Source organism: Oryzias latipes, chromosome 13 (genome assembly GCF_002234675.1).
Source record: "Oryzias latipes chromosome 13, ASM223467v1".
NCBI lineage: Eukaryota > Metazoa > Chordata > Actinopteri > Beloniformes > Adrianichthyidae > Oryzias > Oryzias latipes.
In genome coordinates this window covers 23,609,090-23,753,268 of record NC_019871.2, presented here as the reverse complement: position 1 = coordinate 23,753,268, position 144,179 = coordinate 23,609,090, and the positions used below count along the sequence as shown (strand labels likewise).

Genomic DNA, 144,179 nt, shown 5'->3' with positions numbered 1-144,179 from the left:
AAAAGTGTATTATGCAATCACTATTGTGTGGCCTTCACGTTTGTTGGTTTTTATCAATGTTAGCCTTTAAAATGTAGTGGGGCAGTATCAATATCTCTGTTTAGAATACATTTTAAGCTGCAGAATTTTAAATATTTTCAATGCTACAAATTTAATGAGTTAAAGAATTTATAAAGCATTTGAGTGAATTTTACATATTTTATGAGTTGAGTAATATAAAAATATAGTTAAAGCGTTTTTTAGTTGGAAAATATTAAAAACTTTAAGTAAATAATCTCTCTTTTATAAGTTGAGGAATCTTAATATTTTTTATATGAAATAATACAAATGTAAGCCAACTGACAATATGAATTTTAATAAATGTTAACTTAAAAGTTTTAATAATATAACTTAACTGTTGCGTAATCTGTTACAAAATAATTTAAGTTCAGTCAACTCGCTAGGGATTACAGTGCAGACGCTAACATGAACAAGCAAGAAATCCCAAATTAACAGACTTGTGGTGTGGAAAGGTATGTTTTTCAGCTAGCAGGAATAATCAAAGTATCCGTTCTCTGTTTCAAAATGAGATTGCCACAAAACCGTATGTTATCTCATACTGGAACAGCTTTGGATGTAGAATTCAGTGGGAAAAGGTTTGGACCCTGCCACAAAAGTATTTCATCACCAATAAAATCAGATAAATTTCTTTCAAAATTCTTCACAAATTTTATCCAGTGAAACATTTCTTTACTAAGTTTAAAAAAAGATCTGGACATAAACTGTTCATTCTGTCATTCCTCACCAGAAACTGTGCCTCATCTTTTTTGGTTTTGCTCTTTCACTCAACTATTTTGGAAAGATGTGATACATTTTATAAGAACTCATCTATGTGAAGATTATAGATTATTTTACGAGCATATTATTTTTGGATATTTTACACAAGAAAGACTTAATGCAGAAAAAATATATGTAGTTAATGTCACGGTGGTGGGGCTCGAGAGCCGGTAGGACCCAAAATGCGGAGGCAGGGGCACGTGGTTCAAGGGCAAGGGGTTTAATTATAACAAAAAACGCTGCCGAGCAGGATGACAAAACCAAAAACTCACTGTGACGTGACGTGGCATGAGACAAAGAACAAGGAACATGGCATGACAAGACATGAACACCAGAACAGGAATAATGGACCAACACAGGAGGAAGGCAGAGACAAGACTTATATACAGACAGGGCAGACAAGACACAGGTGGACACGATCAGGGCTGAATGGGAACCAAAGGAAGTAAAACTCAAGAAACCAGACAAGACAGGAGACTTTCAAAATAAAACAGGAAACAGAAACAAGACAGAACAAGGACCAAAACAAGACAACAAAATCAAATCATGACAGTTAATTTACTTATAATTATGGCTAAATACTTTATACACAAGTGTAAATATGCCAACAAAAAAAACGTGTTTTATGTTTTTCAGAAAGAAATGGTTTTGTATGTGAACAGTATTAAATCTTCCACTAACAAAAAAGCTGTCAGAACAGTTGAAACATGGTCTCTCCTGAAACTTTAACAGATTCCTTTGCCTTATTATTTTTGTTTTCTTTTTGCATAACCTGTTTTACATGGTTATCATTATGTTTTTTTTGTTCATTCTCATGGCGAACGTGAAGATTGTATTTTGCACACAGTGGAGTTTTGTGTTTGGTATTTTGTATGTGCAAGATATTGTTAATAAAGTTTATTTTTTAAAAAAAACGAACCGGCAAGAAGTAGCCACGGGGGTCCTGCAGCCATCGGAACCTTAACAAATATTTCATCTCCACCTCACCGTTGCCTTTTTTAAGAAATGACAGCTAGTTTTCCCACATTTATATGTAGTTATGGATCGAAAACAAGAGGAATTTGTTTTAATTTAAATGCGTGTTCCAGCGTCTACAGGAAGTGTCGCCCATAATTCACGCAAAGGCTCATGGGGGCTAGGAATAAGGTGGATACGGATTTTCTGTTTCGGTGGCACTTCTATTACCATTATTGGTATTTGAGACATTCCTTTGTGTCTCTAGAGATGCAGACAGATTTGTGACCACTTGAGGTGAAGATAAAATATTTCTTAAGGTTCCGATGGCCTTCTTATTGGTTCGTGTTAGCGTCTGTTCAAAATGGGAGGTGGCGGCTTCTCGTCCAATCAGAGCACGAGAAATCATCTGCCTTCCGTTTCATGCAAAGTGCCTTCCTTTTCATGCAAAGTCACTTCCGTTTCATGCATACTCCTCTCTCACACACACATATAAACTCTTCCTCACACGTTCATGTATACTTGTCTTTCACATACATACATTCTTTTTTAAGAGTGACAATGAGAGTGAGAATGTATGTATGTGTAAAGTAATATATATGCATGCGAGAGAGAGAATATATGGATGTGCAAGTGAGAATATATGTATGCGAAAGAGAGTATATATGACTGTGAGAGCAAGAATGTATGAATGTGAGAGAGAGAATATATGGATGCGTAAGAGAATATATGTATGCGAAAGAGAGTATATATGACTGTGAGAGCAAGAATGTATGAATGTGAGAGAGAGAATATATGGATGCGTAAGAGAATATATGTATGCGAAAGAGAGTATATATGACTGTGAGAGCAAGAATGTATGAATGTAAGAGAGAGAATATATGGATGCGTAAGAGAATATATGTATGCGAAAGAGAGTATATATGACTGTGAGAGCAAGAATGTATGAATGTGAGAGAGAGAATATATGGATGCGTAAGAGAATATATGTATGCGAAAGAGAGTATATATGACTGTGAGAGCAAGAATGTATGAATGTGAATGGTTCAGAATAAATAATGTCTTATACGGCCCCTCATAAGATGGAACATTCTTATCAGCATAGGTCACTTGAGCCCTTCTGTGACACATTGATGTATGTTCCAAATAGTATCGGCTAAATATATATAAAAAAATAACTTGTATGTCCAAATGCACTTCCATTTACCATTTACAAACAATACAATCAACAGAACTTTACATCCATAAAAAGAAGTATCAAACATAGGTTAATAAGTCATCATATCATAGATTGCTATAAAGGAATCAAATTTATGTAATCCCAACCCTGTTCCACATTATCATTTTCTTTACATGAATTATCATTATTTGGTTCACAGCTTTTAATCATATTCTTATAACTTACAACACAGAGTCAGGTCATTAATAATCTTTAAGTATCAATGAATCACGTGCCAAAGATGAAGTACATTATTACAGTATTACAGTATTAGTTATGTAAATAGACTTAACACTTGTTTCAGAATTCACCAGAGCATATGCAGATCAAGTATATAAAAAAATGTGCAGATTATTTTTCATCAGAAAAATCATGTTCTTTCAATCAAGACATTTTTTTATTATTTCTCATACATATTTAATCACTTCATATGTATTTTTGCAGTGAGAGACAAAAAATAAACCATAGTGTTTTAGCAAGTCGCTCCTTCCCCATTTCTTCTCTGAGTCCCTGGTATTTCTCCAGTTTCTCAAGTGCCTTCTTGATGTTCCCATTTGCTTGGCACTGCCATATCCACCACAACAGCTTTCCTCTGTTCTTTATCTAGTACTCCATTGACTGGTTGGTTCGCCATTACAATCCTGTCAGTCTGTATCTGGAATTCCCACAGGATCTTTGCTCTCTCATTCTCTACCACTTCTGGAGGAGTTTCCCATTTTGACTTTGGGTCTTTCAGTTCATATTCTGCACGTGTTCCTGTTTTTTATTCCAGCCACTTGATTGTGGAGCTCCATATATGCTTTCCCTGCCAGCATCTTATACCCTGCAGTTATGTGTGGATTGTTTCAGGTGCCTTTTTGCACTGTCTACTCCTTGGGTCTTCTCTGGTGTGGTAGATCTGAGCCTCAATCGCTCTGGTGCCCAGGGCTTGTTCCTGAGCTGCCAGGATGAGCGCTTCAGTGCTGTCCTGTAGACCAGTCCTTTCTAACCATTGGTAGGAAACTTAAAATCAGTCATTTCAGTTACTGTATGGTTGGTAAATCGTAAATGGCGGATACTTGTATAGCACTTTCAAAGGCCCAAAGCGCTTTACAGTCACAGTCCCATTCACCCAGTCACACACACATTCACACACTGATGGCGGCTCTGCTGCCGAACACTGGCGCCATCCTCCCACCAGAGGCAAGGTGGGGTTCAGTGTCTTTCCCAAGGACACTTCAACACATGGGCGTGCAAGGCGGGAATCAAACCTGCAATCTTACGATCATGGATCGACCGCCCTACCGCTGCACCATGCCCATGGTTGGGTGGTACATTCCATGCAAGGACTTGTTCTCTTGTGATCTGTTCTCCAGCACTGCATCCTGTGCTCTAAATTGTCTGAGACATTCACTGAGCACACTGTCAGTTGGGGCCTTGAGCTGGATGTATTCATGAACCTTGGACGTTTCATCCTAGGCAGTGGCTTCCACGCTCACTAGTCCTCTGCCTCCTTTCTCAGCATCTTGGGGAGAGATGTGGCAGATGTAGAGGAGTACAAGTACTTGGGAGTAACCATCAACAACAGACTGAGCAACAGCACTGCTGTGTACAAGAAGGCCAACAGCAGACCCTGCTTCCTGAGGAGACTGAGGTCCTTCATCGTGTGCAGCAGGATGCTCAAGATTTTCTACCAGTCTGTTGTGGCAAGCACTCTTCTCGGTGGTCTGCTGGGGGGGGGGGGGGGGGCAGCATATTGTTGGAATAATGTATATAGGTTATCTCATATTTGCTTATTTTATACATCACCTAGCTATATATATAGGTGATTTAATCATGTTTGCAGAAGTGTGTGTGTGTCCGAATCTGTTTCACAGGAAGGTGGAGGTGACACCCTTGGGAGAAAATGTTTATCTTTGCGTCTTTTTTAGCATTCTCCTGAGAACCTGTGTTAGCTGTGTCTAAAATGAAACGAAGGACGCTCTGTGTTAGTTTATCCGTGAGAATAGGCTTTGCAGGTCCGGAGATGAAGTGAGAGGACTGTGGAAGGATGGACATGTTGCAATTAATGTTTTTGATAGCGCTGCAACTGCGTTTTTATCTGTTTCCCCTCCTTAGAGCTCAGCGCATGTGTAACTTAGGGAAAACCCAAAACAACTTATTAAAAGGGGAGTACAGCAGAATATGCGCCAGAGTGGAGAGAGATTGTTTACTGGGTAGATCTCTGTCTGCTCTCCTCGTAAAGGTACCTTTGTCTGTTTGTCTTTCTTTCCTTTTTGAATTGTTATGATGTTGCAGGTTGTTTTAACCCAACATTAATTTGGTCCCTTCGAGCTGGATACCAACATACCTGAGGATTTCGGCGAGCGTGGTGGGCCCCAGGAGACTGTGGCCACAGCTGACTCCTAGGTGAGTCAACCCTTTATTAGAACTGGTACCCATCCAGGGGCCATGCCAGGGACACTAATAGACTGAACAAACTGATCAGAAGAACTGGCTCTGTAATCGGATGTAAGATGGACACGTTTGAAGCCTTGATGGAGAGGAGGGCTCATACCCATCAATAAGCTCATACCCATCATGGATAATCTGGAGCATCCTCTCCATCCTGTTCTTGACGGTCAGCGGAGCACCTTCTCCAATAGGCTAAGGCAGCTTCGCTGTCACACCAATCACTACAGGAGATCTTTCCTACCTCAATCCAACTGTTTTTTAAGGATGTTTCTAACAGATTGATTGTTCTGTTGTCACCCATTGTTTGTATGTTTGTATCTTGAGCCTAACGCTGACGCTGCAACAACCCAATTTCCCAAGCTGGGATCAATAAAGCATCTTTATCTTATTTATCATATATATATATATATATATATATATATATACATATACATATATACACCTAGAATTTTAATTACATATAAGGGGTATAATATTCTGTCCCGAATGTATGATATGGGTGATTACAACGAATGCCATTTGTTCGTTTGTAACATTTTCAGTTCTGACTCATGGAAGCACTCAGGTTGTCATTTTTTTCTGAACAACCTTCACCTGGAATCTATACTATATGTTGCAGAAGTAAGGTGCCGGGCATTGGACGCATTAAGAATGAATGAGACTCCTGCCTTTCAGCCTTGGAAGAATCTGGGGTCATGATCCACTGAGTCTTGCAGTAATATGAGCCGTTCTCAACAATCTCTGTCCTCTGAAGCAGCCTCCAAGAAGGTCACATGAGGTGCATCTTAAATCTATGTTGTGATTGCTGAATAGTAATTTTTTTAATCCTCAGTTATGTGTGTATTTTCCGATTTCTGGACCCATAAATAAAAAGCTTATTCTGCAGGGGAGTGAACTGCTCACACAGTGTTGCTTATTTTTTGATGCGGTGTTTTATTGTGAGCAAAACAGCAAACATATTCACCACATTGAATAATCTCAAATAATGGACAGTGCGCACAAGTGTGTCAGGGACATGTGCGGAGTCAACTACTAACAAGAATTAATATTCATGAAGCTTTTGAAATTTCAATGAGTCCTTTTGTATGTAGAATGGCCTTCAGTTCATGGAATAAATGCATTGAGAATTTATTTTTTAAGTAATAAATAAAATAAATATAGAATATCTAAGGGGTTCCTGTTGAGCAAAGTAGCAGCCACTAAATCCTCAACAGTTTGATACTCCATCTCAGAGCCACACAACACCGGTAACCACCACACGGTTACAATACTGCAGGCCCAACACTGATGACTGACTCTCACATAGAAAGTGAGAAACTTTGGCAACAAGGAAAGGAAGTAGGGTTTGTTGTGTGTGTTATAAACAAGTGGTGTCAACCAGAATGTGTGACTGTGAAAGAGCAAATCTGCAGGACTGTAATCAGTTGGAGCAGCAACATCAGAGCTACTGATACAAATAAAGCTAAAGAAACTGATAAAGATAGTTGGAACTTAACAGTTTTGCTGCAAATAAGTGAACAACATTGCATGCAACAGAAGGTTTTTCCCAGCAATTGCAGGGATCCTCTCATTGACCTTGTAGTTTTTTGTACTGCTTCCATTTGTGTAGACCAGACGTTTGTAAAGTTATTTGATCAAGAATTTGATCTATGCACTATACATTTTGGTTGACGGTAAACCTAAAGTTTAGCGGCCCTGTACTGGCAATCAGTGAGGAATCCTGTGTAGGTGACAAATCTGAAACATTAGGTTTGCTTTTCTGGGTTAAGTAGCACAATTCCTAGTTGATGGTAAAGAAGGAAACAAACATGGTGGTGTTTGGCAGCTCTGGTCATTTTTAGTTAGATTCACAATTCAAAAAGGTTGAGGAGGGGGATTACAGACATCTAGTGGAGGACTTTGTGCTCCGCAGCCAACAAAACTGCCTTCACTTGAACACCAAGGCAAAGGAGATGGTAATGGACTTTGGTCAAACAGCCCGTCATCATTGATGGAGCAAAGGTGGAGGTTTTTGACAACTATAAATACCTGTTCTGCTGGACAAGAATCTGAATTGGTGAACATGGACTCCATAGACAGGAAAGGGGAGAGCAGGTGCTCCCTCTTAAAAAGACTTGCCTCTTTTAATATCTACTCAGAAATGCTCCTTATGTTTTCTCACTCTGTTGTTTTCAATGAACTGTTTTATGCTGTGCTGTATTGGGGGGGTTGCGTGAACAAAAAGGACATTAAAAAACTGAATCGCCTGATCAAGAGGGCAGGCTGTGTGGTGGGGATAAACCTGGAGATGGTGGAGGTGGTGGCAGAGAGGAGGATGCTATCTAAACTGGACATAGTGAAACATAGTGAATGTCATCCGGTCACCCCCTACACAGAGTCTTTGCTGACCAAAGGAGTGCCTTCGGTGACCGGCTTCGCCCTCTGCCATTCTCTACAGAAAGGCTCAAGAAATTTTGTGCACCGAGTGCAACAAGACTTTACAATGCAACTGGGAGAGGAGGGGCAAGGGGGTGGACACTGAACAATTTTAATATTTTTAATATCATTTTAGCATCGTGAGTATTTGTAGCAATGGATGGACTTGCACGTTCCCTTGGGATCAAAAAGGTACTCTCTATCTATCTATCTATCTATCTATCTATCTATCTATCTATCTATCTATCTATCTATCTATCTATCTATCTATCTATCTATCTATCTATCTATCTATCTATCTATCTATCTATCTATCTATCTATCTATCTATCTATCTATCTATCTATCTATCTATCTATCTATCTATCTATCTATCTCACTCTCTCTCTCTCCCTCCCCCCCCCTCTCTCTCTCACACACATACAACAATCTGATGTTATTTACATATCTAAAAAAGATTTCAAGAATCAAAAATGTTCCTGTTTAATTTTCATTTTTCTTTACAGTCATTTCCTAGCCGAATTCGACAGCAAAGTAGAGGTAACCAGTTCTACAACAATAATAAACATTTTATTAAAAGAAAGAACATTGACGTGACTGAAGTGACATGTAAAGCAGTCACATCTATGATTAGATCCGTCAGATTGTTTGACAGCCTCTAGCCACAGACTCTGGTTGTGCCAAAGACAACTGACAGATGGAGCATACAACTTGAGTAAAAAGGCATCCTTAACTGATGCATTATGAATAATGAAATCCACCTATGCAGTTTACAGATCAGTGAACATTTGCTTGGCAGAGGTTACTTTATCTGTCTACTTTGATTTTTCACTCAAATAAAAATTCACAGAATATGTTTATGTGGCTTTTATATTCATCACTCATATGTGTTTTTCCCCCTGACGACGAATATGTCTTGGTAAAATAAAGAAAACTTCTCCTGTTTTTCAGTCATTTTTTAACAAATTACCTTATATATTTTTGTAAACCACAAAATTAATTGATGCGCAATAAGAGTTGCACAGTGCACTTGGATTTTGTGATTTCTGTCTTTGGTTTTTGTGATGTTCTGGTTTTTTTTATTGTCAGTCATACCAGGTTTAGATGGATGATCATCTGCAGCTGTCTTGATTTGTGTTAATGACCCCTGGTGTATATAGACGTCTCATTTTCAGTTCCTGATTGTCAGGTTACCTGCTTTTTCACCTTTTTGTTTATCCATAGGGTTTGGCATGTTTAGCTCTTGTGCTATCCTAAGCACTTTAACATTGGGAGTTGGGTCATCTAGACCCACTAGGCAGTGCGCTGAACCTTTTTTCTTCAATGATTTGTTATCTTCACTAGTGTCCATGGATTACATGAAATCTTTCCACCTTTATCCAACTTTGTCATGGTAGGGAGAACACGTCAATGTAAGGGTGGGGTCATAGGATAGCACACGGGTTAAGTTTAATTAATGGTTTAATAATTTGTTTCTCCAGGATAGGTATTGGGTCCTACATTATTTCCTGACAAATATTCCTTACAGTAATTAAGTTGTACTTCTTAATCCATCCATCCATCTTCAAAACCTGCTGAATCCCTTTCAGGGTTCCAGTCTGTCTGTTGCAGGGCAACACACACTCAAGTTAATGCCTAGGGGCAATTTAGAGACATTCAGCACCCTATGAAGTATGTTTTTAGACTGTGGGAACGCCTGGAGAAACCCTACACATGCACTAAGATGAGCATGCAAACACAGAAAGGTCCCTGCTGGGATTTGAAACAGGGCCCTCTTGGTATGATTTCAGAGTGCTAACCAGTACGTCACCATGCAGTGTGTATTTCCTAATGTGGCAGCAAAAGATGTTTGACCCTCTCGAGGTCACGGGCTTTCTGGAGCCTTGTCTCGGCTATAGTTGGACAAAGGCAGGGTACACTCTGGACAAGTCGCCAGTCTGTCACAGGAAACACAATCACACTTTGGGATCCTTTAGAGCAGATTTTTTCAAACGGTGTGCTGCCGTGGTAGATGGTCAGGTGTGCCGTAGGAAATCGCCCTCATTAACTGTTCTAAAAACATTTACCATCTCCAGGATATCAGCTATTTGTTCATCCAAACAGGTTTTGAAAAAACATTCCTAACGAGTAGTTAGGAATATGAAAGATATTAAAATACTTTTTTCTTTGTGTTTATTTGATTCTATTAAAGACATTTTGATAAGAATGATGGTACCGCGATTTAGCTGCGGCTACGGCTGTTTTCTGAAAAGTCCCGCCCTTTTAACTGTCTCCACCAATCATTTTTGGAGGCTTAATTACACGTCATCAGACTGACCAATCAGAGGTGGTTAAAGTCTTCACTTCCTTATTCCGATTTAGCTCGTAAAGTCTCTCAGTTAAAACAAAAATGCCCGCTCCTCCCCGCTCTCACCCAAACAAATATTGCACACAGGCACATAGGGCCCCGGGATCTGGATGGGAGGGGTATGCTGGCGGGGCTCACTGGGGATGCCCCTCTCTGGGTTCTCGTTGGCACCCGCCCTCCTCCCCGCTTTTTACTTGCATATTAGACACTCTGATTCATCTAGGGCCTTGTGGAGAGGGTCTGGTGGAGGGGGGCACGGTGAAACATCCGTGCTCACCTTTCGCTGGCCCCCCCACAATTTTAACTTCCTCTGTAGACACACACACTGCATGCTAGCAGCACACACACAGCAAATACACACCACTCACAGAGGGACTCCGGAGTGGGGGGCTTTGCGGCTTGGCAGCGGTGGATCCCCCCACACTGGTGACCTCCTATTTTACCTGCAGCACACACACAGCACTCCCACACCTCCATACATGGGTGGGGTCGGGGGGGGGCGGCCGGTCTTCACCCGCCTGGTCCTCTCAGGGCGGCCGGGCTTATGGGTGTCCTGTCGGCTGCGGGAGGGGTCGGGCATGCGGCGCTGGGGGTCGGCCGGCTGGGGGGGGGGGTTGCTGCTTGGCGGCGGGGGTAGGGAGGGTAACCAGATGATTGTGAGTATGTGTGTGTGAGTGCATGGGTAGGACCGACCTGGGGGCTGGCTCGCTGGGACCCTCTGGGGCTTTCCCTCCCCATCACAGAGAGGGGAGGGCACTGAGAGGGTTGGGGAGGGGGGGTCAGATATTATGGCGGGGGGGGTGGTAGTGCGTAGGGTTTTAGGGGGGTGGCTGTGGCTGTGGGTGCGTGGCGATCCCTGGGTTGCTAGGGTCGCGGGCCTGGGCTGGCTTGCGGGGACGGGGCGCCGGTCGGGTGGTGGCCGGCTCTTGGGTTCCGGGGGCCCTGGCTTCGTCCCTGGCCTTTGTCTCGGTGTCCGGCGCCCGGTGGCCCCCATGGCTGCCGCCTGGTACGGCTAAGCGCTCCTGTCTTGTGGCCTGGGGGCCGGACACTGGGTTCGCTTGTGCCTCTGGGCATTGGGGGGCCCCTGTAGGGGGGCCCTCTCTGTGCCTGGCTGGTGGGGTGGGCGGTCCCCTCCTCCTCCCCTCCCGGGCTGCCTGGGTCCGGATGCTGGGGGGGCTTCTGGCCTGGGGGGCTCTCCTCCCCTCTCCCGGTCTGGCTGGTCTGGCTGGGTAGGATCTGGCTCCCTTTATGAACACACGGTTCACGTCGGCAGCATGCATGTATCTCCACCCCCACGTGCACACTCCACACTGCTCCCTGTCTGCTTCATCCCTCCTCCTTACCTACAGTGTATTGATGGACAGTTTTTTTTTCTCGCTCATCTTAGTGTCAGATTTTCACCTTTGATGTAACATTCGTCTTTCCAGCAGATCTGGTATAATTGTTACAGCTTAAATTAATAACTTAGTCAAATCAGTGCTTGTATCCCCCACCTTTTCACCTTTCTTCCTTTTACTCTCTTCCACCCTCCCCTCACATTCTTCCCCTCTCCCTCCCCACACACACTAAATGTAACAAATAAATAAAAAATAATACGACAAAAAGGGGTTTATACAAATCTACACTCTAGTTTCTTGAAACTATATAACCTCTTTTTGTGATAGTAAAACCTGTCCAACACAAAAAGCCTTCAGCTCTAATCTGTTTGCTCAGCTGTTGGACAGAACAAGTTAAAAAAGGAAAAAAGAAAAAAAAAAAAAAAAAAAGAAAAAAAAAAACATCTAAAGCTCGTCTTTAGCGGTGTAGCTTTCCGGTATCAGACCATTGAAAAAGTGAAAAAAACAATGAAGCTCAGAGACGCGACTTTGTCTGCGTTCGGCACAGACACCACATCTCCCATGATGCATTGGGTTAAAGTGACAGTGTCTCAGCGCACAATGAGTCTTACTTGTTAACCCTTGTGCTATCTTAGATGACCCCACACTTACATTGAGGTGTTCTCCCTACCATGACAAAGGTGGATAAAGGTGGAAAGATTTCATGTAATCCATGGACACCAGTGAAGGTCACAAATCATTGAAGAAAAAAGGTTCAGCACACTGTCTAGTGGGTCTAGATGACCCAACTCCCAATGTTAAAGTGCCTAGGATAGCACAAAGGGTTAAACGTCTTGAAACCACAACGGACACAAATCAAAATGTTTTTAAATCTTCTAACTTAACTTTTATAACATCTTTTAGAAAAAACAGCTGCAGCTTCCAGCTTTTTCTGCCACAACTATTACAAAAATGCTTGCGGAGGGGCTGTAGATCAATTCAGACAATGAGTTTCTCCTTTTTTTAATGTTTCGATGGTGGTGTGCCGCAGGATTTTTGTCAAGGTTAAAGTGTGCCGTGGCTCAAAAAAGTTTGAAAAACACTGCTTTAGAGGAATCAACTGGCATATGGATCATGTTTTTGGACTGTGGGAGGAAGCCAGAGTTCTCAGAGAAAACCAATTCATGCACAGGGAGAGTATGCAAACTCCACACAAAAAGGTCCCAGTCGGGATTCGACTTCTAACCAATGTTCCACAGTGGATCTCTGACCTAATTTTAAGTTGGTTTGAACATTTGATAAGAGATTTTTATAATTAAAAATAAAATTGTTATTTTATGTTTGAAATCTCTTTAAACACATTATTTTCATGTGTTTCGTGCGTGTGCTTCTCCTCGTTTCCCTCCCACTTCTGGCATCTTCTTTCCATATTAACAGTCCCTCTTTCATTCTTGCTATCTATGTAGTGAGCTACTCCTGAGGGAACGCAGGGTGCCTCCACACCTTGTGCTTTCAAAGTTAAAAATAGTTCTCTCAAGCAAACGAAAAGGTTATCCAATTAAAAGTAATTGCCAGAGAAGAGAAATGGATGCACTGTTCTTCCCTGAAAATAAATATATAAATAACACAAAACAGAAGCCTGTGGTGGATGTTGGTGCATTATTCAGTGGGATGTCCCCTTTAATCTACACTCCTGCTATCCTTTTCTGTCCTTTTCCAAAATTTTAGCATAAAAATCAACACATGAGAAGAGTTCCTGCCTCCTAATGTTCAGATGGATGAAATTAATCTAGTCTAAAAGAAGATGGGTGGCTGTCAGATCTTTTAAAATACTGATTTTTTGAATAAAGAAGAAATGTATAATAAATAAATAGATATTATCACATCATTATCACACAGAGAAACACACACACATATATATATATATATATATATATATATATATATATATATATATATATATATATATATATATATATATATATATATATATATATATATATATATATATATATATATACATACATATATATATATATATATATATATATATATATATATATATATGTATATATACATACATATATATATATATATATATATATATATATATATGTATATATACATACATATATATATATATATATATATATATATATATATATATATATATATATATATATATATATATATATATATATATATATATATATATATATATATATATATATACATACATATATATATATATATATATATATATATATATATATATATGTATATATACATACATACATATATATATATATATATATATATATATATATATATATATATGTATATATACATACATATATATATATATATATATATATATATATATATATATATATATATATATATATATATGTATATGTAAAGGTAAAAAGTGGAAAAAAAAACACTTACAAAAAATAAGGTTTGCAAGCGTGATGGTGGGGCTCCACCATCATTTGCATCAGCTTTCCTCTCCTCTCCTCTTTACAGGTCACTGACAGTGGTATCTTCCTGGTTCACCTGTCACACATCATGAAAAAAAACCAGCATGAGGTTCACTGTTGAGCTACAGTCAACGGTCGGTGCACAACAATGCCTTCATCAAGCTTGAATAATAATAAAAAAAAAACGTTTTTTAAATATAACAATCAGTTTTTCCGTTTTTATATTGGTCAAATGAAACAACCAGATTTATTAAGAAATACTCATCGTGTCATCCCTTTAGTTTAAATAAGCAGCTGGAAGGTTAAAAACTTTGCAACTCTCATTGTTTACAAGCCATCAAACCGATTATCTTGCAAAATAACTACTGTGGATTAAATGTATTACGTAAGTACTTATTGATTTTTTTTATATATGAAAGAAAGCAATAAAGAACAACACAGAATAAATCTAATATTTTAGTCATGCCTGTAAGTTATCTTAATTAAAAAGGGAAAACATATCCCAATTTTGACATTTTCCAGGTATAAACACATTGCAGGATAAATGTCAGAGACAGACCTGATGCTTCCAGACAACCTGATGCATTTCATTTGTCTACTTAAATAAAGTAGCATTTTCCAAACACACACAATCAAGAAGTTAAAGAAAATAATTTAATTTTAAGAGTCTTTGTAATGACCTTTTGATTTTCAGAGGTCCTGAGCTAAGGTGTCAGATGGGTTAAGCACCCCGAAAAGTGGCCCTAAATATCACTCTTCTTGTATTCTCTTTTCTGGCATCTAAAGACTAAATTAAATTAGAACTTCTGTATTTGAGAAGACAATACATCAGCAGATTTTTTTTCTTTCTTTTGAAGTAATGATGCACGCCAAACAGGATGAGGATGTCACAGAAAGAAGACAGAAGCTCGGAGAAAGTAAGAGATACCAGCTAAGATAAGTCTGGTTAAAGCCCCACAACCACAAAACAAACAAAGAAAAAAAAAAGTCCACCAAGATTGACAACAAGCTAGACAAATAAAGAAGATAAGAAAAAAGAAAATAAAATGCCATCCTCTTTCCCTCTTTGCAACAATTAAATCAGTGTTGGTTCCCCCTGGGTTTTCTTTCTTTTCCTTTTCTTCATTTGTCTTGTTTTTCACACACCTGTCTTAGTTTTCTCCATTTTGCTTCTTTACGCTTCATTCATACCTTTGTGGTCTTTCGCTCTATTTCTCACACATTTCACAAAGCATCCCTCAAGTTCCCTCGAACGTATTTGCACCCCATCTACCAATGAATTTTACTCGCTTTCTCTGTTTAACCTCACTTTCAACTTAGTTACTTGTCTCCCTTTTGCCTTTACCTAGTCTCCTCTCTGTCTCAGTCATTTTCTCATTGCTGCTGTGTCCCGCAGTGCTTTTAGGCTGTTGCATTATTCAGATGTTTTTTTTTTTTTTGTCTTCGTTTTCGTCAGACGCAGATTTCCATAGGATACTACAGCAGTGAGGGGACAGGCCAAATCTGCCATTTATCCTGATTTGCTGTCAAGGATGTGAGTGATGCCAACTCAAAATGATGGACTAGAGCTAAAAAAAAGTGGGGAGGGCAATTGAAAGGTGAGTTCTTAGCAGGGTCATGGAGTCAGAGGATAACATGTTTTTACTGCTCTGCAACATGTGTCTTTCAGTTTATCACTGGTAGATGGTGGCTATAAGGTATATAGATGTGAGTGAAACTACAGGGAAATTTTTAAGCTACTTGTACATGAGGCAAATATCCATATTTGATTAAATGTTTGATAAAACATGCTTGATAAAACATTGAAGCAATAACCTTTTATAGCTAGAGTCTCTGTGAGAGAGAAAAATGGGTATTGTGTTTCGTTTACTGATCTTCAAAGTCACAGCACCAGTTTTTTTTTTTAAGAAGGTGTTTTTGTTGCTCATCTAACACATCAAGAAAATGGTCAGGACCTGCAGAAATCCTAGATGGACCTTGGTGAAGGCTGGGAAAAGAAGAAATCACAGGACTGAGCATTGGGGGTGGAAAAACCAACATACAAGCTCCATCGTCATTTCATATGTGTTAGAGGTGTCAGAAAAACTGAAAGATTTTCACCGAACATGAAACCACAGTTCATTTCAAACTCAGCACCACACCACAACAGAAGCAGGTCACCCCAGAAACATAACACATCTTTGAAAGAGAGAACAAGTGGCTTAAAAAAAGAAGTTAACCCTTTAATGTCAGAGCTTTAGTTCCAGTGTTTACTTTCTTTCGTCTATACATTAACTCTTCAACTGTATGCAATTAACATAATTCCAGCAGATCCTGAAGCAGAGAAGAGTAGCCTTGTGCTGATGTGCAACACTTTTACAGTTGTGAACTGCTTGCGCAGTTGACGTAAATCTGCTGATTGTGTTACGAGAAAAGTGTGTTTGTACAAACAAATCAAATCATGCACAAAGACACCTGAAAAGTGTTCTATTGTACCGTCATAACTGCACTTTCCTGATGATCCCATTGTCATAGTCAGCTTCAATGTATCAGATTACTCCCAGTTGTGTTACAATTTCTATTGTTTTTTGTTATATGGTGGAGATGAAAATGGATTCACTGGGAGCTCCCAAGCACTGAAACTGAACTGAAAATGGCTGCCTCCCTAGGAATGTGGATGCTCCACATGGACACAAGCATACATTGCTACTTCATCACCATAGTGACAGCTTCAGTAATATTGCCAACACCAAGAGGGAAGCTTTGCTCCCAGCACCCTGGATGGGACTCAGTAGCTTGCAAGGCAAGTGCATGTTTATGTATGTATGTGTGTGTGGGAACTTCTGAGACTGTTTTTGGAGAAAGATCGAGAAAATACCACCAATTTGAAATATATATATATATGCTCAACTAATTAAAATGGTTTCTATCTAACCTTTGATTAAGTTGAGTTTTTTATTTTCTTTCTTTTTTTAACAATTTAAATGATTTTGTTTCCATTTTTGCCAGCTGTGCTGGGATTCGTATGTTCTACAAGAGATTCATTTTTCTAAAAAAGGCATTTGGGATTAAAACAAACTCACATAATTTGGTGTAACCCAATCTTACTGATGGCAGCTTTGCCATTTACTGTTTGTGCTCCCAAGGTTGCAGCTAACTTAAAATAATCAGTCTGCTTTGCATGAACTTCCATTTGTAAATATGTAAGGGAAAAAAACGACCAAAATTGATTTTCCATAAGTATTTAAGATAGCCACACTGGCAGTTTTTTTTAAATATGTTTTTAATCGACATGATGTTATTCATGATGGATAAATAACATCATGTATAAGTTAGCAACAGAAGAAGACAGTGTATACCACAATAATATAGTGACAAGCAACAGAAAAGAAACCTGCACACCTCCAAATTCATGGCATGGTAATCATCTTTGCTTTCTCCTGCTGCTCAGAGGAAGGTGCTAAGCTTTGAACAGCATGAAATCAGATTGTAGTTGCTAATTATTTTTGACTTCTTGAAAAATATGCACATAATTTCCTCTTTGGCTTGATTTCAGAAAAAGAAAACCCTGCACATTTGAGATGACAGTTACATTGTTTTTGTGTCAGATAAACCTGCTGTGAAATTTTAAGAATCTCAAACAGCGTTATAATCAAAAGTCTTCTCTGACATGCAAAACCTTTAGGTGAAAATAAAAAAAATAAAAAAATTTAAAAAGTTAAGTGGTTATAGCTGATGTGTAAAATTTTTTGCTGCAAGCGTAATGAATCAATATTCATACTAGCAACTTGGTGCATAAAAATATGTGTAAAACAAAATCCATTCAGGCACAACCCAACATTTCAGTTTTCTATTTATGCAGGAGGCCTTGTCTGTTTTCCTCCCACATGTAACTGCAGCCTCACATTATCCCTTCGGTGGGATAAAGTGCTTGCAAAGCTGAACACATTTGGACTGCATGTGCAACAATCAGCATGATGCCCCATGCTTAATGCACATGATCGATTTGTCACCATGTGTTGCCAGTGAATGTTCTGTAACTGTGACATTTTTAGTTTGACAACATAAAAATAAAACCAACGGCTTTCCTTATTTAGAGCATAAGTGGATAAACATATGCTCACATTTTCGGTCACATCAGTGTATATATACTAACACCAGTTTGTCAGCCTACAGCATTTCAATTCTTTATGTAAATAGTCATTTTTCCTGTTAGTCTTCAACCCTCACACACACAAACACATATGTGGAACAATGCATATAACATCGCAATGCAACTGTGCTAGTAAAAACTTCTGAGAGCTTTAGGCTTCAAGTTTATATGTGAAAATTCTCTTAGGAATATTTTTTTGGTCTTCCGTGTCACATGGTTATAGCCACCTTTCAGAAGACTTCACTGCTGTACAGTGCTGCATAGAAAAAAAATAAATAAAAGGCTGCTTTTCTCCACTTCAGAACCCGCTACAATAAATGTTATTTTTACAGATGGTTGAAAAGTTACGGTAGTTGAAAGAATGTCAACACTGGAGCTAAAACTCTAATGTTACAGGGTTAAACTGCATGTGATTAAAATGAAATTGCTTCATCAAACCAGTCCAAACGTACCAATAGGCCAGGGGTCGGCAACCCAAAATTGGACGAAAAAAACAAACATGTCTGGAGCCGCAAAATATTAAAAGGCCTATTTAAGCATTATAATGAAGGCAACACATGCAATATGTATCTATATAAGCCTACTATCAAAATGGCTAAGTTACTACAAATACATAATGAGCACTAACGATTAAAAGTTTTATTTACCCTGCAGTGCATTTTGCGGAGAATGACGCGTCACGTGACTGCTCTGTTGTGCAAGTTTAACTTCATTACAATATTAATGAATTATGTTTCATTGCTTTGATAAAATTAAAGAAATGTAACAAAGAAATCCGATTTTTATGTCATTTTTATTTTGAGAATTGGAACACAAAACAATAAAATGGAACGTGCGTGCCCCATGACAGTCAGCCTGCGCTCGAATGACAGAACAGCTTCAAGCATTTGCGGCGCCTGGAGACTTTCATTCAGCTCGTTTAGGTGGCTTGTCACAGTCATGTTCACCAAATAGTGCAGCTATTCGAGCCACTGAGTATCTTCCTATTGCGGGTAGTTCAAGTCTTTGCTTTTCAGTAACGTTTTCACGTTGCCGACATAGTGACGGAAAACCTCACCCCTGGAAAGCCATCGGACTTTGTTGTAAAGATCAGAATATTCGCTTTCAACTTCATCAAGCAATGCACGGAACTGACGGTGGATCATTTACATCAGCCACCTACCTAGCGGTCCGCTAAATGTTTAAAAAAAAAAAAAGCCCTGCTGGTAGAAACGTGTGTCGCAGGCTATGACACAAATTTTCGTTGACAGAAATGTTGAAACTTAATTGTAGTGGCGGTCATGTGCATTTTTAGGTCTATTAGCAGCAAGGGATTGTGGGATGTGGTCTCCTGATCTAATTAGGGCTCAGCATGAGCGTTTCTTTTTGCCCATGTTTCTTTTCATATGGCAGTTTTTTGTTCCACCTTAGTTTATTCTTCCTGTTATGTTGTTTCTTTATGTTGCACCAGGAGTGTGGAAGGGGGAGAGGTTGATGACCACTGTGCAATGTTCAATGTGGTGCGTGTTCAAAAATGATATGCTTGTTATGCTAGGAAGGGGATTTTGTTCTCAGCTTCTCTTTCTGCCCCCTTCTCCCTGAGACTGTTCGAAGGCGTGCAGTGTATGGGATACGGACAGTTCTCCAGCGCAGCCAGTTGATAGACAGCTCAACTTGTTGACAGTTAGGCTCCCATATTTCCCGCTGCAAGTGATGTATGCGCTGGGCGTTACAATATTTATTCTACATATTCTTAGAGCATTGGAAAATGTTAAGAATGATTGTGTCTTGTTTTTCCTCATATTAAAACAAAAAATATATTTATCTCCCCCATCTTTTTACATTTTCAAAAATTTTCTAAAATGCTCCATTTTAGAGCCACTAGGGCAGCGCTAAAGAGCCGCATGCGGCTCCTGAGCCACGGCTTGCCGACCCCCGCACTAGGCCATTTGATTGTCACATCCACCGATTCTTCTTTTAGTTGATGAACATAAAATGCTTGTAGTGATCTGCATCTATAAAACACATTGGGTACTTGCTTCCAAAATGATATCAGTGGGAAGTAAAACTGATAGAATCAAGATGTAAATTATACTTTTTTTTAGATAAAATAGAGCAACTTATCTAAATGGACTGGTAATGTGACTTCTGGTGTGGAATGTGGAAAAAGTATTTATCGATACAGAGAAAAAAGTTCTATATATCATCATATCGAAAGAAAAATGTTGGTATCAGCCATTCCTATGAACTACCCTGAAACAAACAAACACAAACACATGTTGTAGTCACACACAAGCGTTTGGGTATATGGTACACTTTGAATGATTGTAGACAGGCTAATTGCTTTCAATCTCAAGTGTCATATAAGTTATGTTAATGCAATACTGATGGGACATGTTTTTTTTGTATAGGTGCATGGATTTTTTTTTTTTTTGACAGGTTTCAGTTAGTTAGTAAACCTACAAAGTTAAGTTAATTTTTTCACTCTTGTTAAGGGAATATGATGCAAGCTTGAGCCCAATCATCCTGTCAGTCAAATGTATTAATGCTTTGATGTCTTCCTACTCCTCCATTTGTTTGGTTAGGGCAACACCATTAGCTTTATATTTTTTCTTTTTTTGATAGTAGTAAAACATAATTACTTCTCTGTATATCCTGTGGATTTGCTTAAATTCACAACCTTTCTTTTTCTTTCAAATTACCTTTTTGATTTTCTATTGACTTTCAGAGACTGTCACTTGTTCTATTTGTCTACTTCCTTTGGCTCTTCTCCTCATCCTCGGCTGTCTCCAGCATTATGCTAACACTTTCAAAGAAGCCTCCAGCTGTGCTGAGTAATCCTTCTGTGAAGCTGCACTCCCCTAATGTGTTGGCTTTAAAGATTTCTCCAAAATCGATATAAATCTGTGGTGATGTGACGACTGCAGCCACTAATGTTAAACCTGCATCTCGCATAATGGGATATGCGCCCCCAGCACATCTATTTCTTTGGTTCTTTGAGTGAAGAAACGTTTTCAAACACTTGTGTTTAGAATGGTGTATTTGGTCATTTAAATCGAGTGCTTTTCATTTGCTACTACTTTCAGCTCCAGGCCATCTGTGCACCACAGGTGGCGCTGTAACACAGAAAAATATACAAAGACCGGGGGTGTTAGAATAGAGGGAGAATTATTGAGACAAGTAGATATTTGATACTGATAAGAAAAGAAAAGGACAAAATTACAAACACTTGACAGAAATTTTTTTTGGAATGTAAAATAAGAATGTCCAAATGTTTGAGGTGAAAATGCACATTTTGTACACAACGTATTTTTTTTTCTTTTAGCTATAAACTGTAAACAAACGTTTAAAAGTATTTTACGCAATGGAATAAGAAGAAGAAAACTCTTTTGGGTTGCTTTCTTACTCAGTTTATGGGCTAAAACTCTTAAGACCATAATCTAGTCTAGGTTGCTTTCCCACACACAATACTCTTTGTAGTAAACTGAGGTAGCTCAAACCGCCTCAATCATATTTTGGAGTTCCAACAGCTGCCAGCTTTGGGGTTGTAAATAAATAACTAACTAGCAAAAGCCTGTTTTCACCTTCAAGACACACTCACTGGCAACTTTATTAGCGGGTTGGACCCCCTTTTGCCTTCAAAACTGCCTTAATCCTTGATGGCATAGATAGAACAGGGTGCTGGAACCATTCCTCTGAGAGTTTGGTCCATATTGACACGATAGTATGACACAGTATCTGCAGATTTGCTGGCTGCACATTTAGTATACCAATATTCCATTCCACCACATTCCAAAGGTGCTCTATTGAGTCATTGTCACGTTCACAAAACCACTCCAATGTTGTAGTTTGTGAAACAGGATTATTTTTAGTATAAGATTTAAAAAAGGCAATTTTTAAATCATTTTGATTCCTTGGACAGTCCACTTCATGGCACAATTATATGAATGCCAGTGAATGTGAATGGTCTTCTGACTTTCCGTAAAACAAATGATAAAAGGGATATAAAGCGGGAAATGGCGTCATGCGTTATGAGTAATGAACCACAAGCAGCCCACCACCAACCAGAATAATTGTTCACAAAAAATACCGTGTGAGTAGGCATTGTGGACTGTGCAGGTTCAGCTTTGTATTAATAAAGGTTACCACTAGACCTAGCTGAATTACCGGGTTTCCTTGGTGCTCTTTTTAAGGTCAGAGTTTTTTGACCACAACAAAATGAGCACCTGCTGGACTGTACTTTTTCTTTCTTTTGTACTTTGCTTTACTACACAAAGTGTAAAAATTATTAGCATTCCTGGCTCATTCTAAGTGAGTCCACGGACCTACGTGTGATGTGACATCAAGATAAGATATAGCAGTTACCATGAAACATGTTTTTATGACTGGTGGTCAAAACTACAGTGACATAAACGCAAAATACTTTTCCAGAGCTCTTTTAAATAACATAAATTATTTAAAAACAATGTGCAAATTTGGACAGATTGCATATATCTTCAAATGCATATATATATATGTATATATATATATATATATATATATATATATATATATATATATATATATATATATATATATATATATATATATATATATATATATATACTCCATCCCCCTTGTATGGCTTTATGAGTCTTTGAAAAAAAGTCATTGTTTGGAGAGAATGACTAAGATAATAACAAAAGGTTGACCAATAAAAAAGAATTAATACTAATCATTAAAGCAATAAGCTTTATTCTAACTTTCCTTCCTGTCTTTGTTTCTTCCAACTTGGGAAAATGTCAATATATTTAATGTCTTACTTCTGACAGGATGTAACCCTGCACAGCTCCCCTCTTCAGCACCACTTGCTCACATTTTGTGTCTCGTGTAACATTTCCTCTCTCTGTATGTCTTCAGGCACGCCGTCTCACTGCTTGATGAGGCCAGTCCCTCCATGGTGATGAGACAGAAAGAGGGTGATTAAAGCGGTGCTTCATCTGGTAGGAAAACTGACCTCAATCAGAACTTCTCCAGCAAGAAGACATTTCCCTCCACTACGTCTCCTTCCAACCATTTCCACTCTCAGTACAGAGTCTGACTCTCATCCACGAGTCTTTTATTCTCCCTGACCCGATCCTTCTCCATGTCAGTGATCCCCATCTTCCCTCTATCTTACCAGATTCTAGTCTTCCTAATCTACTTCTAGAGATTACTCTTACTGTATCGTCATTGCCTTGTGTGGAAATTTCCTTTTTGTTCTGATAAGCTCATAAAAAGTTTTGTATTCATTATTATTATAAAATTTTATTTTTGTGTACAAACACATATCTTAAAATTCAAACATTGCAAAATGTGAAAGATTCCCACATTACTGTACAATTACATTTCCAACACTGATTAAAAGTCACCATTTACTTGTCAGCGAGCGTATGTGGAGTGTGTATATGAACTGAAAAATAGCAGCAATTCCAGTGTGTCCTTTATAAATGTCAACTTGGAAATGTGTGTTGTGATGGCAACACTTAACCACAAACAAAATAAAAGACTTTGACTGTTTAGCCTGACAATTACTACCATGGATCATGAGTGTCAGCCTTTGCTAGTTGAGATGAAAAACTGAAACATATGTACAGTACAGACAAAAAAAAGTTTAGACAAACCTTCTCATTCAAATGAATGACTTTGTGTCTGTACTGTACTCTACACTTTTTTTTTTAACACAAACCATCAGAAGTACCTAGATACATTTACCTTAATACATCCTTTGGTGAAGGAATGCCAATGATCGATGGACACCTCTTAAAAAAAAAAAAATAAAACTCAGATTCAAGTGAGAATGAGTAGCCTATTTTATAAATGTGCCAATGAAATGGCAAACGTGGGAACTATGGCTTTTGCTCTGAATGATACTGGAAACCGCAACACACCAGAGAGGCAACGGAGGGAAAACGTATGCAAGCAATCTCAGATGAGGCTTCTGACCATAGAGTTGAGAAAGAAAAAGCCTGTAGCAAGATTCAACATTTCGTAACAAGCTTCCTCCAACTATATGTGGCGGACATGTGTTGCTAGTATCAGGTAGCGATAACCCAGCAAATAGATCATATCCTAAATGTGCATTCAAGAATGTGTGTTTGGTGCACTTTTGAAAGGGTGTCACATACCTGGTATGAACATAGCTTCAGACATATGGATTGGACACTTGTAGTGAAATTATACTGGAGGCATAATTGACGTACGCACCTGACATTCCGCATCAAGCACAACCAAGCTCATTTGTCTCACCTGTGTGTCCCTTCATACTTCTCCACTCCAGTCTAGCATTGCCAGGTTGTAGTGCATTATCTACTGGTTCCACCAATCTTCAAGTTCCTATTTCTGACCCATCTACATTTCCAACCACAACTTTGCCTGGTGTCTTCAATCAAGTCATCTTTACTTTCCACAGCTCTCTGTGTATGTCTTCTGTTTCTTTTTTGACAACAAACTTTGCCGTGCGGAACAAGATAACCCTTGAGCTATCTTAGATGACCGCACCCATACATTGATGTGTTCTCCCTACCATGACAAAGGTGGATAAAGGTGGAAAGATATCATGTAATCCATGGACATCAGTGAAGATCACAAATCATTGAAGAAAAAAGGTTCAGAGCACTGTATAGTGCAGGGGTGGCCAACCCTGGTCCTCAAGAGCCTCAACCCTGCCTGTTTCCAGCTCTCCCTCACCAGCTTGCTGTTTATTAGCTGACTCAAGTGATTTCCCATCCTGATTGACTGAATACACCTGATTTAGGTTTTCAGCATCAAGCAGACCAGGGAGAGCTGGAAAACAGGCAGGGTTGAGGCTCTTGAGGACCAGGGTTGGCCACCCCTGGTCTAGTGGGTCTAGATGAGCCAACTCCCAATGTTAAAATGGCTAGGATAGCACAAGGGTTAAGTGGATTTTCCCATTGAATTACAGATTTTTCCTGGACTCAATACCATGCAAGCCTTCTTCCACTGCTTCTTGTAGGGAAGCAAAGATTCATGTCCTGCCAACCAAATTCATCAATAAATCTTTAGTAGCGATCTGCCATGTCCTGAGTTGATTCTCGGTTGTCCACTTTCTTACAGTTCTTACAGGCCTCACAATAATAGTAAATAAACACAGTCCCAGTCACACGTGCTGTATCTTCTTATTCTTCTGCCATTTCATCCCCTTCGGGGTCACGGGGGTGCCGGAGCCTATCCCGGCCACTTGTGGGCGAAGGCAGGGGACACCCCAGACAGGTACTGTATATGGTGATTAATTCTCGTCTTGGTCTCAGACCCTTTAAGGATCCTGACTTGTGGGAGTCCCATATTTAATAAAAGTATTGCAATGCGATTTTCCCAATCTTGAATAAATCAGTCAGATCCAGATAAGAGGATTTTGTAGTCCTTTTTAGGCAGAGTTTGAGGAAGCCCATGTTAGGTGTAGTTTATGAGGTAGGTCTGGGGGAAAAAAAATCATCAAAGAGAAAATTAAAGTTTGAACAAAGACTTGACTGAACTGAAGCAAAGTTGAGGACAGGAACCTAGTTTGCAATGTGGGCTTGAGTGAAGTGTGCTCTGGAATTTGGTCAGCAATGTGAGTTTGCCTTGGTCATAGAATGGAGCTGGACCAAGCAGGGAAACCATTAAAAACTAGCACTGAAGTGGAAACACTAAACGCAATAAATTTAAAATAAAACGGGGGAGACTGAGCTTGACTGCACAGATGGTGGAGACACCGGATGGACAAAATAGAATGAGTGATAGGCATATGGTTGGGGAGCAATGCAGTGCCTTCTGTTTGTCCTTTACTATAAGTAAATGTAATCTCCAAAAATGGGGGATTTTAGATTCACTTAAATGTATCTAAAAAGGCGTTGTTGTTTTTTTATATATATATTATCCTCTTTAATTAGCTGAAAGCCATTGTGAGCAAAGATCACATTATTTTATAACATTTAGGGAGGAAAAATTCTGGCACTCATGCATGCAGGATGATATTTGTCACTGTGTATAGGATCAGGAATAGCGAATTACTTAGCCACCAGAGGCTTTTAATTAGCTCAGCTGATCCAGAAGTGATGCAATCATCACTGCCCCGTTTTCAGTGATATTTAAATCCTTTTCTGCATGGATGGTCTGGGCAATTGGCAAATCTTGACTCTGTGCTGACTCTGGTTTGGATTTAATGCGTATGGAGTGTTTGTGTGAGTGTCTGCAGCTGTGCCCTTTGATATTTTTTTTTGGAACGTGTGCGTTTCTGACCATCCTTTAATGCTTAATATGTGGTCTGCTGGAGGGAATCCATTGTTCTCATCAGGGCTCTATCCTAAAAGGAAATCTTTCACAGCAGGCTTCAACTCGTAAATAACCTCGCACTTCACTCCACTTTAACTTCTAATTAACAACTGCTCTGTTTGTTACTTATGCTGATGAATGAACACAGTGCCAACAATAAATTGTTCTTTAAAGTCAAGAAAGGCTCAAACTTGGGCTTTTTTTATTTTTACTTTATCTTAAAGTCATATTTACGACCAATTATGGAAGCAAGACTTTGTGCTGAAGTCAGTAAATGGGACTTATTTCCACAAGAACAGCAACAGTGATTATAACCTTTGTTTCACAGAATGATAAACTTCTTTTTTAAATCCTAAACTATTTTTAATGTCACATTTGCCTTCCACATACACCAGGAATGTGTCACCATCATAGCTTTTAAAGTTTCCGAAATTAGTACAGCAAAGTACAAAGAAAGAACAATAGTGTTTTGGAGGGGAAAAAAGCTTTTATTTGAGTTTCATTTGAAAACACAGTAATTAATAAAAATAAAACAACATGTTTCCATATGTTACATTGTGTTATTTTTTCCATAAAGATTGATCTTGATGGACCATGATGCATGGATAAATTATTTTACACTTTAAATAAATTCAGACAACAGACTTCCACTCGATGGTAAAAGGAAGATCCAAATAAACAGCCAGCACTGTGACATCAATGATCAGCTCCTGCAGGAAGAAATGTGGAGAGGAAAGACATGGCTTAATGAGTGTGTTCATTCAAAGGGACATTATTTATGAATAAATGTAATATTTAGTTTTTTCTTGTTAAGTATCATGTGTGAGTTATGATCAATTTTATGTGCACAAATTATGAAATAAAAGAAAATTCTGCCCAAAAAAAAACAACAGCAAAAAACTGTTTCTCTTTAGGTAACAAACATTATGTTTAGATCATGACAGAATAAACTGTCTTCCCTGACTGTATTTAACCCACCCCCCCAGCTGCTTATTCTTTAAGTTGTCACCCTTGCAGGCATTTTAGGAGATAAATGAATTGTCTTGTGCTTTAAAAACATTTATTGCCGGTGCGCATGCTATATCATCTTTGCCCTCATGTAATCCGTCTTGCTTTTGTTCTTTCTTTGTCTTTCTGCACCATTTAGTTCTCACTGTTTTTTCTTTCTCTGTCCCGTCTTTTCTGTCCCTCTTCCCAGGAAAAAGGAACGTACTGCTGTCATTTCATTATTCCCAGCTCAGCATTGCGTTTCTAACACATCCTCCTTCTGTCATTCGGATTTTCATCTGCAGTGGTAGGCTTTCTTTTTTGTTTTGTTTTTTGCTTCTCTATTTCCATCTTCTGAAACATCCACAACAATCTACAACTGTGACATTTTTAACCTGCAACTCTACAAGATATAGTTGTAGTAGCTTTCAAGTTCACTGAGTACACAACCGTCGGAGGAATATTTTACAAAAGGTCAAAGGAGCGAGCTTTACTGTAGTGCAACGGCCTCCTTTTTCCATTCCCATCAGATCTGTCGCTTTCTCTGTCGCCGTCTTATTTATTAGCTGTAGAGGTCTGTGTTTGCATTTTTGGACCATTACTGCTGTACAGTTTATTTTCTTGACACCCTTCATGTTTGATGTTTTTCTGTTAAAGTTACCAACAATAAGGTGAGTTCGTAGAATTTTGGTTTCAAAAAAGGGACTTTTTTGGTTAGTTTGTGCATAAAATAGCTTTAAGTGCTTTTGATTTGGCATATTTAAATACAACACAAACTCCATATAATAATAATTATAATTTAAAAAAAAAACATAGTTGTATGTTTTTAAAGGAAACTTAGACAGAAAAAACATGGCTCTGACTTGCATCATAGCTTATATTCTCTGAAATACGAATCAGAAATATCCTTCCAGTAAGCCATTTCAGTAGGTTATGGTCAGTGGACAGTATTTATATGAGGTTTTGAATGTCTTGCTGACTAATCGAAACATCATTTTAAAACTTGGTGTTCAGTTTCGTGCCCCAGGGTAGGTTAGAATATGAACTGGGGAAACCAGGGATCATATTTCTGATCTTGCAGCTGGTGGATGACTGCTATCCACCAGTTTTAACTGCCTTTCCTGAGTCAGTACTTAAGATCACACATTTTCTCTGTTGCAAAATGAAGGACAATGTAACAGAATTTTGTCAAAAACCTGAGTTGATTGTTGCTATTGTTGACAAACTGCAGGCTTGCATGGAGTTGCGTAAAGACTGTGACAACCTTTAGTTTTTTTTGTTTTTTTAGTACTGGCACTGAAACAAATCACTCAACTCAAATACGGTTGTTCTGTTAAGATAGAAAAAAAAATACTGCTCACAAAGACATAACGGCCATGCATTAAACCAGTCTGACTGATTAGTGACATATGCACAATTCACACCAATTACCAAACAATAATATAAAAACTTCAATCAATTTATAAATCAAAATTATAAAAGATCTGCAGTTATCCATGTTTTTTGTGTTCTAAAGAAGGTCTCTCTAACCTTTATTACTGGACTGTTTTTTTTTTCTTTCCTTTAGAGGATATCTGCAAACCTAACATGACTTTAACATTTGATTAGCAGGAAAACTGGGGTATAAAAGTCCTAAAATGCCACTGACAAAACCCCACTGACCTGAGTGTAGATGTTCTGCTGTGGAATCACTTGATGAATCTTCCCAGTGGAGTCTGTCAGAGTGACTTCAGTGATCTTTTCAGTGCCTGTGCCCCAGACCTTCACCGAACCCAGAGTCAGGCGATCTTCAGGATTCAGACCATTGTGGACAACTTTGTTGGTCAAAGTGTTCTAGGAAAAAAAACAGAAAAGTTACAACCATTAAACATATAAATATCTTGATTCATGTCTTTACTAAAATGTACATTTATTTTTAAGTTGCAGCAGAACTCACAACAGTAATTTTTTCCAGCAATTGTAATTTTAGTCATTTTATAGGTTCATATTGTTTTTCATATGTGTAGATTTTATTTGCCATCGCTTTGAGCCTGCATTATTGAGAATTTTCTTTTTTGTATTTGCCTTGGCACGCCAAACAGTAGACCCACACCAGTAGTCATATGCTACAGATTCATAAACATAAGCCACTGAAAGCCCAGAAGAAAATGGAAGAGACATGAAGATTCTGGAGCACAAACAAAAGCACACATACACACAACTGTATGTATATGTACTCCATCCAAAATGGCATATGATGTGCTAATCTGCCAGGCAGTAATTGCTTCATTGGACAACCTATCCTCATCTTCTCACATCTGTCAGTTCACATGTTCACACACAAGAACAGACACACAAACTGAGCACATCACACACACTGGAGCTCTTTTCCTCTGTCGCTCCCCTCTTCTTTGACTGCCAGACTCCGTGTCTGTTTTATGGTCGTGTGAAATTGCTTTGGATTGAGCCTGATGGTAGGCAGAGGACTGCCACAGATGTTTGGCTGCAATAACTGTATGATGTAAATGTGTGCACATGAATGTGTGAGGGTGTATATGGGATTGGGTTCTTGTGTATGTGCTGGCCTTTGCGAAACACAGATGACAGTAATTTGCGTACAATAAGTGCTTGGACAGTTTTTAAAAAGCTTAAGTAAAATGAGTTACTAACAAAGCATTGTTTTAAACTATTTTTTATTTATTTATCACAGACAAAAGATAATTATGATAATTTATTTCCTTGTCATATGCAATAAATTCCTTTTCTAATTACTGTATTGTGGTTTGATTGCTATGGTTTACCGTGGAACTGAAGACCGTGGAGGACTTTAGGTACTTAGAGTCAACAGTCCAGAACAGATCATGTAGGGAGGTGAAGAGGCGTGTGCAAGCAGGTCAAGGAAGGTTTCAGGTGTGATGCTGAACAAAGGGTGTCAGCAAGAATGAAAAGAAAGGTGACTGAGCAGCTATGTTGTTGGTTTAGAGGCTCTGAGAAAGAGACAGAAGGCAGAGCTGGAGGTAGCAGAGATTACGATGTTATGGTTCTCTTTAGGAGTAACCAGGATGGATATAATCAGGAATGAAGACATTGGAGGAACTGCTAAAGGTAAATGTCTTGGAGATAAATACAGGGAAGCAGGTTGAGATGGCTTAGACATGTCGAGAGGAGGAACAGTGATGATGTTGGTCAAACAACACTGAAGTTGGAGCTACTAGGAAAGAGGAAGACCAAAGGGGAGCTAATGTAGAGAATGAGGATGCATAGGAGAGGGTTAGACGGAGGCGGATGATTCTCGACTCCTGAGGGGAGCGGTCAAAAGGCAGAGAAGATCTTTTAATCATGACAGAAGAGAAGCAGCATGTCCCAGAGGCTCTCAATAGGGTTGAAGTCCGGACAGTCTAGTGGCCAATCATGTGTGAAAATAATGTGTCATGCTCTCTGAACGACCCTTCAACATTCTGAGCACAATGAGTTCTGAAGTTGTTATCCAAGAATATGTCTCGACCATGACAAAAAAAAAAAAAAAAAGAAAGAAGTAAGCACTTTTGTGGTCAAATTGTTTGTTTAGCAGTTAACCCCGATAGCTAAAATGTTGACTTTTATAATAAAGACGCTTGTGTAATAATGTGGCTTCTTAATAGGCTAATGTTATAAAAAATACAAAAAGGCTGAACTTCAATCAATGAGAGTGAAATGTGCTGTACCAGCAATGATACTATTATATCTCAAGGCACTAAAAGGGACACTTAAAAGTCTTGTTTTTGTTTTGTTTTAAAAAGAAAAATGAGAATATGCCTTATAATCCTGAGTGCCTTATGTATGGTTAATGCTGGTGGTTCTTACTGAGAGCTACGTGTTCTATCAAAATAATAGTCTGTATTTTTACAAGTTCTAACCAAGGTTGGGTGTTTATCATAAGTAATGTGGCTCACATGTAGCAGTGTCAGATTGTGTTCTTTTACGTTTTACTATCAACATTGGGAGTTAGTGTAGTCACAGGTTTGTTTTAGCAGTATCGGCTATTACGTGTTCGGAGTTAGTGCTATTTTGAATATGCTAACACGGCTAATACTTTAAGGTGGCTAACATGCAGTGTGTCATATACACGTTCTAGATTTAATGTGAACCCAATTAACAATGCATGACTGACTGACAGACTTATCCCTGACTCTTCTTGTAGTTTGGTGCGCCTTACATTTGACATAATTTCAAAAAAACACCATTTATTGAGGGTGCGCTTTGTAATCCTAATCCGATGTTCCCTAAAGTGCAGAAAACACAACGCACAAGGTAAGTTGTATTTTCTCTTTTTGCTAAAGCTGAATTGCTGTCTTTGTCGTGCTAAAATCAGAACTGAACTCACCGATGCCGTGGAAAAGGTTGCATGGAGATACTTCTTCTGCTCCACCGTGTCTAAAAAAAAAAAGAGGAAATAACAGTTATTGATATCTTGACTCAATATAGCACTTAACTTTCTGTAAAATCAAATAAATGACCAAAAAAAATTGAAAATCAGTGACAGGATATTCACTCGGTAATAATTTCTCTCTTAAGTTTGTTCATGGCTGATCTGAGCGAGAAAGAGATGAGGAGCAATAAAAGTGTGAAACAAATGGGAATGACACTGAACCGCATGGAATAATCAACTGGCTGCAAGAAAGATGGAACATTTATAACAAATGAGTGAAGGAGTAATGTTTTTTTTTTCCACTGGTTTGAAACCAAGAGGTGTGGAATAAAAAAAAGAGAGAGAGAAAATTCACACAATATAAAAGAAAATGGATCCAAAAAAGGCATTAACAAGCTATGAGGAAGACATGGAAAGGTATGCAAGGGGGAATAGCAGAAAAAAAGAAACTGATGGAACACATATCTCGAGGCAGCTACACGGGGGATTACTCCAACAGTTTATGTCACAGACTCTCCATGCATTCCTTCATTCATTCTTTATCTCTCTCTTTTTGTCCAAACAGAAACGGTCAATTCACAGAGGAGTGCCTCTTCTAACAAAAACACTTTAGGGACCAAATCTGTGCAATCAAAAGAATGGGCAGAAACATGTAAAAAGACACTTTTGGTTAGCCTGGTTTATTTGATGATAAAAAAAAAGGTTAATTTTACATAATAAAATAAAAATAACAGGTTCTTTGTTCATCATTGTGGGACAAATTTAGGTTTTGTCATTTTCACCTTCAGATTTCTTTAAGTACCCAAATGAGTCACCTTTATCAGATAAATCACATTAAGTATTTTTTTTTTATTCCACACACATTGACAGCATCTTTAAAAAATTATAAAATCGATAATCTCACAGTTTTTTGTATTGAGAAACTTTGATTGCTTCTTTTGTTGCTTTTTTTTCAAATAAAAGGATGTTGAAAAGCAATCAAGTAAGACTTTAAAAAACAAACTTTTTCATGTAAAGCTTAAAACACATGGAGAGTCAGGGTGCAAGACTGGTTGCTCTATCTTAAGGTTGTTTAATTACGCAAGATTTTGTCGTAAGTGTGAGTAACAGATCTCACATAGATGTGCCATGACATGATGAAAGAAGGGGTGTCACAGTTGAAGAGTGACCTTTCACTCACCTATGCCTTCTCCGTCATCCCAGAAGAATGATCCTTCAGCAGTCCCACTGTCACTCAAGGCAACGATCAGTCCTAGAGGATTCTTTCGGCTAAAACAGAGAGGATGAAGAGGGTTAGAGCGGATTTCTGAAGGACAGCGTCTATTTCTGCCCTGCTGCTGAGAGGACATAAATTAACATCCTTGCTGGAAGGATCCACCTGATCACACTGCTGCAGGACGTGTCACTGTCTCACTCTCTCAGTCTCACAGTGCCTCTTTCAACCCACAACAATGATCACAGGTGACATTTGTTTTAATCAGGAGGGTCTCTGAAGGGCCACCTCCCCACTATTTGTTAGGTTTAATACATCAGCAGCAATGACAGAATAATTGTTGCAGAAGACTTGTGTGCATTCTAAATGACAGGTTTAATTAACCAAATGTTTTTCCAGCAGGTTATAATTTTAAGAACAAGTTTCTGACAACTTGAGAATTCTCCCAACTGTCTTAGACATACTAATGTAAACAATTTCAGGCCTTAAAGGGTAATGCATTATTTCGGTTAGTTATTAACGCCATGTTAAGGCCCATGTTGTGTCAGACAAAATAGTTTTAATCAAATAAAAGAGAAAAATGTTTTCAGTTTTTCTATAATCATCCTCATCAGCTAGATTACTTGTTGCCATCAGGAGCAAACATGCACTTACCTCAATTTTGTATTGCTCTCTGGTTTCTGCCAGGGCAAAATGTAGCCCCCTCTGACATGAAGGTTGATACGTTCAAGGGGTGTCTGCATGGTTAACCACTTGCCACGGACCCCGACATCTTGAGCCTAGAGACATCAGGAAACAATATTTTACTAAAGCACGATCACACGCTATTTTTAAGTGGCTAATAATGACTACCTGTGTCATTGAATAGTTTAAAGCAGACATACATATTATAAACTTTTGCATTAGATATTTTGGCAAAATTGTCTTCAGTTTTGCTAAGGGTCAATAAGGCCATCAGTTTTCTTGCTAATATTTAATCTATTGATTTGTTATGTTAGTTAATAATAATTGTATTTTACTTTGACTATTTTTCACCATTCTTTAGAATTATTCCCTTGAACATTGGTTAACAGCTGCCTAAATGCTCAGAGTGGAGAGTCGTCTGCATGCATGATTATACTCAGGAGCTGGCAGTAACCATCACTTAAATTATGGAAGTATTGCACGTGCTGTGCTGGAACATCTAAGTCCATCTTAGATTATATGCAACCAACAACAGTTAGTATTAAATGGTTTCTGTCTATTACTTACAGAGTGGTAGTCATACCAGCGTGCAACTGGAAGGTAGCCATTGACCACCGTTTGTCCCTGTCAGCACAAAAAGTACAAACGAGTCAAAACAAATTAAGCAAGATGTGAAAGGAGAACTGCAAAAAGGTTTTGTATACCAAATGTTACAAATAATATTAATAAATAAAAAATTCCAGCATTTGTATGGGGGAGCATACCGCATCTAGAGCTGGACTGATAAGTAGGGCAGGTCCCCAGAGGAACTGTCTATGGATGTCCCATGTAGTTTTGTCATTTGTAAACCTGTTACAAAAGCAAAGAGCCACTATTAGCCTGGGCTGGAAACATGTGCTACTGAAAGTCCAGCCCTGGATACTGTGCACATGCTTACTTACAACTCTTTGGTTTAAAAAAAAAGATGCCCAAATAATAGAAAAAACATATTTCATAAAACCACAAAAAAGCTGCAGGAAGTATGTTTTGCATTGGTGCTTACTCATGTAACACTGGTCTGACAACGGTGCTTCCTTGGGTATGTGCCTCAAACATTAATGTGTACAGATAGGGCAACAAGGTGTAACGGATGTTCAAGACGTCCTTGGATATGGTGGCAAATCTGTCATCCCAAGCGACAGGGTCTTGTCTCTATAATCAAAAAAGGAAACACAAACAGCCCGGACAAGTAAGAAAAAAAGTCAACGTTAATAGAAAGAAAACACTGACATATGCATGCTATTTTGAATCTATGTGCATACACACACAAAAGATTATGAGGATTTCGCGCTCACAGTGTGTCGGCACCATATGCTCCCTTTTTTTGTTGCTGTGTACGGTAAGTGTTTGGGTTTAAAGACTCTTGCGTATGTAAATGACTATGTGGTGCATGTGAGTTTTCATGCTGCCAGTATTTTTATGTTGAGAAAAAATTACAAGGAATATGATGCATTCGCACAAACCTTTAAAGTGAGCTATAAAGCAATAAAGAGATTTTCTTCCCAGCTGCAGTTCTGCTAGATCATTTTTTATCTTGGTTATTAACTGTGGCACAGTGGTTACTCAGTAGATGCCTAACAGCAAATCACTGCATTCTGGATTTCTATTATTTTATGATTTAAAAAGTTTACTAAGTTATGACTTTCTGTTTGTTTACTTTGATGTAAGCGCTTCACAAAACTAATGTCTAAAGAATATGACCACAGATGCCATGCGTTTAACAAGGAATTGACTTCTGTTTTTTATTTAAATGGTTTGTGAAAAAATGCCCCCAAACATGAATTGCAGTTCTTGGAATTCACCAAGCACAGTGTGCTGCCTTATCAAAACTTGAATAAGAGTTTGACTTGGTGTCTTCTTTTTATTAATTCAGAGAAAGATAGATGTTCAGCCTTATCCAGGGTGATGCTGGTCCACTTCCAAGTTCACTCCATCAGCATTGACCACCTCAAATCCCGATACTTTATATACTGTTCGAAACTTAAGGTTTTGACGACAGAGCAGTCAAGCATTGCATATCGGTCCATAGACTCTTCTCTCTGCATCAGAATCAGCTGATTTTCGTTAACTGCGTAAACACCTTGCTACTGTAAAGTCTTGCATATCAGCTCAAAGCTGCTTTTTCTCCACTTCAGAATCCACTGGAATTACGTTGTGTAAATGATTAAAAAATTACGGTAGTTCAAAGAATGTAAATGGTGGGGCTAAAGCTCCGGTGTTACAGGGTTAACAAAAAATCTGATTTGAATTAGCTATACAGCCGAATGTAAAGCAACGTCTTCAGTCTAATAAAGGAAATATAATGTATGTGAAGTACATGAAGCAATTAAAATAAATAATTTCATGTCAGAGTTGTTTTGAATCTTCTCCTCCACATTTAACTGACATTTACTATGATTGTTGTTGTTGTGTTTATATTGCAAAACTCAGATCTGCAGAAAAAATATCTTGGGTACTGTAATATGACGGCCCAGATAATTACCAATATGCACAACTCCAATATGGCTCCTTAGCTGAAACAGGGGATGAGAGGGGGACCTTCCTGGTTTAATTAATTTTGCTCTGATATGACTTTGAAACCAGCAGTATATTGCCGGAGCAGTGGAAAGATGTGGAGGTCAACAGTGATGGTTGTCTGAGGGCAAAGAGGCACTGGGCGAGATGAGGTGAAGCGAATGACTCTGCAGAAATGCTCTTATTTTTTTCTCTGGATGCCCTTGTGCAGTATACAGCTTTGCAGCTTTTTCAGTTTATTTGGTTGTTTGTTTTTTTTTATGTACGCAAATGAGGGAAAATGTTCAAACATTGCATCTTATATTTTTTATCCTCATAGCTTTTGTGTATACTAACTTTATATTGTTAAACAGCGGACATCCGGTCAAATTTTTTCAATTCTATGAGTTAATTTCCTTCTCTGAAGAGGTTATTTTAGCATACTATACTTCTGCTGTATAATGGCTCATTGTTTGTTATCATGATTAGCATTTTTGGCTTCATGCATCTTCAAACAGGCATGTAGAAGTCATTAAATGATCAGGATCAAAGTGTGTGTAGCAGATGTTGGGTGGTGTTGAGTATTGTGCCCAGATCACCTTGAAAAATTCAATCTTATCCCCTCTTATGCCATTAAGAAGCACAGACATGCACCCACATAGATTCACACACACCCACCCACACAAGTGCCCTGTCTTGTATTGCAGACTCCTATGCGGAGAAATTTTGCCTGGTGGGATCGATCTCCGGACGGGTCTTATTGAATTTCTTAGTTGTGTTCCAGCGCTCTTAAAGGTCACCACACGAGTGAATGCCAGCGACACCACACCGAGATACAGGTCTATCCTTCTCAGAGTGTGTGGGCGCAGATTTACATCAGGCTCAAATTAAAGAGGTACAATGGTGAAGATTTTAAAAATAGAAAAAAAAAAATTGCCGAATCACTATATGTAGTATCACTTCTCCAAATTCTATTTTCAAGGATAGAAAAGTGAAATGCTGCAAATAGAGTGTGAAGTCACTTACAGGGTTACCCTTGCCATTGTGGTTGCGTGAGTATGGATAGAAAGCGCCCAACTGCATCCAACGAAGGCACATCTCATAATCAGCTTCGTTAAAGAAGCCACAAATGTCTGCTCCAGTCTGAAAAAGACAAAAGTGTGGGCGTAAGTTGATGTGAAGGGGACAGACACGGCTATAATGAGGATTGGGTTTGTCAAAATGTTCTGACCCAACGTAAAAAGGCTTAAAACTATTTTACAAACAGTTTTTGAAGATGCCAGATTAAAGAAAATGAATGGGTGATGGGGAAAAAATGTAAATGAAGAGAAAAAACAGGTAAATAAGTGATGGCAGAGAACACAGTTAAATAAGTTAGATTGCTGTTCCTTTCTGTTAATTGTTAGATACTGTGAATAAAACAAGGTTTTTCAGCTGGGGTGAGGCATGTAATGGCACGCTTTAGGTGCAATTACACAGGTGCTTTTTTTATTAGTAGGTCAAGCAAAGAGAAAAGCATTGTGCAAGCAGCTTTAATCTATTTAGAGAGAACAATGTCACATCAAGAAAATTTTATTTTGGCCAAATAACTGTTCAGATGCCAATACTTACGTAGGGAATGCCAAACAGGCTGAACTCCATCATACCTGCAGAGCAAAGACAGACAAAAAAATATGACCTTTTTTTCTGCATAAACCTGGCACACAGAGGAATAGAAGCCGAAAGACTGTAACCGCAAACTATTCATGTATAAACAAAAGAAACCCTGTTTTGCGATGTAAATAACAGCATTTACCAATAATAGATTTGTAAAGTTGGTCCCAGCTGGAATTGTTGTCACCCAGCCAATGTCCTGCCCATTTCCCACTGGAGGGGTAGGTGGATCTGGTCACCACAATGCCCCTTTTACCCGTCACATCCAGCAAGGCACTGAACAGAAAGGAAAACCCCAAGGGTTTGTTTAAAGTAGATAGCATGGTGTAGCTGTCCTTTTAAATAAAGTCATTTTATGCATGTCATTAGCCACTAAAATATATTTCTCAAAATGGGAAGTATTTGAAACCTCAAGGATAAATTGAAACAACACACGTTTCTGTCACTGAGCTCAGGAGATGAGCATCCCCAGGCTTTTCTGTGGTTAACTCCACAGTCTGTTGTGAGAGCAAAAGCTCGCTATGGGGACCAATGAACTTTTGCACCGGCAATTATTACCATTAAGATTTGATGAGAACCAGATTTGTGGAAGGGAATATAACAGTTATCTCTCTCCTAAGGCCTTTTTTACCCTCCTTAAATGCATCAGCAATGAGAGCTTTGAGTTCTTAATATTTGTGTGGCATTAGAATGATGTTCTTCTTTTTTAATATTTCTAATTATACTCAGATTTTTGGGAACTTTAGTACATTTTTTGTGTCTACCTTAGGGGACATTTAATGCAGTAAGTCATAGATAAATTCAAAAGTTCATCTAAAAAAACTATTATAAATACACAAAGTGATCACACACATATGACAGCACTCACTCGTAGGTGGGTTTGGTGTGGGACCATCCATACAGGTTGTGCACATCATAGTGCTTGACTCTCTTTCCATCACTGAGAATTTGCTCGCTGTTCATGCAGAGGGTCTTGTGTTTTAAGCCTTCTTCCTTGCTCTCCAGGGCTTTAGATCCAAAGAAATCAGAATAAGTCTACAGATTTCTTCGGGTATAGGATCTTCATTTTACAGCAATCAAAAAGAGAAAGTGGAAAAGGTTTCTCACGTGGCATATATGGAGGAAATTCTAGAAGATTCTCTCCAAGACATGTCCCTCCTACTGTGCCATGAACAAAACTGGCAGGCTCATTCATGTCCTTTAGTTTAAAGAGGAGTTCAAGTTATGAATCCAGTGGGAAAGTCAGCAAAGAAGTTTCAACAGACAATTCCATTACTAAGCATACTTACAATCCAAAGGCCATCAAACTTCATTACATTGGTATAAAAATCCTGGATTTCTTGATGCCACCAGGCTGCTGTTTGCGAGCGGAAGAAGTCTGGAAATGCTGCATAAGATCTGTAAATCTATCGAAGACAAATGATGTAAATACATCAAAAAACCATTTATTTCAAACAGCAAATTGTCGAGTAAATGTATATATATATACTATGCACCAAGTAAATGCATGAAAAACAGAAATGTACCTGCACTTGAGTTTCCCAGTCAAGATCTTCATCCACTGTTACATTTGGGAAATCAGGCCAGACCTATCAAACAAAACAACAAGAAAAAAAAAGTAAGCAAAACTGTGCTTTCACACACTGTGTAAGAATTTATGGTTCTTACCTTTCCCCATACTATTCCATCACCAAGCTCTTTAGGCCATTTGATGAAGACATCTTGAGCCACTCCTCTCTCAAAAGCGGGATAGTTTGTCTCATTCCCGGAAATGGCTGGATCCTAAAAAAAACACCAATAATGGAACAGTGTTGGCTTTAAACTGTCACGTTTTGTATCAAAACAATTTCAGAATGTCATTGTAACTCGAACTAAATAATGATTTGATTACCAGAATGAAGATGAATCGCATGCCCTCTGCTCTCATTTGGTCTACGAGAGCTGGAAGTCCTTGAAACTCTGAGTCCAACACAAAGTCCAGCTGACGCTCCATGTAGTCAATATCTGCATACTGGACATCCTGTGGGACATACCAGTTATGCACATTGATGCAAACCTGAATGAACAGTTTTCTGCATGTCCCTTTCATTCGAACGACAACTTTTAATAAAACATTTTTTCAAAAAAATAACGTCCTAAAACAGAAGTAGGAAGAGATAGTTTTAGCAATGAGTGGAATGATTTTGCAAGTTATGTGGCATGTTTTTATGAATGAATGAATGAACTGCCTTTATTATCCAGTACAATTTCAGGTACAATGAATTTAAGTGCTAAAATAGTACATCATGTGTAACAAAGGCCCATTTTTCTTTATGAATGCATTAATGGTAAATTCTGGAATCAATAGAGTTCTGCATTGTGGTGCATAGAGGATGGTGATGTTTCCTCTTGCATTGTTTGGAAATGACTGCCCTGAGCTCTTCTTTGAAACAAAAAGGAGCTTACTTTCATTTTAAGAGAGCAAGCAGATAGAAAAATGTAGAAATTGTGCAGCCTACAATGGACTGGACTCACAATGAAATTACAGTTGTCATGGGATTTTAAGTGGATGTACCAAAGGTAATCCAAGTCTACAAGCTACATCCTAATAACCAATGACAAGGTCATATCATCACATATAATGCAGTTAGGGGCTGCCTCCAGTAATTATATTCCAAATCTGGGCAGGCAATATGGTAAATGCAACCCTTGATGTTGCAGTGAGTGCATGAGTCTGTAACACAGTCTAAAGTGGACAGGAACAAGCTTTCAGATTTGATTTGTTCATACAAGGACAATTAAACCACTTGTTGTTGTGGAAGGGACTACCTGTATGACATCAATTTCTCTGCACTTACTCTAAACCAGTGCTTCTCAAATAGTGGGGCGCGCCCCCAGGGGGGGGCACGAAGCGATGCCAGGGGGGGCGCGCGGTGGTGGCGGTTTTAGGCACAGGTTTGTCCGGTGCGCAAATTTAACGTGGGGGCAGCAGTGACAGCGGCTCAGTGCTTGGAAAATAATCTGGTCCACTATTCGGTTCCTATTGTCTGTTCTGTCTGTCCGCGGCTGCGCGAGTGAGAACGAAAGGGGAGGGGTGGTGTGGGCCCTGTCTGCCAGGGGAATCGGGGCACGCGGACCACTGCTACCGCTGCCTGTTGCCCAAGATCACCGCTGCCCTTAGATTCCTAAGCTCATGCTAACAATGTCATTCTTTATGAACTATTGTAGACATTTTGATGACGTGTCTTTATTTTCCATCCATGTTTTCTTTGTCTGCCTGTGGTTTAGTTAGTGTCAGACAGACATAAAGACAGCAGGTAATGCAGGAAAACAGCTGCACTTTTATGAGATCAGAAATAAACAATCCGTCATTTAGAAAAAAAAAATCAGCACGTTTTTACCTATTTCTTCAGACTAAAAACGTTAAATATATTGGTGCTGCTGTGTTAATGTTTCAGATCAATTTAGATTTAATATTATTTATTGATTGAATTATTTTTTTCAGCATCAAATGGTTCAGTTGGTCAAAATGTTTCTAGTTTAAATAAGGAATGACAGATTTTTTTTATTTCAGGTACTTTCAGCTTCTTTTCTGTTTTAGACTAGAACAGGGTTTCTGTGGCTAAATAAAGTTAATATTTGTTGAAAGTGGATTTATTTTGCTTTTTTCTTTTGTTAGTGTTAAAAGATACAATTTTAGGTATACAAATTTTATAGATACTGACCTGATGTATTGTCACCGCGCGAGTGTGTCTGTGTGTGTGTGTGTGTGTGGGGGGGGGTTATGGGGGGGGGGGGGGGTCAGGGGGGGCGCGAAACATTTTCTTTTCCTAGGGGGGGCCTGGCAAAAAATAATTGAGAAGCACTGCTCTAAACTAAGGATAATGTTCGTGCATTGCAGGTAGTTGTGGAATTTTCATGTAAATACAATTGATGTAAATTGTTTTTAAATTAAACCTGGTGAACAGTAAATGACTTGCTAGTGGTTTCGTCTGCCTATTTCTATGAAAAAAAAAAAAAAATCTGAAGTCAAGATCAAAACTCAATCTGTTCCTTTTAAGATGGAAAATCAGCTTGGATAAGAAAAAAAAAAGGGAATCGACCTGGCAAAGTTTCTAAGAAAAGATTTTGCCAGGTTGCAATGTCAAAGTCCTAACTGCGTGGTAAATCTACTGTTTAGGAAATAACCTGGAAATGCGCAATGCATAAGAGCGGGAAACTATTAAGTCCAAAAGAAGGATGGCAACCGACACTTTCAGTTACTTAACTTTTTTCAGAATATTCAACACATGAAATATTCAAGAAAATTGCTGGTTGTTACGGTAATAGGTTAAGCAAAATAGGAGTAATAGAAACAGCTTTGACTGAAAAACAATTTCCTTCCATCAGGTCGCTTGAAATCTATATTTTTTTTTTCTATGCAAAATTTGACTATAACATCTGCTTAGTTTGACTTATAATGAATGTTTGATTTCTCAAAAGAGAAATGCAGTACTTACGTAAGGTATTCCCGCTTTTTTCATGTCAGTATAAAGGTTTTCTATTTCTGAGTCATTGGCGTAACCGTAGCGACAGAGTTGGAACCCAAGGGACCAATAAGCAGGTAAAACAGGTCGTCCAACCAGCTGTTAAGAAAAAGGATGAAATGTCAAAGCAGCTCAACATACGCACACACGAAACAAGTCGCTTTGCAGGAAACTGGAGCAGCATCTTTCAGGCATTTGTTTCATTTTCCGTGGATGCATGTGTGTTTAGATTGGCTAAATGGGAGAGCGCAATGAAGCGACCAACTCCCAGCTGCTGCAGTCCATCAACAGCGGCACAGGGCCAGACACAAGGCACACACACACACACATGGAGACGTTCAAAAAAGTGGAATATGAGAGCACTTACACTAGTGTATTCTTGCACAACCATCTCAGGAGTGGGTCCCAGGACCATGTAGAAATCCAGGATGCCTCCAATAGTCCGGTAGGTTAAGGATGGAGTGGGCTGGAATGTCACATCTGCATGCAATGTAAATAAAGCATTTAGGTCCATTGAAAGAATCAGTGTCAAACACAGTTTTGAGAGTTTGTGTGATAAGATTCAGGGCTAAAAAACAAACAGAGAGAAAAGTGTTTTTGTGAGGAGAAAAACAATGTGTCAGGGGTAAAATTAAAACAACAATTAGTGGTATTGGTAGGCAATCAGATGTCACTGACATGCTGTTTTTCTCTGTGTACATTTCCTAGTTGGAGACAATGTTGCACGGCAGGAAGCTCAGTTAAGCAAACAAACTCCAGGAAGTAAACTGATTCTTTCAGTAAATGATGTCACTCAGATTTCAGGGCTGTTTTTTTCAACTTTTTTTGTCATACAACTGTTGACAGACACATACAATCAAAGATCTTGGCTTAAAAACCTTTTACTGATGAACAAAAGGAAAATAAAGGAAATAAAATGAAAAAGGTAAGCACAAATAAATCTTTAAATATCATTTATTTTGTTTTCAAACCACTTTAGTAAATATGTTTTTAATTAATTTATTTAGCTTTTCAAACCAAGGTTTTTCAACAATTTTTGCAAGTTTTGACACCTTTTTTACTACGTTCTTTATTGATAGAATAAAAAAAAAAAAATACTATGTCTTTTGTTTAGAGATGATGACTTTAAACACACAATATATGTATGTATTTCCATGTGCTGTGCAAAGCTCCCTGTTTAAACTAGTTCCTCTTGAAATTCAAGACAAGTTTTAGTTCATCTAATGCATATCGTTTCCCATATGTTTTAGGTTTATTATAAAGTTTGAAAGGACAATACATAACAAGTGTAAAATATTTACTGTCTGCCTTTATCGCCGGAATATTCATTCCTGCTGTGTTCTGCTTACTCTTTCCTTGTAAAAAAGGGATGCACTAGCAGAATATCTGTCTGCTTGACTGATCATAGGCACCATTTATTAAAGTAATTGTGATAATAAGCACATGCAGGGAGGGCTGGCTGAAGCATCTGAGCTGCTCATTGCACGTGTGTCTCACCCATGGCATTGCTGTTGAGCAGCAGCACACCGTGAGCGTCGCCGGTGTTCTCCAGCCCCATGTAGAAAGGATGAACTCCATAGCAATTCATCTTGTACTGACGCAGAGGAGGAAAAACAAACAAAGAGACATATAAAACAAGATGATTGAAACACTGAGGGGCTTCTGTGATGTGTCTGGTTTATATGAGGGCTTTGTTTCTACTTGAGCACTTTTCTTTCCGCTTGACAGTACATCTCTGATTATGGGTTTTCAGAGAAGACAACTGGCAGCTTGAGAAGTCAGATTTGCACGCCGTAGTTTGGTTCAGTAATTATCCATATAGGAAGCACATATTGCTCCAGCATGAATGAGCAATGATGCTGAGTGATCCTCTTGTAAATATTGAGAGAATACCGCTCTTGTTTCAGCACTTAGATTATCATGGAACTAGACAGTGACTGAGGAAGAGCAGATGGAAAGGTGGTGGAGGAGAGGGAATCTGCCTCTTGCAGATGTCACCATCCTGTGATGATAACTCATGGGCATGTCACATTCTATCAGCCACTTGCACTTCTGATACATGAGAAGCTGTTAAATTGCAATTCAGCAGCTCTGAGAGCTGCCTCTGACTTAATGTCACTTTTGTCTAACCCTTTTTTCTCCCGTGTTGGCCGTTGCAGCCCTGCTATGGTGCTTGACAACTCCGGCTTTGGAAGCAAAAACGGCATTTGCTTATCCACGGACAACAGGTGGCTGCATGTGTCAGTGTGTGACAGCTTTTCTTTTTGCTGCATTAAAAACAGAAAAAGGAAAAGCTTCCCTGATAAACTGTTAAATCTTTTTTTACCAAACCTGAACATGCATCAAGAAGTCAGGGTTTCCACTCTTCCACATGTTATATTGGTTGAATTTAGTTTTATTATTATTATTTTTTCATTAGCATGCTCACCTCTCTTTGAGGGGGCACAACAGCATTTGTATGAACGCTATGGAGCCGTCCTGACAGCTCAGCAATTATGCTTAAAAATGCTGATGTCAGATCGAAGCCTCATCCTATCTGGCCCTGACACCGTAGGGGAAAACATGATGACACTCCATAACTGTGGTTCACATCAAAGACAGCCACATCAAAGTGACACAAAGAGATTAAGACAAGTTTAAAATCAGAAGGCTGCTCACAAGTCACCTTTGCAGTCTGTCCCTGGGGTTTGATGTTAAATATACTCTGTAAAGTGATGCATTCATGCATAATTGATATCAAGCAACACAACATTTCTAAGAATGGGAAAGTTGTTTGGCAAGGACATTAATTAACATCTGTGCAATGTCTCAATGATTCCTTTTTTGTTTTTGTTTTAAGATTATTGCTGGACAGACTCAGAGCTGCATGGACACAACTTGGGGGCAAACATGGCACCAGTCATGCTTTTTTCCGATACTGTCCTCTTCCACCTTTCCATTTTACTCTTGAAAATTGTTACTTTCTTCTTTGAGTTTCTTGCAGATAGCTACCCTCCCCCCTCACATCTTCAGTCAAACTATTTATCAATTCACATTATCAAAACAGCTGCACAATTAATTTCTTTGCAAAATTGCATTGAAGACCCACAGTGAACATGTTTTGAGCTATTTTCAAAGTGCTCCCAATATTGATGTAGTAAAGTTTTCAGCCAGATTAGTAAAACAAAGGCGAACATGGATCTAGTCGTCTACAAGCAAATGCATCGGAAAAGAGCGGAGCAGGGAGCTTGTAGCCCGCCCTGTGTATTTTATATGTAAGAAATTTGATCTTCTTTTAAGTGTATTTTTATTTGCACTTTAAGGGGGAAAAATAGTCAGTAATACAATTTTGAGTTCAATTTTCCTAAAAAAAAAAGTCCTCCTTCAACAGAAACAAGATGTTGAAAACACCAAAAACACAATTTTCATTGGAGTGGGTCTTTAAATAGTTCAACTTTTTTGTAAGGAATCTATTTTTATGCAAGCAATTTGTCAGTTAATGTTCCATATAAAACAGAAGATATTTTTCTACATAAACCTTCTCCCCATCCACCATTTTTTTTTCTAAGCTCCTGTCTCCTTTGTAGGAAACTGCCGTTTATTATTTTTTAATTACATCTCAGCCTGATTATTGGTGATTGGAATGACATTTAACCATACCATGAAGTGATTAGCTCTTCGCTACAAAGGAATTTGGTTAGCAATTGTGCAAAGAGTAGATATTTATTCCATTCATGAACAAATGTAAACAATCAAGATGGGTACCAATTAGTTTGTATTGAGTTTTGTGATCATAAACAGCTGTTGAGCACCAAGAACACTTTCTTTCAGATTACGTGAATTAGCCAGATCTTTTTTGAAGTGTTTTGCTCTCAATGCACGACAGAAGGTGCATCAGCAAGATGGCATTCTATGTATTCTCTATTATCTGCATCTATCATTCAAAACCTCATATGTTCAGATCACTGAGCACATACACCTCACTTCCTCTAACTTTAGAGTCCTTTGCTTGTTCTTGATATTTGTTTTCTATAAATCCTTTGGAAACTGAGATTTACCAGTTTGTAAAGATCAAAAAACTTGCTGTAAATTGTGCAAAAACTTTGTAAGCGGATGCAGGTTTTACCTCAATTAGCCTGATCTTACCGAATATATAATTGTGCTGCTTTAATAGAAAAGTCCTCTTGTTTTTCTTTTAGTACATTTTGCTTGGCATTGTTCCTTAATAAATGTAACATCATTTGATCCTACAATCTGCTGGTTTGCCTTAAAAATGTGGTTTGACTTCAGTAAATGCGGGAGTGGAATGTGATTCAGTGTGATACTCACTCCTGGAGGCTGGTCCTTGGCGAACATACCCCAGGTGTGGTAGTCGAGGTCATGCTTGAAGCTGGTGTGTTCGGTCTCCCCAAACCCATAGACAAACTTGGATGACAGTTTGGTTGATATTTGAATGAACATATTGGAGAAGATAAAACCTGGCATGGAAGAGTCCCAGCTGAGAAATGAAAGGGGCCCATAAGAAAAAGGGAGTTCAAGCAATAATTCACATAAATTGGACTCACATTACTTGAACTTTACATAAAGTCAGACTTTTAGGATAAATACTACGTATATCATCATTTTTATTTTATTTTTAATTGGAGTCTTAATGGTTACCTTTTAGAATTTAAGCTTAGAAAAACAAGAACATACACAACAACACAAACCAATGCTTACCCAAAGTATTTTAGGAAATTCACAATAAAGGCTTAGCAATAAAAAAATACTAATAATAGATTCAATAACAGAATACTCACACTGTGGTTCCTGTGCTTTTCCTTACAACCTGGATACCAAATGGACTTTCGGTGACAGAAACTCTGTACAGCCTCTTGTCCTCGTCACTTTCAGGAGTAGAAGGAACCGTCAGCGGCACAGGAACCTCAAAACGCTCAGTGCTTGGATCCCAGATCTGTATGAGGAGAAGATGTGAGTATGTTAGTTTCAACATGGGATTTTATGTAGGGGGAACTCGGCAGAGAGGCAGAGCAAAATAAGGGAGTGAGACCGAATGAACATGCTGAGCATTGCATTAATCACAAACCTTAAATTGGAGCATGTCACCGGTATGATAGTTAATCTCTACACGGAGGCTATCGATGTCTGGTGAATCTGGACGACCACTGCTTCTGTACCTCGTGTTCCGATTGATATCAACTCTGATGCCTGTAGTAGTTTCTGCATAGTTTAAAACGTTGTAGCCGTAGTCATCTGGATAAAAGCACCACGGAACATTTTCAGCAGCGCTTACCTTAAACAAAGCAGAGAGAAAACACCTTTAACTGTTTTCACAGTACAGAAAAATGGTATTATAGCATTATCTAAGAAAAGGTCTTCGTACTTCCCACAGACAGCCTCTCTTCTTGCATTCAGCCTCATTTGAATTTTCTTCTGGATGGCAGTCCACACGTTGATAATCCAATGTCACAGAATCCCACTGCACTTTGTAGCTTTCTCCTAGAGTCAAGCTGAGGTCATTCAGCGTCAGCACCTTGTTTAGGACAAAAAGAAAAGAAAAAAAACAATCAAATTTGGTGTAATGATAAACACACCAAAAATTGTGAAGAAATGTTTCTACATCCCTTTGACACAGAAGACGGTCTCAACTTTACATAAAGATTCCTGTGAACCCACAGTCATCAGCAACAGCAAATAGATGGTTAATTATGTTAATTGTATGTAATTATTTGTAATTATATGTATAGTTGTTAATTTAAACCTGATTTAATATGACCACAGCATTAGTCAAACTGGAGTCTTTTACTACAACATTTTACCTGTTTTGTTGTGGAAGTGCTTTATGTTACAAAATACCCACATTTCATTCACTACATAAAAACATCTGGCTCCAACCAAATGAACCCCTGTGCTATCTTAGATGACCCCACCCTTACATTGATGTGTTCTCCCTACCATGACAAAGGTGAACAAAGGTGGAAAGATTTCATGTAATCCATGGACACCAGTGAGGTTCACAAATCATTGAAGAAAAAAGGTTCAGAGCACTGTCTAGTGGGTCTAGATGACCCAACTCCCAATGTTAAAGTGCCTAGGATAGCACAAGGGTTACGTCGGTTCAGACATTTTTTTTTGTCAATACAGACGTCACCTGGTTGGATTCAGAAATCTACAATAGACCTAAGCAATGATTGGTCCGAATCAGTTTAAGCGAACATTTCTATAGCAACCAGTCATGTCAACCAGGAGTGAGTTTGCTGGAAGACCACACCCCTTACCACTTAAAGCGCTTCAAGGCTTTGAAAAATGGACGTGGGGGCCAGCGGGCTACTGTCGTTGAACAATCTGATTGGCTAGTTTTTGACTTAAATAAACTAAATTAACAAAAATTAAATAAATACTTAAATAACTTGAACTACAGAAACAAATATAATGACAAAAAAAGAGGATTATCTAGAACAGTGAAAAGACAAGGAAAAAGGTAGCAGAGCCAGAATGATTATTCTGACAAAAAAATGTTTGCTGTTTATTCTCAATAGAAGTCTATGAGATCTTGGAGCCAGCGGGCACTTCCTGTTTGGAGAGTGAAGGGTCACTGTGTCCAGTTCTTATATACAGTCAATGATTTTACTCTTAAAAATGTTTAGTGAACCGTTTTTCTAAAATGTAAACCAAATCAAGTACCATCCTAAGTCAATATCTCTGCTTTGCATCGTGCATCAATCTATTTCTGCTGTCTGAGTTCTGCCAAAACGGCTGCTTTGCATTTTGGCCAGACATTCTCCCTGTAGCTTTGCAATGTTGAGCACATTGTTGTTGTTTTTTCTGGTAACTTCAAAATCTTTGCCGTGCTCTTTAAAGAGATAAAATTGTTTTTTTTTTTCTTTCTCTTGCAGAAACACAATATTTTTAATACTGTTTTTTAATGACCATTTCAGTGGCTGCAACCAAAGCCTGTCTTCTCTGCCATCTTCTTCTCGCGGCATTACTGTTCATGCGTGCTCTTGAGCAGCAGACTGCCAAAAGTTGGTCTTTGAAAGAGGCGATCACAGTTGGTGTTAATAAATTAATCAAGTCTATTTGAATAGCAGCACCTGGCTGCTGTTTACCCTCCTAATTACTTTGGAAGCTGCAAGTAGTTTCCCACAAACAGCTCCCTAACTTTTGATAAATCATTAAAGCTCAAGTAAACACTGCAGAATTTGAACTTTTTGTTGATACATAAAAGATATTGAATTAAAGATAATGCAGAAAACCACTAAATAGCCTCTGTCCAAATAAAATGGGGAAGGGAAAATGTAGCTTAACCAAAATGTAAAGATTAAAAATCCAGGAGGAAATATAAATAAAAGGTCTGAAAAACAAAGATGTTAAAATAGAAACTATTCCAAATATTGAAGGTATCATAGGTATAAAGTGAAGAAGAAAAGTTGATAGTAAAGCTTCCAAAAAAAATCAACAAATCAGACTACAAAACCCTCACGTTTCTACTATAGCAGTCACTACAGGTCTAAGATTTTTTTGTCAGCTGTGAGGAACATTCAAGGTCCAGACTGGGGGTATGAAGACAGATGATCATGACAAGCCACAGTTTAAGTTTAACAGCACATTTACCCTTCACCCCCAGGAAATGATTACCACAGAGAGTCATTTGATAAAAGCATGCTTGTGTGAGAGACCTTGGGGATCTATACAAAAGCATCCGCAGCCACATCCACACGGGCATGTGTGCGCATGAATGAATACAAACACTCTCAAAGCGAGTCTCCGCAGCTCTATGTCGTCGGGCCTCCTGACACTTCACAGACTTTTGCCTTTTTTTTTCTTATAACCATGAGTGCTTCCTGGAGATTCATTGCTCTTTTTTCTGTTTCCTTTCTTCCACCTCCTCGTCATACCTCTTCTGCTCCCCAGCCATGCAGACAGCAGTATTTTTATTTTTTTTTTTTGCCCTCATATGTCCTCAGTCGGAATCATTTCTTACACATAAAGACAAGCACTAAAACCTACAGGCTCGGTTCTTTAACACATAATCTTACTTAAGGAAATGACAGATGTGTGGTTGCAGTAGATGTTGTGCAGCCTTTCACATATTCCAAAAAAAAGAGGATCAAATCGTTTATTTTCTTTTTTGTTTTTGTATTTGTCGCCTTTTGAACCACATTTAACACAGAACTGGCCCTGTTGTAAGTAGCCCCCCAAAAAATGTCAAATTTAATGACACAGTTTTCTAATTTTAAGTTTTAAAAAAATAAAGCAAACGACTATTATACTGGACTTGTTGGGTTGACCATAATTGGAGCTGACTTATATTTTTGTATTGTGTGTTTACCTCCTTGGTTGCATCATGATGAATGCTGGTGTTTTTTATCTCGACAGGGTCCGAAGCCCCTCCAGGGCCAATATGAATCACAAAGACGGCGCTGGGAGCATGGGGCACCCCGAGGACAGTGATGGTCTCAAACTTAAGGTTGTTTGGGTCGCTATAGCCGGCGTTCGTCACGTCCATCGCCAGAACGTTCTGAAAAGAAACACAAACCCCATTTTTTTTTAACTTTAACGCAATAAAGACCTCCTGAAAAGTGATTTTTAATACATTTCCTGTCTAGATCTTCTTTTTTGCCTTGTCTCGAAAGTTTTTAAAGAAATACTTTTGCAATAGTTATGCAGTAATAACATGTAATACTGACTGTACATTAATAGCCACAGCTAACATCAAAAGTAATGGTTGTGGACTCGTGAAATCTGTGCACTCATTTCTGTAAAACGACTGCTGTAATGGATTTCCTTTGCCGACATCCCTCAAAGCAGAGTGCTGCTACAAGAAGAACATCTTTCTCTCATACATTAAACATGTAAGGCAGCCCTTTACTTCAGTGTAAGGCACCAGCATGGGGCACTTGATCCAACAAAGCTTTAGCAGCACAACATGGATCAATCAAGCTCGGTGATCTGGACTGAGAAGGGCAAAGCCTCAAGTGATTTTCAACTTTGAACACAAGCTCAGATCAGAGGGAATATGTGGGCCCGATCTGAAGTGTTGCTGCTTGTGAAGAAAACTTACATCGACAACAGAGAAGTCATAGTGGATGTATTTGCCATTTTCAACGGTTGCTGGAAGACAAGATGATTCAGTTGCTCAGGTTAGTGATATAAAATAACTGGCATTTCTGTGGACTAAAGTCATTATTTCTGTTATACAGAAGGAAGGACTTCTATCTGTAGCACTGTCTCCAAAACAGTAATACCTCTTGAATCTCCGTCGTCCCAGAATAGCTCCCCAGTTGCCTGGTTGTTGTCATCAAGAGCGATAATCAACCCCATGGGTCTGAGTCGGCTAGAAAGGTGTACATAATCACACGAATGTTATTGAGCAAGTTAAAAGCCTGTTTGAATACACATGCATTTAAATATCAGTCTACTGTGAAAAGATGCTGTGATCGGCATGTAAACGGGCCGTGCGTGCACCTGTGTGTGGTGGTGACGTCAGGTTCCTGCGTTGGGAGAATTGCCCCGCCTCTAATGTGTAGGCCGAGCTTATCGGCTGGCAGAAACAGCTCCACGTGTGTTTTGCGTTGTCCGAGCCGCTCCCGCTGTTAAAGCAGACAACAGGAAATTTTGAAACACTGGAAATGTTTGCATCGTCTGCAGGGCAGTCCTTGTAAACCACCTCATGTCAGGAAAGTGGTCTCGCATTCGATTAAGCTAGAGCGGATGACTGGATATCAGTTGTTACAAGTGTATAAAAAACCTGGGCTGCACAGTAGTGCAGTGTTTAGCATTCTCGCCTCACAGCAAGAAGGCCCTAGTTCAGCTCCCAGCTGGGACCTCTCTGTTTAGAGTTTGCATGCTCCCTTCGTGTATGTATGGGCTTTCTCTGGGCGCTGCTATAGCTAGGTGATAACTTAAAATTCTCCCTGGGTGTGAATGAGTACGTTTGATTATTTGTCTCTGTGTTGCCCTGCAATTGTCTGATGAACCATCCAGAATGAACCCCGCCTTTGCCCATAGTTAGGATAGGCTCTGGCAACCCCAAAAGGGAAATCACGGCTTTAGATGAATGGGATATAAACGTACTGAATCTCAACTGTCAAATAAGGGATGCAGTTTTTCAAACCTACAGTAGATTTCCACAAAGTTTTTTTGAATAGCAAGTTGCCACAAGTCACCGTTTTAGTGTTTTCATGCTTTTTTCTTTTGCTGATGCTCTTTTTTTAAGCGTTTCTGTTAATCGAGTCAAAGTATCCATGTATTCAGAATTCAAGACTACATATTAAAAATACTCTGCGGTTACCGTATTTTCAATATATTTAGCATGCACTGAATTGAAAATCAACAGATTTAAAAAACTTAATGCACATCTCCGTATTTAGCACATTTGCTCAGAGCCAAAAAATGTAGCCTGGATTGCCTCTTTGTGCAAATGATGACTAAGTGATGTCAGTGATCGCTGTCTATCTTTGTCTTTTTGTAACCCAATAACATTCACTAAACTCCACCGCGACCACAGCCAAAGACCATGTGATGGGGCTATAGGGGTTAAAAGAGGAGAGGCATTGCACTCTAGTTTCTCTTTTGTTTCCCATTAATGAGTCGTCCATTTGCAGGAATATGGGTGACCCACCTGGAGGATACAAATGTGGACTGAATCCTGCACCACAAAGACTGATGGAGCCACTTGGATGAGCGGTGAATCATTTCAAGGAAGAAGATTTTAAGACCCTCTGCTATGGCTCAACTTCAAGACAACATCGGGTGGATGAATGAGAACCTTCACCCACAATGAACTCTGATGTTTAAAAGACAAAGTGAAGAAGCCTTAAATGCATTGTTTGTGCCTGAATACAATCGGGACCTGCAGAGACTGAAATGAATGGGAGACCCTGTGCAATAAGTTGTCCTTCAAATTATGATGATATAATCTGTGACTGTGGCTCTTTGTGTTCATTTAAGAGGAGCAGAAACGTGTCATCATTTCTATCCCTCACTGTCACTCACTGTCTTTGTGTCCCTGCATTTGTTCCTGTGAAAATCCCGACTGTGTTCCAGTTAATTTTTAATTCCCTGAGGGATGAATCCTCCTGACCACTTTCAAACACTTTTGAGCTATCTTTTCTTCCTCCTCTTTCTACCTTCCTACATTCATTTAGCCTCGCCTGTGGTGCCCTAATTTTTCTTATTACTTTTTTCTTTCAGCCTGTTCCCAGTGAGGACGCGTGTGTCTGTGTGTGTTTTCATGTGAGCGTCTCTTTTTTATAACCTTTTTTTTTATGCCTTACAGTATGGGCGTGTGTGTGGGCCAGAGTTAGTGGAGCGTCTATAAGCAATTTCAGATCCTATCTTCACCTCATTGTCTGCCTTAAAGAGGTCTTCTCTTGGCCTGTCTTCTGTTCCTCCTCTTGGTTCTACTCTACAGTCCTCTCATCTTGTCACTTCTCTACTTTCTGTAGTTTTTCACTCCTATCTCTTTCTCATGCTCTCCTTCATCACAGGTTTCCCTTTCTGTCTGTTTTGTACTTTGTCCATTACTTGCGCTATTTTCTTTTTCCAGACTGTGTACTTTACATTTTCTCCTGAGAGTTTCCTTTTTACCTTGCTTTTCATGGTCATTTTCACTTTTATCAGTGCCCCCCCCCCCCCCCCACCCCCCCACGCGCCCCTTTACCCAGATAATCACAGGGGACCAACCAGGCCAGACAAGCAAGAGGGAAGACGGCCAATCTAATCGCCCATCAGATCAGTAGCCACTCTACATCGCAACTGTGATGCCCAAATAAGGTCCCAACAGAGCTCAGAACTCATTTTATCTCTTTGTCAGGGAGATTGTCTCTTTCCTCCCTTCCTTGTTGCTTCTCTCTTTGTCATCACTCTCACAAATATCTTATCGCTCTGGTCTCCCAGACTGGAACTCTAAAAAGATGCTCCTTTTTGTCTGTGACCATGCCCTTCTGTGATGCACTGATATCAACATCTGTTAGATAAAACTGTATGATTTATGTATGAAACAACAATGTTTCCATAGTTAGTTGGTTTATGCTGCATTTCACCTTAGGTGTGGTATTTATAAGAAAAAAAAGAAAAAGAAAAAAGCTTAATTCAGAGCTTTTTATATAGCTTTTCAGAAAATACCACACTTTTTAATAACAGGTGGCCTCCAGACCACAGGTGAAGAACCACATTTTAAGAAGAGAGAATATCTTACCGTCTCATAGTCGTACCACACAGCATCTGGGAAATATCCCTGCACGCTTTCCACACCCTGCAGAAAACAAGGATAAAAGAGCCTTTCCATATTTGTTCTCGCGCAGTTTTCATGCTTGTTGTGAATGAGTTCATCTACAAGTGCAGGACTGTGATCTATACAGTGGATCCATTATAAAGTGTTAGCTGATTGCTTTGTGTGAGAGCATGTCGTACGTCTGCAGTCGGTAATGGGCGCTTCAGCTCCCCGACACTTTAATATAGAGAGGCTAAAAATGAGGAGAGACACAATAACAGGCAGCAAAGCGAGTATGGATGGCTTCTGATGGAATACATCATCGCAGGCTCGTGGCAAAGAAAAGAGAACGCTATTTTTAAACTGCCATCATCAAATATAAAGTTTCGTCCAAAGCCCCAGTGACATTTCATCTCCAGTGCTGTGACGCAACAGATGATGGAGCAGACAGCACCAAGAGACAATTGATAGGTGACAGCCTTTGATGGCTTAAGGTGGTGGACAGACAGGAGCAATCAATAGATGCGTGCCAAGCCTTTGATAGCATTGTCACTTTCCCGTGCTCTCTGACAGGGAACAACAGAGGAAAGAAGGGAGATAAACTCAGAGGACACAGTAAAAGAAAAGAAAAAAAAAATACTATCAGTTCTTTCAAAAAATACTAAAATGTGAAATACTTTGTGTCGACTGGTTATGTCACAGCAATCTATCAAAGCAACTGTTGGCACCAGCATCTCCCTTCCTATGTCTGTCACAGCCAGCGGCTGCATCCATTATGCTGAGACCCCTTAGAGGCTTGTTAATATTGTCAAACAACAAGGAGTGTGGGGGACAAGTAAATAGGGAAACATATATAGACTTAGTGATAGGACTAAGAAAAAGCTTTATACTTCTTAAACCTTTCAGTCATATCACAAATTTAGCAAGAAAAATTTTCCACTGAACACTAAGAAAGGTAAAAAAAAAAAAAATTGTTTTGTCATAGTTAACATCTAAATAAATTATAGTTTTTTTTTTTCTCTTTTCAACGGCCTACCTGCCTACCTATGATCGCCTGTGGCTTGACAGCCCGGGGCAATAAATGCTCCTTCAATAGCTCGTTTTCTGGTGTCTGATTTGTTAACAACGCCTATCATTCACCCTGCTGATTAATGATTTGGGTTTGCAGGACGTAGCATGGCTGCTAACTGTAATTGAGACGGACACACCATAAGGCGTGCATTCTCATGGGCTGCTCTGATACTCAGCTAGCCATAAGGTAAGATTTGATCATGTGGGCCAAAGCTTCGTCCTGGCAGAGTGGTCGCATGGTAGCTGAGCTTGATGACAGGCCGAAGAATGGGGGAGCTTGCGGAGAGATGATTTAAAGCAGTGGAACGCGGTCATCAGGGTGAGTTGAGTGCAGCTGATTAACAGAACTCAGGCGGAAGCCAGAGCTTGACGAAAGGACCGGCGAAAACGGAAGCAGAGGGATGGGCATGGAGACAAAGACAGCATAGAGAAAGAGAGAAAAGGAGATCCTCTTTGTCAGTCACAGAGAGCAAAGCTATTGCATCGACTGATCTATATGATAAAGAAAGAGCATCATTAGTGAAATGTTGCTCACAGGCAGAGGGATAAACAAAGAGACTGATAGAGAAGAAGCAAGAACAAAGCCTGGCATCTGTTAGTTGGAGAGCGTGTTGTTCCCCTCAGGGACTACACCATGACACTGCAGCTCTGCAGCTCCCTCACAGACTCCATACTTTAGATGGACAGGGTCATTTTAACTATTCAGAATAAAACTGTTGGTCACTAGTTGCTCTTTTTAAAAACTAAATGTTAAACACTTTGCATCTTAATCAATTCTTTAGCTATGTTCCCATCATCCTTAGAAACTCGCAAGCAAACGACCACTTCCAATACAAAGTGCATATAAATGAAGATATATGTGCATTTTGGGTTCCTGTTTTTTAAAAAAAAAAGTCTGCTCTTTCTTCAACCTTTTTTAGGCTCTACGGACAAAATGCACGTCACGTTGACTGTGCATTGAAAATTAAACCAGTTGAACTTTGACCAATCAGGGACTCAGGTTTGATAGTGATGTATGGATGGCGTCCTTTTTAAATTACTGAAGTGCCAACCGTTTGAAAATTGAGCATGGAGGAGACATTATTAATTGCTTGGTCTGGAGTCTGTGTCTGTAGTGTCTGTGTGTGTTTGTAAAACTCTTTGGTGGAGTTGTCGAATAGTCAAACCATGCTATTAAGGTTTTTTACAACTATATATATATTTAAGTAGCAGGCACCTTTTCACCCTCTGTTGCCATAGTGCACGAATAGTGCAGATCCAAACCAGTTTTAGCTTTAAAGCCTAGAGAGTGGTCCCACACCAAACACCAAAAAGTTCAAAAGACAAACCATTTTTTTGGGGGGACAAAAAGTAGGAAAAGAAGTGTTTGATAACTTCTGCTAATAAAATATGAGGGGCCGTATAAGACATTATTTATTCTGAACCATTCACATTCATACATTCTTGCTCTCACAGTCATATATACTCTCTTTCGCATACATATATTCTCTTACGCATCCATATATTCTCTCTCTCACATTCATACATTCTTGCTCTCACAGTCATATATACTCTCTTTCGCATACATATATTCTCTTACGCATCCATATATTCTCTCTCTCACATTCATACATTCTTGCTCTCACAGTCATATATACTCTCTTTCGCATACATATATTCTCACTTGCACATCCATATATTCTCTCTCTCGCATGCATATATATTCTCTTACGCATTCATATATTCTCACTTGCACATCCATATATTCTCTATCTCGCATGCATATATATTACTTTACACATACATACATTCTCACTCTCATTGTCACTCTTAAAAAAGAATGTATGTATGTGAAAGACAAGTATATATGAACGTGTGAGGAAGAGTTTATATGTGTGTGTGAGAGAGGAGTATGCATGAAACGGAAGTTACTTTGCATGAAAAGGAAGGCACTTTGAATGAAAAGGAAGGCACTTTGAATGAAACGGAAGGCAGATGATTTCTCGTGCTCTGATTGGACGAGAGGCCGCCACCTCCCATTTTGAACACACTCTAAACCCTATCACTTGTACTGACTCATAACTATTAAGGTTACACAACTTAAATGTCATTTTGTAGTTGATTCAACTATAAAGTATTAAGCTCTATCAAGATTTTTTCAAATTTAACTTAACAGTGCTAAATATTTTAAAGCTTATTTGTATCTGGCACTCAAAAATTTTAAGATCCGTGAAGTAGCGTTATGACGTCATCACGTACTGGTGGGAGGGTCTTTCGTTTTCTCTACGTTAGCTCAGGTGGCCATGTTGGATTTGCCGAATGCGAGTATGCGACGTTTGAAATTGAAAGTCGAGCATTTTATTTTTCTGCAAAGCGTTGCGATTTCGTCCCGTTTCAAGACGCCCCAACCTCGGGTTTTTTTTTCATCCGCCTCATCGCTGATGGTGCCGTCTTGTCTTCAGCCCTGATTTAATTTGGTAAGTATCGTTCATGGTTTATGAATGAATGCTTTAAAAATGCTCTTATACTACCGTAAATGTGGTTTACTGTTGTTTAAACATATGTGTGTTATGATTGTTTTAGAGATTAATGTGGAAATGTATACATGATTAGTTTGTCATAGCAGACGTATGGCGAGCCAAACCCAAAATGCATTTCTGCCCGTAAGTTACGACAGTGATGAGGTTTTTTTTTTTTCAGAGGTAGAAATGATCTGTTATGCTGCAATCACACTAAACATGATCCGCGTGTGAAATTCGCGTTGGAGGCCTCTGTCTGTGGCTAAAGTTTGCTGCTGGACATTTGTCCAAAAATGTCACTCAAAGCCTCTAACGGTTGTGTGGGAGGAGCTACCGCCAACAGTTTTAAGCCTGGTTGCTACATGGAAGCATTGGGTTTTGAATGCAGCTTTAAGCTTTTATAAATCACTGATCTCCGTTATAAAAAAGGTTTTTGTAAAAATAAATTAATCAACGTGCTCGTGTTGTGTTCAGGTACCGAACTACAGAGTGTTCAGTGTTTCACCTCCAGGTAGACGCCAAGGCCAGCCAGGTAACTTGTCTCCTGATCAGTTATTTGTCTAGAGCTATTTTACAAAAACAAAAAATGCAATAGGTTGTGTAGTGCAATAAATGTTTTTTGATCAGAATATAATTGAAACATTTTTTAACATTGAAAAATCTCTTTTGGACTTTTTCAGATACTGAACTTCAGAAAGTTCACCAGAAAGTCACCATTTCACCAGAAAAGACCTGTCAGTGGGTGAGTTTTATACTTATTTAATACATTCATCCTGAACTATTACCATTATTAGATTTATACAGCAGCATGGAAACATTTATGCACATTTTAACTAGCCAAAGGTCTAAATAGAGTTGAAATTATTTACAATTTAACTAAACATATTTAGATTGCAGGCTGAAGGTGGCACAATGGAATGGAGGTGCAAGTTGTGTTCTGTTACTTTGGCACTATGCAGTACTACATATAATACTGCAGTACTACATAGCCAATATTCCAAAGTGTTTCCACTGCCATGTATGTGGAGACACTTTGGAATACTGTCATGTCTTTATGACAGTATATTACAATAATAAAATGATGTTGCATTAGCACCATTCCATCATTTGAAACCATGAAAACTCATCTGTCAAGATCTGAAATGGATTTATGTAGAGTAGATGCAGTTAGAGGAAATTGTGCAGTTTTTACATGTTTGTGTAACTTAAAGCTGCCCTTTTCTGAGACTAAGTCCACCAAAACAGACAGGAACTGGCCAGCTTGGTTAGGATTTATGACCTCCAGGTGAATTTCTAATGTGCATAATTCAAAAACGGATAACAAATCATTTGTAAACAGCTGTAAGAAGCCAAGGTGTAACTTGCCTTCAAATGACTTTGGGTCTTTGACCTGAAGTGGATCATGACATAAACACTGTATTGTCCTCTTACTAGAAATAGACATCTAGAAAAGGTATCATTTTATTATTTCTTAAAGTTCCTTAAGTAAATATTGGAAGTGTTTGCTCTGCATTTGCTTCAAAGGTAATGGATATTTCTTTTTATTCTTTTAGGACCAGCATGACGTGAACATGAGACGGGCACTTGTCCTCCTTGCACTTCCTGTTTATCTGCATGAAGATGCCTCCAACTTCTTCAAGACCTGTACAGTAAGTGTACACGACTCCCTGTCAATGGTTTTCACTAATCCTTTAATATTGATTGAGATTTTATTGAGTGACATAATAAATAGGGCAATTGTTTGTAGTTTGTAAACTGAGTGATATTTTTAAATGGTTTTAAAACTGAGACGGAAGATGAAAGGCGAACATCAGGGACTCCTGATTGGAAGGAGTGGAGTTTCGTTTACCTTTTCTGCTCCTGATCCATCATTATTTGAATAAAGAAAAATGAAGCTTTAGTCTTAAATTATTTTATAAATGTCCTCCTTCAGAAAAATGCTAAAGAACTTTTTAAAAACACAATTTTAATTGGAGTTGGTCCTTAAGACATCATAGCCAGTTGATTAAAAGCTAACAGAATGTTAGCATGAAAAGATTCCCATTGACAGATGGCAGGAATGTCAGTTCTGGACATTAGTGTGATGAATATCTTTGAGGGTCTGAACTCATCTGTGTTTTTTGTTTTGTATTTTCCAGAATACCAGACCTCACAGACACTGCTGTGGGTATCTTCTCAGTTGTCGTGGTGACGCTCCGGATGCTGCCGTCAGTGGTCCCACAGATCTGGCTGACTAATCTCTTCTAACTCTTCGGGGACATCTATGCTCTGGACCTACAGCACCCCAAAAAACTTGAACTTGCCTTCATATTTATTCAGAATGCTGTCTTGAGCCTTGAGGACAGCAAACCACTGAAAGGACATTTATTGACGCTGAAGAATGTTTCGTTGAGTGAGTCTTCCAGAATGGACTATTTGTTGGTTTAAGTGTTATGCTACTAATGTGTTTTGTTGTGATCATTTGCTTTTTCTGCCGTAAAATACAAAACCAACTCTTTTTGTCAATATGTTGTGTGGCACTCTTATAATGCAGTTTTATTGCACTTATTGTTTCTTCATCCTCTTGATATTTGTGCTTTTTTTTAAAGAGCAATTAAAAAAAGTGTATTATGCAATCACTATTGTGTGGCCTTCACGTTTGTTGGTTTTTATCAATGTTAGCCTTTAAAATGTAGTGGGGCAGTATCAATATCTCTGTTTAGAATACATTTTAAGCTGAAGAATTTTAAATATTTTCAATGCTACACATTTAATGAGTTAAAGAATTTATAAAGCATTTGAGTGAATTTTACATATTTTATGAGTTGAGTAATATAAAAATATAGTTAAAGCGTTTTTTAGTTGGAAAATATTAAAAACTTTAAGTAAATAATCTGTCTTTTATAAGTTGAGGAATCTTAATATTTTTTATATGAAATAATACAAATGTAAGCCAACTGACAATATGAATTTTAATAAATGTTAACTTAAAAGTTTTAATAATATAACTTAACTGTTGCGTAATCTGTTACAAAATAATTTTTAAATTCAGTCAACTCGCTAGGGATTACAGTGCAGACGCTAACATGAACAAGCAAGAAATCCCAAATTAACAGACTTGTGTTGTGGAAAGGTATGTTTTTCAGCTAGCAGGAATAATCAAAGTATCCGTTCTCTGTTTCAAAATGAGATTGCCACAAAACCGTATGTTATCTCATACTGGAACAGCTTTGGATGTAGAATTCAGTGGGAAAAGGTTTGGACCCTGCCACAAAAGTATTTCATCACCAATAAAATCAGAGAAATTTCTTTCAAAATTCTTCACAAATTTTATCCAGTGAAACATTTCTTTACTAAGTTTAAAAAAGATCTGGACATAAACTGTTCATTCTGTCATTCCTCACCAGAAACTGTGCCTCATCTTATTTGGTTTTGCTCTTTCACTCAACTATTTTGGAAAGATGTGATACATTTTATAAGAACTCATCTATGTGAAGATTATAGATTATTTTACGAGCATATTATTTTTGGATATTTTACACAAGAAAGACTTAATGCAGAAAAAATATATGTAGTTAATTTACTTATAATTATGGCTAAATACTTTATACACAAATGTAAATATGCCAACAAAAAAACCGTGTTTTATGTTTTTCAGAAAGAAATGGTTTTGTATTTGAACAGTATTAAATCTTCCACTAACAAAAAAGCTGTCAGAACAGTTGAAACATGGTCTCTCCTGAAACTTTAACAGATTCCTTTGCCTTATTATTTTTGTTTTCTTTTTGCATAACCTGTTTTACATGGTTATCATTATGTTTTTTTGTTCATTCTCATGGCGAACGTGAAGATTGTATTTTGCACACAGTGGAGTTTTGTGTTTGGTATTTTGTATGTGCAAGATATTGTTAATAAAGTTTATTTTTTTAAAAAAACGAACCGGCAAGAAGTAGCCACGGGGGTCCTGCAGCCATCGGAACCTTAACAAATATTTCATCTCCACCTCACCGTTGCCTTTTTTAAGAAATGACAGCTGGTTTTCCCACATTTATATGTAGTTATGGATCGAAAACAAGAGGAATTTGTTTTAATGTAAATGCGTGTTCCAGCGTCTACAGGAAGTGTCGCCCATAATTCACGCAAAGGCTCATGGGGGCTAGGAATAAGGTGGATACGGATTTTCTGTTTCGGTGGCACTTCTATTACCATTATTGGTATTTGAGACATTCCTTTGTGTCTCTAGAGATGCAGACAGATTTGTGACCACTTGAGGTGAAGATAAAATATTTCTTAAGGTTCCGATGGCCTTCTTATTGGTTCGTGTTAGCGTCTGTTCAAAATGGGAGGTGGCGGCCTCTCGTCCAATCAGAGCACGAGAAATCATCTGCCTTCCGTTTCATTCAAAGTGCCTTCCTTTTCATTCAAAGTGCCTTCCTTTTCATGCAAAGTAACTTCCGTTTCATGCATACTCCTCTCTCACACACACATATAAACTCTTCCTCACACGTTCATATATACTTGTCTTTCACATACATACATTCTTTTTTAAGAGTGACAATGAGAGGGAGAATGTATGTATGTGTAAAGTAATATATATGCATGCGAGAGAGAGAATATATGGATGTGCAAGTGAGAATATATGAATGCGTAAGAGAATATATATGCATGCGAGAGAGAGAATATATGGATGTGCAAGTGAGAATATATGTATGCGAAAGAGAGTATATATGACTGTGAGAGCAAGAATGTATGAATGTGAGAGAGAGAATATATGGATGCGTAAGAGAATATATGTATGCGAAAGAGAGTATATATGACTGTGAGAGCAAGAATGTATGAATGTGAATGGTTCAGAATAAATAATGTCTTATACGGCCCCTCATAATAAAATATCCCATTTTTCCCAAGTCTGTCACCATTCGGCTCTTTTTTTTTGTTGCACAAATGTGATTTGTGTCTCAAAGTATCCCACTTGCTTTCACTCTTGCAATCCACAAGAGGCTGTGCTAAGTTGCTAATTATTATTTCAGGTACTTTGTCATGAATGATTACCATGAATATGAATATAGAAATTCATATAAGCGTAGTCAGATAGGTTTACATGTGTGCAAAGGTGCTAGCACACATGCGCAGATCAGGAACACACAGAAACGGACACTGAAACAAACACAAGCGCAGACACTTCCAACTCTTCTAATCTGCCGGTAATGAGGTCAGCGCTCTCATTAGAACTGAGAAAAGAGGAAGGATTTGAGAGAGAAGAGAAAGAGGGATGAGAGAGGAGGAGGGCAACAAAGAAAATCCTATGTCATGTTTTCCCAGTGGAGGTCAGGGTGTGTGTGGATGTGTATTCGTAACAGATCATCTCATCTGCTGGAACATTTCTTTTTCTGCTCCATCTGATGGGTTCTATATGATGGATTTGTAGTCCTGCAGCAGATTTTTTATGGAGAATCTCAACAAATATGTATGTTTTGTTTTTTTCTTTTCTTCTTTTTTTTGGTTTTGTTTTGAGTTGAATATTTACCGGATCCAGCACCGGTGTGATGAGCAGGTACTTTCCCCAAAGAAACTGGCGGTCCACCGCCCAGGTATCACTGTCAGAGTAGAACCTTTAGAGGAAAAGAGGTTAAAATATTGTCACTGTACAACAGACAACACTTCCTGTTTGCTCCATTCATCAGGATAAGCTGTTTTTGATTATCTTTTTATTTTTTTGATGCCTGGTAAGTATTTTCTACGAATTTAGCAGAACTGAGATGACCGATGTACACATAGTAATATTTTAGATGCTGTCTTAGATTTTTTTTTACATCATTTAATGTTTGTTAAATAAATCATTCAAAATGAATGATTGTATGTGTTTTAGTGAAATATCTCGCTAACATCTCAGCTCATTTATTTATTTATTTTTGTTCTGGGCACTTGGGTTGTGCAGCATCAAGAGGAAGATTTCATGGCATTTGGGGGAACTTGCATGTTTGTTCTATGCATTTGAGATGATAGCAACACAGAGACTCGCTGGCCTAAGAGGTTCAAATCCACTCCTTAGTAAAACTCATTAAGCAGAGAGCAATTATTTTGCTTTGGTGGATCGGCTCTCTCAGCAGAATCCTCAATGCCGCTTGGTCTCTTTGAGAGCTTTGAGAGTTTCTGCTGCCATTAACTGTCGATTCTCTTGATGTGTGGGCCGGAATGATATGACGCTCATCATCATTTTCAAGGGAGAGCTGAGTCTGAACTCAAGCTGGTTCATGGGTTTACAGAATCTTTCCCAATGATCACATGGGAACATTCAAACATGTTTACTCAGGAGTGATCCTCAACACTGATGAGTCATCATTTTCACCTTTTTGAGATACTTTCTGTTCACCGAAATTAAACACCAGAACTTTTCACCATGTATCGCACTTTTAGGATGTGTCTTGTCCTAAAAATTGCTGACTTGTACTCATGACAGCTTGTTTATCTGGAATCTCTTAAGATCTTTTCTTACACCATAGTTTTAACATTTGAATTACCACCAGACACATCACCCTAATCTTAATTTGAATCTATTTGGACTGTAATGATTCATGTGTGTGAAAATTGACAGTCATTGGACAATAAGGATGCAACGATTCACTCTCACCGGTTCAAAACTCGACTTTTGGGTTTCGTTTCGGGTCAATATATGATTTGTGTTTACAAAACAACAAAAACTACAACAGGGAAGAAAACCCTCATACTAAACCAGGTGTCATGTAATAAAACAATAAATAATAAATCCCTCTATTTAGCACAAGATGTGTCAATTTCAATGTACACATACGCTGTAGGGATGCAACAATTTAATTTACCCATGATTCAGTATTATGTTGCAACATACAGTTCGGTTTTAAATTGTGAATTGATATATTCCTATTGGACAACCTTTTCATTGAAATGACTTACTCATGCAGGAGAGGTCGTACAACGGTGTCTCCTGAAGTGTGCGCTTTGTAGAAGAGTGTGTAGAGGTAAGGCAGGAGGGTGTAGCGTATGCTCAGGTAATGCTTGGATGTCGCGACCAGGAGAGAGGATGCACCGTATGAAGCTGGGTCCTGGGGCTGCAAACCGATCATAGAGACGAGTTACTTACACAAATGTTGTCTGTTTTTAGACTGAAGAACAAATAAGGAAAGGGTTAGGCTCATTTGACGAAAAGACAACTGAATCGGGGGAAATTATTGCATATGCCTGAGCTTGAAAGTAATTTAAACAAAAAAACCAGTACCATTTTTTTGAACAGTTTAACTTTAATGAATAAGTGGCCGTTAACCTCATTCATAATGGATAAAGATGAAATTAGCTTTACATAGGACTCATCTAAAAGTAGATTTAGTTGGGAAAAAAAAGAACAAAAAGAAAAAGCAGCATGATTTCATTTCCGTGGTAGTGGTGAGCAGGAAGGTGATTAGTTACTAACTGGTCCTGCTTCCCTAATCTAGCTAATCATTTACGCCCTCGGCACCTCAGAGTCTGATGAGAACGTGTGTGATTGTGTACGTTTGGTCTGGGAGTGTGGGCATTTCATGAGTGCCATGATTAGAGAAAAGCAAAGGTCACACGTTAACTGTCTCGTTTTAGTGGCAGTCATACATCAAATTCATCATCATCATCATCATCATCGCCGTCATCCTCCTGCCCCTGTCCTCCAGCAAGCCGGCTGCCATCCGTCCCTTCATTTCCAAACACGTACTGACACAGTCTAAATTTAAATCCATTCCACTACTCGACGTGGCTATTTTCTGCTGCAGTGATGAGCGTGGAAACGTCACCTGAGGATTCAAGTTAAAGGATGAATTTCCATGCGGTTCGGTTCTCAAGACTGACTTTTCTCCCAAGTTATTTGTGTCATCTATAAAAGTACGGCAACTTCAAAAATAATTCAACCCTGTTTTCGACTCAGCAGCCACTTTTCATGTCTCACAGTGGCACGCAGACTCTCATCTGACATGTGATTGTTATAGCTCTCATAATAATAATAGTAAACCTGCTATTTCCATTCAAAATGTCACAATGCAATGGGTCAAAACTGTTGCCAGAGGAACTACAAAGTACAATACAAGCTGTAGGGATTCATCAAGCAAGAAAAGGTGTTTGAAATCAGGAAGAAAAGCTGTCATTGGTCATTCACTTTGAGTCAATATTAGTACTAATATTGACAGAATTTTGGGAAATCATCAATAAAAGCTTCTTTAAACATTGCAAAAACAACAATACCTGTGTTTTAATAAAATGCTGCCTTTAAATGATGTGTTTTACATATTTTAACATACTTTTATGTTAATTTTAACCCATTTGCCACCCTTCTAAAGTCCCACCCACATATAAAATGATCTGGCTCCACCACTGCAAGTGTCACCAAAAAAAAAAAAAGTTTAATAGTGTGTTTGGTGTAAAAATATAGTTTTAAAGTTGTTTTATTTTTTGCAGACTAGCTGTGTGTTGTTAAATGTGTTTGGTGGAAACCTTATTTAGTCCAATCAGCAAAGCCTACAGATAGTCTCCTTATTTCATCCAAATTCTTTGGGCAAATAATTGGCTGTCAGGCTTTAGACATTCATTTGGCTAACAGAACCCTGTTAGAGTGGACTCGCTTGTGACCAATATTTTCTCCTAAACCCACAGCTGGAGGTGGAGAGGTGCAGGTAGAGAGATAACTCCTCCATCTGTTGCCCGTAGGGCATCTAAGCTCAAACCTGAGCGATATTTTGCAGCATCCTGATTCCGAATCCACCATATGGCGCCTCGTGTTGTGGCAACATGGCACAAATTTTCATCCCCATTTTGAAACAAATCCGATTTGTTTAAGGAAGGAGTACAGCTTTGAATTTGATAACATTTGACTTTTTTCAACGCGTTTTACCGCAGGCACAGCTGCTTCAATCCTCACTGTTGCTGAGGACCCTCAAAAAACTCACATTTATAGAGTTAGACCTTGAATCAGAGGTCCCACTGCTCCCATTTCATAAAGCAATTGTACAAGTGTTTGTGCCATGGAAGCCTCTATGGAGGAAGAATGAAGTTTATATTTTTAACCGCCTGGACTTTATAGCACCTGTACATTGTTATGAAATGAAGGGTATACCCTGGAGCACTTTAGACCAAACTGTGGCTGCGCAAAACATAAATCTAAAACTGACAGTCTAATATAAGAACTGCTGGACAAAGTGCCTTTACACTACCTTGTAGCCCTCGGCGTTGTGGTTTCGGCTAAATGGATAAAAAGCCCCCACTTGCATCCAGCGACGACATAACTCTTCGGATGAATCATCAAAGAATCCACAAATGTCAGCACCGATCTGAAACAAATTTGCAAACAGAGGGTTCATGTTTTGCCAAAACCTGTCTGAATACAAACGTTGTTATGTGGTTTTGCTTGCAACATTAAACATAAATACCCATGAATGTGAACAAATATTGAGGAACTTTATGTAAAATGATGACTAAAAGGATGTTTTTTATTAAAACAAATATTGTCATACAACAGATTAGTGGTCTTGACCTTTTTCAGAGTCAGAAAAATAGATTCAGGTCAAACGCCAGGGGCCTCATTTATAAAACTTTGCGTAGGATTTGCGTCAGAAGTGGCGTACGGATGAAACATAGGACGTGCGTACGCACAGAAATATTTGGATTTATTAAACCGTGCGCACGCACATCCTACGCATCTTTCCCTTTATAAATCACAACCGATTCTAAATGCAGCGCAGCTTTTGCGGCTACATGACACGCCCATAGTTGCCCATAAATAGTCCGTGAAACGCCCACAAATTAATATTCATGGCTTGCTAAATCATGGCAAACACAGAGGGGAAATCAAAAAAACGTAACTTCACTCAATGTGAAGTAGAAGTTATCGTTGGCGAGGTGGAAAAGAGGAGAAAAGTGTTGTTTGGAGGGCACGGTGTGGGCATTACTAATGCCAAAAAGGCACTTGTGGCAAACGGTGGCAGACGCCGTAAATGCTGTAGCCTCACAACCTCGGACCGTGGCCGAAATAAAAAAGAAATGAAAGAAATGATCGGACATCAAAGTCGAGGCAAAAAAACGTCTAGCGCTGCATCGGCAGAGTGTGTCCGCCACGTGGGGGGGTGGGGTGGGGGGGGACCGGAGCTGACCCCTCTTGATGAGAAACTGGCCGCTATTATTGGGGAATCCCTATTAAGTCCCCCTTATCGGCGTCCTCCTCCGCCTCAGTCACCTGACTGAGACGGAGGGGACGCCGACGCGCCAGGGTCAGGGTGACACAGGTAAGAGAAATAATTCAAATGAATGCAGTCAAGTCACATGTATGCAGGCTACACAATTACAGATTATTAATATAGAACAATTTTATTTTAGTTGCTGGGTGTTCCAGCGGGGCCAGTGGTTACGATGTTGCAGCTGAGCAGCCGTCTGGCCCCAGCGTCTCCACGGCACGCGGCTCTCAACCCTCCAGCAGTGGACGCGTCCTCACCGATGCAGTCCTTGAAATGCAGAGGGAAGTCAGTAGTTCAATCAGAGAGGTTTGCCAAGGAGTTGGGCGAAATCAAGATCGCCCTGACTGAAATAAACTGCACGATGAGGGAATGCTTAAATAAATAATATTTTCCACACCTCTTTTTCTTTACAAGCGACGCATCACTTCCAAGCGCTGGCGCACAGCAGCAGCAATTGGCTCAAATGCGTGGGGATGGGGTTCAGGGTCGGGGCCAACACAGCAATCAGCGCCAGGGGGTAGAGGCACGTTTTTAAGCTGTGCCACATTGTGTAGCACAGCACATGCCAGCACAATTTGGCACACACTGTCACTTTCACGTGTTTCTTCCATCTGCCGACGGTGTCGCCGTTTCTCATTTCACCCGTTTTTGTGCGTACGCATGGGTCAGAGCTTGCGTGAAGGACCGCACATTTTCCCGTCAAGTTTGCTTTTTATAAATCTCAACTATTGCGTAGAGAGTGGCGTACGCCTTCTTTTGTGCGTACGCAACGTTTATAAATGAGGCCCCAGATCTCTATCTGCCTGCATCCATGTCAACAAACTTCAGGGGCAGAAAATGAATCCAAACTCCATATTATCTGATTTTTCTGGTTTTGTCTAGATAGGTTTTATGAAACCTAAAATCTGGTGGTTCCACCTGACAAAGTTGGCATATGGACCACCTGATGTTTAGCACTGGAGGAGTGTGTGTTGTTAGTCTCCCAAGTTTTTTTATTTCTTTTCTTGTGTTTGATCTAAACCTGAACACATTCTGGCAGCAACTAGCTTCTGCCCCAAACTGAGTTTTATAAATTCTTATTTTTTTTACTGTTTTTACTAAGCTCTACATTCTGTTCTTTGGCCTTCAGGTTAAATCTTAATCAACAGACCACAAAGCCACTTGGCAAATTGAAAGCATTAGAAGGTGGGAGTTAATAACTGTTTGTTGTACCTGCCGTTAAAAGTAAGTCATTTATTGTTGAAAAATATTTGTTTAATCACAAGGTAAACAGATGACAAATTGGAGAGGGGATTAAAATAAATGTCACCAAAAAAAAAAAAAAAACCTGAGGATTTCTGTGACATTTGAAACTGGAAAAGATTTCTTTCTGACAGAATTAAATTGTTTGTTCTCTCTAATGTTGTGTCATGGAAACCTCCCAGGATGTTGTCACTTTTCTTTCTTTCTTTCTTTCTTTTTTTTTTTTTTTACTTCAATAATGACATGAACTAAGGGTTTTGTACTCACATAGGGGACTCCAAACAGACCAAATTCCAGCATGCCAGGAATGGCCCATTTGATGTCATTCCAGTTGGCTCCGTTGTCTCCCAGCCAGTGACCTGAGTATTTTCCAACTCCTGGAAAGGAGGAGCGGGTCAGCATCAGGGTGCGGTTTCCTCCAAACACTCGCTGCAGGGCTCTGTGGTGCAGAGAAAAGAAGAACTCGGTGAGGAAACTTTATCAGAAATAAGGTGGCTATTTTTATTTTCCCTTTTTATTCTGGAGATTCATTGAGGGAACGATCTCAATGGTAACAATGATATACAAAGTACATCTCCTCCCAATAATATGCCTTATAAGACAGAATGAAGAGAGATATTTAAAAGTAAGATGATCAACTTTTTTAAAATGTATTTTGAGGTAATATGCATTCATTGGGATGATACACTTGGCACAAAGCTGACCATAGATTTGCTTTAAAACTTCTGTACATGTATGTTGATTTTAAAATTTGGACATGACTTGCTAATGTGGCTCAAATGCAATCGTTGGACGATCATGGCTATACCATTTTGATGGTCTAAAGGGGGAATCTGCCACGGTCTGGTAAATCTCCTCTGCTTCTCCCCAAATTGCTTTGCGCTGACGTATCCATGTATGATTTCATACAAATGAAATCTAATCTAATGGACCTTAATGTTTCCCAATTATAATTCACAATCTAGAAAAAAACCACATTTGACCAAAAATACAGGATTTTCCTAAATAATACACGTCATAAATTAAGTGAATTTTAAGTATACGCGCACAAATATTTGTCATCAGGCGTGCACGTGAGCTGTCATCTGGTTGATATTCATAATCCATAGAGATTTCCATGCCTCAGTGAGAATATGCCACGCTCACGTTGGTGTTCCTTTGTAGGTTTGTGAACATAATGAGCCATTAAACGGTTCCAGCATTAGATCTAGATGAGGAATTCATCCAAGCACTCAGGGAGCCGAGCTCATTAGAACATATTTCTGCTCATGGGATCCAACTTACAATTTGTCCGTAAAAAAGACAAAGTCTAAGATTTAGAGCAGGGCACAAGTCAGTGAAATGCACTAAACTCGCTAACCCTATCATTTCTCTGCTCGTCAGTGATGTCTGGGTGTAAATATCATGTGTTTCCTTCAGAGCAAGATATACATTTTGACTTACTGTTTTAAGGTGACAGTGACAGCTAAAAATCCCTAAATCAGTCCCCCTAATTTTGATAGATGTACTCACTGTTCAGTAGCCAGCACCATAGAGTAGCCATACAGACTGTGGACATCATAGTGGTTCCCCCAGGCCTGCTTTGCATCCATGCACAAGGTCTTACTGTACATCAGGTCATCTAAAATCCCTGGAGAAGATAGGACATGAAAGAGATGAGAAGATGGGCAAAGTAAATGGAAGGCTGAAAAAAAAAGAAAAAATGGAGCAGAGTAAAGGAGGTGGAGGGATGAGGATGCAGGGTGGGGGCAATGTAGGTGACACTGAGCTGTACTGCTGTGAAGAGTGGCAACAATGAAGAAGAAGGAAAGCATTAAAAAAAAAGGATCATAGATGCATGTGTTCTACAGCTCCTATCATGCAGCCAGTTGAAACGTTGCAGAGGAGTCATTTTCAGGATTCTTCTCCTGGGACCTACTGTTTTGGATTAGTTTTCCACTGAACCTGAACCTGAAACCCATTCAGGGGAACCTCTCCCTAACCCATTTTTTTCCGCTTCGCTGTGCCGTGCCGCGAGCTGCACCTTCATACAACAGTGTTGCTATTTCGGTTACACCACCGACTCCAGAGGCAGTAACAGGAGCATTAGGAGAAACTGCAAGTTCACAATGGAGAAGTTGTTGAACCACTGGTTCTTCAATTCAAGTGCAACGTTGCTGTGCAACTCGCAAGATTTGACAAACAGGTTTTTGTAAAATAAATAAGTAAATAAATAAAGTATAACTTTATGTACTGTACATAGTTTTACAAGCTTGTTTTTTATGTATCCAAAATCAGTGATTTAGCCACAATTTAGTGCACATCTACTGTGTCCATTAAGTGTTTATTTAGCTCTGTAGCTATCATTCCTTTTTTACTTTAGCACATCATTTTGGATCAAGGCTGCAGATGGAATTGTAAATCTTTTAGCTGAAAGTCAATGCTCAAGTTGTGACTTTAAATAGTATCTTTTTTTAAAGTTTCACCACAAATCAAAAAAGTGAAATGACATACACATGTCTATTCATGAATATAAACATTGATCTTACTTGGAGTGTAAGGAGGGTAGTTTAGCTTGTTGACACTGCAGCCCTTACTTGATCCCTGCTTGAAATTAGCCACCTCATTCATGTCCTAAAAAAAGATCAAATGTGAGATATGCAACTTAAAACAATAATACAACACATAAACTCTATTATGACTTTTATTTCTTCTTTTATTTTCTAGTATCTGATAACACATATAATGTATTAATATGCAGGCGTCAGAATCAGCTGCTCAGTTCTGGTTTTCTTTCTTTTGAGCGGCTAATTACTAAGTGAAGTTTATGTTTTCGGACTTACAATCCACAGAGCGTCGTGTTTGACCTCCTTGTAAAGTCGATCATACTCATCCACCCACCAATCGATGCAGTTTTGGCTGGTATAATCTGGAAATACTGTCTCTCCTGGCCAGACCTGTGAAGACAGAAAAGTCCAAAACCGTTAATTCACAAACACCTTGATGGTCACTTTTACTTTAAGTTCAATCATATGCAAAATTATTGATCAGGAATAGTGCAAGAATATTCCTATTTTATGTTTATTTTTTATTTTTTTTATTTTATCATTACCTTTTTGTTTTTACACCAAGTCAATAAAAGGTTTATTTTGACCGGTTTCCATGTAAGATTATGCGTATTTCTGGGAAGTTTTATAGTTTAAGTAGAAAATAAATAAATAAATAAATTAGCAATCTATAGTTAAGGTTTTACAAAATCTAACGTTACTTCAAAAGAGTTACAAATGCTAAAAGGTAAATGATGTCTGCTCCTTGCTAACCATTAACCCCCTGCTGCTCCTCTTCCTTTTTCTTTTTATTCATATTCTATGCTTACTGGCATTAAAGTAATTCTTTTTTTTTTTTCAGTCTTAAATGTCTCTGCATGATGTCTTTAACCTCATGCTCACTGTGTGACTGAGCATAATCAGCTGAACTGGTGCGCTGAGCTCCATGGAGGCTAAAAAAAAAATAAAATAAAAAATAAAGTGCCCATGGGGGTGTCAGCAAAACAGCTCAGAGATGTAGGAATGACAAAGAAAAAAGGGAGGCGGGGGGAAAGGAACTCAGCGAAAAGGCTGGATTGATGAGGGGGAGATGGCAAAGGAGAAAGCGGATGAAAAGGCTGACTGGTTGGGGAAGAGAACAGAGAAAAACAGGAATCGATAATGCAATAAAAATCTCCAGACGTGACTGTGTGTTAGAAGTCAACCCTAATGACATGTATTGAGAGAAATGAATAATCAACAGACAGAGGCAGAGATTTCCTGCGTGTGAGGAGGTGTGTGCGTACATTTTCTTCTGTGGGCGCACAGATATATTAGAACTCAAGGTTGTGCCATACGCGCCATCGTATGCCTCCACTTCCACCAGCAATAACTTTTCAACCTAGTCTGTGGCAAAGGCATGAATCATGCTTATGTATGCTCGCGTGAATATACACAGATTTATAGGTGGGTGTTCTTGGCAGGCGGTCAAAATTCCAAGGTCAGGAGCTTTTTGATAAACTGTTTCTGATGCCATCTTTTCTTTTTCAAAATCCTTCCTTCCAGGTTTTGTCAGTTTAAGGTTTCCGCTATCCCTGACAAAAGTTCAAACACTTGGAAAAAGGGCTTTCTTTAGAGGTGCAGCGAAAAATGAAATTTTAGCCGCCTGTTTCTCTCTTTTACTGCACCGTATGATGTTTTCTCTGTCATTCCGCTTGTCTCTGTTCTCCTAGAACGCATCCCATACCTCCTCGGCTGGGCTTTTGTTCTCTGTACCTTATTATGTGTCTCTCTGTCTCATGCATCTCTGTGTGACTCGTTTCCTGCCCATATCTCTGTCACTTAATCAGTAAGCCAGTCAGTCCGTCTCCCTGCACATTTCCCTCTAATCTATTATCTGTGCCTGTCTGTCTGCTCATGTTTCTGTCTGTAACCTTCACATTTACACCAACACAGACTCTGTCCTCTCCAAGCTGCTTTGTTTACTCCTATTCATTTTTTTTTCCTGTCGAGAAATGTTTATGTGTACAGTTGAGGCTTTGCGATCACTTACTCAGACACTGGAACATGTGAGCCAACTGCAGTAGCTTTTATCCTCATCTTAGTGGTGTTTAAAGCAGACAATATGTACGCCTGTCACTATGTTTCTCTTATATTAGTAAAACATTCAAAGAAAAATTGTAAATATAGGGAATGTAACAATTCAACAATGAATCAATTTCTATTCCTACGATCCAACCAGCTATCCTAGGCACTTTACCATTGGGAGTGGGTCATCTAGACCCACTACAGTGCTCTGAAGCTTTTTTCTTCAATGATTTGTGATCTTCACTGGTGTCCATGGATTACATGAAATCTTTCCACCTTTATCCACCTTTGTCATGGTAGGGAGAACACGTCAATGTAAGGGTGGGGTCATCTAAGATAGCACAAGGGTTAATCGAATCGACCTTAATACCATTAGCCCCCATAAGGTAATAACAACTAAGTGTCATCACAGCAGACAACACATGTGTGATGGCAGCAAAACATGATCAGTCCATCATTCCAGTTCAATGTGTGGAAAGACTTTACATGTGACCATGTATCATTTTGATGTGTAAAAACAACAGTGGGCTGAAATTTATAAAACAAAAACAATAATAGATTTGCAATTAGTTCTTGTTTACTTGTTTGTTTGTATACATATTTAATTTACACTTGATTATCTTGCAAGTAATACAAGGAATCTGGAAAACTTCACCTGCACTGTTCAGTATTCAGATATTTCACAGTTAGTCCCAAAAATTGATTTATTTGGGGAATGATGCCCTGGATTAATTTTAGCTCAGTGAATCAGATTGTTCAAAATTAACCAACACTGACTATGAATTTTCTCGGCAACAGCAAATTATGATACAAACAGAATCATAGTTGAAATGAATTGTTAAACCCCTTTTAAATGTCTTTTTAAATGATTTGACTGCTTTCAATACAAACATGTGCTATCAGACAATAAAAACACTAGGATTAGTCATATGTGTACAATATGGGCAAAGAAATTTTTTAGCAGGTGCACAGAACTAAATTCTTTTCTCCTTTTGTGATTCTTTCTCACCAGCAGACATACAAACGTCTGCACATCTAATTTGCCATGTGTCGACTCAGAACATTCCAGGACTCAGGAACGTTCTGGAATCACTGCATGCGTTTGACCTGTTCATAAGTACCATGAAAAAGGCGATTAGCAGAGGGGCCAGGCTTAATCGTGTGTGTAATCAAATGCAGCATCGCAAAAGCGCAGGAGGAGTGTACTTTTTGCTCTGCACTTCAACTCACTGCAGGGTGGAGATTCTTTAAAAAAAACCTTTGCCCTGTGATAGGAATAACAACTAATAGTTGAGCTTCTGACATTAGTTGTAAGATACAAGGCATGAAGCAACCGCACACAAATGAGATGTGTTTTAGAAAACTGCGAAGAAAAAAAAAAGAAAAACAGTTAATGAAACAAAGGTTTTCATTTTTAAGCTGGTGTATTAAGTGATGGATCCAACAGCCAGAATCTCTGCAGGTGCATAAATGCCACTAAAACCAAACCTGAAAAAGGGTCGATCTTAACCCAAACACCAAGTATGTCAAACTAAAGTAGTTTAGGGAGATTTTTGTTGTTATTTGTTTTCCTTGGATACTCTGCTTCATTTGTGAAGCTCACCAAATTTCAGACAACAGAATCCTGGTCAGTGGGAAAATGTGGGCCTTTTTTTTTTTCTTTACCAGTGAGAAAACCCTGCTGTGCTTTCACACAGTGTGAACACAGAGACTGTCCAGTGGACCACAGAAAGGAAGAGAAGCAAAGAGAGTCAATGGAGTAGACCAAAATATCCAGGGGAGTAAAAATAAAATTTACAGGGGCATTTTAAGCAGAGGCCAAAAGAGCTGGAAATAGTTTCTTATAGTTGGTTGCAAAAAAAGTGAGGTGGTGCAGGTCAATATTTTCTTACAATAAAAAATATGTTTTAGTATAATGTTAAAATTGCACTGTATTTAAAAATTTAAGAAATCCCATATATTTTTTATATGCCACCATATTGTAAACTTGTGTATCTTTAAACTGTATTTTATATAACTTGAATCACCAAAATTGACGTAGTCATGGTAAAATAAAAAAATCATGTATGAGACTGCAGCAGTACTCATTTGAAGTTTTTGTGTCTAGACGTCTTTTTAGGTTACATCAAAGGTATTTTTTGGTACCAAGAGTTAACAAAGGTGTGTGAAGTGCTCTGTAAAAAAAACATTTTACTGAGCGATACAACTACTCAGGGTACAACAAAAGAAACAAGCCTATGCGTACTTGTACTTCACATTCAGCTAAAGCAAAGAATTTGACTTTGCAGACATATCCTCCTTGATAAAACAAAAACAAGTGAAAAACTCTTGCTCACCTCTCCAACTAAATGAGTTTTCCCATCTGATTCTGTGACCCAGGCATTCTTCGCAGTTCCACGATCGTATGATCCGTATGCAACATCTCCTATCAACTTACTGGTGGCTATGGCAGGATCCTTGGGGACAGAGAGCACATTTATTAAAATGACACAATAAAAAAAACATACATTTTACTGTCTTTAATGAGGATCAAGCAGCCAATTATATCACTACAACTTTCAAGCATGGCTGCATGGCTGGTTTCAATATTTATAGTGTCATTGGGTTAGGCGGGTTATTTCGTGTAACCTTAGTCTTTGCTTTTTGCATTGGTCTGGAAGCTGATTTATTTTATGGTTTAGGCATTACATGCAATTGATTTTACTTTTTCTTATTGCAAGCTCAATAATATGGAACAAATGTTGCCAAACCTCATTACAGTCAAAAAGTATTACTTAAAAAGTTGGATAGAAATGAATACTTACCAAGATGAGGATGTACTTTTGGCCCTTCTCATGCAGGTAGTCAGCAAATGTGGGCAGGTCTTTGAAGTTCACCTTGTCATAGGTGAAATCTTTCTTTTCCTCCATGTAGTCTATATCAGTGTACTGGATGTCCTGTGGTTGAAATAAACATATATATATATATATATATATATATATATATATATATATATATATATATATATATATATATATATATATATATATATATATATATATATATATATATATATATTTAGGCAGACAAAAACTTCATAAAAATATGCTTTTTGGGATGACAATCTAATTTTAATGCATTCACTTGTGTTTCTATTAGGACATTTCCACCGTAAAATGTTTTTATTTCTCCTACGTAATAGATTTTCCCAAATTTGAATAACTCATGAAATTATTTTAATGTTCTTTGCTGATGCATTAAGATGCATTAGTACTCTCTTTTTACTTTGTGCCTTTTCACTGTCAAAATCCTGCCAAAATCTGCTTCATATCAGTGGAGCAAATGGTTGAGAGCGCTCAGCCAGTTCCTTCCTGCAACGGTAATTATTTCCAGATATATAAAGGAGAAGGTGATAATACCACCTGCGGTCTATCTAGCGCTTATCAAACATGTTCCTGAGTACAACAGCAGCGAAAGCCGCAGGTGCCTAATGTCTGTGGATATGAAACACAAACTGGAGATTACCGGAGTAAAATACAGAGATGAGCTTGATATTTATTTGTGTGTGATTATTCGATAAGGCTTGGTTCAAGCTTAGTTCAAATCATAGCCTTGACCGGTGTAATAACTGCTACATTGTTAAACAGTTGCTTGTTTTATGAGGGCATACAACAATTAAGATTAAAATTTCGCTGACCAGTTTAGAAAAAAAAAACAGTTTATCAATCATCAGTTCCTATAATGGAGGGGACTTTGTGCCGTTTGTCACCTTTGCAGGCTCAACAAAGATAAGCAGCAAGATTCATACAGAAGGAAATGTCAAGCAGAACTGCTATTTATCAAACGTCTCAGTAGGAATGAGGTGTTGAAGTAGTTTTAACATTCAGACGAGGATGAATGAGATAATGAAAGGAACTTGGTCAATGTATCCGTGATCAACGATAACGTTCCCTCTTGAGAAATAGTGGTTCTGGGATTGAATTTTCAAAGCCCAGCAGACTTTCTATTACTTGACAAAAAGCTGGATTACCCTGTCCAAGCTAAAGGCCACCTCTATCGCTCTGACTGCCTGCCAATCTTCTGCTTCAAACCTCATAGAAGGTTTTAGCAGATAGTGTTGCTGTTTATGTGTTTTCCACTGGAACTAAATAGTGGTCGATCCGTGGTTCAAGTTTCAAAAACAGGTGCAAAAGATAAGAAATCAACAGGTAAGATAATAGTTACATTTCTGATGCCTGAATTTATTTACAGCTTTGAAAAAAAAAATAGTAATGTTTTGGATTTCAAGTAGATGCTAAGGTAAAGTTATTTTTGGAGCCAACATGGTTTGCTGCATATTTGGATCAAAAGTAGACTAGGCTTTCCATGCTTATTTTTTTGGTATAAAACAGAAACATTTTCAAATCAAAATATTATGATCTATTTACTTTTTTTTGTTTGTTTTTTTTACTTATGTTTTGTCCTTCTGTAATACTATCTTCCGTGGCTTTATCTTTCTTAAATAACAGATTCTATTCAACTGCTTTAACTTAATCCAACTTGAGAGTTTCTTGTTTCCCTTTATTTGGATCTTAAATAAAAAAAGATTTAAATATTGTATAGGTAATAAAACACAAATATTAGAGTTTGAACATTTATGTATGATTACCTGTTGCCAATACTGCATTGCTGAGAAAATACAAAAACTACAAGACTAAATCTTACATATGGAAGTCCCACTGCACGGTTCCTCTCCACTGTTTTCTTGACCTCACTCAGGCTCCCGTAGTTCCAGCGGGACAGCTGGAAACCCAGCGACCAGTAGGGAGGGATGACTGGCCGGCCGATCAACTGTGAAAAACATGCCCTTTTACTTATTGTACCAACAAAACAGCTTACAATTTTACAAATAATTCAGAATCAAATGAAAATGTAAGGTTCACCTCTTCAAACTCCTGCACAACTTGTTCTGGTGTTTCTCCGAAAAAAATGAAGAAGTCAAGGATTCCACCGATGGTCCTGTAGGTCACAGCCGGGGCAGGCTGCAGAGTCACCTCTGCAAAGAAGCAAAACACAGCAATTGTTTGTCAGAACTTTATTGCAATCAGCTAACAAAGTGTATTTTGTGCATTAATATCCTTGCAGACAGCTGCTTGCAGTCAAAATGTGCATTGTGTTTCTTTACCCATAGCATTGCTGTTCAGAAGAAAAACCCCAAAAGAGTTCCCACTGTTATCTTCCAGACAGAGGAAGAAGGGATAATGTCCATAAAGGTTATGGGTTCCCTACAAAAAACAAAAAAAAGGGATGAAGGGACTTTTTCAGGGTTAAACTTGTTGACCAAAGTCACATTTCTTTGTGTCCCCCATACCCCATTGGGGAAGGCGTCTCTGCTAAAAATGGGCCAAGTCCTCCAGTTTGTGTCATGGCGATAGTTCTGATGGACATGTTCACCAAGACCATAAATATTATGAGATGGAAGCTTGGCAGACAGCTGGAGGAACTGGTCTGCAAAAACCAGTGGTGCAAATGTAGTGTCAAACCTAGACGGGTTGAATGAAAGAACAACAAAACAAAAACAACAAGGAATCAATATTTGCTTCACAAATTATGAAAGACACATGGAGGAGAAAATGCAAAGCGGGAAAAGCGGACATCAGAAAGGAGATGAGCATATGTTCAGTAGGCTTTAATGAGAGCACAGCCGGAAGAAGACAGAGTATCCCATCAAGCTGAAACAACCTTCCTGACAGTTTGTATCTTCTCTTTCAAAAAACATAAAACAGCATTCGATTCTGAAGCTGCAAAGACAAACAAACAAGTAAATAGCTAAATCTATTAGTAACAGAAAAAGGACAACCACTTTTATTATGTTTTTTGATTGCATTTTTGTGATGAAACTGCAAACAGCAAACATTTTTTCATAAAAGTAGCTCAAATAAATTCTGGTAAAAACACCTAAATCACTATAACTTAGTGTGCACACTGGGTTTTTCTGAGCTGAATAATAACATAGCTCAGTCTTGTCCATAGGTGCAAGAACACTGAAGTTATTGTTGGGAAAAGTTTGCTTTTATACGTTATGACACTGAGAATTCAGTTTGGCTAAAATGAGACAATTTTGATATTTGCATGGCTGAAGGATTTAATAGATATATAATGGCCAAATTCAGTTCTGAAAAATAGAAATGAGGAACAAAAAACAAAAAAAGGGAGTTGTTTTGAGTTGTTTCTTTTAGTTTATGGCTTTAGTTTAACTCATGCAAGTAAGAACATCTGTATTTAAACTCAAAGCAACTAAAAACAAATTCATCTAACCAGTGAATTGTGCTCTAAAGTCTATAACACTTCAAACAACTGTCAACCACTAAAAACTGCTCATAAAATGAAAACATAAAAAAAAACTTTCTCTATTAAACCGTGCTGTTATCCATGTTTAATCTGCAATTTTGTGTTCAAACATGTTCTGTTGAAAAAAATAAAATTACAATAACATCCTGTTTAAAAAAAAATATTTTTAAGTCAAATATTTCAGTTCCATCGAAGAATTTTATTACAAAAGATTTTTTGACCAAATTGTTTGTTAAAGTCATACCTTTTAAATATGTTTTTGTCTCTGCTCACAAAATTTTACAAAAACGCACCGCACAGTTTAAGGTTTAAAAACTGTGAAAATAAAAACCTTTGTTTTATAGTTTTTTTATTTTTATTTTTTTATCAGATTCGTATAATAAAAACGATGCATATCAATGTTGGCATGAACAGCAGATGTTAAGCTGCAAAAACTTGCTGATGCAACATGCACAGCATAATATAAAACATAATAAAGTGTAGCAGATGCGGTAAATTACCTCGTGCAGTCTTGTACTTTGATATAACATGGTAAATAAGTGCTCTTTTATATTTCTTTGAATTTCCTACATGGACTAATGTAAAAAAAGCAATAATTACTTAAAACTTCAAAGTCAAAAAGGCTGGGTAATTACTCACAGGACTTTTTTGTTCTCTTTTCTGCGCACAATGAGGCCGAAGGGTTCATTAGTGATTTCTAGTGCATCGCTGATGGGGGTCGATGGGTTACTTGTGACGGTGTTGATGTGTTCATGAGGTACCTCAAACCTCTTCTGCTGGGCATCAAATATCTGAAAGAAAATAATAAGACACTCATGCATCTGTTGTGTCTTTCATGTCTGCACCACGCACATTTGTTTTCTTCCAATATTATCCAATTTTATGTTTACACATAGTGATTTAAAAATGTTTATTCAATATTATAAAATATTTCCCCCCTTTTTTTTATATATAATCAGAGTTTGGAATGTAAAAAGAGCACTGTGTTGATGAGACAGAGGAAGAATGAGCTGCTGCCTGACTTTGGTTACCTTAAATCGAAGACGATTGCTTGTCTGCATTTCGGCGTGGAATGACAGCTGCTGTATATCCGCACCAAACAAAGATGGAGAGGGCATTCTGCTCAGCTCAGCTGTGATCTCTACAAAATCAGGCACACTTTATAATGATATTTTAAATTCACATTCTACGCAAAGAAACTGCAGTTGGCAAAAATCTTTGGAATCCTGGTGTTGAAAAATACATGACTTTTATGCTTTTCCTCATGAGAGAGAATCATTTAGGCTAACTTTTGTTATGAAGGAATCCCAAAAAATAGATAGAATTAATGCAAAACTTTAAAATCATAGCCTTTTAGAAATCCTTTTCTAAATTACTGAAAGATTCATCCAAAAATGTTTTCTTCTTTTAAATTTTTGACCTTGCAAAACCTACAAAAATGCACATAATTATTGATGCGAGGAACACCAGAAAAACATTGGGAATGTGGTGCAGTCAGAAAACAAACAGAAAGTCAAACATTTCCATCAGTGAGTGAGCACACGCGTGTGAAAGCAGGATAACAAAAAGGGGGGGGGGGGGGCACAGATTTACCATGGGGATTTGGGTGTTTCACTGAGTGCGCTGTGTAACCATGGTTGGATGAGAAAAAGCACCAGGGAACATTTGGGGTATCCAGAGGGCTCCAGCAGCAGCCGCGCTGCTCACACGTCAGCTGTGGGAAAAGATTGAAATCCTTTTTGTCATTATTCACACAGCCACTATGACCATAGTACTGGTAGTACAAGCTTTGCAAGAGAAATCAATGGAACTAGTGGCATAATCAGTATGATCAGTTTCAATACCAGTGTTGACCAAATCTATTGAAATGGGCTTTTTATCAGACCTGTGATGCTCCAGTTTCAGGAAAACAGTCCACCCTCTCAGCCTGAGCAACGTTCGGACAAACAGGAATGAATCCCTCATTTGTTTCTGTCAAAAAAGGACACAATGAAGGATTTGACACAATGTGAAGTAATATAGTTGGGTTTTTTTTTTATGTATTTTTTTTGTTTTTTTTCATGATGAGTTTTACATTTTGTTTCTGTAACATGTCCATAACTACAGAGTTACGTAAGCAGCTGATGACAATAACTCAGGTACGCAGTTCCACAGCCAGACCTTTAAAATCCAACTGTTCATTTCCAGTCTTTCATCGTAAAGCAGACGGCATTCAAAGCTTCAAGTTTTAAAGGCAATGTCTTGGTGTGAGTCATAAAACAGACTTTGGCAGTTTTTACAGCTCTGTTGCCGTAACCCCTTGTGCTATCCTAGGCACTTTACCATTGGGAGTTGGGTCATCTACACCCACTAGACAGTGCGCTGAACCTTTTTTCTTCAATGATTTGTGATCTTCACTGGTGTCCATGGATTACATGAAATCTTTCCACCTTTATCCACCTTTGTCATGGTAGGGAGAACACGTCAATGTAAGGGTGGGGTCATCTAAGATAGCACAAGGGCTAAGAACAGGATTTGGCAACATGCCATCCACATGCCACTCTGCAGGACCGCAAAATGTTTCTACTAAAGCTCATTTAAGGTTTGCTATGGTATTGTATCATGTTTCATCATCCCTCTAATGGTTGAACTTTGTTATATTTTACTTAAAGACTAAGAGAAATCAACTTTGAGGCTGTTTTTTGGTTCCAAGAAAATTCCTGTTATTGTTGTTATTTTCTGTCTTTTGTTCTTCTAAAGACACAACTTGATTTTCTTTGCTTATTTTCTATTTTACAATCACTTTTTCATAAAACTGAAAAATAATTCTTTGAGAAAAATACTTTTTTTTTTACTGGCTCTTATTTATTTCTGGTCTCCCAGCTCTATTATAATTTAAGATAATAATTTATCTTTTTCTTTTTTTTTTAACTGTCTACAAAAAATAGTTTTTTGTAAAATTGTGTGTTATAATTAAACCAAAAAGCAAAAAATAAAATCAAAAACAGAATCTTGAAATAATTCTTTTGTTTGATTCAAAAGGTGTGTTTTACTGTAAGTGTTGGGGGGTTTCATTTTACCATCTTGGATGGATTTAGGTTCTCTTGTGAAGTACAGAGCGATCATGGTGACAGCTGTTGCAGTCATCAACACAAAGAGGACCAGGAGGGTCACCTCCATACTGGAGAACCGCCTTTTCCCCATCTAAAACCATGTTAAGAAAAGCACATACTTACTGGAAATGCAAGGTTAATAACTGACAATTGTTAACATCAACTCTACCCAAAAAAAAAAAAAAAAATTAAGATCATATTTGAAATAATTGTTATTTTGAGTATAGAAAAAATTGACTTTGTCCTGAAAAGCAAAGTCTATAAAACAAAGGCAACCTGTTCATAGATCAATTGTAATTTCACTTCTCCATTTATACTTCGCTCAGTTTACTTTTTCCAGAAAAAAACAAAAAAAACAGGGTGAAAGTCTGTGGGCATGTGTCTGTTTGGATGCACGAGAGGCTCAAAGCCATTGTGGTTAATGCGCTGTGAAGAGCAGCTGAGGGCACAGTGAGACAGAGAGCCAGACGTGCGCATGCCCCTGTTTGTTTGCAGTCAGCTACACATCACAGTCGAGCGCTGAAAAGCTCCTGCACACATGTAGTGTAACACACAAAGACACGAAACATCAGAAACAGCAGCGCAAACACTTCATGCAGACTCACTGCTCCTCTTTCAGCTCGTGCTTCTCCTCAAAATAGCTTTGAGACAGCCGATACTTGCCGTTGCCAACTGAGCATTGCAATACACGTGCATCCTCAAATGTCAAAACTGCACATTTGTTCTTTGCAATGCAGTAAAGGGGACTGCGCTGAGAAGCACATATCCATCTGAAGCCACGTTTACACCATGCTCAGAAACACGTTTACGTCACTACTTCCAATAAAAAAAAACTTTGTAAAAAGACATTTATGTGCGATTTGGACTTGGTAATGCATTGTTACAAAAGGGTTTAAGTCCATTGAACCGATGTCAAAAGTTAAACAACTTGAATTTCGAGCAACCATGCAATTATATTTGATAGTGACAAATGCATGGTCCTTCTTTAATTCCAGAATTGCTGACCTTTTGGAAATTGATCACAAGGTAGACATTAATGATTGCAATTCGTGCAACGTGACACCAAGTCTTTCATGTATCGAAGCAGAACTGTTAAAATAATAAGCACTGTGCAAGATTTGCAGTGCTTTGACATTTCCCACCAAGCCTCTTCCAACTAGAGTCGATACCCGATACATCTGCTCGTACTGGGTAGCGACAGTTCAATGTGAGCACGACATGCTAAAAGCGTATTCAAGATTGCTCATGTAGCACATTCAAGTATGTGCATCACATGCTCGGTGTCTATGAAGCCTACTGCTTGTAGCCTCAGTGAATTTGTTGTTATGGATAAAAATAGCATGTTTCTTTAAAACTCACTTCTGACAGCAAGAAAAGTTTAAACGAAATCTTTATTTTAGAGGTTTGCTCCCATAAAAAGATAAATTGAAAATGCATTAGTAGTTCGTCTAATCGATCATCTTGTATTGGGTAATGACTAAAATGTTGCTTGCATGCTACATCCTCAACTGACACTATGATTCATGTAGAAAAGAGTGTTTACTCGCTCCAGCGTACATAAACTACAATTTCAAATGTAAAAAAAAACCATGTTGTTATTTTTTGGAGGTCACTGTCTTGTCAGCCTGAAGCTTCAAACTTACCTTGCTTGTCTCTGCCGTCTGGGGAGAGGTGACTCCCAGTTCAAGTGTGACAGCGTTTTTATAAACCCGGGGTAAAAACTTATCAGAGAACCACCACCCCTTTACTCCTTATCTCTGTGTGTTTATGTGAGCAGCCCCAGAGTGAGTTAACAATCTCCTATGTCATAAAGTGAGTGTGGTTTAAAATTGATTTGTCAGCTAGCTATTATCTATCCCACCATCAGGGTTATTTTCCACAGTGTTAAAAAATGTACATTATTATATAACCTTATGCCTGTAAATTACCTAATGATGATCATGGATATTTTTTTACGTGCCATGATACTCAAAAGGTGCTCATTTAGAACAAAAGACAAAAACATGTTTCATTTATGTAAAAATGATGTGTTTACTTTACTTGTATTTTCCTCTTTTGTAATTAATCTGCAAAATTAGGAGATTTATTTTTTCCGTACGAAAGAGCTTAGCAAGAAAATATCGGATAACATAGTCCTTCAACTATGCTTTTTAATTAGCTTTTTTTTGCATGCTTACCTTGGAGACAAATGACACCTAAAAAACTGTTTGAAAAAAAAGGAGAACAACAGAAACTTAAATTAGCACAAAAAAAAAAAAAAAATATATATATATATATATATATATATATATATATATATATATATATATGTATATATATATATATATATATATATATATATATATATATATATATATATATATATATATAGGAGAAAAATATTTAAATGTTGGAGCAATATTTCTAAGCAATAAATTATATGGGGTGTAAGTTGTGTTTACTTTTCCAATGATCCACTCCTGTGAAAACAAATGTCACACTTTTTTACTTGTCCTGTCCAACAGCTGGGCAAACAGATGAGAGCTGAAGGCCTCTTGTGTTGGACATATTTTACTATAACAAAAAGGGTTATGAATCTTCTGACAAAGCAGAGGTATGTCTGAATAAACCCCTTTTGTAATCTAAGCCAAACTTTATTCATTTTTATCATATTTGAAACTCTTTTGTGTTGGACCGGACGGAAAAGGGAAGGGGGGAAGAAGAGAGAGGGATATTAGAGAGTGGGGGATAGGAGGGTAATTGGGGGGGGGGACCATGAAGCAGCATAAAGCAACAAGTTGCTGGACGGTCATAATCATTACAGTGAGGTTCAGAGCTAATACATGTCTATAAGGGCGGGGCCTGTCCACACACACACTCGAATTTTATAAACACATATGTTGGCTCAAAAATGTTCACATGTCAACATGTACAAAATGCAAATAATGTTCACACACGCATACTTATGCATTCAAACCAACTAGTATGAAATATTTCATTCGATCACGCAAAGTGTGCAAAGGTGAGCTAACAACTGTGCTCGAGTTAGTGTTGATGTTCTTCTAAAGTGGATGATGGAATGTGAAAAGAAGGAGGGAGAGTGCCCAGTCATCCCCACACCAAGACCCTCGCTGCAGCAGCCAGGAAACTCCAACACCCGCCCGGTAGCAGATAAAGATCAACTGCCACCCGGGTGATCACGTCCGCCACCCAGGCCAGGGCCTGCAGGACCGCCACGGGGGCCCCCAGAGCCAGAGAGCAGAGGGGCAAAGGGGGACAGAGAGTAGACCCCCGCCGCACCGTGAGGGCCCAACGCGGGGCCCCGCCCCAGAAGAGCGCCCACAGCCTCAGACGAGCCCACCACCACCACCCAGGAGTTCTGGGCATCCCCCACCCCAACCCCAGGTACGAGCCAGGACCCCCCAAGGGAGACCTGCCCCGCTCTCCAGGCAGCCACCCACCCCGCCTACGGTTGGTCCAGGAGAGAACAAGGCAGGGGCCAGCCATTCCCGCCCAGGAGGTGGACACCCAGGGGAAGAGGGGGTCCACAAGAAGTGTTGTAAACATGACCCTACCAGGCTCGCCCACAGTTGGAAATTTGGCAAGCCCAGCGCTCAGGGGCAAGGACCAGAACCTACACCACAGGGACATGGACACCCCCAGGCTCAGATGTGATGTGATATGTGATCCCTGGCTCTTGGTCTTGCCAGAGAACTCAGAGATCCCTTTCCCTGCATGGAGAGAGGACTGCCTGGCCCAGGAAGTCAGCACCCAGGGAACACGGCCACCGTGGCCAAGGGCCCAATACCCCCTACCAGGGATGGCGTAGGGGACAGATGGTCCGAGGTCCCACTTTCCTTGTGAAATGCACATGTGGTTTTTGATGTCGAAAAAATGCTGTTTGAAAAAGCTTGAAGCAGTGACGTGGGTGATACAGCCGTTGAACTACAAGGTCCCTACTCTGCTCCATTCCAAAGCATCCACTTACAGACAATTAGATCCATGTATGTCTCTGTTTTCCTCGTCTGATCTGGCTCAGAATTTTATGGCTGGATAGCTACAGTTTTGCTTGCCATTTTTGTTGGACTGTTAATGTTAGGTTGGAGTTGATAGGGGTTGTAAACTATCTACAGAGTGTGTAAAAAAAAAGGATCAGGAGAAGTAACGAAAAGGTTTACTCCGTGCCAACAGTCGCCCACAACACAGAAGTGAATTACTAACGAACTACTGCAGCTCTGCAGAAACTATGTCATAGAAAACTATACCTTTTTTCTTTTTACATTTTGGCTAAAAACGGCTTTTTAAAAAATAGCTTATAAAATAGATCAAAAGATAATCAAGATAGGGTAACAATATCTGACAAGAATATCTGACCCTCAAACACAAATGTTCCTACTTTTTGTGTAGAAGAATATCAAATGTTGAACACAATCAATCAATCAACAATGAAAAGGTTAAAACTATTACAAGAATACATAATAAAATAGTAACAGAGGGAAAAGGAAAAAGAAAACTCACCAAGTCTCCTGCTGATTCTTGCCACGCAAAAATAATTATAGGATGGATTTGTTTTTTCAAAAATGGACATTGAAGATGCTTGCTGAATGCTCTGTTGTAAGATATACCACAGATTTGGAGCACAGATTGAAAAAATGCCTCCCACTCGAGCCTTCTCTTTGAACTCAGTACATTCAGGAGAAACTGATCAGCAGACTTGAGGCACCGGACAATTGTCTAGGGTAAGATATGCTTAGAGAGGTACAGCAGTGTACGATAATTTAAAGAATTAAAGAAAAAAAAAAAAACATAAACTCAAAAATGTACAGGGGTCCAGTGAACAAAAGCCAGGATGGGGGTGGTGTGGTCCCGTTTTTTACCAGAATAAAAGTAGCAGCATTCTGGACCAGCTGGAGATGCAAGAGGGATGGCAGGCTGACACCAACATAAAGGGAGTTACAGTCTCCCAGCTGAAATGTGATGAAAGCAGGGATTATTGCCTCAAATTGCAGTTGTGACAAAAGCTGTTTGATCTTCACCCATGGCCTCAAAAGAAAGACACTAGACTTTACCATAGTGCTAATTTGGAAGTAAAGTTTAAGATTACTGTCCATATAAAAACCCAGATTGGAGAGTTGTTGTTTTTTGATTTTTTTTTTTTTTTTACTTGTCCTGTCCAACAGCAGATCAAGCAGATCAGAGCTGAAGGCCTATTGTGTTGGATAGATTTTACTGTTACAATAGGGGGTTACGAATCTTCTGACACACAAAGTGTATATTTGTATAAACCCCTTCTGTATTTGAGGCTAAATGTTATATATAAAACGTTCTTCTGTTCCTACTTCTTTTTAATAATTCTGTTAATCAACAACTTAAAAGTAATGGCTGATTTTGATTATTTAATTTTCAAGAAATTTTAATTTATTGTTACTTTTGAACGTTTCAAGTCATTTCAGTGAGCATTGTGGACTTTCTTTCTGTAACTGAGGGGTACCAACAATTCCGTCCACCACTGTAAATGTGGAGCCAGGGGACACAGGTAGGGTCTAGGGTTAACAGGAGCTACTCACACCAAACACCATCAATTTCATGTTTTGTCATTAAGGCTTAAATGTTTAGGGCCATCCAGTCTTGGGTGGGATTTGTTAACTAGACAAAAGCGGTTTGACAGAACACATTTTTTTAATATGTTAATATTTCTAATTATCGTCAAAATAAATGTGACAGAAAACTGTGTGTTCTCTCTAAATGGACCCTGGAGGAAGGAGATAAAGAGCCCTGCAGAGCCCCCAAAAACAGTGGAGCAGTTGTAGAATCATACCCAGAAAAGCTTACACATATAGTTCTATCCATCCATTTTCCAAAGCCACTTAATCCCCGTGGGGGTCATGAGGTTGCTGAATCCTGTCCCAGAGGTGGACTACTTCCTAGACACTCTGTCAGTCAGGGCCACACACATAGTTATGTTAGCTGAACAAATAAAAAACAGTATTCTTTATTTTAAGTCTGAATACATTTTGCCACTACCTTTTAGGCGAGTCTCCACAAGATTGGGAGCCCACCTGGTTCTTTGATGACAAAAGAATTTTGATAACTGCAAGACGCTGAAAGGCTGAAAAAATCTAAATGCCTTTAAGAGGTTAAGCCATTGGTTGTGGCAGAGTTTTGACTGCAGAATCTCCAACCCCATTCACAAATGGGATCAGTAGAAGGCACATATGTTGTGTCAATGTCTGCCAAGTACAAATCTTAATGGTGATTAAGAAAACAATGACTAAATAAACAAAATGCATAATGTATTTTCAACCAATTAAATGAAAACATAGAACTTGAACTAAAAAATTACAAAAAAAAAGAAAAAAAAAAGAAACTGCTGCAACAAAAGACCATTAAATCTGGCAGTGAGGAATTAAAAGTAATTGTCATAAGTTTAGTTTGTGAACATGAGTGAAGCAGAACACAAATACTCAAAAATCTAAGTAGAAAAAATGATCAACACTCACAGGCCAAACGTTGTCTTTTTAAGTCTTAAGTCTTTTTCGTCCTGAAGTAAAATTAAATGAATCTAATCAAAAGCAGATTTTTACTTGACACGTATACCAATGATGCAGAGGTTCACTGTCAGTGAGCTCCTTTACAATATACAAGAGTAGTGGCATGTGAAAGCAGTACAGACAAACGCGTGTGATGATGCTCAATGAAAGTGGAGCGTACTTAGCTTTTGTGACTACTTGTCTGTCATGCATGAACAAAACACTGTTTTTATGGACCTTATTTTGGAACTCACTTTATGTAAAAGAAATCTCTTTTTTTATGGATTGTGCTTCATAAGCAAACATGTTTAATGGTCAAATCTCCAAAGACTATTAGCAAGGGGTAAACTATATCCCAGCTAAATACTGCACCAAAGTTTTTTACTAGGTATGTTTTCATTTGTGCATGCACTACTTTTTTTTAATTCCTTTTAATGTAAAGCTTTAAACTTAATCACCTGCATTTTGTAAACTCCATGGGGAGACATGTTTTCTTACTTTCTTTGAATGGTGTCTTGAGACAACGCTGGTTATAAATGGCTGGTTTGCAAATAAGTAAAATAAAACAGCCCTGAAGTGAAATAAAATAGATGTGCAACAGAAATAAATTGGATCTTGAACTGACTCCATATCAACAGTAGAGTTGGCATGGTTACAACAGCAATTGTTTGGAGTTCATCGTTTTCATTCCTTTTTATTCCGTTTTAAAGAATAAAAAACAGATGAATAAACAAATAATTCTTATTTCATGATCCATATACGTGTGCAGGCCAAAAAAGCCACCTTTCTCTGCACACCGATCTTTAAAAACCATTTGAAAACGAATATGTGAGTGACTGTGTCCTTGTACATTCATATGAATATCTGTTCAGACTATCAAGAGCTTTACTCCTTATTGTGACAGTAATAACCTAAGAATGCAGATTAATGAGCTACTGAGCACAAAGTTATCACAATCTGACAGATGACTGTTTCAGCCTTGACAAATAGTTCTAGTAGTCGAGAAGTAATATTGTATTGCCTTAGTAGCTCAATGAAGAAGATAAAACACAAATACATACATAAATAAATAACTGAATGATACCACATGCACATCATGTGACGGGGGCTAATTAGCAGAGCTTTGGCGGTGTTGCTCATGTCATTATGACCGAGCGTTCTCTCAGAAATCTAATTCCGCCCTCACACTGCTAATTTCCAGTGTTTTTCTTCTTGAATGCACTAAAAAAATCCACCTTCAATAGAGCAAACTGAGGATGAAAATTCCCTCCCCTGTATTGATCGAACCGTTGAAAAAGTCAGATCTGAAAAAGGTAGCAGCCAAGCAGCTGTATATATACTAAGTAATATTTAGAATCTTGGATCTATCATAAATGAGAGAAATAAACAAACATGAAATAAGTGAATACTCATCAGCAGGTCTCGTAATGAATGTGAGATCATCGTTTTTCAAAATCTCTATATCACAGTTACATTTCGAAGCTAGATTTATTACAGTAATAATGGACCATGTGAGGTTTAAAGGTCAGTTGGCTCAGATTTATGTTGATATTTGCAAAGTCCTTCGAATATTGAAGGTAAGAGATGCTTTCATATTTTTGCACTGCCTTGCAGTGTTGTATGACATTTACCACATTTCTGCAGTGACACATGCTATAGGGAGACGGTTCATTCATAATGACTAACATTCATAAATGCTATAGCTTTTACTAAAATATGTTTACTTCACATATAAGCATTAACTAAAACATATAATTATTAATATTGTGCTTTTTTTTGCGTGTATTTATACCATGTAAAAGAATCTTTGTCGAAAAGCTAAACATTTTCTTGAGCTGTTACTTTTTTGTATGTATAGGACACAGTTCCGTGTTCAGTTTATCAAGCAGATTCTTATTCATACTTTTTTCCCTCTATATCCTTCTATTTTTAATATGAAATGCTATTTCAAGTGTCATGAAGTACCATAAAATAAATTAAACACCAGAGTTTGCTGATGATGCAAGTCTGACGTTATTTTTAGAGGATTATTTGTATAAACTTGGAAGGATTTGTTTTATCAAATACTTAAATGGTCTATCTTACGCTAAATCAACTTTTTTTTTAAACTTTTAAGTGTATCATAATGCTATTTCCTCACAAAAAACAACAACCCCAAAGCGATATTTTGTTCCTTTCAAGCATTCCTCTAAAAACCTGCTCTTTAAACACAAGCCCCCGCCAAGCCACAAAAACGAGGGGGTTCTCACATTGTGACGTAGATGGGGGAAGAACTGAAGAACCGGCACCGCCCCCAGGCTAACACACACCCCCACTTTCTCCGCAGAGCTAGCGGTGATCGGCTAAACGATGTGCATATGCACAATATGCACACATCCATCTTAGCAAAAGTACTGATGTTGTTGTTTTTTGTTGCCGAAACGCAGACACTGACTCTAGGTCTACGTCATGAAATGGGCGGTGCCATAAAGATCGAGTCGTCTTACTTCTGAGTAACAGCAAAAATAAAACCTATTTCATAAAACAGTGTGCGAAAGGTAATATATTATCATGGATATAGTTTACTCTAAATGCTTAAGAAAAGCATGGCGTAAGCCCTTTAATTAAGCAGAATGTCTTATGATTGGCTTGAAACAATGAATTTATTGTTCCATTGGCAGTTAATTCCGAAGTACATCCCTATTGAAACTTTTGTCTAACTAGCAGAAATCAAGAAGGAAACTGTAAACACAGTCTTTCCTTTTTGTTTGGCTGCATCCTTGCTGGTCACATGATCCTATTTTGATTCAACAAAGAACTGCTGTCCACCAGTCTGATCGCCATAAGCACGATAGCATTACGGTTCAGCTGATCTTTCTAGTCATTGTTGATCATCACTACTCCAGTGATGTGGTATCACCACAAATGCCAGATGCATTTCAGAAGCTTCCCATAACTGACCCTCAAATCTGCTCCTCTGAAACATATTAAGTATGCAATGCTATTCAACTACAGCCAGACTATCAGCTTAACCATCAAGCCATCTTCTGTGTATCTGAAAGTGACAATCCATTTGGAAAAAGATAGTTTAGAGAATGTATTTCTTTTGGAATAAAACCCCTAACCCTAATTGAACTCTAAGAATGACTAGGCAAGTTAAGTTAGAGAGTGTCAGATAAGATATGAAGAGCAGAAAGGAACCGATGTAGAGATACAGAACACAGACAGACAGGCTAAGAAAACTCCTTTTATGAGCTTTTCTTTAAAAAAAAAAGATCAGAAAATAAGACGGAGTTTGGTTTTCTAATTTATTTCACTCTTGCTTACACACAGAAAACTGCAAAGAAACTTGTGTCAGAATAAATGAGAAGAATCCCTCTTACTTTGAAAATAATTCAAGGTGTAGACTTAGAGGAGAGATCCTTTCACAAAGAAGGTTCAATTTTGTGTTTCCCCCATTGTTGATAAAGTAAAACAACATATGGTTTCTTTTCAGCAACAAAACCAGGATGACAAAGAGCCTTCATTCACGTCAGTGCTGTTTTCCTTTAGCTCTCCAAAGCAAACACATTATGAGATTCTTCACAAATTTAATTAAGAGAATTTGGGACATCTGTTTAAGTACATCTATTGGAGGGTTGTGAAATACACCAGCTGCAGAGATAACTTTGAGCTGAATTTGTCTTTAACTTTTCAAAAACCAAGGTAATCAAGTCCTTTAAGGCTCAAAGGGTTGTTATAAAATGATCTATTTTGAAAGGACATTACAGGGATGAAAAGGTCAAATTTAAGGTCAAAGCAGTAAACTGATTCAGGCTAACATTTGAATATTTCTCTATTTATTTGTCACACATGGATATATGGAGGACTGCAAACTTTTGTCCTTTGGTCCTAAAATCTCATACTTATTTTAATTTAAGGCTCCAACAAAAGAGAAAAGAAAAAAAAATTGGGGTTTGGAGCTGTGAATCTCAGGAATGAATTTCCTGACAATGTTTGTGTGGACGATGTTTTGGCATCCACTTTAGGAAAACTCAGGAGAGGCAAGATAATAAAAATTTCTACCTTCTGTAGCCAGACTTTTTTCTTCTTCTTTTAACTAAAACAAATGGGAAAAAAACAAATTAGTTTAAACTGGAATGGAGACACTGAATTTTTTGAAGCTGTATTTCAACTGGAATATGGTTGAATTGCAATAAGACTTCAATTGATCTTATCAAGTCAGACTTTTTTTTTCTCCTCTTTTTTTTGTTTACATAAATAGCACTGGGGCCATGAGGTGATACATTCATTTTTTTTTTAATTTCACAAAATTTACATACAGTTTAATTGAGCAGGAGTATTTTGTTTTCTTTTATTTTCTTGACAAGATTGTGACAGAGCACCCTGTTAGGCTTCTTCGGAAGTCGATGACCCTCCCAATCCCTCAACTCTATCTTTCAGAAATGCAAGGCATCCTCTTTATTCAGATGTTCTGTCGGATGCGTCCATCAGTGCTACAACTAAGGACTGACGTAATGCAGCAGAGGCAGCAGGGAGGTTCAGGTGATGCTAAGGATGCAGAGAACTACAGCAACCTCTCCCTGGGATCCCACCACACAGCACCCTCAGGAAGAACTCACACAGCCCCGGCCACCAAAGATGAGGTATTTTTGAGCAACCAGATCATATTTTTTACTGCTTTCCTTTCTCAGTTCATGAGGATGATTTTACAATCAACCTTTTTCAACCTGCTTTATAAATAAAACAAATTACTCTTACTGAAACTAAATAAATAGATAAAACTTTACTATCAATTTGGAGCAAATTAGAAAATTCTGAAGGGGGACATGGGGCTTTTTTAATCAAGAACATTTTTTCTTTCATTTATTGGCTAGCAAAAGCTAGATCTAACTGAAAAATGTTCAAATGTCTGTTCAACATTAGAGAGATTAAAGCATTTCCAGTTGTTGCCTATAGCTTTTACAACCCCCCCTCCCCGTATGATGAACATACACATTAGCCCATCAACAACACACCTCCCTGTGTCTGAACGCCTTTCGTTTCTTCTGTGATTCACTGCACGTTTTAAGGGAGACGGACTTAGGACTTCTGAGAGTTCATGACAGTAACCTTGTCAAGTAAACACTCATAAAATGAGCAGATAACCAATGATAGCTGCTTTAAAGGATAATGATTAACTCCTTGGTTTTTGCATGGTCATCCTTTTTAAGTTCTTGGAAATTAAAAAAATAAAAGTTTTATTATCTATTTGCCAGTCTTACATAATGTGCATGAAATAAACTGTGTACCTTTGTGAAGACCAGTCTTCAGAAGAGCTGTAGAAAAAGAATACTGGGAGCAGTAAAAAATGAATAACTTTCATTTTTCAAACTTTGCTGCTTTTAAATGAGTATTTATTTAGGTTTTTACATGTCCAATGAACTAAATGGGGATTTTTCTTCCTCAATGAATGTCTCTTTACATTGATATGATATATGTCTTCAATATTTGCTCTTTTATTTTTCCCACTGTGCTTTCAGGTGTCAGACTTCAGAATTTGATTCAATCTGACAGCTAAATGCTTCACATTAAAAATGATTGCAGAATTAAGGGTCAATATATTGAATCATTAACCCAGTATTAGTTATGGTCAGATGGGTAAAAATATTCATTTTTCATTGTACTAATAACGGCTTCGGAGCTGCACAGCGCCTCGGACTACGCCGTGGAGTTCCGGACTCTGGCTGCCAGCACCCGCTGGCTGGACGAAGCGCTAGTGGACGTGATTCTTCAGGGTCTCTCCAGCGTCCTCAAGGATCAGCTGGCGGCGAGGGAGATCCCGGAGGAGCTGATTAACCTCGCAGTGCGTATTGATTGGAGGATGCTGGAACGGGCGACGCAGCAACACCAGCCCCTGTCCTCGTCTGCTACTTCCTTTGGGTGATCCACCGCCCCGTACATCCAGGAGGGTCTCCAGGCTGGCATCATTCGTCCCTCTTCTTTTCGTGCAGGATTTTTCTTTGTGGGCAAACGAGGCGGGGGTTTAGGGACTTGCATTGATAACAGGGGTTAAACAGCATCACTGCTCAGAACACGTACCTTTTACCTCTTTTACAGACTGCCTTTGATCAATTAAGAGGGACCCAGATCTTCACCAAATTGCAACCTCCGAAGCGCGTACAATCTAGTCCTTATTCGAAAGGGGGACGAGTGGAAGACCGCCTTTAACACCCCTAATGGCCACTTCGAATATTTGGTCATGCCTTTCGGTCTCACGAATGCACCTTCCGTTTTTCAGAGTTTGATCAACGATGTGCTAAAGCACATGTTAAATAAGTTTGTGTTTGTTTATTTGGACGACATTTTGGTCTTCTCTCCAGATCTCGAGACCCATGTGCAGCACGTCAGAGTCGTACTCCAGCGCCTCCTTGGAAAACAAGCTGTACTGCAAGGCATAGTAGTGTGAATTCCACATCACGCACACCAAATGTGCTTATGGATGACGATAAGGTGAAGGCTGTTCTGGAGTGGCCTGTTTCTACCGAACGCAAACAGGTGTAGCGTTTTCTAGGATTTGCTAACGTGGCTGCACCCCTGTATGGACTAACATTGGCTAAGGTACCTTTTATCTGGGGAAGCAGATAGAGCGTTTACCGAGCTGAAAAGACGCTTCTCTACAGCTCCCGTCCTGACTCCTGCAGAAAGAAATTACGACATTGGGAACAGAGAACTACTTGCTGTCAAATTAGCACTTGAGGAGTGCCGTCACTGGCTGTAGGGTGCTGAAAGACCATTTCTTGTGTGGACGGACCACAAGAACTTGGAGTATATTAGGACTGCCAAACGTTTATGTCCTCGTCAGGCACGGTGGGCTCTTTTTTTTGATCATTTCGCCTTCAACCTCTCTTATCGTCCAGGCAGCAAGAACACCAAGCCAGACGCTCTGTCTCGTCTACATCAGAGAGAGGAAGGTGGGGACTCAACTACATCCAGCCTGATTATCCCATCCTATTTAGTTCTGGGTGCGGCGCGGTGGTCCTTGGAGCGCAGAGCCAAGGCTTCAGTTTCTGACTCTGCAAGTATCCAACCAGGTTGTCCTGCAGAGTGTCTATTTCAAGAATCAGGATCAACTTTATTAATCACCAAAGGGAAATTTAGTTGTAGTAGCAGCACCACAGAAACAGGATAAGAGATAAAAGATAAAGTAAACACAAGACACAAAATATACAGGGGAGAAAAGAAAAAATAAACAGGCGGACAATATACAGTCGAAAACTCTAGAACTCTCAAAAATCTTATATATACCTCAGGTATATCAGTGCATCATCCACTCCAACCTTGGGTTGGTGTGCAAACTGCAGAGGGTTTTGCAAGGGGCTCAACAGGGGTCTGAGGTGCGACAACCCAGCCACTCCATGACCTTCATAACATGGGAGGTCAGTGCTATAAGTCTGTAATCACTAGGGACCTCAGAATGGTTTTTCTTTGGCACCGGGATGAGGCAGGAAGTCTACCATAGCATTGGGATACTCTGAAGGTGAAGGCTCAGGTTGTAAAGGTGCTGGAGTACACCACATAGCTGGCTGGAGCAGTTCTTGTACCCGAGGACTAATGCCATCAGGTCCAGCAGCCTTTCGCTGGTTGAGCCTCTCCAGCTCCCTCCTCACCTGAGTGGATGTGGTGAACAGTCCAGTCTGATACATACATATATATATCTATATATATGTATATACACATGTATATATATATATATGTATATATATGTATATGTATATATTTATATACACATATGTATATATTTATATACACAGTAAACCCTTGTTTTTCGCGGGGGTTACGTTCCAAAAAGAACCCGTGACAGGCAAAATCCGTGAAGTAGAAACCTTTATTTTTTCTTACAATTATTATACAATTAAACACTCAATTATACATTTTACAGGCTCAAGCATTTGTTTCACAAATAAAAGTACTTCAGAAACGTTTTTTTTAAAAAAATAACTACTGTACTGTACTGTCAAATAATAATTTTAATCATCAATGTGAACGGAAGGCTTCAAATTGCGGAGATTAGCCCCGCCCACCGCGACCCGAGTAATTGGATTAAACCGGAGAAAATTTAAAATGATTTTGAAAAAAATACACAGTACATTCAGACAAATAGTAACTCAGGTGTATTTCACTGCTCTTCAGACTGAGCCGCTGCATCCTGACTCCACTCTGCAGTGTTTTCTTCTTTTGAAGCCCGCGGTGCAGCAGTGTTTGTTCGGGAGAAGAACATAGTGATAGGCAGTTGTTGTCGCTCTTTTTTCTATGGGTTTTAGAAACACTCGAAATTGCAAGATGATTTGCACGTACGTGTTGTAAATTTGGCAAGCTGATTTACGTACGTGTACATATTAAACTGCAACGTTATTGATGCACAAGTAGAGAAGAAGCGGAGTGACTTTTTATCCAATCAGAATGCAGAACACAATGCACGATGCAAATCCGTGAAGTAGCGAAACCGTGAAAAGTAAACCGCGTTATAGCGAGGGATCATTGTATAAAAAATAATGTACAATAATGAAATCCCTATATACGCAGTCCAATCAAATTAAAATTGTAATCTATATGGAAATGAATTGTTTCTTCTTTTTACTTAACTAGTCTCTCCTTCCTCACTCTCTTTCCTTTTTAGCCTTTTTCAGAGCTCTCTCCCATATACGGCTGGTAGTCAGGGAGTTTGTGGGCAGCAGTAAGGAGTGTACCCGTTGCCATGGCAACATAAGCAAATAAAAGTTTTACAGGTGCCAAAAGCTTGCTGCAGCATAACAGAGCTAGTTAGACACAAGTGTGTGTATGCTTGCTTATACTAGGTGTGAAAGAAAGAAAGAAAAGAAGAAAAAAAAAAGAAAGAAAGATAGCAGCGCCTATTTTAGGGAAGAAAGCTGCAAAATCCCTGTTTTGTCTCTCACCCTTACTTTCCAGCCCTACAACTCATCTCTGGTCACATTTTTTCTCTCTATCTTTTGTTATCTTTAGTTCAGAATTGCTCCTTGCAGAATTCTTTCACCATCGCTGAGGATGACTTTAAGTGTCTCACCTTCATCGTCACCTCTTCTGCTCCCCTGTTTCTCACCTTCTTGTTTCTTACCAAGAGTCTACACATAAAACGTGAGAAGTTGCTCTCTTCTCTTTCTACTCCTACTGCTGCTCCTTAGTATGCATTTCTCTGTTCTCAAAGTACAGACTATATTGATCTTTCCCGTCCTCCATCTCTGTCTTTGCTGCCTCTATCAATTATCTTCCCTTAATTCCACTTTTCCATCTCCTTCCAGCTTCTCTTTCTAATGACCTATCCACTGATTTAGTTCATGAAACATCATAGATTATTCATATTTCTCCATGACAGTAATAATAACTAGGAAAATAATTCAAATTTAAAGAGCAGAAAGTACAGCACTGCAGCTTTTTAAAAAAAAGCATCTTGAGTTGCAGCTTTTGCACGAAGCGCTATCCGAGAGATTCTGATGGGGAACGTGCATGTGTGTAAGTGTGTGTCCTAAATTAGGTGAATGACTTGTTGTTACTGAGAGGCTCTGCCAACACAGAGGCCCTCTCTTCGACTTCACTTAATCAGCATGCAGCACGTCTCTGCAACACTGTCCTTGTGTTATACAACATACACATGCCCCTGCACATGGACACAAAAGACCAATGAACGCACACTTCATTGCCATTCTCTCCACAATGTCACCACTGTCCTTGTCATGAAAAAAATATACATCACATCTAAACAGAGTAGCACAAATGTACATCTTGAACTGAGTCCAGAGTTCCAAAGACAGGTGTGTTTCCATGAAATCACGTCTCCTGTCCCCTCTTTTTATACGCTGGGTGCACAGATTTCGTTGTAAGATGCTTGAATATGTGAACACACACACACACAGACACACTCACCGTGGGGTGATAAATAAAGCGGTGCAAGCTCAGCAGTAGCCTTCTGCCATGTCAGACTTTACTGATGTCCGGTTCAATCCATAGGAGTGTTTCAATCAGGCCTCACAACACCAATCTAATCTCAGCCTCACGGCGTCCACACACATACACACCCAAACAGAAACAGACACAAGAGTATAGAAAAGTGTTGGTTGTGATGCTTTAGTAGATAACTTTTTTTTTCATTTAACAAAATATTCTTGTAAAAAAATGGGTTTCTTAACCTAAAGAAATCGAGAAAAATCTTATTGTAATATACAACACTTTGACTTCCTGTTTGAAACAGGTTTTAAAATTAAAAGTAACAAAGGTCATGGTGGTTCACGGGGTAACCACTAGTTGGCTTGGTGTTAAATAAACCTAGGTTGTTTGTTGAAAATTGCAGGCTAGGGAACAGTCACAGTTAGTTGTCCAGGGTTTTGGTTAAGTTCCAGACAAGAAGGTGGATTAAAAACAAAACAAAAAAAACAACAAGCGTATGGGTTCATTTGTCAATTTTTATGACAGTTTTTGATTAGGAGCCATCCACTGAACAGCAACTGTGTACTGCAAGTGATTAAATTAAGTGTAATTAGTACAATCCATGTTTTTCAATGAAAAAAATTCTAAAAATTGTATAAATAACTAACCATAGCAGAAAATGGTTAACCTTAATCCCATATTATATATATATATATATATATATATATATATATATATATATATATATATATATATATATATATATATATATATATCAGTGACGTGCGGTGAGGTTAATGGCTGGTGAGGCACTGACGTCATCAGTCAGATTTACAAACATATGAACCATACTGAGTAACTTATTCACCATTTGATTGACAACAGTTAACGTGTTTTGTTTAAAATATCATTTTAACATGTTTTTTTTCATATACAAACTGCAGCATAGAAAAAAGCACAAAACTTATTATCGTCTTACCTTTACTTGTAAATAAAGTCCATACGCCGCTCCTTCTGAAGAAAATGACTTGCCGCTTGCTATCACTTCTTCTATTATTTTTTAGCGTCATAATCTCAGGGCTCACCGGCGCCCCCTAACATGACGCACGAGAATGTCTGGCCTCACCCAGCGGCTTTTTCGCCGGCGTTTAGCGCTCAGCACAAGAAACACGTCCCTCACATACAGTTATTCATAAAAACAAATACTGTACATCACATACATCTGCTAAATTATGTAAACCCAGCTCATATAGTACAAGTGATTGAACCGACATACAGAGAGACAGCAGTACCGTATGACTGCATAGGTATTGCGCAATCCCAGGTGAGGCTCAGCGGTCTGGTGCCTCATCGAACGTCACTTCTTAGTATCTAAACGGCAAATGTGGAAATTCAGCGATTTTGAAAAGAAAAAACACCCAAAAATGGTACATTTAAATGGAAAATGACTGCAAAGCACAAATTACTGATTAAATATAATAATTGAATTTAGTTTTTCTCTTTTCTTCCCATGCCTCTCCTGACTGCACGTCACTGATATATAGATAGATAGATAGATAGATAGATAGATAGATAGATAGATAGATAGATAGATAGATAGATAGATAGATAGATAGATAGATAGATAGATAGATAGATAGATAGATAGATAGATAGATAGATAGATAGATAGATAGATAGATAGATAGATAGATAGATAGATAGATAGATATCTATAGGTCAGAGAGGAGGCTATGCCACACTCCCACACTGAGCTTGGGTACAAAGCCCCAACAACCACAGATACGCTGAGCGAGGCAGCAACCGAACTGAAAGACAAAATCATGTCTAGAATAAACACTGGGCAAACCCAACACCAGCTACTATGGTTAAGTGATGTACTGCCTGAAAGTCTCCTGGAAGCTGTGAATGAAGCATTGAGGGCAATTCCTACCACAATAATCACAGAAACCAATGAACTGGTTTACACAGTGTTGGAGGACAGATACTCATGGGAGGACAAATCCTGCATGGGATGTACCACCAGACCTTAACTCAAGTGGCTGATATCAAGAAGTCCTAGCAATGGCTAAAAAGGGCTGGCCTGTAGGACAGCACTGAAACACACATCCATCAGGAACAAGCTCTGAGCACCAGAGCAATTGAGGCTTAGATCTACCACACCAGACAAGACCCAAGGTGTAGGCTGTGCAAAGAGGTGCCTGAAACAATCCATCACTAACTGCAGGATGTAAGATGCTGGCAGGTAAAGCATACATGGAGCGCCACAATCAAGTGGCTGGAATAATATACAGGAACATGTGTGCAGAATATGGACTGGAAACCCCAAGGTCCAAATGGGAAACACCTCCGGAGGTGGTAGAGAATGAGATGGCAAAGATCCTGTGGGACTTCCAGATCCAGACTGATAGGATGGTAATGGCTAACCAACCAGACATTGTAGTGGTGGATAAAGAACAGAGGAAAGCCATTGTGGTGGATATGGCAGTGCCAAGCGATGGGAACATCAGGAAGAAGGAACATGAGAAACTGGAGAAATACCAGGGACTCAGAGAAGAACTGGAGAAAGCATGGAAAGTGAAGGTGACAGTGGTGCCTGTGGTAATTGGAGCACTCGGGGCAGTAACCCCCAAGCTGGAGGAGTGGCTACAACAGATACCTGGAAAGACTTCAGACTTCTCAGTCCAGAAAAGCGCAGTGCTAGGAACAGCTAAAATACTGCGCAGGACCCTCAAGCTCCCAGGCCTCTGGTAGAGGACCCGAGCTTGGAGGAGAAACCACCTGCGGAGGGTGAGAGGGATTTTTCTTTCTTTTTTCATATATATATATGTATATATATATAGTACAGACCAAAAACTTGGACACACCTTGTCATTCAAATAAATGGGACGGTGTGTCTGTAATACATACACATCAAAAAATTGATAATTTAAGGATAATTTAATAGACTCGAAAAATTATGAGAAAACGCTCGTAATTTTACTAAAACTAAGTCATAAAATTATATGAGAAAAGTTGGAATTTTACGAGAATAAAGTTGTAGAATTATAAGTAAAATAGTCAATATTTAACAATAATAAATTTATCATTTCACATGTTATGAAAAATTAAGAAATTACGAAATCAAAGTTTTACATTTATGATGCAAAGTCTGTTAGCTTAGAAAATATGAGCAACAACAAAAAAGGAACAAATATTGTGTTTCAGCATGGGAGATGTAGACCATGGGCCTTCATTCAACATTGGTTTCTAAAATAAGTAAATACTAAGTTTTTCAGTGATTCAGTGTTGTTTTATTAAACAAGACTGTCAGGAAATTGAGAAGAAATTGCAGGAAACTGGACTTTTTCAGAAGAAGATTCTTGACCCAAAAGGAATGGATTTCCAGGGTGCCGTTTACACTGTCTGGAGTACAGTAACAGAGGACCAAATGCATTATTTAGCTTATAGATTCATATGTTTAAAAAAACAGACATAAATGGCTGCATTGATGAATTTCGGCGGCATGCAATATAGATGGAGGTTCACACAGCCAAGTATATTATTTGAAAATACATGGCTTTTTCATCTTGGTTGATGATGACTTTTTCATAAACGTATGACTTCATTCTTATACATTTATTATTATTGTATTTTATTTATTTTTTAATGGTGGTCTTAATACTCTGTCGCACCTGCAAATATGAAAGGCAAAGTCATATCAGCAATACTTGTTAGCATTCATGAAGAGAAATGAAAATTAATCGTAATAAAAATATTCAGCTTGATGGCCTTCCCTTACACATTTCTACCTCACCAAATGTAAAATAATCAATGTTTTGGACTTACCGGTTCTGGGCAATGTCAACTTCTTAAAAAATCTTTCAATTCTGAAACTGAATTGGAGATCAGACTCACATGAAGTAGCTGGGATGGACTCCAGCAACCCCATGATGCGGAACAGCGCTAAGTAGGTGTTAAAGATGGATGGACATTTGTAAAAATATCTTATACAAAAATTCAGCTCACAGTTTGGGCTGTTGTGCACAAATATATTTAACAAACAGCTTATTTCCTTTTCTTAGAAACCATGTTTTTCTTTAGTCACAAATTTAGAAGTGATTCAAGAGTTTATGACCCCTCCCCTTCTGCCACCTACGTTGTAGGAGCTGCCTTCAACTGCCAGAAATAGCCAAGCGCTTCTGGCCAAAACCTCAGCGTTAGTTCACTGCAACCTCTTAAGGACCTTGGCTCGTTTTACTTATGCCTGTTTGAACATTTAGTCATCCAGCTAAGAGTTCACAAGGGAAAACAAAAACAGAAAAATCTAATTTAAATTATTGCACAAGCTTAAATATGACCAGGTAAAGTAAAACGTGAAAGGTTACACCAGATGTTGAAGCACTTTTACAATGTTAAAGAGCTATTTTAACTCTTAGGCAGATGGTTTAAGTACCTCTGGCAGTAATCAATAGTTTCCTGCCCTTCGTTCTGACTCACCAAAGATCACTGCAACAAACACACTCTACCTTAAGCTCTTCAGTACTTTATTTAGAGTTGTGCACAGCATCTATGCTTGTCGCTCATATTTGAATGAGAGTATTCACTGTGTAAAACATGCTAGTAGCTTGAGGACACAAAGATAAAATGCATAATTTAATGTGAAGGCATCGTAAAATGATAAGCTACAGGGTTATTTAAGTGAAGATGGATACATTTTAGATAAATGTGGTGGCAAAAAAATTCTCTGCTTGTGCTAGAAAAATAACAAATGTGTTCCCAGGTTCAATAAAATAAACCTTTTCTTGTGCTTTTATTTCTGTAAATGCACTGAAGCACGCTTTTTATTCCTACTCCACATCTGTTTTGGACTTATTGTTATCACAGCTGTCCTTGTCACAGCTCTTTTCTTTAGCCTGAAGGCTGTTGATGCGCCCCAACAGTCAATGTAAAGTTGTTAAAAAAGAACAAAAAAAAACTGTGTGGGGTTAGAGTATCTGCAGATGATCATAAAGGTACAAAGGAAGGCAGCATGGAAGAAAGAGAGGGGAGAATGCTGGGAAATAAAAGAGTGGGATGCTGTCTCTTCAATTCTGACTTTTGAGCACACACACACACACACAGGTTTGCATGGCACGCCGTTCATTCTCTCAGTTTCTTACATCAACCTGGCTCTCAACCCTGCAGACCTGAATGATCCATCAAAAGTAGCGACTGCCGCTTCAAGACATGGAAGAAGGGATAAAGATGAGAGGTGAAGGAGGAAAAGAAAGACAGAGGAAGAACCTGTAGTAAAAAAAAAAAAAGAGGGACTTTATTTGCTGCTTTTTAGATACGACAAAACAACTGCTGAGGGAAACACGGTTTTGCCTCACAGATTCCCAGAGGACTGTGACTGCTACATGTGCATTGCTGTCACTCATTATTACCCTCCTTCGTCTGCCCTTCGGCTGATGGCTTATCTGCCTCCAATTCTTTCCTCAGTCAGAAAACTGATGTTGCAAAGTTAGCTAAATGTTCCAATTAAATGAACCAGCGGCTCCATTGCACAATCCACCTCTTGTTTTCTTTTTCTTTTTTTTTTATGAGCATCATTTTGTGTAATGAACAGAGAAAATTATTATAAATCACCAGAGTTTCCACAGTCAGAGACAGAGCCAACCGCACTTATAGAAGGTCCTGTTTTGCATTTTAAGGTTCCTCCTCAGCCGCCTGTCCATCATCGACTCTGCTCTTCTCTTTGCCACACTGTCATTCTTGAAGCTAAATTATTCATGAAGCCCAGAAATTTTTTCATCTGAAGCAGTTAAGCATGCTCATACATCAGCCACTTAAAAATAGTCCCTGCCCTTTACATTACCTCACTTCTTCTCCACAGTCTGCCCCTTTACTCTTGAGCCTGGTGTCCATAATTTCACTTGTCTGCAGTGTCTGTGCTGTTTATCTCCTATCCTCTCTTCTCTTCGCCTTTTCTTCTTATCAGCGTTCCCTCTTCTCCCCCTAGCTTCTTATCACACTCTTTCCTCTCCTTTCAAGGCAAAATGGTGAGGAAAAAAAAAAACTATCCACAGTGGAAGAAGAGATACCGAAAAGAGGAGTGACAGCAGCTTATGGGGTGTAGTGAGTGGGATCTTTTCTGACTTCTTCTTTTCTACGCCACCATACTAACTTGTCCATGCAGTCATTCAAACACACCCATTAATTTAGAGAAAAAACATTTTTTTTCTTACTCTGATGTATTGTTCACCATAAGTCATTTAATGGGATTTCAGAAGTAAAAGTAACAAAGTAACAATATCTGGAAAAAAAAAAATACAAATAGTTTTTTTTTTTTTTTTTAAAAAAAGCACACACATTGATGCAACTGCACTCTCACTCACACTTCTGGAAAATCTGGCTTCATGCTTCTAAAAGCTCTAAAAAGCTAGAATATTATTCATGATCTATCAAAGTCATGCTGAGCTTTTTCCATCATACTTAGTTATTCAGGTTGTGTTGAGCAGCTGGGCCGATAATGATGCCCGTGTTAGCACATGCTAAATGATGAGCTGCTCATTTGGAAATCAAGAGACTCACCTTTCACCACGGCAGCCTCGTGTACAGAACTAATAACTACTGATGCTCACACATGCATTCCTGTTGAGAGCATCACCGCCCGCTGCATATAAAAGACTGTGTCACTGGTTACAACAAAATGTGCTTAAAATACAAATATGTATCATTTTTCCAAAAACGTCATACTTAAACATGTTTGATTTTTGACTATTCACAGAATTTATTATTTAAAAAATCATATTTCCAAGTCCACTCTTAAGAAATTGTTTACCGTATTTTCTTCACTGTAAAGCAGATTTATAATCTGGAATGTCTTCTATATGGATTAATTGCGGTTGTGTTTACTGATGTTGAACTACTGATGTTGAACACGGTGCTCTGTCTATTGGGTGTTATTACAAATATGCTAACATGTAACGTGTTACAAACAAGTTGTGGAGTTATTATGGACGCAGTTAATAAAGTCTAATAGTTTGATGTGCCTTCTACTTGAGATAATTTCTAAAATAGACCAAAAAATTGACATTAATTAACAGTAATACTAAAACATTTTAAAGATAAGATAAAACCTACATTTATCACACTGGAAAATTATTTTTATCAAACACACCAGGGTGCTGTCGAAATACATGTGATACGAAGTCTTAATAAAGCAATATATGCAGTTAGTGTATTACTGTCATTAAACAGAGAAGGTCTTCATAAAATGTAGGAGGAATTTTTAGGTCATTTTTCCATAGCGACTTTGTCTTTCAGGGCTGGAGCTTGTCTCAGAGGACAGGTCTGCACACAGTACAAATAACCACTTCACTCTGTAGGGACACGCGAGGGTAAACAACAATACGCACTCATGGACAATTCAAAATCACCAGTTCAGCTAACATTTATCTGCTTAGATTGCAGGAGGAAACCGATTAACCCAGATCATAAAATATGTTAACATTAACTAAACACATTAACTAAACAATTGATTCAAGTGAGGAAATGATCTGACGTTTAGACTTCATAGGTTTTTCGGAATTTGTGCTAGTTTCTCATCTTTGTTTTCGTTGTTTTTTTTTTTTCTCTTTAAATTTCTGTTTTTTGGTTTTGTTATCATTCATTTTATTTCCTCATCAGCTTGTGACACCTGAGGTTTATGTTCTTAATTGGATCATGTTGTGCTTTAGTTTGTTCTATTTCTGCAGTTTTTTTTCCAGGTTGTCTGTTTTCATTTAAGGTTCAAGTTGACAAAAGGCTAAGCTTGATGCTCTCTTTCTATTTTTATTTTTTTTAAATAAATAATCTTTTTTCCCCCCACTTTTCTTCCATTTAAGTAGTGTGGTCCGTGACTCCCTCAGCTTTTCAGTACAACAGCATCAGCTGCAAGTGATTTACAGTTTTAAAAATATATATATCATTATTTTGAATTTGTAAATTATATGTAAATTATCTGTATACATACATATAATATACATTTAATGTATAGAATACGTATATAATGTGTATATACAGAATATGTATACACATCATAAGATTGATCATATTTTATTAATTAAAGTAACAGCTGTTAAATGAAATTTTTAGACAGATGTGATACATCTTTTGTTTTTGATTTAAGACAGAGTTTGAGATTTAGAGCCTCTCAAGTAAAAGTCATCCAGGAAATGGAAAGATAAGCACGAGCTGAAAATAAAACACTGTTTCAGGATAAAATGCTGAGGGGAAAACACACTGCTGTGCAAAAGCAGCACCTTTGCAAACATACAAGAACCCAGAAATCTGTTGTTTTTCCTGACTATGACCATGAATCAGCAACCTGCATGAATTATAGCTCTGCATTATGGATTCTCTCCACATATCTATACAGCCTTTGCTCATAGAAACAAACAGACAAGGAAACAGCAGATAGTGCAAACATACACATCACTAAACCTAAACCTTTCTTCAGCAATTATGCGTCAGTCCAGTCACTGAGACAGTTTGTACACTATCACAGATATTTTACAAATGTCCATGTGTGACACCTGATGACTTCAGTCATCTTTAGATGGAACATTATTCATTGCTAAATTATCACATCTTCAAATTTTTATTTTACTTTGGTATGAATAGACTTTTATCCAGAAAATTTGTGGAACTCGTCTGCATTATTTTTCTCTTCTTTGAATTTGAGCTGTTTTTGACTTTGGGATGTTTATCTTTCCTGGAAACTATAAATGTCCTGTCCACCAAGATTGTAAATTGTCCTCTGGTGAGGACAGTTCTAAACCTGAATATCATCCGACCACTGCATACAACTGCACTAACTCATTTTGGTATCTACAGAGGACATTTTGGAACTTTTCCGTGATACCAAACATGAAGGGGTGGGGTTGTGGGAAATGTAGTTTTTGGTGGAATAAGACAAAAAATATATATATTGGACAACCCCCCCAAAATAGTCAGGAAGCCAAACCAGTTACAAAAAGTCATCAAAATTAAGATATCTAGGGCACCATTATTTACTTTCTTTCTGTTATGTCCTACATGTCTGACCAAGATTACAAACACATTAGAAATAGAATAAAAACGAGTTAATCATCTCAGTTTAGTAGTATGATTTAAGAGAACGCTTTAAGAGAGTTGAACCAAACTGTCCAGGGATTTCTGATCCAAACACATATGTAGATGTTCTGCATGTGTGCATGGATGTGTGGGAGATTGCTGATCCTTTAAATACTGTCTGGCCTTAATTAAGCTAACTCCTGTAGAGCTGCGCTAAAGCTAACAATGCAAGTGATCCTTCCTCATTAGGCAAAGCACTCCACAAATTGCTCCCTCTTTGCTGCAGTACTTTTTACAGAGCGCTTCACAAGCACAATGACAGATCCACATCATTACACGCGCACACCGAATCCAAGTCAGGGCCATGCAGACTCAAAAAATGCGATTAGGCTCACTAACCAAGGAGAAACAGTTGACTAACAAAACAGTGGGAGCGAAAACGTTGGTGCTGTGTCCTCAGAGGTCATCCATACTATAAATCATGCAGAAATCAGACCAATATATTTGTGAAAATGAAAAGCAAAACCTTTGATAAGTTTAAAAGTAGAAGGGAATTATTACTTCATGATAAGTAGGCACTGTTTTATGTGGTTGCAAGTGTGTTTCAGTGATAAAAATAAGATTTATTTTTCTACCACGAAAAAATACAAAATTAGAGATGCATTTAAAACGTCTATGTCTTGGAGTTTTTAAAGTTTAAGTCTGAAGAAAAAAAAAAGATAAATAAGTCACACACCCTGATAAAAGACTCCCAGGTGAGCCCCATAAATAAAACATAAATGCACAAATAAATCAAACCAATATATCTTCTACTAAAGAGGCAAATACTTTTGAATTATTGTTGATTGAATATCTAATGTGTCTTTTCTTGCTTTCTACTGAGGAAGCTTTGGCTTTAGTTTCCAACTGTCTTTATAAAAAATAGGAAATTGCTCCTAACAACTTCCCTGCTTAAATAAATGTTCTGCAAAAAGACCTTCATAAATGAGACACACTGGATTAAAACATACAACATAAATCACTTAATTTTTAGGCGACTGTTGGTTTAGGTGACAGTAGTTGTTGCTGCAGTGTTAAAAAAAAAAGAATTTGGGCTGCGTGTGGAAACATAACTGTGAGCTTTTTTAATTTTTATTTATTTCTAAGTAAAAAGGCGGATATTTTATGCATGTGCACAACAATATATTAAGGCAATATTTGTACAGCCCATGGTATCATAAGATATGACACAACCCTTTACATGACCTGGTAAATTTGGATTTGCATAATGGTGACCCTCCTAAAAACATGAATAATTTATAATACATGCAAATGTGCTTTGCTTTAGTCTACATTTTTAAAGCATTAGCGTGGGAGGCTCCATCCGCGCCCACATAAGCTGTGTGAACAGCCAATCTGTGCATTAAAAGCTGCAAGAAAAACAGATTGAAAATGAGCCAGCTCCCGCCTTTTATCTCTGTTTTCTTTTTTTTCTGCAGTCACTACCTTTCCTTCTTTTTTCACTCCGTTTCCTTTTCATTGACAGTTCCAGTGTCATTCACACTGGAGTGTGTTGGCTGAGCCATCTGTTTTACATGATTCCAGGGTGGTTTTACAGCCATAAATTTCACACGTGCTTTGATGCTTTTGTTTCAAATCAGGAGTGAGATCTCGCTTCCACTAAATCTCTGGCATCCCAAAATCTGACGCAGCAGCAAGGCCCCTGAAGGATGCTTAACATGAAAAGGATTTTGCACTCCAAACATCAGCCTAACAAGCGAACAGTACGAGGGCCTGGCCAACTACACCGTTCAGGATGTGAGGAAAGCTGCTATATTTCAAACACGTTGCTCAAAACAGATCATTTTCAATGTCAGTTCTATTTTTCAAACGAGATAAATCTTTATTTTAAATTTAAATGTAATTTTGTTGGGAGGAATTTCAAAAGGTTTTTTTTTGAGTGAAAAATTTGTTACTTTTTTATATTTTTGCACACACCAGCAGACACAAACCCTCACAGACAGGCAACCCGACTGAAATGCATCAGAGCAATGTCATCCCTCCAAGCCATGAGCAGCAGCAGCGAGGTCAGCAGGTCAGGATTTTTGCTTTTCAGAGTAAAAGAACAGATATGAGGAAAAAGTGGTCCCTAGATGTAGAGACATGGTAGATGAATAAAGGAAAGATGAGTCAATATGAAAACAGAAAAAATAGGACAAAACAGGATAAGCTGAATTTAGGTGTTATCATGGTGAATCTCGTTGTCAACATTTGTTTTTTCTTAAAGACAAATAATGAATGGACAAATATAGGAGTAAACTAAAAAAAAGCTGATTTTCTATTGACACTGTTCTCCATTTTCTACTATGTAAAATTATGCTTCCTGCTCTATTTTCTGGAATGACTGATAACTTTTTTTTAAATCTAAATTTGGCACAGGAGCTTTCACAGCAAGCACACTGTTGAGCTGCAAAGCAAAAAAACAAAACAAAAAAACAACTGCAACTTTTTTTTTTTTATAACTTGCAGTATTTTTATATTTATAAGAGACGGCCAAAATCTCTGGGGAGCCAGAATTCGCTAAGCAAACGATACGAAAGCTTTGGAGCACAGACGGCAGCAGAGAGCTGAGGATCACCCTCATTCTCTCACTTGTGCTTTCTGCACTCCTTCCTTTTTCTAGTTCACCTCTCCTCCTGCTCACATGCTGGGTCAGTTGAGCTCCTGCACTGCAGCAGAGTGAAACTGTGAGGGAAAAGGTTTTTTTTTCATGATCCAGAGAGTCGGCAAACTGTTTTTTTTTTCTCTCTCCTTTGGAGTGCTTCTGGTTTTTGTTTCCGACTTTGGAGAAGAGGTTTTACCATATTACGGCTGATGTTGTGCTGAGCGTCCATCAGATGCACCATTCAGCACTAAACAGAGTAACCCCCTATATTTAAAGAAACACAGCCATGATTTAGTATCTGCACTTTGCAAAGATAGACAGAGAAGCACAGGCAAGAAAGCATTTGCCACATCAACCAACTATCGTAATCACACACCACTGAAAGGGGAACGTGCCTTTTTCTGTGCTGCACCTGCAATATTTTGCAGCTTCAGCACCATGGTCAGAGGCATATTGGCTTTTCAGCAAACTGGAGATAATTCCCCTTTTCCCACAGAAAAAAATAGAAGGAAAAAAATAAAAAAAAACAAGCACAAGCGAGCACATACCCAAAATATAAAATATGCAATGCAATAAATATCTTCCTAACTCTTTTCTTTGGACTCTTCTGTTGGTTAATTGGACAATTGCAGCTTCTTTCAAGGACAAAAAGGACATGACTGCAACTTCCTCTGGGTGCTGTTTTCTTTATGGTCCCTTAACGATTGCGCCCTGTTCTCATAGGTTTTCTGAGCTGTCTGTGCACTTTCTTCTCCCATCAGTGATTTCAAAGAGATTTCTCACTCCCAATTCTTTAATTGCTCCCACAGTTCACTCTGCACTGACACCCTAAATTTAATAGCGAGTTAATTTTGGCTTGTGAGAAAAAAAAAAAAAATTCTCATACAGGAAGCGAAAAACAGACGCATATGGATGTGAGCGCTGTTTTCCTCGTCTATCAGCCAGCAGCAGCTGGAGGGTAAAACACATCCAGAGCAACAATTTAAAAGACAGAGAATAGAACATCGCACCAAGCTTGAAATTACATACTGCTTCTGCCCTGTCTCATTCTCCTCTTCACATAATTTCCTTGTAAATTTAAAGAAAACGACTTTGTTCACTGAAACTGTGTCAGAAGCGGCACTTTCTTTAATAGGCTTACGGTATCTCACATCTTTAAAATGTCCTAATTTGAAACGGCAATGTCACACTGAGTCTTCCAATCAGATACCATTATTAATTATATCATGAATGGTAATGTACATGCACTGCTGAATTTCTTTAGATAAATATGTGAAACAGAAATTACCCACTGGTAGCATTTAAAAAAAACAGTTATTAATAGATTATGATTAATAATAGTAATTAGTCATTAATGTACCGAAAAAAGGACTTTCAGAATCTTACTGTAGCATACCACTCATCATATCAATGCATTGCCAAAGCTAATCAGGCTTCATTTGTGTGTTATTGTACAAAAACCCCAGATAAACTCATTAGGAGTCAGTATTCTTAAAAGTATGTAATGGTTTTGGTGTACATTACATAGTTTATGCCATGTTTTATTGGTGTCAAATAGTAAAAGAGGATGAAGAGCAGGTAAAATCAATGAATGATTTAAACATAGACACACAAATACCCAAGAAAAAGTAAAAAAAAAACAGTAAAACACCTGAGCGTCAGAAGAGAGGATGACAATACTGACACTGGAACACAAATAAGCAAAAGAATAGGAAGGAAAACTGTGTCTCACTACCGAAAACTGTAATAAATCACCAAAAAGTTTGTATCAATCAAAGAAATGCATTGTTTTTCCATTTCATACTGATAAAAGAAAAACATTGAGCCACCCATCCTTTTCATTAGTCATATTCCACCAACTTATGAAATGACTTGCTGACTTTGGTGCAGGATAGCAGGATAATGTATTGGGATAAAACCATTCTGCATGGGATAAAACGTGGGTGAAAGCCCAGGACTCATTTAAGAAATATGGGAGTGGGTGGATGATGGGCCAGGAGGGTAAGGGTTGTCGAGATATCAACTAAAGCAAAAATGATCAATGATTCCAAAACTTTATTTATATATTCATTTGGTAGTGGATGGGCATTCAGTCTTGGAGTTAACATTATGTTTAATCAATCAGAGTGCACACTGAAAATGCTGAGCTTATAGTCTGACGTTGCACTCAGGGAGAGGAAGGTACTGTGTCTGCAGTCATGTGCATGTGTGTGAGTCGTAAAGAGAAAAAAGAAATTAGGACAAATTTCTGTTCAAGCATTAAATACATGAGAATAAAGCAATATGCAGTTTTGTAAAAGCAGAAAAACAAAAGGAGTCTCGCCAGTGTACATCCATGCTTCCAGATTTCTTTATATTAAGGTGTCCTCTCAAATGAGCAACAATAGCCGCCAGAAAAAAAAGTAACAATAACACAACACAAGGGAGAAATTTCAATGTAATGCAGGCTCATTGACTGGATCACTGATGACCATTATAGGAGATGATTGCTCCACGCTATCTAATGTTTCTCCTTTAACATTAAGGAAAGTAATGTGTTACATACTTAGTGTTAGTTGACACATTTGAGAAGCTATAACACCAATTTGCAACCACTCCTAGTAAACAGAAAAGAATTGAACAAAAGCGCACCCCATGCCTTGGAAAAAAATATATATATATCACTTTCCCTCTTTAAACATTTACAAATCTATAGACATTAAGTCATATTTATTTTCCCAAGTTGTCACTCTGGTAAAGAAAAATAAACCTAATTGCGGTGATGTGGCTTTTTTTTGGTCTTTTTTTTAACCAGTTCAAGCTGTTTTTTTTGTTTTTTTTCGTCTGATTTTGCTCCTGAAATGCCCCAGCCTAAAAATCAATGTGTGAAATGCCATAAAGAGCTAAATTCATCAAATGATGATTCATGCTGTGAAGTAGAAGAACATTTGGGATTCATTAACCCCCAAGTGATTTGGATCAAAAAATAAATTAATAATTGCCAATCCCAAAAGAAGATGTAGGAAAGAAGAAACAAAAAACGCAGAAATAATTGAGTACTCTCTTTGAATTGTCAGCAACCGTAAGTTGCTTTTATTTACAATAAGTTTCCCATATATGAAAAAAAAAAAAAACAATACATTTCACTCAGTCCAGTTTTTAAATAAAAAAATCTCTCTCTCTCTCTCTCTCTCTATATATATATAGATAATAAAAACAGTTGATCTGGCTGTCATGATCAATAATCGATAAGGATAAACTTTTGTGCATAACGCTATTATATGTTTTAATGTAATTCATATAAAAATAGTTAATTCAATCCCAACACATTTTGGTGGCCCTCTAGTATCCTGTAAAAAGACAGTCCCTTTAGAGGACGAGGGACTAATTACATGTGCAAATTGAAATTGCGTCTTCCAATCAGATTTCCATTCAGCCTCTCAATTACTGTTTATTTTCCTACATCAGCAATACCCATTCAGATAATGACAATTGCAGTTTGCCTCTGATTCGCTGTCACTCTTGAACGATCCACTTCAACATAAGCAATGTTCACTCCTCTTGTTCTGGTGCTATTTGTCTTTTTGAGCACCAGCCTATATCAATCTAGAAACAACTTTTGCCAGGGGAAAAAAAATCTTTGACTATTCATGTATATTGAGACATAAATATTGCCGGACTAAACAAACGATATCTAAACATAATGCTACCACTTTTAAAAATGACTTGCCTAAACTTAAATCCAAATGGATATTTAATAGCAGTTGAGGTTGGATGCTGTGTTTCGAGAAGCTGCCAGCCTGGTACCGTTTCATTGCATCACCAGCTGTTGACAGAGGCAAATCTTTAACAGGCCTTTTTAAAAGTGCATTTGTAAAAAGGCCCGTTAATACAGCTTGCGTTCCCATGTCATCAATCCTTTCATCATTTGTTTAAAGAGCTTGATTTTATTAAGAAGGCTATACCAGACGCATAATCACTATACAATGATTTAACATTACCTTTACAATTAAATTCTTCACTGAAATTACAGAATAAATATATGCACATTGCTCTTCAAATCCTTGTGAGAGAGAAAAACATTAAAAGTGCCTCCTACAAAGCTGTTAGTGGGTGGTGATGGGGAATCCAGAAGCAATGACGGGGAAGCAGAGGGACTCTTAACAAAGTGTGTGGAAATATCAAGAAACCCTTCAGCTTGTCTCATCACAATATACACAAATGTTTTATTACCCTCCAGAAGTAGGTGAATCCTTTGTGTGAGAGGCACCCTGATAATGACAATTGTCCTTGTTGATAGTAACAACCATATTAATAAGATTAAAAAATATTAAATAGAACACTGACCCATAAAGGTTTTGCAGTATCTCTGTTCATAATAGTTCTGTTTAAATCCTCTCACTTCCTGCACTAAAGCAAGTGCATGCAGCAAACTGCAGTTCACTTTGATATAAGTATATATATATATATATATATATATATATATATATATATATAAATATAATATGTGTGTGTGTGTTTTTTTTCTCTATCTTTTAATATTTTTAATACAAACGTTATGAGTACAGCCTCCACATGTTTGTACATCCTATTTGTGGATAAAAAAGAAAATAAAAAAAAAAGAACAACTCCAAGTCTAGGGAGACGTCCAGCTCCCGTCTGTCTTTATGATAACTGGTACCATGGTAACTCAGTAAAAACGGATTTTACTGGCAGATGTATGTGAATATGTTTTGAACCTCAATGCCCTCTTTTGTTTCTCTTTTGCAATGATGTGGACATTTAGAGATATTCATATATTATAAAAATAACGGTTGTTAACATTGCTGGCTACTTTGAAAAAAAGGCACTTAATTGAAATATCTGAGAATGACGTCTTCTTCAGTTGGTGCATGTGGGGGAAGGGGGGTATTGTAACTTTAAGGTAATACTTTTTATGCCATGCTTATTTTTCAAGTTTTGTCTTTAATACTGGGTTTAGTTTATTTTTTTTATTTTTTTTATTATTTTGACGGTGACAAAGTACATAATCTTTTTTTTTTTTTTTATATATATATTTTTAAATCTTCCAAAAGGGCTATATATGTTAAAACCGGTACGATTTTTCCAAGACCTCGAGGTAATCCGGCTTGGTTTGAAGTTTGGCCCTTAACTCAAGGTAATCACTTTGAGAAGGGTCCGGGTAACAGCCTTTCCCTGCCGTGAACAGCAATGTCTCCTTCAGCCGTGCATCCTGCTGCAAGTCTGGGTAATGCATGCCTGGTGGGTGTGCATGCGCAACATGCACGTCCTTTAATTTAGGTACGGTCCCATATAAACAGTCTACAAAGCCCACTGTGGGTGTGGGCCTCTGACTGTCAATTACTGTAGGGCAGAGCCCTCCATTCTCATGAAATCCTGCTATATCAGCTGTGGTGTGGTTGACTGTGACAATGGTGTTGAGCTGAGAGTTGGAGACCGCCAGGGTCCATTCTTTCTCTTTCTCTAACAAGGTTCTGAAGCTGCTGCTGCTGCAGCCGTTGTCTCTTTTTTCTGCAAACTGTGCCCTTTCCTCTTCTCCTATTTCCCCCTCCCTTGGCTTATAAATGGGGTTGTTACACATTTGAGTCACCGGATGGGGGATATAATCATACACATGCCCGTGAGCATGTGTGTGACTCGTGTGCGTGTGCATACTGGCCATTGGCTTCTCCGGTGTGCTGGTATTCCCAGCACTGTTTTGCCTGGGCGGGTCCTCAAAAATCCTACACTGCATTGGAATCCCGGTCAGATCCACTTCCGAGCGTTTCCGAAAGGGTAGCTTCTTCCTGCGGCGGAGAACAAAAGCGAAAAGCCCAGCTGCCACAAACACAGCTGAGATGAAGAGGATGAGCAGGCTGAGAATGAGCACTGACAGCGGAACGGCACCTCTCCCACCTGCCTCCTCCATGCCAGATTTCCCTGTGGTGAGGTCATCCCCGCCAGGCATAGCCGGGGAGGGGCCTGAAGAATACCTAAGCTCAGGACAGATGACCTCAACCTCAAGCGAACGGAGGTCCTTTCCAAAAGCAAATTCAGGTGTTTTGCAGATCACCTCAGCAACCACAATGACAGAGGAGAGCTTTTCCAGCCATTGTTTGAGGGGAATTATATCACAGGAGCAGTCCCAAGGGTTCTGATGGAGATCAATCTGGACAATGGAGCTGAGATGCTCCAGGACACCATCCACAGGCAGGGAAAGAAAATAATTGTTGCGGAGGCTGAGCCGAGCGAGGTTTGTTCCAGCAAAAACATGGGTGGGGAGGGAGTGCAGCAGGTTGCCATTGAGAAAGACTAGCTGGAGGTTTGGCATTAGGGAGAAAGAGTGAGGCTGTATCTCTTTAATGACATTATATTCAAAATAAAGATAACTCAACATCTGAAGTCCTCGAAACATGCCGGGAGTGAGCTGCTCTATGTCATTCCCGTTCAGGTATAGACTCTTTAGGTTGGGTAGATTGATGAAGGCACCCTCCTGAACATATGATATCCGATTGTTCCCTAAATGTAGTAAATCCAAACTTGAAAAGTTCCAGAAATCTGAGCGGTATATTTTTTGAATCAGGTTTTCACTGAGGTATAATTTCTTGGCATTGAGGGGTCGTGGCAGGAGCTCGGAAATGTTGTGAAAGCCTTTCTCTTTACAGTTTACTGTTAGTCCCAGGTCATTGATGTGAAGATTGCAAATACATCCAGCGGGACAAATGATTGGAATGGGAGGTCTTGTTTGGTAACCAGCGATAGGGGGCTGGTTGATTCCTGGGTAGATGCTACGTGGAGTTGGTGGGTTTTTCGTGGGCCGCGGTCGTTTGGTAGGCTTCACAACTCTCTCCTTGTACTCCACAGAGGAGGCTGTGTTATGGAAGGACGAGAGCATTGAGGAAGGTTTAGTGGGCCAAGTGTTCTCGTTGTTGAACGGAACTCTGGGAATTCCCAGCTTGGCTTCAATCTCTGCATCAGAGAGCAGAGGACAGAGCTCACTCCGTTTGATTTCCCGTAAGTCTTTGCCATGTAAGTGAAATGGGTACTCGCATGTAATCTCACCCACCAAAGCTGTATAAGGGATTCTCTCCAGCCACGTTTTTAGCTGGACAATCTCACACACACAGTTCCAAGGGTTCTCCTCTAGCTGGATTTCCATTAAACTCCTTCCAATATACTCCAGTGTCCCCTTATAAGGCAACGTCTTTAGTCTGTTTCCTCTTAGGTCCAAATGTGTGAGGGAAATGGATCGAAAAAGATAATTGGGGAGCACAGGGATCAGATTGTCATTCAGTATAAGAACTCTTAGTTTATGGAGATGTCTAAATGCACCACTTTCAATCCTTTTGATGACATTGTAGTCAGCCTGAAGATACTCTAAACTCTCCAACCCGAGAAATGTGTCGTTCCGGAAAACCTCGAGCTTGTTTTCATGGAGAAACAGCCGTTTGAGTATTCCCAAGCCATTGAAAGCCCCAGCATGGATGTCTTGCAGGGCGTTGTTACCCAGGTTGATAGATATAGCATTGTTAAGATGGAGGAAGCTGTTGAAGTAGAGCTTCCTCATTGAGTTTCTCTGGAGATTTAGCTTGAACGGTTGGCTCCATATCTGGGAAATCTGGCTGACATTTGTAAATCCTTTACTGTCACAGTGGACGTGGAAGATGCCCTCCTTCACCTCGCAGTAGCACGGTTCAAAGCAGGGCTCGTCAATCTCCTCCGAGTCCTCTAGTAGTGGGATTGGCGTGGTCCATCCTAAGGCTATGGTGCTCAGCAAGGTAACCCACAGCATCCTTGCTGACACCAGGGGGATGAAGTCTTGGCTCCAGGGACAGAGCCACTTCACAACACTGCAACAGAGAAAGACAATACAAGGGAGGTGAGGAAAAGTGTGGAGAGATCACACACACACACCGTCGTAAATTTAGTTTGAGGTGACAGAAAGGAGGAGAGAAAAGTGAGATGTGCATTAGTTTCAGTCGAATGGAAACTGGCTTTAAAATGAATACCGATGAATTATAGAACAATGGAGGATATCACTTCAGATTCTGCAATACTGCTGGCTCTTTCAAACTAAATATAAGGCAGGCACTCTTGATAGGATAATATGATACCAAGTCACACAAACAAATATCTACACTCAGGCAGTTTACTTCACTGTAGAGGCAGAAACACCATTTATTATACAAGAGAGGTGTTGGTACGGTTGCAATAAATCACAGCAGAGATGCGTATCGCCCTGAATAAACGAAGGCAACCGTGGGTTGGTAAGGGCAGCCATGGGGAGACATTATTCCCCAGCTTTATTCATTATGTAACAAGGACACCCATCTGTATTTTAAGACAAGTAGCCCATATGAGTATCCAGAAAACTGCAAGAAAATTAAAAATTGTTCTCTAAAGGTAACACTGGAAATTGGATTTGACTTATGATAATTAATGGTGGGAAAAATTTAGATTTGTGAAGGGTCTGACTAAATATCTGAGTAGATGTCAAAGTGGTTAGTTATTTTCTCATTTAATGACTCATGTATGATCAAATTACAATACTTATACATGTCCAATACATAAAAATACACAATATGGCTATACAGGTCATATTTTGCGTGTCTATAGGTCATTCAACGAAAATGATCGTAAATAGAAACCTTTCAGAAACTTAACGTCTGAGGAAATCATTGTGTTTTTCTTGGATCAAACATTGAATATTTCAAGAAGATCTGAACTTTATAAAAGATGTTACAACCTAATCCTGTCCGCAAAGCATTTAGATAGACTGTTATCTTTTGTGAGATGAACAACAGCAAAAAAGAAGAGCACAGTGGAGGAAGTTGAGTGCAGTTATGAGGCATGGTTGTGATGATGACTCAAACATATCAAATTATTCAAGAATGTAGATCTGGTTGTAAATACTTTGAACCAACAATATGATTTATCCGTGTCTCTTTGATGAAATTATTAGCACTTTTTTTCCAGCCTTCTCTGACTTCTCAATCTCTCTTTCACATTCGTACGCGTGCATGCGCACACATACACATCAAAAACATGTTTCAAATATTTTGTCTCCTGAGTGATCATCTGTCCACAATCCTCACGAGCCATCTCACGCAAGAAAGAAAGTGTAAAAAATCCAGGGATGAGCTCCGCCGCTGTCCATGGTTCTGAAAGCAACAAGCCGACCGAGTGGCATAGGACAGAAAAATGTGGAGAAAACGAGGGTGTATGTAATCCAAATAAATATAGAAAGATACGTGATAGTTAAGCTAAATATATATATATATATATATATATATATATATATATATATATATATATATATATATATTATTTATTTATTTATTTATATATATTATATATATATATATATATACACACACACATATCTTTGATGTAAACCGTCATTGTTTTTAACCGTTCCTCCCCGTGTAATCCTCCAGGATTAACGTCTCCACAACAGCAATCAAATGTCAGGATGCGAAACAAATATATATTAAAAGAATATATATATATATATTGGGAATATTTTTGTGCCACCAAAATCCCTTGGGTTGTGTCAGATCGGCTGGTAAACGTACTTAGTTTTGTGGGATTCCAACTTCACATCTCCTCCTGTGATGTGTTCTGTTGTTCCACTGTGCGTCCCGCTCGCCGTCCGATGCCGGGCTGCGTGAGGAAGGACGAGAAAAGAGGATGATAGAGGCGTTAAAAAGAAACGGAGCGCTTCGGAGATATACAGACAGAGATGCGTAACGAGCCATGGATTTCTCTGAAGCGTAGTTCTCCCCAGCAGCAGTATAACCAAGTTAGTATGAGCTGATCGTGGTAAACAAGTTCCTAGATTTAATGGATCTGTTCATGTCACAAAAATAACATTAAAAAAGTGGATAAAAGAATAAAAACCTTGGAATGACAACAGAGAGGGAGGTTGAATGCATGCTGAGCGTAAGGAAGGAACGTTTTTTCCCCATGACATAAGCAAAAAGCAGCTAAAATAAGAAGCAGGTTTTGATAAGTCAATCTGATCATTATAACTGGTGTGCAGAGAGCGCGTGTCCATGGCTATGCACACACCAACAACCACTAAAACTGCGCACGCACGCACACACACCTCACTTAAAGGTGATCCTTGTGGTACATACGGAAACAGCCTTAAACTGCTCACCTTAGTTGCGCAGTGCAATTGGAAAGCATCAGGAACAGAGAACTTGCTTGGATCTCGTTAGATCAATCTATGGCTCCTTCTCTTTCTCTCGTCCTCCCCCCCGGTCCCTGTTTCCTCACCCTCTCTCTTTGGCTGAGGCAAAGAGGAGAAATGAAAACGTGATGCGAATGAGATCTCTCCCACTCACTCCCCCGTGAAAATCTGGCTTTCCCTCTTTTATGTCCTCCGCTCCCCCGCTTTTTTTAACGAGCAGTTTGCTTAAATAACGCACAATTCCTCGACTTCTGCTCGTCCACTTGCACTTTTTCCACCTTTTTTCCCCTTCTTTTCTTCCTTCTCCTCCTGAGTCTGCGCTCAACAACACAGTAGCCGGGTGAGGGCTTTTTCAACCCGAATCTGGCTGCGCGTCTCTGTCCAGCGTAGCAGCAGCACCAGCAGCATGGGCATGTGGATGAAAATCTGCGCTGCCTCAGTCATCCGCCGCTGTTTCCCCCTGTCTTTCTGTCTTTGCGGCTCCCGTGCCCTGTCGTGCGTCAGAGAAGTGCAAGACCAAGGCGGAGAGGGTGATGAAGGGACGAGAGATGCAGAGCAGAGAGATCTGGCAGGGAGAGAAAGAGGAGGTGGGGAGCCAAAGGATAGATGGGAACGGCTGCGCTATAGTTCTGGATGCTGTCGAGAGGAGGAAAGGAAGCGAAGTGAGGAGAGAAGGGGGAGAGAGGAGAGAGCTTTCGCTGCGGGGTCGCGCTCGTGAAGGAGATTTAAATAAATAAGAGCTCGGGAACGCGCCACGCAGGGTGTGTGAGACAGACTGCCAAACCTGTGGATGGCGCACGTTCTCTCTCCGTGTAATCATCTGTCTGTGATATATTTTTGAAACATTAAAGATGCCAATTATACTCTGTTTCTCGTGGGGGAGTCGGGCATAAGCTTGTGTGTGCCACACAGCCGCCCCCACCCCATCTGTGGAAACCTTGAGGGTGGCGGCCGCTGTCCACACAGCGCGCGCCGTTCCTCCTGCCGTCCCCAGACTCACCTCCAGCGGGCAACAGAAGCCCGCGTTCAGTCACGTCGCCCCTCCAAAGCAGGACTGTGGCCCCTCCAGGTTCCGCAGCTTTGCTCACAGCGGGCTGATTGCAGTGGAGGGCAGTGGTTTTCTTACTGTGCGTCTGGTTATTGAACATGGTGCCTCTATGACGCATTTGAGCAGATTCGCGGCTGTCATTTAACAGATTTCTTTGGAGGGAGAAAAGGGTGTTCAGATGTGTGTGTGGCAAACTCACCTAAAAGAGCTGAAGAGAATTCTGCTGTGATTTATTGATTTCATGCATATTTCACTGGCGGGGCATTTGGCAAACGCCTAAAGACAAGTCCCAGTCGCCATTGCTTCCTAATAGGATTTACTACTTCCATGTCATGCTGGATTGAATGATGACACTTTGGGGACATATTCATTTGATGGATATATAGGTAATAATTGAATATGTTGCATGCTTGTAGCCTTAACTGTAGCCTCATTGGGCTCATGAGCTCTTTAATGTTATTCCCACTTGCTCCACAGCTCGTCACTGCATCCTTGGCTAATGTGTTTTATCGTATTTACTCTTAAAAAGCCTCTAAAAAAGAAGGAAAATGACCAAAAAATAAAAGTATTTTTTTCGTGTTAATCAGTTATGCAAACTGAGAAAACAATCCATGTTAGAACACTTCCAAACACTGTGTTACACATCGATACAAAGGAGGTTAGAAGATAGTGTTGGGGAGCAGCTGGTGGTGTGTAAAACTGCCATTCTTCTTGGTGAAGTGCCATCATTCACCCCACGAGTCTGTCAGCTGTCACATAGGCTGACAGAAGGCTTCCACTAACCCTGCATTTAGCTTGCAGGACATATACTGGACAGAGTTTGTCATTTGGAGGAGTAGTGGAGTACAAAGTACAGATTGGGGCTAACGAGATCACCATTTCAACCTTACAGTCACACGTCATACCATGGACAGTGATCAATGGAGTTGACATGTGTTCTTCCAAGCTCAGCTGCTCCTAGAAGTGAAAGTGGTTAAAATGTCTTATTGCAACACAAATAGAATAAGTTATGAGAACTCTCAGAGGGCCCTTCAGCCCTCAGTGTTATCAACTAATTAATTCTATGAAAGTGGATTAAAACAACTTTCTATATCAGAAAGACGAATCAGTTGGAATTTTTGTATTCAAAGGAGGCTCTGGCAAACATTATCATCTTGCTCCTGCTGCAAATTTCATGAAAATTAAACTAAAGGAGAGGAAGTTGTAATTTGTAGTGGTGAAGCTAAAGTCAGAGGGAGTGACTGAAGTTCTTTGGACACGGCAAGAGACATTAAAGTCAGCGTAAGCATCGCTGACATTTTAAGGTCATCAGTGGATGATAAAGGCATGTCAGTGACAACTTTGTCTTTGCAGACAGCATATAGCTCCATAACCAAAAGAGGGGGTGGAGGGATTCACAATCAAGCACAGCTCCAAATGAAAACCGTCACAGAGATGCACCACTAAAGTGTACAGTACCGTACCAGCAGAGAGATGCCATCTGTTTGTGGAAACATGTCGTAAATATTCAGCAGAAAAGATCTGCTCCTTTCATGTTGTCCCTTTGGCTGCATAGCAACAAATCATTCTTTCATATTAAATAGTTAGCATAAAAAGCTGTTAGCATATATGTAAATGTTGCTCAAATGAGATTGAAATGACTTTCTGTGGTAACTGGGTGATACCGTATATGGTAATAAGAGAAGGTTAAAAAATCGAAACTTTTTTTTTCTTTCAAAACTCTCCATAACTGCTCTTGTGATTGTCATTGGGGGTCTCAAGCAGCCCACCCGTAGTCAAATAATTCCCTATTTTTCTGTGCGTCTGTCCACCTGTCTTTCCTCCTGTCAGTTTGGTTGACTGCTTGAGTCAGTGTAACCAATGTGTCACTGGTCTGCCTTTCTTGTTGTCCACTTACATCCCCACCTGGCTGGCTGCTACTCTTTCTACCTGATGGGCTGCCTGTATGGCCGACTGGCTGCCTGCTTCATTTCTGCCAGTCTGTGTTCTGGCAAAGCCCTCTCTGTGTGGGTTCCTGTCTTACAGAGTTTCATGTAAGTGTCAAAAAAGCCAAATTTTGGTCTTTTTTCACATTCTAGTTATTCACTGGTGCAAAAGAAAAAGAAAAAAATATGAAATTATTCAGGACTTTTGTTGAAGCCTCTTTTTGTGTTTTGGAAACCTGTTGATATATATATATATATATATATATATATATATATATATATATATATATATATATATATATATATATATATAAATTTATATGGTTATTTTAACCCAGGATAAAAAAGGGGTTAAGATGAAACCGTTATAAAAAGAAAAATAATAATATTAAAAATAAACCTAAACATACATCCCAAGATTTGGGTTGAAGAAATACCCTAAGTGGTTTTAAGAGTGATTTATGATCAGAATGTCCTCCATTAACAGCAACAATATTATATGATTTGGTTTTGTGGAAAACTTGTGAATTTAAAAGATAACTTTGTGTGATGGAGAAAAAAAAAACAAAAAAAAAAAACTACCATTTAGCTCTTGGTGCTCACTAGTCAAAAATGACCACAAAAGGCATTTTTAAAGACATTAATTGAAACCATCTTGGAAACAAAACGGACCAAAAATGTTATGTGAGCGATTTCTTTTTCATTTAATGATGTACTCAGAGGTTTGTCCTTCACAAAAGACATTAGGGGTTTAGAAAGGTGCTGAGTAATGACATTTGTTAAGAAGCAGTAGATCGGGAAATAAAGAAGATTGGGAGAATAAGGGATCCACAGCTGATTTAGCGTTAAAAGTTTGGCTTTGTAGTTCAGTGCTTGGCCTTGTTTGAAATTTCAATCTGTTTCCACAGAGAGAGTCCTCTCTGGCGTAGGAATTAAGAAGCAGCAGCACGGTCGAAGTTTGACCTGAAAAGCAGAACAGAAAAGAGTTCTATAAGGAGATCAGTTTATTCAATTTGAACAAGCCTCACTTTCAGCATTGCAGACATTTTTTTTCTTCACCAGAAGCCAGGAGAATTTTATTTCTACTATAAATGAAGCTAAACCCTTATGTGCCTTTGAGATATTAAGTTTCCTCTGTAGAGACGGACTCTCGCAGGATTAGCCAAAATAAGGGATAGTGCAATAAGTCAACTGTGACACCAGGGTTTGCTTTTGTGAATCTTTTTAGGTTAATTTCTTTTGTGTACCCTTTGGCCACTGAACACTATTTCTTGGTCATAGCTTTGTGTAATACTGGAAAGAACAAAGTTCAGGAGGATAAAATATCAAAACGTAAAACATCAACATGTGTTTTCCCTCTTGTGTTCCTCATTAGGTCCCTCTCACACACTCACAAATCCACACAAACACAAAACGACATTGTGTGTCCTTGTCGGCTCATCACTGAGCTCATATCACCACTGTAACTTGAGTTTATGGCATTGTTGGAACACAGCACAAAAGGATTACAAACGTTGTGGTAATGCAAAGTTTATTATTAATTGCTTCCACTGTGAGAAAATGAAATATAACGACTTAACAGGGAACATTCTGTCCTGTTTGTCCTTGTTTCTGCATTTTGTCCGTCTCCGCCTCTGCAGCCTCCTTTGTCCCTTCATGCAGTGAATGAGGCGGCATCTCTCTGCTCAAGTAAACATGAACAGCCTTTTTAAATTTGTGTTAGTCACGCTAAAGTTTAAGTAACACTGTTAAAGTCAAGGTTCAAGAAAATTCAAATAAACAATTTCATCTTTACTGTTTTTGAAAAGGCTTTAAAGTGGTTCCACATTTATTTATTTTTCCAAGTTGTTCATAGATTTTCAACACTTTCAATGTCATTTTGTGTTTTTAGGTGCTTGTTTGCCAGACCATAAAACACTGATGATATTTTACAGCAATTTTGTATTGAAATGTGGGGAATGGAGGTTTATGGAGGATCCAAAAGCAAAAAACCAATGGTTGTGAAAGGAACCCAACTTAAACTGAATAGATGAGAAAAAAGCCAGCATGAAGTAAAATGTGTCAAACAAAAAACCTGAAACACGACATGACATAATGAATAGAGAATCTGGCAGTCAACAGCCAAAAAAAAAAAAAAAAAATCCAAACAATGGACTTCAAGGAAACAGTTGTGGATAATTAAATAGAAGTCCTGGTGTGAATGAGGTAAACAGATTTGAAAACAGAACATGGCTGAATTCAAAGAATGCCAAAAGAAGAAAAAAAGCTAGACTTAAAAAGCAACATACCTTACATGATCAAAACACAGAGGAAGGTAAAAAGGAGATCTCCCAGGACTTTTCCATCAAAACCTAAGACAGTTCAGAATATCCTTTCCTTTTTACTCCTTTGAATTGCTATTTGGGTTTCCAAATAGCAATTCCAGAAATCCAAGTCTGTATAAGGTGATGATAAGGTGATGTGAGACACAACACTGAGACACAATGTCTCATTTCGGAAGCTTTAAAGTTATGAATGAACAGGAGGTTCTGAGTCAAGACCGAATCAAATTTTTACAATGACCAACCTTTTATAAAAAAAAAAAAAAACAGAAAGCAAGACAGAAAAAGAAACACAAGCTCTCAATTCCCAATGCTCTTTTCCTTTTAAACCAAAGACTGTACGTCAGGAGTCCCTTCTCTGAAACTCCTGAAATCTGCAGACAACACCACCATCATTAGACTGAATCAGGATGGAGACAAGTGGAACAGCCAGTCCACCTGGAGCTAACCCACTCAAGACTGTAGAGATGACAGTGGAATTCCGAAAGAACACCAACCCCTTCCAATCCTCAATAGAACTGTCCCCTTAGTAGACTCACACAGGTTCCTGGGGACGAGCATCTTACAGGAATTGAAGTAGAGCTCCCACACAGACTCCTTCAAAAAGAAAGACCGGGAGAGGTTGTACTTCCTGTTTGCTTTTGTTAAGTTTAAGAAATGCAATGTTTCTCAGTGGCTGCTGACCATCTTGTACACTGCAGTAATCCAGTCTGTCCTGACCACATCCATCACGGTCTGGTTTGGAACTGCAACCAGACATGACTGAGACAGACTGCAGAGAACCATCAGGTCTGCAGAGAGGACTATCGGTTCTAACTGTCCCTCCATTCAGGGACCTGTACCGCTCCTGGGTTAGGAAGTGGGCTGGTAAAATCTCCACACAGTCTGTTTCGACTGCTCCCTTCAGGCCAGGGAGCGCACTGCATGCTAAAGCCACCCGCCACAAAGATCGCATTCCCCCCCACATTAAAACTTTTAAAACAACTGAAATGTTGTACATATTGTTTTCCTTTTCTTTTTTTTAACCTTGTTTACCTTGTCCTTGTGCGTGCCCTCATACTTGGTCAATAAAGCTGATTCTGATTGTACCACTTAGTAACAGTAACGTTTCCAGAGGCTAGTAAAAAGGACAAGCTTGGATTGATCTAGTTAATTTTCAAACTACAGTTTTCTTTTCAAAACACATTAAACAGATAACACTTACTCTGTATCCTGTACATTAGAAATGGTAAAAGAGGAGCAATGAAGATCTTTTGTTTTGGACAATTCTACTATATATTTACAGAACCTATTTTTGCTTTGTGCATTGTTTTTCTTTTTTTATTAATTTAGTTTTTAATCACTTAATGGTTGGCATTTATCAGATATAATTTTGTTTATTTTGAATGGCAGCTTCACATTACTACATTTCTATTCAACACAATCTGCTTTTTTTTTTAGAACACAGTGTGCATTCTTGAATGTGACAATCAGCCATGGTGTTTTGGGCAAGCCGGAAGGAAGGGCCTTGTTTTTTTTCTTACTGTTTACCAGCGCATGTCCGCCACCTACAGTTGGAATAGGTTTGGTGCGAAAATGTGCAAATCTCGAAAATCTTTTTCGAGGTTTTTTTCTTTCCCAGCTCTATACATGAAGGACTTGGTGTCATATAATTCCAGCCGGGCACAAACTGCAATTATTGTTTTTCTCTTCCATGATCAATTTTCAAACGTCTGGAACCTCCATGAATTAAAGGGGATGTCAACCATGCGTCGTTACCAAATCCGAGTCTCTGATTGGCAAAAGCTTGAGCCGCTTTAACTTTTAATGTGCATTCGAAGACCGCACAAAAATGTTTTGTGGAAACTTGTTTAGCTATATGTGAATGCAACAATTTTGGATGCAGAAGCCCGAAACACACGTTTACGTTACATAGACTTTTATTGGAAGTGGCTGCTTGAGGGCAGTGTGAATGTTGCTTGTGAAGTTTAGATTTTCCTTTGACTGTTTCACAAACAGCCGCTTTCTGTATATGTCTCCCCAGTGAGAAATTTCTCAGCAGCTTGGTTTTCCTTTAGCTGAAAGATAAAGATTTCAGGACTTAACTGAGATGCACTAAATGTAATATGGTCTCATAATCCCAGATGATTGTTAAAATTGTTAGTTGCAGCAGGACAAGTGTCAAGGTGGATTTTTTTTTCCATAAAAAAAGGACAAACCATTAAATGTCTCAGTCCACTTCTTTGTTGATAAAGTTGTTGAAATTTTTTTCCTTAATGAATAACAACCAAAAGTTTGCTTATCCTTCCTATGAATCTGCAGACAAAATCAGTAACCTCTGCCATCCTCCACCTGCATGTGCTGCCAGTTTTATATGGTGACAATTCAATTGTATCATATTTCATAGACCATCAATAAGGACTAATTACTTACAAACGCTTTGAATGTTCCCTCTTTTTTTATTTCATAAGCAGGCTTTTCATTGCAGAACATCTCGCACAAATATTTACTGACCTCAATCAGATCATTGACCTCAAGAGACAATTAGCACTGATTAATTTGTCTGCGTGTAGACGCGCATGCATGCAGCTGTGTTTGAGTGGAGACCTTTCAGTCGTGCTCGTTTTGTTTGTCTTCTTGCAGTCACGCTGAGCCCGTGGCCAGATGGCGTCCTCCCCTAAAGCCTAGGTGGCTTGATCACACTCTCCCTCAGTTTTTGGACACACACACACAGACATGGAGTTGAGTAGCTTCCCTTTTTCCCTGCTATGACTCTGTTTGCTATAGCCTCAAACTGTCGGTGCAAAAATACCTGCAACACATCTATGGAGAGACCTAAATCTCACACGCCGCTGTCCCTGGAGAAGCACACAGACACAGGAAAACAATTTCTGTTGCCTTGATTAGACTTTTGGGGTAAATTACAAAAGCGTAGGAAAAAATGCACATGGATATTTTTGAATGAGATTAAAATTTCATTTTCCACAGATAAAGGAAGTAAAGACACACATTATTTCAGTTTTCACCCTAAAATTACATATATATCGCGAAATGAATGTAAATAAACTAAAGGCAGTCAAACAGTTGGAGAAAGAGCGAGGAAAGGACAAAAACTTTTCTTAAGACTCACGGGAGCAAACATTGGAATTCATAGGAGCTTCTCCTTGGGATTTATCTTCCTTCTTTTACTTTCCTTTGATGTATTTTCATTAGCTTTGAATGTTGCTGCGTTTCCGCATTTTAGAAGGAAAGGGAGGGCAAAATAGGATGATGATCATTCAGCGTAAACAGTCAAGTTCAAATTTATTAAGTTGGAATTTTGTTGTTTGGATTGTCAAAACCTTGGCCCAAATACATTTCACCTTCGCCAAGGTAAGTTGATTGTTTTTATGTCCCAGTGCACCAGAAAATATTTTGTCAGTTCCTACCATTTCACTGTAAAAGTAGCATTTCTTTAGCTTGACTTTAAGTGATGCTGGTAAGGAATGAAAAAATCTAAAATGGTTTTTACTTCTTTCACATTTTACTGAGGCATTTAGACAGCTGATGTCAGAAGATCTGAAACAGTAAGTGTGGTCACTACTGACATGCTCTCTTGACATAATTTTCTTTGCATCCCTGTTTTGGATTGTTGGGAAAAAGTACAAAAAAATAAGGAACTGGGTCATCTCTACAATATTTTGGACACAGGATAAGCTTTGGTCTTCGGCGAGTTTTGGTTAATTCTTCAGAGAGAGTGGGCTGCTAGTTCTAAAGGGATGTGGTGATAACTAATAAATGAAAAAGGTGCAGTTTTAACTAAATGGCAAATAACGAAGTAATTGAAAGAGTTTGACGTGAAGGTGTAACAATTCATTTTGTCAATGATTTGATTCATATCATAATTTGTGGTTACATATAAGATTCATGGTCCATATTTGTTTAGTTTGAGCAATCCGATTCATTGACCTAAAATGGATCCTGGACATCTTTAGCCAAAATTTCAACCAGAATGACTCAGAGAGAAACACCTGGGTACTGAACAGAGCAGTTGAAGTTTTCCACATTCTTTTCTTTTAAGATAATCAAGTGTAATTTAAATATGTGTACGAACAAACAAGTAAACAAGAATTAATGGCAAATTCATTCACATTTTAGTTCACAAAGTTCAGCCCACTATTTATCCAAATGAAAACAAACAGAACATTCTACCGCACTGTATGGTCACATCTTTGTAAAATTCAAAGTGTTTCCACACATTGGATTGCGATGGTGGAGGATCATTTTTTTCCCCTGTGATGCACGTATTTAAATCCAAATGATATATTCTGAAATCAGTTATGATTAATTTATTTCTAATAATGATTATGCTGATTTAATAATAGTAAAGGTCAGTTTGATTTGATTAACAAGTTGCCTCAGGCACATCAAGCTAGTTGGATCATAGTAATATTAACCGATTCATCGAATAGTCTTTACCACCCGAATTTAAAGGGTACACTCTGGAAAAAAACAAACAAACAAACAAAAACAAAAATGTTTACATGTCAGTGTAAGTGCTACCAGGTTGTTTTTGATTCAAATAGGTAGTGTTAGCATCGAGGTTAGTCTTAAGGACCTCTGAGTTTCAAAAGCCATCCTTGTATAAGCACTTGTGGTGCCCTTCGCTCCCATTGCTCCAGTGGAGCTTCTCAATGGTCACAGACACATATTGAGGTTGTACCGAACGGCTCTTAAATTTCAATGTATAATGGAGTGTTCTCATATTTGCACTTACTCCAAGGATAATAGGTTAAAAAAAAACAGAAATATACAAAAATATACATGCAGTGAAAAGTTCTACTTGCCATAATTGCAAGATTGGTTGTAAGTTTGACCAAAAAAAGTTTAATCTTTTCTTTCCCCTTTTTAAAGAGTCAACAGTGCTGTTGGTTGTAGAAAAGGAATATTTGACCAAAAAAACCAAGAACCTTTTTTTGATGGCTTAAGTAACTCTTTAAGACAGGGGACAAAGTTTGATTGGGACACTATGATAACTGATATTATCCAGTAGGACTGGCGGAAAACAGCAAACAAGATAAGAATCCCAATCTTGTTGTCATTGTGCAACATAATTGTCCATTAAACACAATGCATAAAAAAAAAGGTGCATCTGCTATTCTTATTTATGTAACAACGGAGCATCAGATAAGACAAAAGTGCAATGAACATTAAAGGATAAAAATGTCGGTTAAACCGTGCTTTGAACAGCTGGCAGCAGGGCAGAAATCATTTTATCGTTCTTTCATGTGTACTCTGATAGCTGCGAGAGAGAAACTGTAGCTTTTTTTTTTCCATCCTGATTGCTAAATGACACCACACCCAGGGTGCAAAAGTCCAAAGGCACTGTGTAAGGCTGGAAGGTGTTACTTATAAATTTACCCATTGGGGTAACATATTGTGCCTTAAAAAGCACCAATAAGCTTTTATGTAATCTCAATAATTCTTTGTGGGCCTTTGATTCATTGTCTAAATAAGAATTCCAAACAGGCAGTACTCATGTGCTCCAAAAAGCCCAAAACCCGTCTATAGAGAATTAACCAGCTGTTCTATTTGAATCGGTTAGTTCAAAAGGGGCCCAAGTCCACAACTTTTCAAAACAGAGATATTATATGTTCTATGGTCTTCAAGAGAAAAGCTATCTGATTATGTGCAAAAAAGTCCCAAATCCGTTGTAATGTTTGACTATGCTTGACATTGAAAATGCATTAACCCTTGTGCTATCTTAGATGTGTTATTCCTACCATGACAAAGGTGGATAAAGGTGGAAAGATTTCATGTAATCCATGGACACCAGTGAAGATCACATTTCATTGAAGAAAAAAGGTTCAGCGAACTGTCTAGAGGGTCTAGATGACCCAACTCCCAATGGTAAAGTGCCTAAGATAGCACAAGGGTTACGTGCAAGATTCCTGGACTTGTGCCTCTCTTGCATGGGTTTTGCTTTATCCCATAGATGGCAGCACTAGTTATCCAATATGGCAGCGCCCCTGTTTAATTCAAGAAGGGCCCAAGTCCAGAGACTTTAGTTTGCTGGTTGAGCGGGTCGTCCAATGATCGAAGGGTTGGCGGTTCGATTCCCCGCTCCCACCAGCCAAATGTCGTTGTGTCCTTGGGCAAGACACTTCACCCTCCTTGCCTCCAGTGTGGCTCCATTGGTGTATGAATGTGCATGTATGATCCTGGTGATGGTCAGAGGGGCCGTAGGCGCGAAATGGCAGCCACGCCTCTGTCAGTCTGCCCCAGGGCAGCTGTGGCTACAACCGTAGCTTACCATCACCAAGTATGAATGAGGAGTGAATGAATAATGGCCACAATGTAAGCACTTTGAGCGTCTGGAAAAGCCCAGATAAATCTAATCCATTATTATTATTATTACGATAATCCTTTTGTTTTGTTTGTTTTTCTTAATTGCAAGTTAATCAATTTATTAACTGAACAATCAGATGCCTCAATATAAGTGTGTGGTGCCTGCTGCCCCCCCTGTTAATCGTTTCAAACGTTGACAGCTTGACAAATTTTTTGTAGTTCAAATTTAACTGGTAGCTCACTCCTGATTAGGGAGAGTGATTGCCATAGAAACGGTTACTCGACCTGAACCAATCATTGCTTGATGACGATGTCTAGCTCCAACATGGTGGCGTCCATGTTGCGAAAAAATTGCCACAAAATTGACTTCATTTCGTGTGATCTGGAAGTAAGCAGTTTTCTATGGGTGATGTCACACTCACCAGGTCCAGTTCTCATAATGATTTGATCACAACACAGCAAAACGTCTTATTAATTGATAATTTGACATAAATGTTTGAACATTTAAAATGTTTGAAATGTCTCCTAAACACATTTTGAAAATTTGAGGCTTTCCTAAATAATAAATAAAACATTGTTATTTTGAAAAGCTGAATCACTCTTTGTTATCTCCCAAATTAGAGACATTACACTGTGTATATTTTGGATTTTATTTTTACCTTTTATTAAGTAGAATTTAGCAGCCTAGTGTCTTGTGCCATTTGCTGAATGATCAATGGCAAAATGTTTGCAAAAAAAACTTTTTATTTGCCCTCTGCTGCTTCTACTCTCCCCCTATATGCTCCTCCCCCTGATGGATTATGAATTTGAAAGGGTTAACACATAGTATCCTGTTAGCGCTGCTGGACCTTTGGGAGTTTGTTTCTGGTGAGAGGAATCCAGCTTTATGGATTATCCAAATAGCATATTTTTTTCTTTAGACACATTGGGGTAACTACCAACAACTGTACTAAGAATGATGATAAATTCTGTATTGTTCAGACTACTGAACAGTCTGATATTTATTATTTTTGTCAGTGACAATTTTAACAAACTGGTTCTATAAAACAGTAATCTCTCAAAGTCACACTTCTAGTTTTCCACTGAATCACAGAAGCCAAAGCAACCCTTTAAAGCCCACTATATTAAAAAATGTACAGAAAAATTCAATGTTTGGGGATTTAAAGTCCAACTCCAACTATCTCTTGATCTGTTGTAAAAGGGTTCCCAGCAGCCTTTAATTATGATTATGCTGTTTTTTTAACCAAAATTTTAAATAAAATAAAAAGTGCGGTTTTCTAGGACACGGTTTATGCAGTGCGGCTGGAGTGCATCAAAAATTCGCCTCTGAGTTGTGAGTGGGACTCCTGGTGCAGAAGAAAGCCTCTGCTGATATGCCATCATTCCTTTGTTTACACTCTCTCCCATTAGCTCACATCCCAAAACTAACATTATAAGTCCAACAAAAATGGTGAGCAATACTAAAGCTATCCAGCCCTACAGTTTTGAGCCAGATGCCAGCTTGGATAAAGAAAATGAAGATGTAGGCTAAATGGATCTAGTCGTCTACAAGTGGATGCATCAGAATGAAGCAGAGCAGGTAAACTTTGGCCTGCCAATTCTTTTTTACGCTGCGTCACAAAGAAGGGCTTTTTCATCTGCTCCTGATTAATTCTGATATGAATAAAAAAACATCCGGATCATTCAAATCAGTTCTAATCTTAAATTATTTTGTCTATGTTCTCCATCACGGGTAGAATTATACAAGAACATGTTGAAAACTCCAAAAAAAACATTTTCATTGGAGTAGGTCTTTTAAATATTTTCTATACCTTTTGACGAAATCCACAAAAACAAATTTGCATTATCATTTCTTTATGAGATATAAATAATATCAACTATAATATGTTGAATGACTTAGTAGTTTTTTCTCACAACAATGTTAGTTTAAGATGCAAAAATATCTAAATGTGTGTCCAGGAAAAGAGCACCTTATTTACCTCATTTACCCACTGTCTCAAATTCAAAATTCAAATTGTATTGCTTTCTAGCAATACAAGTAGTCATAAAAAAGAATGACAATAGATGAGTTAATCTCACTATAAATTTTGTAAAATAAGCAAAACCTTTTCTGCCTAAAGCATTTTTGAGATTTTACATGAGCAGCCATTTTTTTCAATGAGCAGGAAAGACCGTGAACTGCCCCTAGTGGATTGATGATGAACTACAGATTAGAACAAATTGACCATTTTATAATTAATAGGCTTTTAAGGATGTATGTATTAAATATGATATGATTGTTTATATAGGGTTAATAATAATTTAGTTTGGCTTTTGGACAAAGATGACAAATCTTTGAAAGACGTTTCAGATAAAAAGGTCAATTTTCACCAATGTTTACGATTTGTTGCAGGCTATAGAAAACCCCAGTTTTTTTTTTGTCCCTCTAACCTTAAGAAAACTGGACAAAACCAATATTTTTCTGTTCTTACCAAAGCATGAGAAAAGAATCAAGCTTCACTCTGCTGGGGAGTATTGAAAACTGAGACTTTGCTAATTCACCCGACTAAAGAGAATAAGCTCTTGAAATAACATGCAAGAAAAGATGCTTGTCATTGTTTTGTTTTTTTAAATAAAACATCTGTTCTGACTAAGTGAATGTCAGTAGTGCTATCTTACAAACAACTGCTATAATGCTCTGACTTTGGCTTGCATTTCTTCGCATTACAAGTTTAGATGTAAGCATGCATTGCACTGAAATAAAATGACTAATATGATTAAATAGGATAAATGTTCCTTTCAAAGTCAACCTCAAATCTTCTTTTGGTCTGTTTTAAGTGTTCACAGTGGTCTTATGATTATGTCATTTGTAGTCCAAATCAAAAATCTGTGTCGTTTTGTAGACCAATGGTCCCCAATCAGACCGGTACTGGTCTGTGGGTCGCTTGGTACCAGGCTGCAGGAAGAAAGTAAAATACATATGCTAACTCAGATTATTTTCGTTTTGTTTATTTTCTAATACTGAAGGAAATTTTTCTTTGAAAATCCACCGGATTCTGTTCATCAGATCCGTCTGTCTTGAGGCATCACGTGACTTTACGCAGCTGCTCGGACCACAAAGTTAGTAGCTGAACGCCTGAAAGCAAATAAAAACCAAACAATATAACATATTTGGAAATATTCTTTGGGGAGAAAAGAAGCAGTGAGGAAACCGAGGAAGAGCCTTCGACTTTAAAGAAAAATAATGCTGCTATTTAGAGACAAAACCAGGAGTTTTCCTTGACATAGAGATTTATTTAGACAGTTTGTCCCACGTACCAGAAGCCCCTTTGCCTATACACGCGGCGACTGTTTTGAAGGTTTCACACACAGATAATAAAGTTGCAGATACGGTGGCTTCATGTTTATTATTATATTTGAAAATACCAGTTTCAGGATGGTTGTGTCATTTTATTTAGTATTATTATTCGAACACAACTTAAAATAAGGATGCGGCTGAAGTTAGCGACCGATTGTTAGCATCCACTTTGATGCTCAAGGGAAAATCTTCATCACAAAGTCTAAGTTTAAACTAGCTGTAAACATTTTACAGAAAATGAAGATTCAGTTGAATAAAGCTGTTTCTGACTTGTGGAAACTTCTAAGAAAGAGACAGGGAAAATTGTAGAAACTAAACAGACTTTTCCTCATTTCGCTAAAGCGGGGCATTGTAAAAAGCTGTGCTTTTGAGCTAAGTGCACCAAATATATATACAGAAACTGGAGAAATACCAGGGACTTAGAGAAGAACTGGAGAAAGCATGGAAAGTGAAGGTGACAGTGGTGCCTGTGGTAATTGGAGCACTCGGGGCAGTAACCCCCAAGCTGGAGGAGTGGCTACAACAGATACCTGGAAAGACCTCAGACCTCTCAGTCCAGAAAAGCGCAGTGCTAGGAACAGCTAAGATACTGCGCAGGACCCTCAAGCTCCCAGGCCTCTGGTAGAGGACCCGAGCTTGGAGGAGAAACCACCCGCGGAGGGTGAGAGGGCCGGGTGGTTTCTCCTCCAAGCTCGGGTCCTCTACTGAGGCCTGGGAGCAGTATCTTAGCTGTCCTGTAGGCCAGCCCTTTCTAGCCATTGGTAGGACTTCTTGATATCAGCCACTTCAGTTATGGTCCGGTGGTACATCCCATGCAGGGGTTTGTCCTCCCATGAAGATCTGTCCTCCAGTACTGTATCCTCTGTTCTCCATTGCCTGAGACATTCACTGAGCACACTGTCAGTTGGGGCCTTGAGCTTGATGTATTCATGCATCTTGGATGTTTCATCCTGGATAGTGGCTTCTACGCTCACTAGTCCTCGGCCTCCTTACAGTTCAGGGTGCTGGATTTGGGATGGAACCCTCCATGCATGGTGAGGAGCTTTCGTGTTTTAACATCCGTGGTCTGTATCTCTTCCTTTGGCCATTTTATTATTCCTGCAGGGTATCTGATAACTGGCAGTGTGTCGCTGTTTATTGCCTCGGTCTTATTTTTGACATTGAGCTGGCTTCTCAGGACTTGCCTTACTCGTTGGAGGTATTTAGCTGTTGCCGCTTTCCTTGTTGCCTGCTCCAGGTTGCCATTTGCCTGCGGAATTCCAAGGTACTTGTAACTGTCCTAAACTTCTGCTAGTGTTCCTTCTGGGAGTGAGACCCCCTCCTGTGTGGACTACCTTGCCTTCTTTTTGTCACCACCCGGCTACATTTCTCGAGCCCGAATGACATCCCAATGTCAGTACTGTTGATCCTGGTGGTATGGATCAGGGAGTCAATGTCAAGCTCGCTCTTAGCATATAGCTTGATGTCATCCATGTAGAGGAGGTGGCTGATGTTGGCCCCATTTCTTAGTCTGTATCCATAGCCAGTCTTGTTGATTATTCGGCTGAGGGGGTTCAGATCTATGCAGAACAGCAGTGGGGACAAGCCACTTGCACAACACTTGTGCAAATGGCTTCCCATTGGCTTCAAGGGTGGTTTTCCACAGCTTCATTGAGTTTCCTATGAAGTTTCTTAGAGTCCTGTTGATGTTGTACGACTCCAAGCATTCAGTGATCCATGTGTATGGCATTGAGTCATAGGCTTTCTTGTAAACAATCCAGGCTGTGCACAGGTTGGTGTGTCGTGACTTGCAGTCTTGAGCGACTGTTCTGTCAACCAGGAGTTGGTGTTTGGCTCCTCTGGAGTCTCTACCAATGCCCTTCTGTGTGTTGCTCATGTATTGATCCACGTGCATATTTATCTTGGTTGCAAGGATGCCTGACATGAGCTTCCATGTTGTGGAGAGACAGGTTATTGGCCGGTAGTTGGATGGGACTGGGATCCTTCTGGATTAGGATCTGTTAGCCATTCGGGGTGAGTCCCATTTCTTAGCAGCTGGTTCTTTTGTGCTGCCAGGTGCTCGTGGAGTGTGATGAGTTTCTTGAGCCAGTAGGCATGTATGATGTCAGGGCAAAAGCAAATGTACCAGTCAAATGAGCAAACACATGCAAATTAAGGTATTTCTCAAGACTCAGCACAATAAAAATATAAACTATTTCAATTTATAGATTATTTTCTAAAGATATTAGCCCAATTGAGAACTTGTTAAAAAACATCAAATTTGATTAATTATGCCTTCTTTTTTAGTGCTGGTGAGGTAATTGCAGCATTAATACAATGAAGTCATCATAAGGAGATTGTCTAAAAGTATTTATGTGAAATTAAATACAGCAGGAGATACTTAGAAATCTTTATTATATGTTAGCAGTTAAAGCACAGGCTGTGACTAATACCACTGTTTGTGCCTATGTTATTTTAAGCTGCTTTAGTTTTGGGGTCCTTCCATTCCAAATTGGCAAGCTGTCACACTGAAATAGCTTTCTGGGACTCCCTCTGTCACTGAGCTGTTGCCACTTAATGAGTCAGGGTTTCTTTGGAGAAAAATGGAAAGCACAAAGCATGCTCTTTGAAATTATTATTCGTTTTCTTTTACCTTTTTGGCGTTTTTGCAGCTAACACGCACAAAAACAAACCAATCATTTTATTTCAATTTAGACATTAATTATACTGTAAACTATCCCATAGTGGAAAAAGTGATAAGATATACTGCAAGTAAAACTGCTCTGCATTAGTTTCTAGCTTGCAATGTGAACACAGAAAAAAAAAAAGAAATTAGCTGTCCAATTATTGATCTGGCCTCTGAGGCTTTGTAGTTCCATGTCACATTACGAAAACAGGATTTCTGAATCTATGAACCAAAGAACTCTGGTGACTCTAATGACAAAACGGGGTTTACAGAAATGCTAAATGATGCCAGCATCTTCACTTAGTAATGTTCAGCTTTGTCCCTGTGTCATATAGATTAAACAACTAATGAAAAATCACCTGACAATTACAAGGCTGTGGAACTTTTCACCAAGAATCATTATTTGCAGTCCAAATCTCCACTTGCTGGCATCCATCACATATTGTTTCTCTCTAGTAAACCTCACCCTGGAAAGTGATGATGGAGCTGACAAGGCTAAGAGAAGCATGGCTAAGACTGATTTATACAGAACTCATATTACATGTTGACGTTATTCTGACCGTTGCCATAAATCAATATGTGAAGAACCTTTGCGAATTTAGTCAGATGAATCTATGGTGCCCACAAGTATCCTTCATGTATTAAACTTCAACAACCATGAAAGCAAATAATTGGTTTTCTATTCTGAGCACTCTTATAGCTTTTGCACTCTTTCACACAAGGCTAAAAACCCAATCTCCAGGGACAATGAAAGTAAATGGCAATTTAAGCCCCAGCACTTCTCAAACACTTTGCAAGTAGATTGTCTGGATTATAGCAGTCCCTCTGCAATGTTGCAGGTCAGTGTAAGGCGTATAGACAGAAAGAGAAACAAAAATGCGAAAATACAAACATTCTGCTTGTGTACACAAAATGTTGACTCTCACCAATGGAAAGTAAAATTGCACTGAACGTAAAACCAACTTTACCAACCGTTTTTAGTGAAAGTGACTTTTCACACTGTATGTTTTTGCACCTCCTTTTTTCCTAAAAGTCCTAAAGTGAGTCTGGAATCCAGCAGCAAATATTCAGATCATGTTTATCAAACTGAATTTATCCATCCTGAAACCAAAAATGGATTTTCTTTCCCCTTCAGTTTTATCCTGATAGTCCTTAATTAAAAAATAAAATACAAATAAAAACTCCCAAAGATCTCCCAGTTTTCCATTTTCCTGGAAGGCAGAGCCTTTAGCTACTTCACAGGAAGCTAGTACATACCTTCTCTACCTTGAAGCTTATTTAGCATTTTTCCGCTGACAATACCCCATGTTGACTTGCATTTCTTCATGCAGCAAAGCAAATTTCTGATATCAAAGAAAAAGTATTTGTTTTTAGATAATCACTTTAATTTTATCTTTTTTATACTGGTTCAAGATAGCTTTGTGCAACAAAATGGCAAAACTGACAGTTTTGGCTGATTTCATTTAACCAGAATTTCAATTAGCTGATAAAAAGAAAGCCAGACTTAAGTTTTATTTGCATCTATTCTTTTTAGTCTTTATTCAGAATACACAAACAAAGCTGTAATATGTAAGGTGCTGAGGAAGAAAATCTGCATCAAATCATGACTCGCAAAAATATACCCAAATGTCATAGACAGGTGTAATCTATACTCAAAAACTCCATGTAACCTTGCCTACATGTTTTGGTTGTGCCCAAACCTGGAAGAGATTTGGAAGACATATTTTGGGGCAATTTCAAACATACTCAGACACCAAATTGAGCCTTGTTCCCACAATTGGTATCCCAGACCTGGAGGTAAAGGTATGCATAAAAAGGTATGCATAAAAAATATTTTTTATATTTACCTCAGTCATTGCAGGTTTTAGAGGCACACTCTACCATTTCCAATGTCTTGATTCTACGACACACTGTCCTTTTTAAAATTGAAGAAAAAAAAATATATAAAAATATATAAAATATAAAAAAATATATTAAAAGAGTCAAAAGATCTAGTTAATAAACAACGGAACCCTCACTTAACTGCGTCAAAACGCTACCAGCAAATACTTAAATTGTCACATAAAAGAGGGGAAGGAAGGTAATAAACATATCCAAATCTGTTGTTTTTTTTATTAAATAACTCTTATTGTTTTTTTTCTTAAATCTTGTGCCTATTATTTCTACTACTATAAGAATGACCTTAGCTGATGGTAGGGAAGAAAGATGGTAAACATATTGATATTTTGATGTTGTATAAACAAAACAAAAAGTTCAATCTATTCTTACAAAAATAGAGAAAGAAAATCATTGTAAATTCAAAGGTGAGTGCTAATGGCTTATGCCAAATTTCAAAACAGTGAACCACCACAAGTTGAAACGATGTTGTGGGTAGGGTTGACATGAATCAATTCTTTGCTATGTAGATAAATGAGTCAAAGATGAATAAATCCTGTTTTACATGTCAGGTAGGACACTCCTACAGTCTAAATGAATCCCAACTGACAGCTTGTTTATAACTTAGGACTAATTTAGGCTACCAAAGGTTTTCATGTGTAAAACTGTGTGTATACTGGAGGGTGAACGGAAAACAGTGACGTGCGGTCAGATGAGGCACAGCCTCACCTGTCATGATCGTGATAAACTAGACAAAGGTAAATTAAGTAAATATTTTTTTCAACTGATTTGTTTTAAAGATCCTATTTCAGTGAACTCAACAGGTTTTCCACAGTTTCTGAGGTTAAAATTGCAGAATTTGAGTGTTGCGCGATCACATACAGAGCGGAAACTCCGGATGAGGCTCGGGTACCTGTGTGGTGCTCATGTTTGAAGGCAGGACTCTGTTTTAACAGAGACGTGCAGTGAGAACGCTGCTATAGGCCTGCAGAAAATGCAGCAGATGAGGCTGGCCTCACCAACAGGGGGCAGACGTGAGCTGACAGCTGCTTTGTAGCTACACTGGTGACGTAGAAACAGAACAGACCGAGGATGTCTGTCTCCAATGAGAGGGAGAGACTCGTTAAAATAACGGAAAATAAGACTTTTACAGCATATCTTAGAGCTTTCTGTGGAGAAGGATCAGCGTGTAGACTCAAAAGGTAATAGTTGTTTTTTAAACATAACATGGGACTAAGTGGAAAAAAATGTAAGTAAAACTAAATTTTAGGCCTAAAATAATTATTTTTCTGAACATTTTCACATACATCATTTGATAACATTAAAGCACCAGAATTTGAAGTTGGAAAAATACCAGAAATAGTTACTGAGGGTCAAAGTTAAATATTCTGTTCTTATAATTGTAAATCTGTCTCCAGAGGAGTAGGTGCCTCACCAGCCATCAACCTCACCGCACTTCACTGACACAAAACCATATAACACATGATTTATAAACTGGACTGTGATAGTCGAATGGGTAAAATAGGACTGCCAATCTGTTTAGGGCAATCAGTGAATTAACAGCATGAAAATTTCTGTCAGATACATAAAAACCTGAGAGGAAGGGATGAAACAGACCAGTGTAAATAATGTAACAATAAGCAGGATTGCAGCCACTGCGTCTTTCTTTTACATCCAAAAGCCAGGTCCCATCGGCAAAACGGGGCTGGTCATTGTTTAGAAAGGAGGCTCCTTTCCTGCATCTCTATTGGGTTCTTGTTCCTCTCCAAGCCCAGGCTGCAGCGCTTGTGGGCTCATGAGAGCAATATGGTCCATCCTCAGCTGCCGACTGTGCACTGCAATGATCTGAGTGTCCTGTCTTAAAAAAATCGCTCCAATGAAAATGCTGTTTTTGATGTTTTAACATGTTCTTGAGGGTTTTCTTTGATGATGGAGGACGTATGTAAAGAAAATTAAGCTCCAAAGTTCGGCATTTCTGGTAGGTGCGGCAATCAGTGGACCACAAGCTTCCTGCTCCGCTTCATTCTGATGCATCCACTTGCAGACAAATACATCCATGTATGTCTTTGTTTTTTTTCTCATCCAAGCTGTTATCTGGCTCAAAACTGTACGGCTGAATGGCTCCAATTCTCCATTTTTGTTGCACCGCTAAACTTAGCTTGAAGGGATGATGGTAAATGAGGTCAGGCTTCCTCCGCATCAACAGCCCCGCCCACAATTTCTAAGAAACCACTGCCGCTCTTCAGAAATATGTCGTATGTCCTTCTTTTTGTTGACTAAAAGTGGCATAATCATAGTTCAAAGGCAACTGGAAACCCTTTAACAATAGATCAAAAGATCATTGGAGTTGAACTTTAAGGCTCTTCTTGGATGCAACTTGTGGATGATGGATGGCAGACCATCTGCAAGACTTGCACGCTATTTCATTTGTTCAACCATTACCCTGTTCTTGGTGCTCATTCTCTATTTTCCATTGCATTATTTTAACTCGAGCTCCAAAAATCCACAATTAAGTACTGTAATTTGTGCCCTTAATGTTTGTGTAATAATTCTTTGTAAATCACCCACAAATCCCAACCATAGGGTATGTTCAACCTATTTGTGTGTGCATAGTTTTGCATTCTTTTTTTCAAATCTTTGTAAGTCAGCCCCTATGTCGGTTTCGCAAGTTTCAATTGAACAATCTAAGAATTTAATCACAAAAAATGTCTTATAAAAACATAAGAATATAGTGGAACTTTGGGATTACAGACATTTGAAAATGAACAATCATATAACATCTCCGCCCTTTAGATTTTCTTTTTCTTGACTTTGGAGACAAACCAGTCTCCTTTGTTTTATTTACTAATGGAATGTTTAATTCAAT

The 144,179-nt window shown here is 38.6% G+C and overlaps 2 protein-coding genes across 2 annotated transcripts; both read right to left on the bottom strand.

Moving 5' to 3' along the window:
• Positions 1-26,946: 26,946 nt before the first annotated feature.
• si (sucrase-isomaltase) lies at positions 26,947-85,291 on the bottom strand. The gene is made up of 48 exons (XM_023961588.1): positions 85,193-85,291; positions 83,517-83,640; positions 82,343-82,428; positions 82,051-82,171; positions 81,489-81,598; positions 81,097-81,248; positions 79,478-79,649; positions 79,292-79,391; positions 79,050-79,162; positions 78,832-78,957; positions 76,953-77,084; positions 76,485-76,604; positions 72,379-72,492; positions 72,085-72,169; positions 71,069-71,186; positions 69,824-69,995; positions 67,298-67,414; positions 65,022-65,176; positions 63,616-63,700; positions 54,526-54,582; positions 51,792-51,916; positions 51,572-51,660; positions 51,388-51,437; positions 50,656-50,844; positions 47,707-47,856; positions 47,410-47,616; positions 47,123-47,277; positions 46,653-46,821; positions 43,842-43,938; positions 42,712-42,824; positions 42,318-42,443; positions 39,731-39,859; positions 39,508-39,621; positions 39,366-39,428; positions 39,129-39,245; positions 38,947-39,037; positions 38,708-38,846; positions 37,982-38,115; positions 37,798-37,832; positions 37,213-37,329; positions 34,697-34,845; positions 34,419-34,503; positions 34,222-34,278; positions 33,625-33,749; positions 32,938-33,026; positions 31,713-31,762; positions 29,033-29,203; positions 26,947-27,093 (listed from the first exon to the last, which is right to left on the bottom strand). Exons 2-48 carry the CDS (start codon positions 83,638-83,640, stop codon positions 27,016-27,018), a joined length of 5,472 nt encoding a protein of 1,823 aa, XP_023817356.1. The 5' UTR covers positions 85,193-85,291; the 3' UTR covers positions 26,947-27,015.
• Positions 85,292-116,673: 31,382 nt separating this feature from the next.
• Positions 116,674-122,539, bottom strand: slitrk3 (SLIT and NTRK like family member 3). The gene is made up of 3 exons (XM_020708417.2): positions 121,804-122,539; positions 121,217-121,304; positions 116,674-119,491 (listed from the first exon to the last, which is right to left on the bottom strand). Exon 3 carries the CDS (start codon positions 119,431-119,433, stop codon positions 116,728-116,730), a length of 2,706 nt encoding a protein of 901 aa, XP_020564076.2. The 5' UTR covers positions 119,434-119,491; positions 121,217-121,304; positions 121,804-122,539; the 3' UTR covers positions 116,674-116,727.
• Positions 122,540-144,179: the final 21,640 nt, after the last annotated feature.

What these genes read in the sequence shown, in the direction of transcription:
- si (XM_023961588.1), bottom strand. Translation starts at nt 83,640, where the DNA reads ATGGGGAAAAGGCGGTTCTCCAGTATGGAGGTGACCCTCCTGGTCCTC. An exon ending in TGTGGTACGACTATGAGACG is followed by an intron (nt 51,917 to 54,525) that starts GTAAGATATTCT and finishes CTGCTTTAACAG; the next exon opens with CGGGAGCGGCTCGGACAACG. An exon ending in AAAAAGCGGGAATACCTTAC is followed by an intron (nt 39,860 to 42,317) that starts GTAAGTACTGCA and finishes TATGTCCCACAG; the next exon opens with GATGTCCAGTATGCAGATAT.
- slitrk3 (XM_020708417.2), bottom strand. Translation starts at nt 119,433, where the DNA reads ATGCTGTGGGTTACCTTGCTGAGCACCATAGCCTTAGGATGGACCACG.